The sequence below is a fragment of the Zingiber officinale genome, chromosome 10A, assembly GCF_018446385.1.
Source record: "Zingiber officinale cultivar Zhangliang chromosome 10A, Zo_v1.1, whole genome shotgun sequence".
In the NCBI taxonomy this organism is placed as follows: domain Eukaryota; kingdom Viridiplantae; phylum Streptophyta; class Magnoliopsida; order Zingiberales; family Zingiberaceae; genus Zingiber; species Zingiber officinale.
In genome coordinates, this window is record NC_056004.1 from 15,583,189 (window position 1) to 15,727,367 (window position 144,179).

A 144,179-nucleotide genomic window follows, 5' to 3' on the forward strand; every position below is an offset into this window, starting at 1 on the left:
CGAGGACAGAACGTAGGGAGATGGAGTTCGTGTTTGACGACATGGTAATCTACAACAGAAAAATGCAGAAAATTAAATATCATATTCCAATTAATCATCTAATTAGGATTTTAATTAAATGATGCTTCCACTGAATTCTATAATTCAAGTGGGACAAGATCCACATCATACTACGCCTTGAGTTAGCTTTGGCTAAATCGCCCAAGACCTAGTATGATCGGTAGGTAACTAATTACCAATTACATCTCTATGCAACTCTTATTTATAGGATCAAGATCTGCATGTATATTAAAACTTGAGTTAGCTTTGGCTAAATCACCCAAGAATTAATATAAATGTGATTTTGACCTATCTACCAACCATTGGAAAATGCATATAGTTAAACTCAATCTAATTGAGTTGACTAGTTACTCAATCTAATTGAGTTGTACTCACCCATGCGTTGATAGGCGGGACTAAAATTGTCCCTCCGCACCATACCTGGATAATATGTGTTGCTCTGCTTTGGCAGATTCAACAACAACATGTGATCGAGGTAGTGATGGGTATCACGGCATGGTAGGCATTTCGAGTTGATGCGATTGAGATCTAATCTAATCGACGATGTGTATCATATACATGATTTAGATCTAATCTAATCATGGAGGTGCATCATGTACGCGATTTAGATCTAATCTAATCATTAAAGCACTAATTAATTATAATCTAGCATGCATCACATACACACACAAGCAATTAATTAAATTTTATGATTAGTCATGACCCTACTACAATCTTCTCAAGCCAATGAGAAGATCGGTTGGTCAACCTAGGGTCAACAACTTCCTCAAGCTCCTCCCTTTGACCGTCATGTGTTGCTCGCACCCTCCTCGTAACTCCGTCTCGATTGGACCTTCCACCGCTCCAATTTTTGTACATTACAAAAGGTGAAACTCGAGTTACATTCGAGTCTAAAACTATTTTACAACAGGAATATAAACAGAAGGGCACGACGTGCAGGTCGCGAATCAAGTACAACACGCACAAACACACAAAAATGGTGCGCAGGCCATATTATGAATTACAACACATATTTCCAATCAAATTGGGTTCTTTGGGTCATGACCATCACAAAATGATACATAATTCTAAATTATGTGATTTCCATAAATTTATGTAATTTTTCTAATATTTTTACGATTTTATGAGTCGCAACTTCCCGACGGTCCCGATTAGTGATTTTCGGGCGCAATCGCGGAACGAAGCCCCTTGCGGGATTAGGGGCAGCACCCCTACTCGCAATATAACCATCGCAAGTGTTCCTAAGCAATCCTACAGCGCCTTAGCCCGTTGTCCCAAAATATTTTGGGTGAGACCTTGCCGATTCGGAAGGTGTTTCTCGGTAGTCGAAGCCTACAAGTGTTCAAACACTTGTTGCTTCGCTTCTACGAGAAAAATACCCATAAAATACATAAAAAACATAAATTTACAGAAAGTTACAGAACTGATATTTTTCATAAAAATACAAATAAAACATGTACACGCTTCGCACGTGGCTCTGATACCACTGTTGGGATTTTCAGGGCGCAAAAACCGCTTTTTGCGTTGCGAAAACCCCGAATCCCATGCCACCGGATCCGTGCGAAGTTATAAAATTTCATAAAACTTCATGTACATGTTTTCTAGCCTATATCTACTCTAGATCTAGAAGGAATAAACTTATACCTTTGTAGCGAAGCCCTTCGCGTATCCCGCTCGTCCAAAATTCGCCGGATCTCAAGGTTGTCAAGTGTACAACCCTCTATGTGTATCCACATGAACAAATGATGGAGAAACCAAACAAAAAGGTGTGCTAGCACCTTTGAAGGTCTCGGCCAAGGAGGAGGAGGAGAGGGAGAGAAGAAGCAAGGAAGAAGATGGAAGTTACACACACAAAATGAAACTCCCACAATGACATAAAGTGGCCGGCCACATTGAAATGAGGTTATATACCTCTATGGGATATCAAGAGACACAACTCTTGATCTCCCTCATGATGTGGCACACACATAAGCCAACCTTGATGATGTGGAACATCATCATTGGCCCACTTAATGCCAACTCACAAATAAGGTGGCAATGGTCAAGTCAAACTTGACCTTTCATCTTCCTCTCAAGTCAAGTCAAACTTGACCACTTCTCTCCCATGGTTGATCAAATCTAACCATTGGTTCAAGCCAATTTAATATAATGAATCTCTATTCATTGATTAAATTGATTCAATGAAACATAATCTAAATTAGATCCATTGAACACATGAATCAAATCTAGTCCAACTCAATTAGTTTAATTTGGATTATTCTTAATCCAATTTGGTTCATCATATGAACCTAACCATCATGGTTCATCAAATGAACCTAATCTCCATCTAATTGCCCTTTGTGTGTGACCCTATAAGTTCTTGTAATGTTGGCAATGCTCCTAAACCCATTTAGAAGCATAAGTAATGAGTGGTATCTAGCAACACATCATTACTACCCAAGTTACAAGAATGTTGAGATCCAACATCACCTTGTGACTACTAATTGTGACACCTCACAATATATGACAAGTGTCCTTCTATCCATGACATCTAGATTGATCAATTTGAGGCATAGACCGTGTCATCCTCTAATCAATCTAAATCTTGAATCCCAAGTAGACTCACTCAATCAAATGAGCTCAACATCTCATATTGACTCATTTGGGCATGGCCATGCACTTAGTGGTCTCACTCTATCAAGAATATCGATGTCTCTCCCATCATATAGGAGGGATAGATCCCATCTACATCACTCACATCCCTCCGCATAATTTTTTACATATCCAGTAATCACCTTTATAGTCCACCCAATTACGGGTGACGTTTGACGAAGCCAAAGTATGCAACTCCTCATGTAGGGAACCATGGTGACTTCAGGTCCAAGGACAAATAGTCATACTAATAGCCACATGAGAAAGTATATGACACTCATATAACGATCCATGATACTTTCTCATGGCGGGTCATTCAGTATACATTCTCCAATGCATACCCATGTGTCAACTTGATATCTCTATATCCATGGCTTGTGAGATCAAGTCATCGAGTTGACCTACATGCTAGTCTCGTCGCATTAACATTGTCCCTGAATGTTAATACTTGACTAGGAATGATTAAGAGTAGTGTTCCCTATATCATCTCACTATCGATTCAACCAATCAATTGATATAGGTAAGAACCTTCTACTCTAGGATGCTATTATACTTAGTTATTTGGCACCAATACAAGTAAGTATAATAACCATAAACAAATGCCTTTATATATAAGAAATATGATACAACGAGTCCATACAACAATCATCAAATGATTGGCTCTAGGGCTCTAACTAACATTAAGTATATGTGTTTGTTATGATATTAGGATTAAGAGTACACACTTCCATAATAATAGAGGTCTTGTTCTTTTATTTAGTCAGTATAAAAAGAAACTACCTCAAATAGTCCTGCGCAATACACTCAGAGTGTACTAGTGTAACTTTATAGTCAAGATAAACTAATACCAAATTATACTACTACTATTCCAATAGTTTGTTCCTATCCATCTTATTCATGAGCTATTGTTTATAATTTATAAGGAACTAATAACATGATTTTCAGTGTGTGACACCACACATCATGTTATCTACGATATAAATTAATTGAACAACTACACTTAGCATATAAATGTAGACATTTGACCAATATGATTTTTTATTTCAAAATAAATATTTACAAAAGCTAGACTTTTAGTATACACTCTAACACATATCCTCGCATTGTTCTGGGATTTTTGAGTTCATTAGACGCCCACTTTGCAATGAAGATGATTATGTTGGTAAAATTACTTTTAGACTTATGAATAAAGAGTTTCAATGGGCGTTTAGTGATTTTAATAATTGTTTTGGATTGTCTACTAGTAGCTCTCACAAGTTTGACTCTAGGTTTAATTAGAATCAATTTTAGAGTTCAATCACTGGTTTAGAACAACCTTATGAGTCCTCTAGAGCTAAGGCTTCTCACATGCAAAACCCTTTTTTTAGATACCTACATTGTGTTATGAGTAAGGCTATTTTTGGTAGGGGGAAAGTGATGGAGTCATCAAGAAAGTAGAGCTTTATGCTTTATGGGCTATGTTGCATAAGGTTGATTTTGATTCTAGTTTTCATTTTTTACAAACCATAGTGAGAGCTGGGACGGCCTCCTCGGGGTCTATTGTTTTTGGTGGTTTGATTACTCAAATAGCTATTAATTTGGAGCTTGATTTTGATCAGTTGGAAGCCATTCAAGGCAATGACATGATAGACATTGATGCATGTCTTGCTATGAAAATAATTTGTCGGAATGAAAATGGTTTTGCATTTCTAAGGACGAATGGTTTCCCTTTACCTCATCCTTGTCCCGAACGAACTTCTATTCGCAACCCTGCTAAATGGGTAATCACTGATCTAGACCCCGAGAACGTCCCTTCTATATCCGTAGATACGGAGCCACACCTTGAGCCCTCGTCATTTGGACACCCGCAGCCCTCCGAATTTTCGGATCCTGCTAGGCATTCTTTTGCCTATGGTACGGGTTCATCCAAGTTTGATTTATCTGATTTACGTGCATCTCTGGGCTCACTTCATGAGAAGTAAAACATCGAGCGAAGAATGTTGGAGGGTCGCTTCTCTTTATCAGATGACCAATTCAGAGAAATAAAAAATCACTTCTAATTTAAGAGGAACTTTCAAGGTCAGATGGCTGAATTTATATAGGACTATGATATTGACCAAGCAAGAATGAGGGAATTCATGCAGAGGATGAGTGTCACTAGCCAAAAAATTGATGCTCTGTATGAATATCATAGATTCCTGAGTGAGACTCCTGGTTTTCCTAGTTTTCCCATTGGGGCACGACGTATGCCTCCTATCCCTCATCCACCACCTCCTCCAGCATATTGATTTCATTGAGACGATGAATAGTTTAAGTCTGGGGGGTGGTTTGCAACCTGAATTTTTTTTTTTTTGCATTTTCTGTTTTGTTTTGCATGTTTAGTTTTGTTCTGCATTTTATTGTGATTGTTTTGCTTTGATTATTTTTTTTGATAGTCACTTGACTATTTTTTTAAAAATTCTTATGGCATACATCTTGAGAACATCAAACTTCACTTATATGCGTTCTTGTCTTCAAGTGAATATGTTAGCACGTTCATTATCTAGATTCATTATGTTGTAAATGATGCTAGTAGTATGCTTAATGTACCTCTTTTCTCTATCATGGGTAGCATGATATAAGCTAAGTATCATATGGAGATAGGTTTTAGCTTTGGCTTGACCTTAAGGATCTTACCTTCACTTCACTATACTTGAGCTTGGATGGTTGATATCATTGAAATAGTCATGATTCATCTTGTTTGTTTAGTACTTGGTTTCCATGGTGATTTCTCAAACTTCATTTTGGTTACTGGATGAGGCTCAAATCATGTAAGCTCATTCGGAAAAATTAAAATATCCCAACAATTGTACCAAAAGTATATTTGTGAATAAGATTTGTACAATGCAAATACTTATGAGAAAAAAATAGAAAAACAAAAAGTGAAAACAAAAATGAATAAGGGATATAAAAAATAGTTGTCATGAGTGGAATCTAGCAAGTTACCCTTCTGAGACGGAGTTAGGTTACTGGGGAAATGACTGCTTAGCTTCTCTTGAGATTGATCACGCCTTTGAGACCTTAGGTTGATTGAGAAATATGAACCAATTGTGTGGCATGTAAATTCCTATCACTGGTTACATGCCTATCACCGAAAACATTAGGAACTCAAATTTGATGACAACTTGACTAGGACTAAGATTGAAACTTGAAGGGTTTTGAGTTACTTATTGCACTGTGCATAAGATACTTATGATTGAGCCATTCTTAACTTGTCTCCATGATCATGCTTGTTAATGAAACTTTTTGATAGAGTTAGGAAAATGCATTAGGGATATGAGTGCATTGTAGAACATATGAATCTAGATTACAACATTTTTTTTTAGGACAAGCAAAAGTTTAAGTCTGGGGGTGTGATGTGCGTAGATTATATACTCTTGTTTAGCATGTTTCGATGCACATTCACAGACATTGCACATGCTTTATCTATGTATTTTCGTACTTCCAGCTTTCCTTTTTGCATATTTACTTTTTTTGTTCAGAGATATGCTTTTGTGCATTTTTTGTACACAGGAGTCGATTTTGGAGAAGAAATAATGTCCGAGGCAAAAAATACGAAGGAGGAAGGCACCATCCTTGAGTGCCACACGACCCTGAATGGGGGGTTGCCCAGGCTGTGTGGAGATCACCACCCTTGTGGTTGCAGCAGCTAAGGGAGTGGCCATGGCCATGTGAGCTTCACACGGCCGTGCCCAGGTTTGAAGCTAAGATGAGCCAGGTCGTGTAAAACCCCGCCCCTTCCTGCTCAAGCTGACGGGGGTTACTTTTCTTTTTCTCTTATCTTATCTTACTTACTTGCTTGTTAATAATCTTTTCTACTTAAAACAGCGGAAGTCTTGTTTATAGTATACTTTTTTTTCTTTTTTAAACTTTTCTTTTACTTTTCAAATCATCATTACTAACTACCTATCATATAAAGTCACATAGCATGCTTAATATGATTTTAAGCCATAATACTAATAAGCATGATGAAATTTCATGGAGTCATAAAATAACGACATAAGCATAATTTTTATTAAATAAAAGCAGGTCTTTCTCTTTTAGCCGATCCACTACTACACACATCCTTCTTGCCCCTCCTGCTGCTCCCTTAGTACATCTATTCCTTGCCTTTATCTGTGGTACAAGGAAAGTGAGCTATGAGCACACAAGGCTCAGTAAGATCCTTCCTACTCACAAAAACCGTAAAGCATAGCATAATCATAAGGCATAAAGCATAAAGACAACTCATCATATCATGTATAGAAGCATTATATCATAACATAATCGTAAGGTATCATGGCATATCATAACAAAATCATAAAGTGCATCCTAGCATAACATAACATAATCATAAGTATCATGACATATCATGGCGTAATCATAAAGTGTATCCTGGCATATCATAACATAATCATAAGTATCATGGCATATCATGGCATGATCATAAAGTGCATCCTAGCATCACATAACATAATCATAAGTATCATGGCATAATCATAAAGTGTGTCCTGGCATATCATAACATAATCATAAGTATCATGGCATATCATGGCATAATCATAAAGTGTGTCCTGGCATATCATAACATAATCATAAGTATATGCGAGATGACTTTCAAAAACATGTATCATGAAAAATATATTCAACATGTCTTTTGAAAACCTATTACATACATACTTAAACATAATCTCAACATGATTAGGGCCCCGGCTTGTACCACATACATAAATGCGCGCGACCTATGTAGGTTCAAGGTAGCAAGTCTTGAACCCTACAAGGCATACATACTAAGCCCGTTTCTTAGTCCATCAACCTAGGGGCACTTAGGAGCCCATCCCTAACGAGGCCTGTTTCTTAGTCCATCGACCCCGGGGCACTTATGGAGCCCACCTTTGGTACAAGCCATATAAAGTAAAGTAGCATGTCGTACATATCATGGTTCTTATAATTTCATGCATATCATATTTCTTAACGTATCATAACATACATAATTTGGGCACACAACTTATCATAATAGCATGCATAATTTGGGCACAGAGCACATCATAAATACATGCATAGTTTGGGCACACAGCTCATCATAATAGCATGCAAAATTTGGGCACACAGCTCATCATAAATAGCATGCATAATTTGGGCACACAACACATCATAAGGGTTATCAACATACATAAATCATAAGCATACATAAATAAACATAGAAGCATAGCAAGCTCTTATCACATCATGAAACATTGCATGTGAGGCACATGGAAATCATAATTAGGTCTCCACCCTAATATAATATAGTGGCCGAAACACATGGTTGTAAATTAGGTTAACAATCAACATACAAGAATGTGAACCCTAAACCATTATCATATCATATATCATAAGGAGCATCATGAGCATGTTTAGTTTATGTTCTAGGTTTTCTAAGCTTGTAAACTTATCATGGCCGAATATCATCAAGCATCACATTTGCTAGAAAATCAATATACAAGCATGTGAACTCTAAACCAATATCTTATCATATATCAAGAGGAACATCATAAGCATGTTTAGTTTAGGTTCTAGGTTTTCTAAGTCTATAAACTTGTTATGGCCGAATATCATCAAGCATCATATTTGCTAAAAAATCAATATACAAGCATGTGAACTCTAAACCAAAATCATATCATACATCAAGAGGAATATCATAAGCATGTTTAGTTTAGGTTCTAGGTGTCCTAAGCTTATTAACTTATCATGGCCGAAACTTGTGAACCATGAAACTAGGTTTCATGTGGCATAAAAGCATGGAAACCCTAAACCATTTTCATAATATTTATTACCAAGAACATCATGAGCATGTTTAATTCAAGTTCAAGGTTTCCTAGGCTTATAGAATTGTTGTGGCCAAAAGATCATGGGGCATGAAAACAAGTTCTAACCACACTACAAACATGAGCATGTCATATTAGTTTCATATCTTGTCTTAAGGAGGATCATGGCATGATTAGTTTAGGTTTAACAATTTCCTAGGCCCCTAATCCTTTCATGGCCGAATGCTTATGAGCATGGAATAAAGTTCAACCCAACATATAAACATGAGCATATCATATCAACTTCATATCTTATCTTAAGAAAGATCATGGCATGCTTAGTTTAGGTTTTAAAATTTCCTAGGCCCTTAATCCTACCATGGCCGAATGTTTATGAGCATGGAATAAAGTTCAATCAACATATAAGCATGAGCATATCATGTTAACAACTCTCTCATCGTAAGGTACATATCATAAAACCAAAAAGAAGCATGTTTGGTTTGAGTCTTAACTTACCTATTTCCTTTATTCATGCTTGGCCGAGAGTCTAGGGACATGATTCTAAGTTCTAACCAAACATTCTAGCATATAAACATTAGATAAATCCCCTACCATAAGATACATGTTACAAGAAACATATTGAGCATGTCAAATTTGGGTCTTTACATTTCCTAGGTCCTTCTTTTTGTCTTGGCCGAAAATTCCATGAAGGTATCCTAGGTTTTTAGGCAACCTCATCTCATAGAAAAATACATAAGCTATTGTACCACAGGTGAGGGGAAACTTACATAGTTTTCGCTTGTTGTTCCTCTTTTTGTTTTCTTCTTCTTGTAAGAGGTAAACCTTGAGATTCCTTCTTGGAAATAAGGTTTTCTTAGAGAGGAAACCTTAACTTGATTCTTGAGAATGAGAAGGAAAAGCTCCAAGTTTCGGTGGAGAAGGAAAGAGGAGGAAGAAGGAGGAAGAAGAAGAATTAGAAATTTTCTTTCTCTTTTCTCCTCTAAATCCTATTTATTCATCATGTGAGTAAATTATGTCTTCATTAATCCCTCCCTTAACTCTTCTATCCCTTCCCTCTTTGATTCCCATGAAAATGAGAAGAAGAAAAGGGGAGGAAGGCAATTTGCCTTCTTCTTGCTCCCTCTCTTAACCAAGAGGAAGAGGAGGTAAGCAACTTGGTTTTCTCTTGCTCTTTTGCTTAGTTTTTCTTCTCACCTTTAACTACAATTTTCATTCCTTTCTATCCATATATTATTCATTATTCAAGTGATTATCATACATCAATTTATCTCTATTACTTGTGGGAGGTTCAAGGTTCAAACCTTCACCTCTCTCTCTTTTTATTTCTATTATTCCTTTTTGATTCCTCTTACTTTTATTCTCTAAAGAAAATAACACCCATATACTGATCTTATAATTTCATGGGTGTTATAGGTCGTGTACATGACACGGCCTTGCAAGCACTCTAGAGTTGAAGCAGTACATGGCCGTGTAGATATACACATCCGTGTGACATTTCCAGAGGCCAAGAACATCCTGGCCGTGTGCATCACACGGTTGTGCAGGGGCTCCAGAGCCAGAGGTTGTGCAGGTAGTGTAGATCTACACGACCGTGCAAGGGGAGCAGTGGCAGGGCAGGCTATGGTCGTGTCTCACACACGGCCGTGTGAGACAGGCTGAGAAGGGAGTAACACAGGCCGTGTGAGCTTCACACGGCCGTGTATCGGGGTCGTGTGGCGCCCAAACTCCTCCTCAATATAAAGCCTTCTTCAAGATTTGAAAGGCGATCTTCCCCCTTTTGGGGGAAAACAAGATTTGGGGCGTTCCACCACCTTCTTGGAGGGATTTTTCGGCGATTCAAGGGCGGATCTTCAACGTTTCGACTCCAGGAGCAAGGATTGGATCCGAAGACTATTCTTCATCGTAGATAAGTTTTCTGTCTCTTATTTCTTGGATTTGGGGATCAAGAATGCTTGTAATCTTTCTTTCTTCAGATTTCCTTCATTGTTCTATGGATTAGATCTCTTTGTTCTAGGATGGAGGGAGTATTTTTAAGATGAATTGATGTAAAACTCTTGTGGATTTATCAATTTCCTATTACTATGAGTTTGCCCTGTTTGTATCCATTTGATCTTGTGTGGATTGTTGTGTTTGGACCTAATTACCATACTTGATTGAATGTTTGAATATCTTGTGGATCTTGTAGAGATTGTTTCTCATTCGATTTTCCGAGGGACGTTCGTGATAGGAACAAGCCAGTGTAAGGACGTTTGAGGGGTAATCTTGAAGGGGATATTAGGTTATTCAAGAGGGTAGGATAGATCGTATGCATAAATCTTTATATCTTATTGGGGTTGAGAAGAGATGAATTCTTATGTTGATTATCAGAGGAACGCACGTGACAGGCAAGCCCGTGTAAAGACAATAAAGGTTTCATTCCTAATTGATCACATTTAGATATAGATTTCAGTCTTAGGTCGGTTGTCTATTGCAAGAGAGAACCGGCAACCTTCTACAAATGATGGACAATTGGGAAATAAGATTTGGTAGATCATTTACATTGAAGACCCTTACAAAGAAACCAAAACTCCTTGAACATCCCTTTTATCAAATCCCTTATTCTTGTTTGTTATTCTTTCATCTCTATGTTTTCCTTTGCATAGTTGCATTTAGCTTTTGATAATCAATTGATTAGTTGTTTAGCTAATTCGTGTTGATAAATCTTTAGTTGTTATTCCAGTACCTGTGGATACGATATCTTTTATTATTACTTATGACATTTCCGTACACTTGCGAAACGTTAACAACCTGGAAGCTAATCTCTAAAATAAATATTTAATTAACTTTGCGACATGGGTGGATTTCGATTAATAATGTTAAGTATTGTTTACGATCCAAGTCTAAACCTCTAAGAACAGATAAGTTGAATTTGGAATCAATAATGTTAAGTTTTGTTTGTGATTCCAAATTTAATTTCTAAAGAACACAATAGGTTGTTAGGAAAGGTTCGGGACTTGTACAAAATTTTTGAACAAAGGAACCAGTGTGATATTCCGAGTAGCAACCAACAGTTCCTTCCATATCCGGAGACATAGAGCCACACTTTGAGCCCTCTTCATCTAGACACCCGCAGCCCTCCGGACATCCGGATCCTGCTAGGTATTCTTTTTCCTATGGTACGGATAGTTCCAGATTTGATTTATCTGATTTTTGTGCATCTCTAGACTCGCTTCATGAGAAGCAGGATGCCCAACGAATAATGTTGGAGGGTCTCTTTTCTTTATCAGACGACCAGTTTAGAGAGGTACGGAATCATTCTCAGTTCACGAGGAATTTTCAAGGTCAAGTGGCCGAATTTGTTCAGGACTATAATACTGATCAAGCTAGGATGAGAGAATTTATGCAGGGCATGAGTATTACTAGTCAACAAGTAGATGGCCTCTATGAGTATCATAGGATCCTGAGTGAGACTCCAGGCTTTCCTATTGGACGACCAGGTAGACCTCCTTTCCCTCGTCCACCTCCACCTCCATCACCATATTGATTTCATCGGGATGATAAAAAGTTTTAGTCGGGGGGGGGGGGGGGGTGGAGGGGTGGTTTGTTACTTGAGAAAATTTTTGCATTTTTTTGCACTTTTTGTTTTTGTTTTGCACTTGTTTTGCTTTGCTTGGATTGTTTTTGATAGTCATTTGACTGTCTTTTGAAAAATTCTATGGCATCCCCATTGAAGAAAACATCAAATCATCACTTTTATGCTTACTTGTCCAAAAGCAAAATTGTTAGCACATTCTTTATCTTGATTCATGATATTGTAAATGATGCTAGTATGTTTAATGTACTTATTTTCTCTATCTTAAGTAGCATGATGTGAGCTAAGTATCATATGGAAATAAGTTTGAGTTTTGGCTTAACCTTAAAGATCTTACCTTCACTTCACTTTACTTGAATTTGAATAGTTGTTATCATTGAAATAGTCATAATTCATCCTATTTGTTTAGTACTTGGTTTCCATGGTGATTTCTCAACCTTCATTTTGGTTACTGGATGAGGCTCGAATCTCGAAAAGATCATTTAGAAAAATCAAAATATCCTAACTTATGTGCGTATGAGCTTATGTGTTTAAGTGTTGCACAATCAATCACTTAATGTGAAAAAGGGTGCATGAAAAAAAAAGTATTAAAAAATAGTTGTCATGAGTGGAAACTAGCTAGTCACCCCTTTGAGACCGAGTTAGGTTACTGGGGAAATGACTTCAATGGTTCTCCTGATATCGAGCACGCCTTTGAGACCTTGTGTTGATTGTGAAATATGAATCAAGTGTGTGGCAGGTAAGTGCCTATCACCGGAAATATTAGGAACTCACTTGGATGATGACTTGGCTAGGATATAGATTGAAAACTTGATGAGTTTAGGTTACTTTGCACTATTCACAAGATACTTATGCTTAAGGCATACTTGAGTTGTTTCCATGATCATGCTCATTAATGAAACTTTTTGATAGAGTTAGGAATGTGCACTAAGGATTATGATGCATTATTGAATACATGAATCTTGATTGCGGGTTTTGCTTGAGGACAAGCAAAGGTTTAAGTCTAGGGGTGTGATGTGCGTAGATTTTATACACTTGATTAGTATGTTTTGACGCACATTCTTATGTTTTGTACATGCTTTGTCTATGCACTTTCATGCTTCTTACTTTGCTTTTAGCATAAATATATTTTCTTTGTTCGGAGATCTACTCTTGTGCATTTTATGCTTTCAAGAGTCGAATTTGAAGAAGAATTGATGTCCGTGGATGATTCTACAACCAAACGGAGAAGAACGACCTTGGCAATGAGTGCCACATGGCCTTGCAAATGGGAATGAACCCAGCCGTGTGGTGATGAGGGGTTGTGCTGCAGCAACAGCAAAGGGGAGTGTACTGGCCGTGTGAAGTTGCACGGTTGTGCCATCCTGCTCTAGCCAACTAGTCCACGGTCGTGTATAATTACACGACCATGTAGCCCTTCCAGTGACCAAGATTGCCCTGGCCGTGTGGTTTCACACAGCCGTGCATCCTTTCCAGAGCTAGAAATTGGTATGGTCGTGTGCGCCACACGGCCATGCAACACTTTCAGAGAGAAGAAATGGTCAGGCCGTGTGGGTTCACATGACCATGCAAGCAAGCAAAGGCAGTACATGTCACACCCATGTGACCATCACACGCCCGTGTGACCCTACCTAAGAGGAGGATTGTGTTGGTGTAAGAAGCATCCGACGATCGAACCTTAGTTTTGATAATGGCAAAGGATTCTAAGTTAAGTTAGTGTGTGATCTAACATGTTTGAATGAGTATTTCAGGAAAGTCCTAGCTGCGGTTAGGCAGGTGAAAAACCCTAAGGGGTGGTAACCGTAGGTCCTAGGGGGCGGTAACCCTAGGTGGAGGAAAACCCTAAGGGGCGGTAACCTTAGGTCCTAGGGGGCGGTAACCCTAGGTGGAGGAAAACCCTAAGGGGCGGTAACCTTAGGTCCTAGGGGCGGTAACCCTAGGTGGAGAAAAATCCTAGGGGGCGGTAACCCTAGGTCCTAGGGGGTGGTAACCCTAGGCGAAAAGTTCAGTCGGTCTGGAGGACCGGACCGGCATCAGGTAATCTCTCCTGAGGGGAGTAGGTGAGGACGCGTTCCCCGTAGAGGGAACAGTAGGCGTCGAGTCGACCTAGGGTTTCCGGTTGGAAATTCGAAGTCAGACTCTAACAGTCCGAAGACTGTCAGTTATTACTTACTGTGTTTTATCAGATTCTAACACTGTCTTGCAGGGTATTTTGCTCGGACTAACCTTTGTTTGCAGGTGAGGAACCTGCTAGAAAAAGGTTGTCTGGGCGCCCGGGATGGATCCGGGCGCCCGGAGGTCCGGGCGCCTGGAATAGGTCCGGGCGCCCGGGACCAACTTTTATCCTCTGCGCGACTTCGCCACGTGGAGCATCCTGGTTGGTTGGCCACGTCACACTCCAGGCACCCGGAAAGGATCCAGGCGCCCTGAACCTCATATAAAAGGAGGGTTGAGGTGCAGCTTCAAAGACAACGATTCGACAAGCTTTCCTTCTGCTGTGTGCTGCTCAAGAAACGACTCTAAAGTGCTGTTACAGTCACCGACGACCTAAAGCTTCAGTTATTATTTTGTTGTTGGTATTATTTCAATTCCAGCTGTACTTATTTCCATGTACTTATTCTCGATATTATAGTTGTTGCCCACCATAAGCGATCAAGGATCGCGGGCCTTCGAGTAGGAGTCGCCTTAGGCTCCGAACGAAGTAATTTCCTGGGTCTCTGTGTTTGACTGTCTTTATTCCGCTGCTTATTACTCTATTAGTTTCACGTACGATTTACGGATTTCGAAAAATGAAATAGCCACGAGCGCTATTCACCCCCCCCTCTAGCGCTTTCGATCCATCAATTGGTATCAGAGCGGGGTCATTTTGAATCGGTGCAACCACCATTCAAAATAATTTTTCGTGGTATTTTTTATATTTTCGGAGTCGATTAGAATTTAGCCTTATAGCTATATTCTAATTCTTTTTCTCTCGAATCGGTTTTTCTCGGAATTGGTGCAACACCACCCGAGTTCGTGGTCCATTTTTTCATACCGCACTACTAAGCCAGGACCAAGTCCTGGGTCATTTTTTTTGTGGTTGTTTTTCGCTTTAGGTAAAACTGAAATGGCCCTTCAAGAAGGCTACAGTACTGCCCGCCCTCCGCTATTCACCGGAGACGACTTCGAGTACTGGAAGGGTCGGATGGAGGCATATCTCCAGACTCACTTTGAAGTCTGGATGATTGTCAAAACCGGATTCAAACTGCCAACTGACACCACCGGCAAACCACTACCGTACGAGGACTGGGATGCATCCTTAATCAAGAAAGTGGAAGCTAATGCCAAGGCAACCTGCACTCTCCAGTGTGGCCTATCAAAAGAAGAACTCAACCGCGTCGGCCCCTTCAACAGCGCCAAAGAATTGTGGGAGAAGCTAATTGAACTTCACGAAGGGACATCCGACACCAAAGTAAGTAAAAGAGACTTAATTTTTAATAAATTATTTAACATCAAATTGCAGGAAGGTGAAGCAACTGCCCAACTCCATGCCAGATTCAAGATCCGCTCAATGGTCTTCATGCGATTGGACGGAAGGTAGACAACAGCGACATAATAAGGTATTCACTAACGCCTTTCAAGGAACACCTTGTGGGCATCCATGGTAGATGCCTATAAGGTCTCCAGGACTTGTCTACCATTAAATTAGATGAACTTTTTGCAGATTAATGCACGCCCGACCGAGAAAGGGTTGGCTTTGGTTGTAGGAACAGGGAGATCGCGTGAGTCAAAAATCAAGCGAAGAACCGAACCTGAGTCAGAAGAAGAACTAGATTCGGAAGACGATGATGAACTTACAATCGAAATAGTCAGCTTAGTAAAGAAGCTCTGCAAAAAGAAGGGCTTCAACAAAAAGGATCTCAGAAAGGCCATTCAGTCTAAAGAAGCCCAACCAAGCTCGAAGGTTAAATTCGAAGTGACCTGCTATGGGTGCAATCAGAAGGGTCACATCAAGGCAAATTGCCCGAACCAAAAGGATCCAAAGAAACCCAAAAGAAAGAAGGCATTGAAGGCAACATGGGACGAGTCTTCTTCCGAGGAATCCGACGACGAAGAACAAGAACAGACGAACTTTCTTGCCTTGACAGCCCGGGACTTCACCAACGGATCCGGAAGTGAGGACGAATCGGAAGCCGAGTCTGAGAGAAGCCACGGATCCGCATCCGTTTCCGAAGGGCCGAACCCCTCTGTAAGTAAAAATCGTTTATATAGTTTAATTAATTATTTAATGCATAAAGTAGCTAAGTCCAAGATTCGAATCAAAGCGCTTCTAAAGGAGGTAACACTCCTTAAAGAAACGCCAAACAACGAATCCTTAACTGATCAAGTTCAGACTGGAACCTCAACTCAAGTTCAAAAACTTGAGGAAGAGAATTCCAATCTGAAAAGTGAGGTAAAGGATTTAAAAACTACCCTAGAACGATTTTCCTTAGGATCCAAGAATCTTGACTTGATTCTTGGAACACAAAGTGCAATCCACAATCGAACTGGACTAGGATATAAAAAGAAATATAAATCTTACATATCCTTAATAAACAAACCAAATAGAAAAGTGGTCCAAGCATGGGTTGCCAAGTCCAACCTGATCAATCAAGTTGGACTTGGACATTATTGGGTTCCTAAGGATCAAATACATTACCTCAATAAACCTTATCGAGGCTATGATCCAGGGGGAGCTAAAACAATAAAAATTCAAAATTAATCTAAAAACTCAAAACTAAAAATTCAAAATTAATCTAAAAACTCAACAACAAAATTCGAAATTAAATTCAAAATTCAAAATTCAAAATTTGAAAATTCAAAATTCTAAAATTCAAAATTCAAAATTCAAAATTCAAAATTCAAAAATTCAAAATTCTAAAATTCAAAATTCAAAATTCAAAATTCGAAAACTCAAATTCAAAATTAATCCAAAACTCAAATTTAAAAATTCAAAATTAATCCAAAACTCAAATTTAAAAATTCGAAATTAATCCAAAACTCAAAGTTAAAAATCAAATAGGAGGGTCCAGAATAGCTGGCAACTCCAAAATCTATTTACCCGACAGGGTAACCGAACTTAATCTACCCGAAATGGGTAAACAAGAGTAGATTACCTGCATGGGTAAATAAGGATAGATTAAAAAGGGTTAAATTTTAACTTGAAGCACAGTACTGGTGATATTTTTGGATGATAGTACGTTGGGAAAACTTGGGCATCGCATGTCTAGGAAGATATGGCTTCGACCTGGTGCATTTGGCCAAGTGGAACTAACCGAAGCTACCCTTAAATGGATCCTAACTAGTTAGACCAAGATTTAGTATTAAAGCTCAATGGGTAGGACTATTTGGGAAACCTCGAAGGCATGGTTACTTTAATGAGCTCCTTGTGACTCACCATAGCCTAGAAGTTTATCCAAAGAACGCTTACTTGTTGAACCCAAAGCTAAACACGAATCTAACATAAAGTTAAACAAAATCTTATAAATTGAACTAATTCATCTCACAGAATAAAAGGATCCCTTGATTAAAAACAAACATCGGGTGAGATGACTAAGCAAATTAAAATATTCCTCCAAATTACTTAACTTAAATCAAAGTAACTTAAACACTTTCAAAATTGAATTAATTATCAAATCACCAAACTAACCCCCATTAACTCAGATTAGGTAAGATGCAAAATTAGGGACTTACTTCAATCAAACTGTCTTTTGATCCATCAATCACTTTATGTGTAGGAATTGGATCAATGGATGTTGGACAGTGGATGTTCCAGACATATGACTGGAGATCGATTGAAGTTCACTAAGTTAAAACTAAAGAACCTAGGATCAGTTGCATTCGGCAACGATGGAAAACTGAAAGTAATCGGAAAAGGTAACATCGAACTTAATTTTGATTTTATAATTCGAAAAGTACTATTAGTTGAAAATTTTAATTTCAATTTATTAAGTATAAGTCAACTATGCGATACTGGTTATTCAGTCAATTTTACCATGTCTAAATGTATAGTCAAACATGTCGATAATCCAAAAATCATACTTAAAGGCACTAGAAAAGATAATGTCTACACCGTCAATCTACCGTCATCCTCAATAAAGTGTTTTCTAACACAACAAGAGGAAACTGAGTTATGGCATAGAAGACTCGGTCACACGCACACAAGTCTCATTTCAAAAATGAGTCAAAATGGACTAGTTATAGGGTTGCCCAAATTAAAAGTTATTGAAAATTCAATCTGTAATGCATGTCAACAAGGAAAACAAACCAAGTCCACCCACAAGTCAACCAATACGGTTAGAACTACCCATCTACTTGAGCTCCTTCACCTAGATCTATTTGATTCACATGGAGCCAAGTCACTAAGCAAGAATCAATATTGCTTAGTTATAATTGATGACTACTCCAGGTTCATCTGGGTAAAATTCCTAAAAATAAAAGATGAAACCTTTGAAATATTTAGTAATTTTTGCAAATTAACAGAAAATGAAAAAGATACTAAAATTAAAAGGATAAGGAGTGATCATAGAGGAGAATTTGAGAATCACAACTTCACTGAATTTTGTGAGATAAATGGGTACAAACATGAATACTCCTGCCCTAGAACCCCCCAACAAAATGGTTTAGTAGAACGTAAAAATAGAATCTTACAAGAAGTTGCTAGAACCATGCTAAACGAATATAATCTATCTAATCAATTCTGGACTGAAGCAGTTAATACAACATGCTACATTCAAAATAGAATCTTAATTAACAAATTTCAAAATAAAACCCCCTATGAAATTTATTATAATAAAATTCCTAACTTAAACTATTTAAAAGTATTTGGGTGTAAAGTCTTTAATTTAAACACTAAAGACTACTTAGGAAAATTTACATCAAAAACAACCCCAGGAATATTTTTAGTGTACTCAACCACTAGTAGAGCATATAGAGTATATAACAAGAATACCCTAAAAGTAGAAGAAACAACAAATATAAAATTTGATGAAGACACTATATATGAAACTGAAGGTACAGAAAATGTTAATCCAATAAACAGAGAAGATGACGAAACTCAACCTGAACCAATTGAATCTGGAGAACAAATCACTAATTCAAGTGACATACGACCAACCAGAACAAGCACAAATCACCCATCTGACCAAATCTTGGGTGATGCAACTGCAGGAGTAAGAACTAGGTCATCCTATAGAAACCAGAGTCAAATAGCCCTAATTTCAAAAATTGAACCCAAAACCATAGAAGAAGCCCTACCAGACCCAGATTGGACTATAGCAATGCAAGAAGAATTGACCCAATTTGAAAGAAATTAGGTATGGAAATTAGTGCCTAAACCCATTAACAAAACCATAATTGACACTAAATGGGTTTTTAGAAACAAATTAAATGATCAAGGTGAAATAGTAAGAAATAAAGCCAGGTTAGTAGCCAAAGGGTTCAATCAAATAGAAGGGCTAGACTATGATGAGACCTATGCTCCTGTAGAAAGACTTGAATCCATCAGGATGCTGTTGGCCTATGCAGCACACAAAGGATTCAAGCTATTTCAAATGGATGTAAAATCCGCATTCTTAAACGGATTCATAAAAGAAGTATATGTAGGTCAACCCCCAGGATTTGAAGACATAGAACATTCAAATTATGTCTTCAGATTAAAAAAGGCCCTGTACGGACTAAAACAAACACCTAGAGCTTGGTATGAACGACTATCCAACTATCTAATATTAAAAGGGTTCAACCAAGGCCAAATAGATCCAACCCTTTTTGTAAAAACCTTTGAAAACGATATCTTTATAGCCCAAATTTACGTTGACGATATTATTTTTCGATCAACCAACTCAAAATTTATAAAAGAATTTACCAAACTAATGGAAAATGAATTAGAAATGAGTCTAGTGGGTGAACTTAATTTCTTCTTAGGGTTACAAATTAAGCAAACCAAAGATGGAATTTATATTTATCAAACCAAATATGCTAAGGAATTAATTAGTAAATTTGGAATGGAAAACTCAAAAATTATTAATACACCAATGGCTACTAATGTTAAAATTGACTCAGACTTAGAAGGTAAATCAGTAGACTTGAAATACTATCGAAGTGCGATAGGAAGTCTACTGTACCTAACTGCAAGTCGACCAGACATCATCTTTGCAGTAGGGATGTGCGCAAGATACCAATCTTGTGCAAAAGAGTCTCACTTAACCCTAGTAAAAAGAATCCTCAGGTATGTTAAGGGAACCCTAAACGTAGGACTTTGGTACCCTAGATCGTGCACCTTTGATCTAACCGGCTACTCTGACTCTGACTATGCCGGGTGCAAGCTAGATAGAAAAAGCACAAGTGGCAGTTGTCAATTTTTAGGACACTGCCTAGTAAGTTGGTCAAGTAGAAAGCAACACTGTGTTGCCTTATCTACCACTGAAGCTGAATATATAGCACTAGGTGAATGCACATCTCAATTACTATGGATGATGCATACCCTTAAAGACTATCAACTTGAATATCAAAAAACAAAAATCTCAATCGATAACATAAGTTCAATAAATCTAACAAAAAACCCAATTCATCACTCAAGGACTAAACATATAGAAGTAAAACACCACTTTGTAAGAGATCATGTAACTAAGGGTGATATTGTACTCAACTATGTTGAGTCAAAATCAAACTTAGCTGACATCTTTACAAAACCCTTACCTGAACTTGAGTTCAGTACACTTAGAAGACAAATAGGAATGTGTTGGATATAATAGATACTTTCAATTCAGTCCTTTTAATGTTTTGTTTCATTTTTTTTATAACTTCTAGGCAAAACTGATTTTTCAAATCCCTACTTTACTAGACTTTCAAAAGTTGGATTTAGCCTAGGAGTTCCCCTAGAAATCATGCTCCCACAGGACTTAGCCAGAGCATCTCACAAACACCTAGGTATACCTTGATTGTGTTTGTAAAACATAGAACGGTGTGAGATGCATAGGGTACAGCCTGGACTCGAGAATGCTTATTTCTGTGCATCAATATGAGTTTGGGCGTTAAATACATGATTAACAGTAATCAAATCAAGTCTTCCAGCCTTAGTCAAATCTAACTAGATCAATTGACTTAACTTGACTAACTAAGTGAACACTGTTGCCCTCTAGGCAATCAGCAAGTAGCTAAACGGTTAGACAGTTGGTGAAGGAAATAAGAAGTTTAAGCATGTCTGTACTTAAAAGATCTGATACCTGATCAAAACAAATCTTGACTCATGCTTGGACTTTAGGGCTCTGATACCTTACTAAAACAAAGGGCAAGCTATTTAAAAATAAGGTCATCGCTTCTCCTTTGCCTTAAGTATTCTTGAAATACATTTCAAAAACATGTCTTAAGCAGCTTTCTCAAAAACTTTCTCCAAATTTAAAACTTTCAAGTGTTCTCTAAAAATTTAAAGTTTTTAAGTATTATTTTCTTTAAAACTTTAAAAAAAAAAAATTTTAAGTTAAAATTTTTTTTTAGCAGTATTAATTAAAACTTTGAAAATTTTAAGTTAAAAATTTTTCCTTGGAAATTTTCCATAAACACCTGAATATTTTTGAAGATGAAAATGTTGTTTGAAAATTTCTGAAGCTGAAAATTTTGTTAGAAAATTTCTGAATGTGAAAAATTTATTTAGAAGTTGAGAATTTTGTTTGAAAATTTGCTGAAATTGAAAATTTTGTTTGGAAATTTGCTGAAACTGAAAAATTTTGTTTGAAAATTTGCTGAAATTCAAAAATTTTGTTTGAATTTTTTTTTTTTAAGTTGAAAATCTTGTTTGAAAATTTTTAAAGTTGAAAATTTTGTTTGAAAATTTCTCGAGTTGAAAATTTTGGTTGAAAATTTTTTTTAAGTTAAAAATTTCTCAATTGATAAAATTTTGAAAAATATTGCTATTTTAAGGTGTTGCCTTTCACTTGCTCCTTGACTAAGTTAAAACGTTTTCTGCTAATTTCTGTCTTGAAAAATTAAGTTTTTTCAAAACTAGCTCATTTTTGATATATGGCAAAGGGGGAGAGTAGAGAAATTCAAAGAAAGAAATAAAAATAGAAAATCAAATTCAAAGAAAGAGTAGAGAAATTATTTTAAAGGGAGCTTGTATTAAGGGGGAGCTATGTTTATGTTTATTTTGCTATCACGCCTATCTTGTTTCTTGTGCTTATATATAACTGCATATTTTTTACTTAACATTGAATTTCGGTTGCCATTATCAAAAAGGGGGAGATTGTTGGTGCAGGAAGAATCCGACGATCGAACCTTAGTTTTGATAATGGCAAAGGATTCAAAGTTAAGTTAGTGTGTGATATACATGTTTGAATGAGTGTTTCAGGAAAGTCCTAGCTGCGGTTAGGCAAGTGAAAAACCCTAAGGGGTGGTAACCTTAGGTCTTAGGGGGCGGTAACCCTAGGTGGCGGAAAACCCTAAGGGGCGGTAATCTTAGGTCCTAGGGGCGGTAACACTAGGTGGAGAAAAATCCTAGGGGGCGGTAACCCTAGGTCCTAGGGGGTGGTATCCCTAGGCGAAAAGTCCAGTCGGTCTGGAGGACCGGACGGGCATCAGGTAATCTCTCCTGAGGGGAGTAGGTGAGGACGCGTTCCCCGTTGAGGGAACAGGAGGCGTCGAGTCGACCTAGGGTTTCCGGTTGGAAATCCGAAGTCAGACTCTGACAGTCCGAAGACTGTCAGTTATTACTTACTGTCTTTTATCAGATTCTAACACTGTCTTGCAGGGTATTTTGCTCGGACTAACCTTTGTTTGCAGGTGAGGAACCTGCTGGAAAAAGGTTGTCCGAGCGCCCGGGATGGATTCGGGCGCCCGGAATAGGTCCGGGCGCCCGGGACCAACTTTTATCCCCTGCGCGACTTCGCCACGTAGAGCATCCTGGTTGGTTGGCCACGTCACACTCCAGGCGCCCGGAAAGGATCCAGGCGCCCGGAAAGGATCCAGGCGCCCTGAACCTCATATAAAAGGAGGGTTGAGGTGCAGCTTCAAAGACAACGATTCGACAAGCTTTCCTTCTGTTGTGTGCTGCTCAAGAAACGACTCTAAAGTGCTGTTACAGTCGCCGACAACCTAAAGCTTCAGTTATTATTTTGTTGTCGGTATTATTTCAATTCCAGCTGTACTTATTCTCGATATTATAGTTGTTGCCCACCGGAAGCGATAAAGGATCGCGGGCCTTCGAGTAGGAGTCGCCTTAGGCTCCGAACGAAGTAATTTCCTGTGTCTCTGTGTTTGACTGTCTTTATTCCGCTGCTTATTACTCTATTAGTTTCACGTACGATTTACGGATTTCAAAAAATGAAATAGCCACGAGCGCTATTCACCCCCCCTCTAGCGCTTTCGATCCATCAGATTGCCCTGGCAGTGTGGATCTCACACGGCCGTGCCCAGGGCCGTGTGGTGACCATTTGCCCCCCTCTATATATAGAGCTTCTTCCCTTTTGAAAAGGGGGGGGGGGGGCTCTCCCTTTTGGGAGATCTATTCTTGGGGTGATTTTCAGCCATTCAAGGAAGGATTTCTGTCCAAGATTCGACTCCAAGAGTGGAGGATTGGTTCCGAAGATCACTCATCGTAACAAGATAAGCGTTCCTTTCAATTCTGTTGTTCTTGGATTGGAATATCTTGGATTTTGTTGTCTTCGATCCTTTCCCCATTCTTTATGGAGTAGATTTCTTTTTCTAGGAAGGAGGGAGTATTTGTGATGTAATTTGATGTAACATTCAATGGATTTGCCATCTTCTTGATCCAAGGATATTGCTTTGTTTTGTATCAATCAATCTTGTATTGGATTGTTGTGTTTTGTGCCTAATTCCCATTTTTGATTGGTTGTTTGTATCTCTTGTGGAATCTTGTAGAGGAATTCTCTAAATCGTATGATCGAGGGGCGTCGTGACAGGGCTGCCCCGTTAGCGGACCTTTTAGGTTATTACCTTTAGGGGTGAAACAAGATCTTGTAAAGAAGTAGGACGGATAGATATGCTTAATTCTATATCTTAATGCAAATTGATTAGGGATGCGTTTCTATGTCGTATAACCGAGGGGCGTCATGACAGGGCTTCCCCGTTAACGGACCTTATAGGGATTCATAACTCTTTGATTGCTTAGGGTTTAGATATAAGACCTTAACCGATGTTTTCTGCAGAAAATAGCCGGTGACTTCTTACGAATACATTGCAATTGAGGGCAAGGTTTGGTAGATTACATTACATCAATGATTATCACAAAGAAACCAAGACTCCTAGAATCCCTATAAAACTAAATTTCTGCATTTAACCCTTACCTCTGATCTTAGTTCTAAATGCTCTTTTAATCATTTGTTTAGCTAATTCGCTTTGAGACATCTTTAGTGCTTATAACCAGTCCCTGTGGATACGATATCTTTAATTATTACTGACGACATAACCGTACACTTATGGTACGGAATAGCCGGTAGTCATGCTTAAGTCTATCCGGATTCTTTTATATATTGTTGCTCATATGGTTTATGAGATTTGACAAATGGATGTCAAGATAGCTTTCCTTAATGGAAGTCTTGAAGAAAATATCCATATGAAGCAACCAGAGGGATTCATTGCGAAGGGAAAAGAGTATCTTGTATGTAAGCTCAATCGGTCTATCTATGAACTGAAGCAAGCTTCGAGATCTTGGAACATCCGGTTTAATGAAGTGATCCAGTCTTATGGATTTATTCAGTGTCCGTATGAGTCTTGTGTATACAAGATGAGTGACAGAAATGTAGTGGTATTTCTTGTACTATACGTAGATGACATTTTGCTCATTGGCAACAATGTCAAAATTTTGTCAAATGTAAGGGTATGGTTGTCCAAGAAGTTTGATATGAAGGATTTAGGAGAATGTGGACATATTCTTGGGATCAAAGTAATAAGGGATCACAAGAAAAGGATGTTGTGCTTATGCCAAACTTCATACATCGATACAATTCTAGCTCGCTTTAGCATGCAAAACTCTAAGAAAGGTTTTCTACCTTTTCGGCATGGAGTACCTTTATCAAAAGAGATGTCTCCTAAGACATCAAAAGAGATAGAGGACATAAAGGCAGTTCCTCATGCTTCGACTATAGGAAGCCTAATGTATGCAATGCTATGTACAAGACCGGATATCTATTTTACCGTGGGCATGATTAGCAGATATCAAAGTAATCCAGGATGAGGGCATTGGACTGTCGTAAGACATATATTAAAGTACCTAAGAAAGACTAGAGATTATATGCTGGTTTACCAGGCAGATGATTTGCTCCCTATTGGTTACACGGATTCGGATTTCCAATCAGATAGGGATAATAGTAAGTCAACCTCAGGGTATGTGTTTACTTTGGGAAGTGGAGCCATAACATGGAGGAGTGTTAAGTAGAAATGTGTCTCGGACTCCACCATGGAAGCTGAGTATGTGGCAGCCTATGAGGCAGCCAAAGAAGCTGTATGGATCAGAAACTTCTTAATGGACTTAGATGTGATTCCTAGTTTGCCCAAAATTATCACAATTTATTGTGATAATAGTGGTACAATAGCAAACTCGAGCGAACCACGATCCCATAAGGCAAGTAAACACATTGAGCGCAAGTACTGCCTGATATGAGACATCGTAAAGCAAGGAGAAGTTGTTGTCGCCAAGATTGCATCAGAAGATAACCTTGTAAATCCTTTCACTAAGGCCCTTCCGGCAAGAGCTTTTGATGGACATGTTGAGGGGATGGGGATCATGTAAGGAATAGGTTGCTTTACACGCAAACACACAGCGAAAAAACCTATTTCCTCCAGAAGATCCATGCGAAGGGAAACATAATCTTATACTAAGTTAGATCTAAAGACATGATAGAGTTATACCTTTGAAGCGTGCTCACGATCTCCCGACAGCTCGGATCACAACACGCTCAAGCGTTCGTGCCTCTACAGTATCCACACGAACAAGCCTTGCCTTCGTTTGTCTCACAAACTCACCAAGATGGAGAAGAAAAACACACAAGGTTGTGCTAGCAACCCTTGTAGTGTTTCGGCCAAGAAGAGAAGGAGGAAGAAGAAGAAGCAAAGGAAACTTTTCACCTTCTCATCTAATGAAAAAACATATAAAAAATATCATTCAAAATGATATTTATATCCATCTCATGGAATACCAAGAGTTTTGACCTTTCATCTTCTAATCCAATGGTTCAATTTTGACCATTCAACTTCCTTGGTGAACTCAAGTTCACCCAATGAGTCTAACCCATTGTTTCCCATGCAATTCGACTCAATCCAACGATTAGATCCACTTGAGTCTAACTCAATAAGCTCAATTCGGATTACACTTAATCCAATGATCCATCATATAAACCTCTCTCCATATCTACTTGTTCTTAGTGTGTGACACTGTAGGCTCTCGTAACGTTTGCAATGTATCCAAATCAACATTTGCGATACATAAACAATGAGTGACATCTAGTAAGGCATCATTGCTACCCAAGTGACGAGAAAGTCGTGATCCGACGTAACCTTTCCGTGGCTATCATATTGTATGACTTGGTCCCTCTATCCTTGATATCTATATTGATCAATGAGGCATAGACCGTGTCATCCTCTTATCAATCTTTGTGTTTCTTGATCTCCAAGTAGACACACTTATCAAATAAGCTCAATATCTCATATTGACTCATTTACGCATGACCATGCTTTCTTGTGTCCTACTAATCAAGAGGCCCACAGATATCGCTTCCGTCATATGGAAGGAATAGATCCCATCAACATCACTCACATCCCTTCGCATAATTTATTGCATACCCAGTGATCGACTTTATAGTCAACCCTATTACGGGTGACGTTTCACAATACCAAAGTATACAACTCCTTATGTAGGGAACCATAGTGACTTCAGGTCTAAGGACTATTCATACCAATTAGGGGTGTAAATGAACCAAGCCGCTCGTGATCTATTCGAAGCTCGATTCGATAAAAGCTCATTTGAGCTCGTTTAATGAGTCTCGTTAAGATAAACAAACCAAGCTCAAGCTTCACAATATTCGGCTCGTTAGCTCGTGAACATGTTAGTTAAGCTAATAAATCTACTTTTAAATAATAATAATAATAATTTTGATATTGAACTTATAGAATTTACATTCTATTTATGAAACATATAGATAAATATATTAAAATTATTTATTAGAATAAAATTATAAATTTTCATAAGAATATTATAATTTTTTCTAAATATATAATTTAGTTTTTAAAGAATATTTAAATTTATGATTTATATTTATTAAGGTGGTTTAGGCTCGATAAAAACTCGAATAAGCTCGTGAGCCATGAATATGTTCATTAAATAAAGCTTGAGCTCGACTCGATTATAAACGAGCCAAACTCAAACATCCAAGAGTTCGGCTCGGCTCGGCTCAGCTCGATTACACCACTAATATCAATAGTCACATGAGAATGTTTATGACACTCATATGGCGATCCATGAAATATTCTCATGGAGGGTCATTCAGTATATATTCTCTAATATATACCCATGTGTCAACCTGATATCTCATATCTATGACTTGTGAGATCAAGTCAACCGTTGACCTACATTCTAGTCTTAATCCATTAATATTATACTTGTATATTAATCCTCGACTAGGAATAGTTAAAAGTAGTGTTCTCAACACTATCTCACTATCAATTCAATCAATTGATTATTGTAGATAATAACCTACTACCCAAGGACATTATTATATTGATTCAATCGACACTGAACTACAATAAATATAATAACCACAACCTTTGCCTTTTAATTAATAGTGATATATGATACAAAATGAGGCCTTTACAATCATCTCATAATTAGTACTAAGGCTAATACTAACAGATTAGATGTATGGCAACATATATGGCAGTATAGTTTTTTAGTATAAGTGGGAGATTTTTAGAATTTATACTAAAAGTCTAGCTTTTTATATAAACATTTATTTTGAAATAAGAATCATATTTGACAAATGTCTGCATTTAGTTAAATACAGTTGTCCATTTAATTTATATTGTAGATAACATGGTGTTTGGTGTCACACAGAAGATCATGTTATCAGTTCCATATAAATTATGAATAGTAACTCACAACCAAAATGGACTGGGACAAACCATTGGAATGGTTGTTGTGAAATTTGGTATTAGTTTATCTTGACTATAAAATTACACTAGTACACTATGTGTGTATTAAGCAGCACCATTTGAAGTTATTCCTTTTATACTGACTGCATAAAAGAACTGAACCTCTATTATTATGGATGTACATACTCTTAATCCCGATATAATAACAAGCACATGTACTTAATGTTTATTTCTTTAATTTATCAATGGGTGAGATTTATTCGTTAAATCAATAGACCTGATAAGTTGGGAAATAATATTATTTATATGGTGTGTTGTTGATTATAGAAGGAAATTGTGTCCTAGTTATCTTGGTTGATGATGTCCCCTTGAGGAGCTTATAAGGATTGTCATGTAAACCCTGCAATTGGACTTAGTTCCGACATGACAATGAAATTGAGTGGTACTACTCTTGGAACTAGATGTTAATTAAGTGAGTTGTCAATAACTCATTTAATTAATGGGCATTCGATATCTTAAACATAGGGAGATTAATGCACTCATGGTAAGAAGGAGTCCATAATGTAATATGGGATTGGTACGGTAGTTCAATAATAACTTTTTAGTGGTATGAGTTATTATTGAAGAACTTGAGTTGGGTGTTCGGGTCGAACACAGGAAGCTCAAGCTCATAAGGAGGCCAAAATCAATTCCTCCTCTCGGTCCCTGCTGTAGCCTCTATAAAGTCTCGCATTCACCCATTTTGATTTTCCATCCTACCTAAGTGAGGGGTCGGCCACATCATTTCTTGGTACCCAAGCAAGGGGTCAGGCAAGCCTTGCTTGGTGCCCAAGATATGGGTCGACCATGCCATGCTTGGTGCCCAAGCATGGGGTCGGCCTATAAGGGAATAGGCTGCTAAACACGCAAATACGCAGCAAAAAAACTTCTTTCCTCCAGAAGTTCCATGCGAAGGGAAACATAATCTTATACTAAGTTAGGTCTAAAGACATGATAGAGTTATACCTTTGAACCGTGCTCACGATCTCCCAACAGCTCGGATCACAGCACGATCAAGCATTCGTGCCTCGACGGTTTTCACACGACCAAGACTTGCCTTCGTTTGTCTCACAAACTCAACAAGATGGAGATCAAAACACCTAAGGTTGTGCTAGCAACCTTAACTAGGAGTTTCGGCCAAGAAGAGGGAAGGAGTAAGAAGAAGATCAAGGCAACCTTTCACCTTCTCAAGTGATCAAAACCTATGAAAAATATCATCCAAATGATATTTATAGCCAGCCCATGGAATACCAAGAGTCTCCACCCTTTCATCTTCTAATCTAATGGCTCAAAATCAACCATTCAATCCAATGGTTGAATTTTGACCATTCAACTTCCTTGGTGAACTCAAGTTCACCCAATGAGTCTAACTCATTAATTCCCATGCAATTCGACTCAATCCAACAATTGGATCTATTTGAGTCTGACTCAATAAGTCTAATTCGGATTACACTTAATCCAATGAGTGGGTTCATTCGAGTCTAACTCAATGATTAATCCAAAAAGCCTAATCATCTCATGATTGGCTGTTAGGGCTAATTACTAACAATCTCCCACTAGCACTAGTGCCAATCACCACTAAGATGACTTCAACACTTTGGATTTACCCATTATTCTTAATATCCATTGTATTTTAGTTAAACTAAAATACCCATCTCCATATCTACTTGTTCTTTGTGTGTGACCCTGTAGGCTCTCGTAACGCTGGCAATGCATCCAAATCAATATTTGTGATACATAAGCAATGAGTGGCATCTAGCAAGGCATCATTGCTACTCAAGTGATCCGACCTAACCTTTTCGTGGCTATCATGTTTTATGACTTGGTCCTTCTATACTTGATATCTAGATTGATCAATGAGGCATAGACCGTGTCATCCTCTTATCAATATTTGTGTTTCTTAATCTCCAAGTAGACACACTCAATCAAATAAGCTCAATATATCATATTGACTCATTTGCGCATAGACATGCTTTCTTGTGTCCTACTAATCAAGGCGCCCACAGATATCACTTCCGTCATATGGAAGGGATAGATCCCATCTACATCACTCACATCCCTCCACATAATTTATTGCATACCCAGTGATCGACTTTATAGTCCACCCTGTTACGGGTGGTGTTTGATGATACCAAAGTACACAACTCCTTATGTAGGGAACCGTAGTGACTTCAGGTCTAAGGACTATTCATACCAATAGTCACATGAGAATGTTTATGACACTCATATAATGATCCATTAAACATTCTCATGGTGAGTCATTCAGTATATATTCTCTAATATATACACATGTGTCAACCTGATATCACATATCCATGACTTGTGAGATCAAGTTATCCGTCCTACATGCTAGTCTCAACGTATTAATATTGTCCTTGTATATTAATGTTCGACCAGGAATAGTTAAGAGTAGTGTTCTCTACAATATCTCACTATAAATTCAACCAATTGATTATTGTAGATCAGAACCTACTACCTAAGGACATTATTATATTTATTCAATCGGCACTGAACTGCAATAAATATAATAACCATAACCTTTGCCTTTTTATTAATAGTGATATATGATACAAAATGAGCCCTTTACAATCATCTCATAATTGATACTAGGGCTAATTCTAACAATCCATTAGCACTAGTGTCAATCCCTGAGGTATCGATTACCCATTGACCTAGTGTGACTATCATGCTTTCCTTGTGCCAAAGCTATGGTCAAAGGATCCGCAATGTTAGCATCGGTTGGGACTCTGCATATCATCATATCTCATATATCGATGATCCCTCAAATCGTTGTAGTATCCAATACCTAAGACCACCATTTAAGAACAATACATGTCCTAACTGCGATCTAGAATTATCCTTGTCAATTTTGGAAGCTTGCACCATTGTAACCCTTTACAGCAATAGTTGTAACCCTTTACAGCAATAGTTGTAACCCTTTACAGCTAGCTCTTCGTCGCCTCCAAAGATTAAGAAACAATCTTGAGTCCTTCTCAAGTACTTAAGAATATTCTTGACTGCTATCCAGTGACCTTCACTTGGAACTGACTGGTATCTACTCGTCATGCTCAACGCATACGAGACATCTGGGCGAGTACAAAGCATGGCATACATGATCAACCCTATAGCAGATGCAGAAGTGATCTAATCCATGCGGTCCCATTCTACCTTAGAAGAAGGTCATTGAGTGTTCGTAAGACTCATACCATGTGACATAGGTAGGAATCCCTTCTTGGAATTCTCCATAGTAAAATGTTTAAGCACCTTGTCAATGTACGTACTCTGGCTTAGGCCAAACAATCTTTTAGATCTATCTCTATAGATCTTAAGACCTAAAATATAGGCTGCCTCACTTAAGTCTTTCATTGAAAAATAATTCCCAAGCCAAGTCTTCACTGACTGAAGAGTAGGAATATCATTTCCAATGAGTAGTATGTCATCTACATACAATATGAGAAAGATGACTATGCTCCCACTAACCTTCTTGTAGACACAAGGTTCATCTTTATTCTTAATGAAACCAAACGTTTTGATCGCATCATCGAATAAAAGATTCCAGCTTCTAGAAGCTTGCTTTAGTCCATAAATAGATCTTTGCAACTTACAAACCTTTCCAGCATGCTCTGGATCTATAAAACCCTCAGGTTGTGTCATGTACACATCCTCGAGTAGATTTTCGTTAAGAAATGTAGTTTTGACATCCATCTGTCAGATCTCATAATCATAGTAAGTAGCAATAGCAACCATGATCCGAATGGACTTGAGCATCGCAACTGGTGAAAAGGTTTCAACATAGTCTATACCAAGAATCTGCTTGAATCCTTTAGCCACCAATCTACCTTTATAGGTATGCATACGTCCGTCCATGTCAGTCTTCACCTTGAAGACCCACTTACATCCAATGGGTTTGATCCCTTCAGGTGGATCAACCAAAGTCCATACTTGGTTAGTGTACATGGATTCCATTTTGTATCTCATGGCCTCCAGCCATTTATCAGAATCTGGGCCTCGTACAGCATCCTGATAAGATGTAGGCTCATCAAAACCAATAAACTCTACATCATTGTGGTCAGATAAGAGAAAAGAATATCTCTCTGGTTGACGACGAATCCTATCAGATCTGCGTAGAGCTTGTGCTACTTGAACAGGTTGTTGTTCCACAACTTCTTGTGGTGTAACAAGATCTCGATTCACAACATCTTGTGGTACCTGTTTAATTTCCATCAATGTGTCAATGCTAGTATCTTGAACTTCTTCAAGATCGACTTCACTCCCACTAGTTTTTCGAAAAATAAATTCCCTTTCTAGAAATACACCAGTCCTGGCAACAAACACCTTGCCATGTATGGGATTATAGAAGTAATATCCCTTTATTTCCTTGGGATATTCAACAAAGTAGCACTTATATGATTTGGGTCCTAGTTTATCTGAGACTTGTCGTCGAACGTAAGCCTCACACCCCCAAATCTTCATAAACGACATATTGGGACTTTTCCCTATCCATATCGTAGATGGTGTCTTTATGACGACCTTGGATGGAACTCAGTTAAGTGTGAAAGCGGCTGTCTCTAGAGCATGCCCCCAGAAGGAAGTAGGAAGATCTATATGACTCATCATTGATCGTACCATATCTAATAAGGTACGGTTCCTCCTTTCTGATACACCATTCCATTGTGGTGTTCCAGGTGGAGTGAGTTGAGATATTATCCCACACTCAACGAGATGGTCGTGAAACTCTTGGCTAAGGTATTCCCCACCTCGATCTGATCGAGGCATCTTAATACTCTTACCAAGTTGGTTTTGTACTTCATTCTTGAATTCTTTGAACTTTTCAAAGGATTCTGACTTGTGTCTCATCAGATACACATAGTCGTATCTACTGAAATCATCAGTGAAGGTAATGAAGTAATGATAGCCTCCTCTAGCTGCTATTCTGAAAGGGTCATATACATCAATATGTATGAGTTCTAACAGATCATTAGCCCTTTCGCCATGTCCACTAAATGGAGTATTTGTCATCTTGCCTCGAAGACAAGATCACATAACTCATATGATTCAAAATCAAAGGAGTCCAACAGTCCATTCTTATGGAGTTGGGATATGCTACTCTCATTTATGTGACCTAAGTGACAATGCTAGAGATATGTTTGGTTCAGATCATTAGATTTGAACCGTTTGGTATTTATGTTATAGATTGGGTTTTCAAAGTCTAGAACATAGAGTCCATTTATCAGAGGTGCACTACAATAAAACATATCATTTAAATAAATAGAACAACATTTGTCCTTTATTATAAATGAGAACCCCTTTTTGTCTAAACAAGAAACAGAGATTATGTTTTTGGTTAAAGCAGGCACATAACAACATTCTTCTAGTTCAAAAACAAGCCCAGTGGGCAAAGATAATGAGTAGGTTCCTACAGCGATGACAGCAACTCTTGCACCATTTCCTACTCATAGGTTCACTTCGCCCTTTGTCAATAATCTACTATTTCTCAGCGCTTGCAGATTAGTACAAATGTGAGATGCACTTCCGGTATCTAATACCCATAAAGAAGAAATAGATAGATTGACTTCTATAACATATATACTTGAGGCAGAAGTTTCACTTCTCTTCCTTTTCAGTTCCTCTAGGTACACCTTGCAGTTCCTCTTCCAAGGTCCGGTCTTACCGCAGTGGAAGCAGGTTCCTTCCTTAGTAATCCCACCTTTGGGTTTCAATGCATGAGCCTTGCCCTTGCCTTTGGGTTGGGTCTTACCCTTACCTTTAGGCTTCCACTTGCCTTTTCCCTTAGATACCATCAAAATGGAACTAGACTTTGCCTTCTTAAGATTGATTTCAGCAGTTCTCAACATGCTTAACATCTCAGGCAGTGGTTTGTCAATTTCATTCATGTTGTAGTTCATGACAAACTGACTATAACTGTCAGGCAACGACTGCAAGATAAGGTCAGTGGCCAATTCTTGGCCTAGTGGGAATCCCAACCTTTGCAGATTCTCCACATACCCGATCATTTTGAGCACATAAGGCCCTACGGGAGTTCCTTCTTGCATTCTGCTTCGAAACAGTGCTTTGGAGATCTCAAATATCTCATGCCCTGCTTGTCCTTGATACAATTGTCTAAGATGTTCAACCATATCAAAAGCATCCATGTTCTCATGTTGCTTCTGAAGCTCAGGGTTCATGGTGGCGAGCATTAGGCATGACACATCTAATGCATCATCTTGATGCTTCTAGTAAGCATCCCTATCAGCTCTAATGGCATTAGCAGGGGGTGCTTCAGGAATAGGCTGCTATAGGACATACAGTTTTCGTTCTTTCTTGAGGACTATTCTCAAGTTTCTATACCAGTCCAGGAAATTAGCTCCATTGAGCTTGTCCTTATCAAGGACAGATCACAAAGAGAGGGTATGTGTTGTACTTGACAACAAGGTAATCTACAATAGTGAAATGCAGGTCTTAGTATCATATATCTATCATTTAATTAGGCCTTTAATTAAATGATTCTCCCACTAAATTCTAAAGCTTGATAGAAGCAAGTCACTACTAGTTCTATACCCATAAGCAAAGACATTCTTGTGGGACAGGATCCACATTATACCTCATCTTGTGTTAGCTGTGGCTAATCGCCCAAGACTTGTATAATTAGGTAGGCAACATGTACCATTTGGACAAGATCCATATTATACTTTTCTTGAGTTAGCTTTGGCTAATCGCCTAAGATTTGTATAACGTAGGTAGACAATGCTCACCAATTACATCTTATGTAACTCTTGTATCCTTAGATGAACAACACTGTTTATTCGTTTTCCCATCTTATGAAATCCATATCATAATTCATCTTGAGTTAGCTTTGGTTAAACGCCCAAGACTAGTATAATATGATTTACTTCTTATGGGATATGCCTTTAAGTTCTCAATCTAATTGAGGTAAAATTAAGTCATACACAAAGGTCAATAGTCGGACATCACAATTGTCCTATCGCACTCTACCAAGATAAAACGTGCCACTTTGCTTTGGCAAACCTGACTACAGATGATCGAGGTGTTGGATCGAGACGCGCTAGAGGGGGGGGTGAATAGCGCTCGTGGCTATAATCGTTCGATTATCGGAATCGTAAGACGTAAGAGATAATGCAGCAGAATAAAATAACACAGAGAGACAAGGGATTTTTACTTCGTTCGGAGCCTTTGACGACTCCTACTCGAAGGCCCGCTATCCTTGATCGCTTTCCGTGGGCAACAACTATAAGCTCGACAAGAGTACAAGTATTACAGTTAAGTATTAAAAAGAATACAGTTATACCGACGACAATATCGTAATCTGAAGATTCAGAGCTCCGGGTCGTCGATGTCTCGCAACAGCACATCGGAATCGTCTCGTGAGCAGCTTGTAGCAGTAAGATCACTTGAAAGTTGTTCTCCGAAACTGCTGGTCGAGACCCCTTATAAAGGGGGTTCAAGGCGCCTTATACTGTTCACCAAGGCGCCTTGAACGAGCCGAGTCACCCGCGTGGATCAGCACGGACCTGGTCGAACTCTATCTGGTTCAAGGCGCCTTCAGTCTATCCAAGGCGCCTTCGACCTCCGGTCCAAGGCGCCTTGAACTCCATTCAAGGCGCCTCCAGTCTGCTGCGCTGGACTTTTCCTGGCTCGCACCCGAGGCGCCTCCAAGCTCCATGGAGGCGCCTAGGCACTGTTCATCCGAGGTCTTTTTTTTACACTTTGGTCCCTGCAAGATATGTTAATCCCAAAAATACCCTGCAGCACAAAGTTAGCACAAAACAATGATATAACTATTGAAATATTTAACAGTCTCTGGACTGTCCGAGTCTGACTTCAGGTTTCCTACCGGAAACCCTAGGTCGACCCGACGCCTACTGTTCCCTCTACGGGGAACGCGTCCTCACCTACTCCACTCAGGAGATTTACCTGTTGCTAGTACGATCCTCCAGATCGACTGGACTTTTGCTCGGCACTCGATGCTTCCGGACTTTCTGCTGAACACCCGCTTCACCGGCCAGTTCAGACTTTCACCTGGTTCGCGACACCAGGACTTTCCACCTAGGGTTACCAATCCCTAGGACTTTTGCCTGAAGCCATCGACCTGCCAAGACTTTCCGCATAGGGTTACCACCCCCTATGACCTAGGGTTACCACCCCCTAGGGTTTTACCTTGCCTAACCGCAGTTAGGACTTTCCTGAAACACTCAGCAAAAGCTGTTAGATAACAAAGCACCTTAACTTTGAATCCTTTGCCATTATCAAAACTTAGGTTCGATCGTCGGATGCTTCCCGCACCAACAATCTCCCCCTTTTTGATTATGGCAACACGTAATTCAAAGTTAAGAAAAACAACATATGTAATAACTGCATGAAGTTAACCAAGCTTAAGTAAATAAACTTCAAATGCAATAACAGTTAAGCTGGAAACTTTTAACTTTGTAATATTAGACTCCCCCTTAATAAATACTTTGAATTTTCCTTTAACTTTAATTTACCTACTCTCCCCCTTTGCCATATATCAAAAAGAAACCAGTTTGAAAGTAGATTTGTATTTTTCTGAAGGAAAATTTTCAAAAAACGACTTAGCTTTTTGAATTTTGGAATTTGCCAAATTTGAAAATACTTAGCTATATATTCAGCTTCGAAATGATTTGTATTGAGAAAATATTTTGCCAAATAGCTAAATTTAGAGTACAATCTAACTAAGTCTAGTTAAAATAGTCTTAAAATTAACTAAGTTTGAAAATATGAGTATTTGAATTTTCAATAAAAGGATTTGCTTAGAAGTTATAAAATATGAGGTCACTTGAATGAAAATATGAGGTCACTTGAAAAAAATAACTTTAAAACGTTATAAAAAGTTGACTAGATTTGAAAAATATTTGAATACTCAATTACATGGACAAGTTTTTTGAAAAACTGTAATTAAGTTTTGAATACTCATTTTGAAGAAAATTTGATATTAAAGAAAAATATTTAGTTTTAGGACAGAGGGAGTAGCAGTAGTTTGTTTTCTAGTCCAAGCATGAGTCAAATTAAATTATTGAGTTTAATTTGATTAAGTATCAGAGCCTTAAAATAATCAGGTAAAGTAATTTGATTAGAACCTTAAAGTACAATCATGCTTAAACAAAAAATTGAAACACACTTTTCCCAATTGTCTAACCTTTAGCTACTTGCTGATTGCCTAGAGGGCAGTAACTTTCACATGGTTAGTCAAATTAAGTCCATTTGGTCCAGTTAGAGTTGGCTAGAGCTGGAAGACTTGACTTGATTACTATTTATGATGTGTTTAACGCCCAGACTCATATTGATGCACAAATATAAGCATTCCTGAGTCCAGGCTGTACCCTATGCATCTCACGCCATTCTAAGTTTGTCAAACACAAGTAAGGTATACCTAGGTGATTGTGAGATGCTCTAGCTTTAATCTAGGGGTACATGATATCTAGGGGAAAACCTAGGCGTAATCCGAATTTTTGAAAATTCTAAGAAATTGGAATTTTGAAATAAGTATTTTCCTAGAAATTTTAAAAGCAAAAAAACATTGTCTATTCTACCCAACACATTCCTATTTGTCTTCTAAGTGAGCTGAACTCAAGTTCAGGTAAGGGTTTTGTGAAGATGTCAGCTAGATTTGATTTTGACTCAACATAGTTGAGTATAATATCACCCTTAGCTACATGATCCCTTACAAAATGGTGCTTCACTTCTATATGTTTAGTCCTTGAGTGATGAATTGGGTTTTTTGTTAAATTTATGGAACTTATATTATCAATTGAGATTTTTGTGTTATGATAGTTCAGTTGATAGTCTTTAAGAGTGTGCATCATCCAAAGCAATTGAGATGTGCATTCACCTAAGGCTATATATTCAGCTTCAGTGGTAGATAAAGCAACAGAATGTTGCTTTCTACTTGACCAACTTACTAGGCATTGTCCTAGAAATTGACAACTACCACTTGTGCTTTTTCTATCTAACTTGCATCCGGCGTAATCCGAGTCAGAATAGCCAAGAAGGTCAAAGGTGCAAGTTCTAGGGTACAAGAGTCATATATTTAGAGTACCTTTAATGTACCTAAGTATTCTTTTAACATAGGTTAAATGTGACTCTTTTGCACAAGATTGGTATCTTGCGCACATACCAACCGCAAATAATATGTCGGGTCGGCTTGCAGTTAGGTAAAGCAAGCTTCCTATGGCACTCCTATAGTACTTTGGATCTACTGGTTTTCCTTCAGGGTCAGAGTCTATGTTAATGTTGGTTGCCATTGAAGTATTTATTATTTTTGAATTTTCCATGCAGAATTTTTTAATTAATTCCTTTGCATATTTAGTTTGATAAATGTATATTCCATCTTTAGTTTGTTTTATTTGTAAGCCTAAGAAAAAATTAAGTTCACCAACCATACTCATTTCAAATTCATTTTCCATTAATCTAATAAATTCTTTTAAAAATTTAGAGTTATTTGATCCAAAAATTATATCATCAACATAGATTTGAGCTATGAAGATGTCTTTTTCTACAGTTTTTACAAATAGAGTTGGATATATTTGACCTTGGTTGAAACCTTTGGATATTAAGTGATTTGATAATCGTTCATACCATGCCCTAGGGGCTTGTTTAAGTCCGTACAAGGCCTTTTTTAACTTAAATACATGATTAGGATATCCTAAGTCCTCAAATCCTGGGGGTTGGCTTACATATACTTCCTCCTTAATAAATCCATTTAAGAATGCTGACTTGACATCCATTTGGTATAGTTTAAATCCTTTGTTTGATGCATAGGCTAACAACATTCTAATGGATTCGAGTCTAGCTACTGGGGCATAGGTTTCATCATAGTCCAAACCTTCAACTTGGCTAAATCCTTTAGCTACAAGCCTAGCCTTATTTCTAATTATTTCGCCTTGATCATCTAGCTTGTTTCTAAATACCCATTTTGTATCGATTATTGATTTATTTGAGGGTTTAGATACAAGTTCCCAGACTTGATTTCTCTCAAATTGGGCTAACTCTTCCTGCATAGCTATGATCCAGTCCGGGCCAGGTAGTGCTTCTTCTATTGTTTTTGGTTTGATTTTAGAAATTAGGGCAATCTGACTGTGGATTCTATAGGAGGATCTAGTTCTGACTCCTAGGTTTGGATCACCCAAAATTTGATCAGATGGGTGAGAGGTACTAGCCCTAGTTGGTCTTATAAGTGGGTCAGGGGCTGGTTCCTCTGGTTTATTAAGATTTGGTTGAATTTCATCATCTTCTATCATTCTTGGATCAATATCAACATTCTCATTTATATTTGGTAGATTATTTTCTTCATCAAATATTATATTAGTTGTTTCTTCAACTTTTAGGGTGTTTTGATTGTAGACTCTATAGGCTCGACTGTTCGAGGAGTATCCTAAAAATATTCCTTTGTTAGATTTGGGTGTGAATTTTCTTAAATAATCTTTAGTATTTAAAATGTGAACTTTACATCCAAAAACTTTTAAATAATTTAAGTTAGGAATTTTATGATAATATAGTTCATAAGGGGTTTTCTTGTGAAATTTGTTGATCAAAATTCGGTTTTGAATATGATTTGTAGTATTTATTGCTTCTGCCCAAAATTGGTGATTTAAATTATATTCATTTAACATGGTTCTAGCGGCTTCTTGTAGAGTTCTATTTTTACGTTCCACTAGACCATTTTGTTGGGGGGTTCTAGGACATGAAAATTCATGTTGATATCCATTTATTTTACAAAATTGGGTAAATTTATGATTTTCAAATTCCCCTCCGTGATCACTTCTTATTCTTTTAATTTTAGTATCTTTTTCATTTTCTATTAATTTACAAAAGTTACTAAATATTTCATAGGTTTCATCTTTAGTTTTTAGGAATTTTACCCATGAAAATCTAGAGTAGTCATCAATTATTACTAAGCAATACTGGTTCTTACTTAGTGACTTAGCTCCATGTGAATCAAATAAGTCAAGGTGAAGGAGCTCAAGTAAGGAGCTGGTTCTTTCAAGATTTGTTGATTTGTGTGTTGACTTAGTTTGTTTTCCCTGTTGACAAGCATTACAGATAGAATTTTCAATTAATTTTAGTTCTGGTAAACCTCTAACTAGACCATTATGACTCATTTTTGAAATGAGTCTAGTGTGAGTGTGACACAATCTTCTGTGCCACAAATCAGTTTCCTCTTCTTGTGTTAGAAAACACTTTGTTGAGGATGTCGGTAGATTAATTGAATACATATTATTTATTCTAAGTCCCTTAAGTAAGATTTCAGGATTTTCAATGTTTTTAACTAAACACCTGGTTTTGTCAAAAGTTACTAAGTATCCGCTATCACACAATTGACTTATACTTAGTAAATTAAACTTGAAATTTTCAACTAAAAGGACTTTTCGAATAATAAAATTGGAGTTGAGTTCGATATTACCTCTTCCGATTACCTTAAGTTGACCTTCGCTACCGAATGCAACTGATCCTAAGTTCTTGTACGTGAGTTTAGTAAACTTCAATTTATCTCCAGTCATGTGTCTGAAGCAGCCACTATCCAATATCCATTGATCCAATTCAGCGGGGTCTGGTCCTTCGGAAATGGATACGGATCCGTGGCTTTGCTCGGACTCTGCCTCAGACTCGCTCTCGCATCCGTATTCGACGACTTGGTCCCGGGCCATTAATGCGAGTAGACTCGTTTGTTCGAGCTCGTCGTCGTCGTCCTCCGATGAAGATTCGCCCCATGTTGCCTTAAGGACCTTTTTCCTTCTTTGCTTTTTGACCTCCTTCAGGTTAGGGCAGTTGGATTTGATGTGCCCTTTTTGGTTACACCCGTAGCATGTAACTTCAAATTTCATCTTTGTATTTTGTGGGCCTTCCTTTGATTTTACTGCCTTCTTTAGATCTCTTTTGTCGAATCCTTTCGTCTTGTAGAGCTTCTTCACGAGGTTTACCAGCTCGGTTGTAATGTCACCTTCTTCATCGTCAGAGTCTGGTTCAGCTTCCGATGCTGGTTCGGTTCTCCGTCGTGGTCTTGGTTCCCGGGTTCGGCTTGTACCTGCAACCAACGCAATACCTTTCTCGGTTGGCTGTGCATTAGTCTTCTCATGAAGTTCAAATTCACTAAAGAGTTCATCTAGTTTTAAAGAAGATAAATCCTTGGAAACTTTGTAGGCATCTACCATTGATGCCCACAATGTATTCCTTGGAAACGAGTTTAGGGCATACCTTATTACGTCCCGATTTTCTATCTTCTGGCCAATTCCGTGAAGAGAGTTAAGGATGTCTTGTATTCTCGCGTGAAGAGAACTCACCGTTTCGCCTTCCTGCATTTTTAGATTATATAATTTACTAAGTGAAAGATCTCTTTTACTTACCTTGGTGTCGTCAGTGCCTTCGTGGAGTTCGATGAGCTTTTCCCAGAGCTCCTTTGCAAAGGAGAACGGGCCAACTCTGTTGAGTTCTTCCTTGGTAAGACCACACTGAAGGGTGCAGGTAGCTTTGGCGTCGGCTTCCACTTTTTTTATTAGAGAAGCGTCCCACTTCTCGCAGGGTGTAGTTTTGCCGTCGTCATCGATTGGCAGTTTCAGTCCCGTCTTTATGATCATCCACGTTTCGAATTGTATCTTTAGATACGTTTCCATTCTTCCCTTCCAGTAGCCAAAATCCTCTCCGGAGAATAGCGGGGGACGTACAGTGCTGAAACCCTCTTGTTGGGTCATTTATAATATGTAACAAAAGAAAACAACAGAATATGTTCCAAGACTAAGTCTTGGATTAGTAGTGCTAGAATAAAGAATAATAAAAACGAACTCGAGTGGTGTTGCACCTACTTCGAGCAAAAGTCGATTCGAGGGAAACAAAAATTAGAATATAGCTATAAGGCTAAATTCTAATTCGACTCCGAAAACGAAAAAAACTGCGAAAAATTTGTTTTGAAAGGTGGTTGCACCAATTCAAAATGACCTCTCTCTGATACCAATTGTTGGATCGAGACGCGCTAGAGGGGGGGGGGTGAATAGCGCTCGTGGCTATAATCGTTCGATTATCGGAATCGTAAGACGTAAGAGATAATGCAGCGGAATAAAATAACACACAGAGACAAGGGATTTTTACTTCGTTCGGAGCCTTTGACGACTCCTACTCGAAGGCCCGCGATCCTTGATCGCTTTCCGTGGGCAACAACTATAAGCTCGACAAGAGTACAAGTATTACAGTTAAGTATTAAAAAGAATACAGTTATACCGACGACAATATCATAATTTGAAGATTCAGAGCTCCGGGTCGTCGATGTCTCGCAACAGCACTTCGGAATCATCTCGTGAGCAGCTTGTAGCAGTAAGATCACTTGAAAGTTGTTCTCCGAAGCTGCTGGTCGAGACCCCTTATAAAGGGGGTTTAAGGCGCCTTATACTGTTCACCAAGGCGCCTTGAACGAGCCGAGTCACCCGCGTGGATTAGCACGGACCTGGTCGAACTCTATCTGGTTCAAGGCGCCTTCAGTCTATCCAAGGCGCCTTCGACCTCCGGTCCAAGGCGCCTTGAACACCATTCAAGGCGCCTCCAGTCTGCTGCGCTGGACTTTTCCTGGCTCGCACCCGAGGCGCCTCCAAGCTCCATGGAGGCGCCTAGGCACTGTTCATCCGAGGTCTTTTTTTGCACTTTGGTCCCTGCAAGATATGTTAATCCCAAAAATACCCTGCAGCACAAAGTTAGCACAAAATAATGATATAACTATTGAAATATTTAACAGTCTCTGGACTGTCCGAGTCTGACTTCAGGTTTCCTACCGAAAACCCTAGGTCGACCCGACGCCTACTGTTCCCTCTACGGGGAACGCGTCCTCACCTACTCCACTCAGGAGATTTACCTGTTGCCAGTACGATCCTCCAGATCGACTGGACTTTTGCTCGGCACTCGATGCTTCCGGACTTTCTGCTGAACATCCGCTTCACCGGCCAGTTCAGACTTTCACCTGGTTCGCGACACCAGGACTTTCCACCTAGGGTTACCACCCCCTAGGACTTTTGCCTGAAGCCATCGACCTGCCAAGACTTTCCGCATAGGGTTACCACCCCCTATGACCTAGGGTTACCACCCCCTAGGGTTTTACCTTACCTAACCGCAGTTAGGACTTTCCTGAAACACTCAGCAAAAGCTGTCAGATAACAAAGCGCCTTAACTTTGAATCCTTTGCCATTATCAAAACTTAGGTTCGATCGTCGGATGCTTCCCGCACCAACACGAGGTAGTAGTGAGTACCAAACTTTGGTAGGCATATGTAAATGACCTAATTACGATAGCTACACATGCATCACATACATTATGGCATATATCAACATATACACAAATTTAAACGTGACATGGTTATGGCCCCATAAACTACGATCTTCTCAAGCCAATGAGAAGAGCGATAAGTCAACCTAGGTCTAAGCCGCTTCTCCAAGTGCTTCCTTGGTTGTCGTGTGTTATTGTCCTTCCTTCCTTTTCACCCGTCGTCCAGAAGACTAACTCTTTATAATTTTGTACAGTACAAAATCTAATGAAACTCGAGTTACATTCGATTGTAATCTAATTACAATAAGAATAAAAGGGGATGAAGGCACGACACGCGGGCCGTATTATAAATTACAACATTACACACATCCAATCACATTGGGGTTAAAGGGTCATAACCATGCACCATGTCATATATATTCACAATATTCTTATGACATAAATTTTACTATGATTGGAGCAACTAATTATGAGCCGCAACGCCACGACGGTCCCGCTAGCCGATTAATTTTGCATACTTGTTTAGGAGTTGCTGCCATGCCCGAAACACTACCCACAATACCAACTATGTTTCGTTCTAAACAAAACATCTCTAGCCGAGACCTTGTTGGTCACACACCAACTTCGTTTTGTTCACAACTAAACACCTTTCTTGGCCGAACCCTTGTTGGTCACACACCAACTTTCGGTCAAGGGTTAGGGTTTGGCCAGGATTTGGCAGAAGACATAAAATCTCGCCAAAACTCATTATTTGGCCGAGATTCAAAATCTGGCCGAGACACATAGTCTGGCCGAGACTCATAATTTTGCCAATCATAGAAAACCCTATCATGCAATTTCTATATCATGTATAAAAATTCTAATAACTTAGCATATCCCTTCGCAAGTGGCTTGGTAAGGGAATAGGATGCTAAACACGGAAATGCATAGCGGAAAAACCTATTTCCTCCAGAAGATCCATGCGAAGGGAAACATAATCTTATACTAAGTTAGATCTAAAGACATGATAGAGTTATACCTTTGAAGCTTGCTCATGATCTCCCAACAGCTCGGATCACAGCACGATCAAGCGTTCGCGCCTCTACGGTATCCACACGAACAAGCCTTGCCTTCGTTAGTCTCACACACTCAACAAGATGGAGATCAAAACACCTAAGGTTGTGCTAGCGACCTTAACTAGGAGTTTCAGCCAAGAAGAGGGAAGGATGAAGAAGAAGATCAAGGAGACCTTTCACCTTCTCAAGTGATCAAAACCTATAAAAAATATCATCCAAATGATATTTATAGCCATTCCATGGAATACCAAGAGTCTCCACCCTTTCATCTTCTAATCCAATGGCTCAAAATCAAACATTCAATCCAATGGTTGAATTTTGACCATTCAACTTCCTTGGTGAACTCAAGGTCACCCAATGAGTCTAACTCATTGATTCCCATGCAATTCGACTCAATCCAAAAATTGGATCTATTTGAGTCTAACTCAATGAGTCTAATTCGGATTACACTTAATCCAATGAGTGGGTTCATTCGAGTCTAACTCAATGATTAATCCAAAAAGCCTAATCATCTCATGATTGGCTCTTAGGGCTAATTACTAACATGACCATAATAGAAGAGAAAAGGAAGTTTTTTATTTAAAACAAAATTTTGTTAAAATCTTTCATTGTATAGCTTTCTACAAAGGATTAAAAGAGAGATTTTAATTTTTGTTAAAATCTTTCCTTTTTTGTAGTTATCTACAATGGTTTAATAGAAAGATTTTAATTTTGTTAAAATCTTTCCTTTTTTTGTAACCAATCATTATAGGAATAAAAGGAAGATTTTGTTAAAACAAAGTTTTGTTATAATATTTCATTTTATAGCTATTTACAATGATTTAAAGGAGAGATTTTAATTTTTAAAAATCTTTTCTCTTTTCTAACCATCCACAATAGCAAATAAAAGGAAAATTTTATTAAAACTTTCCTTTTTAGTCGCAAGCAAAGAATATAAAAGAGGAGGAGGGTGGTGCACAAAAACCACAACCTAAGCTCTCTCTCTTTTATTCTCTTGTGTGGTCGACCCTCTTCTATTGTTTTTTTTCTCTTGAGGCTGGTTGCACCTTGCTTCAATCTTTGTGGCCGGCAGTGCTTGGAAGAGAAGAAGAAAAGGTTCAGGTGCTTTGTCTTGGTCGATCGTCGCCCACACGACGTCCAATAGGAGGAGAGGAATACAGCAGAAGATCAAGAGGTCTTTGTCTACGAATAAAGGTACAACTAGTTCTTTATTCCGTAGCGAAACTAGTTTAGTTTTTCTTTGTATGGATCCTAAAATATCAACACAAGAGGTTATCGATTTTGTGATTCAATTGAGTTCTCTATAGTTAAACCTAGGGTTTACTGTAAGGAGTTTAAATATTCAATTTCTTTGAAAGGCTTTGTCTAGGATGTGGTGGATGATCCCATAACCAAGAAGGCCGAGTGCCTCACCAACGACCTAGAAGTCAATCCTTGTAATAGATATTTAATCAACTTCTGTAATATGGTTTAACTTCTGAAGAACACATGAGTTGAACTTGGATTAATAATGTTACATTTTGTTTGCAATCCAAGTTTAACTTTTGAAGAACACATGGGTTGCTAGGAAAAGTTCTGTACTTGTACATGTTTTTGTACAGGGGAAATAGAACGAAATTCTGAGTAGCGCCAACATGGTAGACCGAACGAAGGATTATCTGAGCGGCAGAATCTGGACAGGAAGTGGAGCTAATCCAGGCGGGATCGGTCGACCAAGGGATCGATCGACCAATCAACGATGAGTCAAACTTGATCTCGATATCAATGGATCTGGATTAGGTCTGGGTTAGCTATAAAAGGAGGGTTCGACCAATTAATTCAAGAACACACTTTCTAAGATCATGAACAAACAACTACGTGCACTTCGACATAATCTAAATGCTGCTCCAATGTAACACCCCAAATTTCATGATTTGGAGTCCTGAAAGACCTTATTAAAATCTAGAAATGCTATAGAAAAATTCTAGAGATTTTTAGAAATTTTTAGAGTATTTTTATGTAATTTTTGGAGTTCGTTTAGTATGTTTACAAACAGAAAGAAGATTTGACCAAAAATGTTGAAGTTGAGACTCAAACTCAAAACCTCCGGCCGAACCCAACCTAACCGGACACAGCCAACCAACTGGGCTGCGAGTGTTTCGTTAACCCTATATGTAACGAAATACATTTAAGCAGTAGTTAGGGAATAGGAAATAAATTGGAAATAAAAAGAGGGCTCGGCAGGATTCGAACCCGTGATTCCAAGTATGAGCCAAGCAGTAGCCAACCAACTGTGCTGTAATTGTTTCGTTAATCATATATGGGGCGGAATTAATTTAAGTAATAGTTGGAACTGAAATAACCTAGGTTATTAAAGGGAATTATTTTCCTTTCCCGAAACCTAATTTCTTTCTCACCTCTTCTCCTCACGCGGCGTCGCGACTTCTACTCGGGCGAAGGAGGCGGCGGAGCTAGGTTAGGGCTTCTCTTCCGACGGCTGGTCAAGGTTCTCCGAGGGGTCTTCTCCACCTCCTTGAGATCCTCTAGTTGAGGAGAGTCCGTGAGCACAAGAAGAGACCGAGATCGCAAGCTTCTTCAAACCCGAGAATCTCATCTTCTCCGGTTGTAAGTCAAAGTATTCCAAGAAAAGGTGAGTTGCTACTCACCTGCAGTAGGAGTAGTTCCTTTCGATTGGTTTTCGATTGGTTTGATTTCTTGCCACGATTGTGGATTTCCTGCGTAGCACAGCGTGTTGGTTCAATGTGTTTGTCTGATAGAATGTGGACTTAGTTTTATTTGCTCCTTTATGTTCTGTTGTAGTATGTGTAAAGAGGCTTTGCTTGTTCTATGAAACCCTTGGATCTGTTAGTTTGCTAGTGGGCAAGAACAGCCCTTGCTGTTGGTTCCGGATTGTACATGCAGTTTTATTTGCATTTCGTAACCATGAACAGCTTAATTAGAGCTTAGAATAGCTCCTCTTAGAGCTTGTTACGGTCAGGATTCTAGTATGCTTTGATTCCATGCTTGGATTTTTCTGTACAGCAAGTGTTTCAGTGTTTCCTGTTTCAGATTTAGTGTGCAGTTTTAGAACCATTTAGTTACTGCCGTGAGTTTGATAAAGAAGAGGAGAAGAGATTTTTAATTAGATTTTAAGCTTCAGCAGATTTTAGCTTTGTTTGTGCCATGCATTGAAAAGAACAGCCTTTGGAACCTGCTGTAACAGATTATGGTTGCTAGGGATTTAGTCCTTCCTTGCCTTTGGAACCTGCTATTAGTTTAAGAACAGTTAGTTAAATAGATTTATTTTGTTTAAGCATGATCGGCTTGTAAATGAACAACAATGAACAGATTTAATTAGGGAAGTTTCATTGGATCCTTAGTAGCTAATCCATACACGAAGTTTTGGTTTTCTGTTGAACCTTTTAGTAGGAACGACTGATGTGGTTACCATACTGTTAAACCAGTTGTCATGGATTTGTTTAGCATTGCAGTTTTGATGGTTTAGCATTGGAAGATCCAATTAGATCCCTAGTAGCTTAACTAGATTTGCAGATTTTTGGTGGAACTTGTAATGCAGATTTGAGCAAGTTATAATGCAGAATTTAATTAAGTTAGTATGCAGAATTGTGTTAGCTTAATATGCAGAATTTTATTAGCTTAGTATGCAGATTTTTTTGTTAAGCTTTGCATGCAGATTTATGTTAAGCTTTGTATACAGATTTTCAGTACGTAGGGTGTGTTCTAGTGCACACCAAGTGTTCGATAGAATGCTTAGCGGATGCTACAGTAAGCATCTAAATAGCACAGTGAATGTAGTAAGAAGCATTTAATTCAGCTTATATAGTCTTGCTACAGCTTTTATGGACTAGATGTCCAATGGGTGGGCTCCCACAGTCGCCTCTAGGTTCAGATAACCTAGTTAAAGCAAGGTAAGAAAATTAGCTATGAAATCAGTATTTTATTTTCAGCAGTGGCACTGTACTGGATTAGATATCCATTGGATTGGGCTCCCACAGTCGTCCCTAGGTTTAGATAACCTAGTAAACCCTACTAGACTCGGAACTTGCAATCCCGGGTTTAGTTAGGGATGCGCGCACAGCAAGTACAGTTGCCGGGCCCATCAGCAGCATGATTATTATTTTGATCTATTATGTAAATAGTTTTCAAAACTTCACAAATTAGTTATGTGAATACAAGTTAGACTCAGTTTAGCATTAATTAGTTCAGCTTAGGTATCAATTCAGTTTCTTATTGATACACATGATAGTTCTATGATTATCTTTACATGTTAGCTTTTCAGTTAGTTTCTTCGCTATTTATGAGCATGATTAGCTATACATGTTTAGTATTTCAGTTAGCATGATTCCTTTGCTATTTATGAGCATGATTAGCTATACATGTTTAGTATTTCAGTTAGCATGATTCCTTTGTTATTTATGAGCATGATTAGCTATACATGTTTAGTATTTCAGTTAGCATGATTCCTTTGCTATTTATGAGCATGAGTAGCTATACATGTTAGCTTTTCAGTTAGTTGATTTCTTTGCTATTTATGAGCATGAGTAGCTTTACATGTTAGCATTCAGTTTTAGCATGTTTTTATTTATATACATGCATATCGAGTTTTTGTGAGTAGGATAGCGCTCACTAAGCTTTATGCTTATAGATACTACTTTTTCCTCCTACTGCAGATAAAGGAAAAGTATAAGAAGGAAGGCGACAAGGAGATGCTGTGACAGTGTGTGTGATGCCAGGACTATGGAGTGATCCAGAGTTTGCTAAGGAAACTGTCAAGACTCCTTTTGAGTTTTCTTTCAGTTATGAAGTTGATAGAGATTGTATTAGTTGTTTCCTTGGTCTATGTTGATTAATCGAGTCTATTCCGCATTGTTAGTTGGGTTATCTCCTATTGTTGAGGTTACATATTTGTTTACTATTGCTAGAATAGTTTTCTTTAGTTATTGTGTTATTATTACTGCGTGGTTGTGAAAAATATGTTCCAGCCGCCTGTGGCTGAGTATACTCTGTATGTATTTACGGATATGGTCACCGGTACAGGGGAGACTCTGTCGAAATTTTTCAGTAGAGATTCCTCGTGGTTTCGATCACACCGGTTAAGTAGAGTTAGCAGTTAAGTAACGGTCATCCTTAGAGTGTAGTAGTAGTAAGAAGGGTGGTCGTTACAGTTGGTATCAGAGCAGTTTCCATTCTCCAGCATCACACACATCAGCATCAGCCTTGCCGTCTTCCAAGTAAGAATACCTCTACTCTATTTATGTTTCTTGCTTTCATGTTTAGGAATAATTATAGCATGCTTATGTGTGATAGCCTCTAACATGTTTATAGTAGCTAGTTAAACGTGATTAGATTAGTTATGTACATCCTCTATGTCTTTAGAAATGGCACGAGGACGCCCAGCTAAGCAGGCACCAGCTACTGAGCCCCAGCAAGAGGCAGGCAGTTCAGTGCCTCCCCCAGACCTTACAGCATTAGTGGCTCAGTTACAGCAGCAGCTAGCTGAACAGCAACAGGAGATAGCCACCTTAAAGGCTAATCAGCAGAATACTCCCACAGTCACCCCGGAACCTAACCTAGCGACCCCAGCATTTATAGAGGTTCCACCAGTCCAGCCCACAGCACTAGTAGCTCCAGCAGCGGAAGCAAAGAGAGAGGCTTACCTGATCCAGTGGCAGCGAATCAAGCCCGAGAACTTCTCAGGCACCAGCGAACCATGGGATGCTCAAGCCTGGTTCAAAACACTGGAGAGCACGATGGAGCTTCTGGACTGGCCAGAACAGGAGAAGGTGAAGTGTGCCTCCTTCTGCCTGACAGGAGACGCACGTATGTGGTGGGAGAGAGTCAGAGCGAAGCGCCCAGTGAACCAGATGACATGGGCTGACTTCGAGAAAGAATTCTTCGAGGAGTTCTTTCACATGCGGGTCACAAACCGCCACTACGATGAGTTCACGGAGTTTCGTCAGGGCAACCTATCAGTTGAGGAAGCCGTGAAGAAATTCAACAGACTGGCTCGTCTATGTCCCGAATTAGTCAGCACAGAAAAGGAACGAGTTCGGCTGATGCTCAAAATGTTGAGGCCGGAAATAGCGATGAATGTGGCTGGTGGCATCCATAGGCCACAAACCACAGAAGAACTAGTGAGCAGTGCCTTGACCACAGAGCATTACCAGAACAACATCAAGCAGCAGAAGCAAACCTCCTCAGATTCCAAAGGCCAAGGAAGTTCAGATACTCAGAAACAGCAAGGCCACAGCTCTAACTGGAAAGAGAACTCCAACAGCAAGCGCAAATCAGGGGGTGACCCAAAAGGATGACCATCTGGCAAGCGACCTAGTTATCCAAAGTGTGCTACTTGTGGGAAATTCCACCCAGGGGTTTGTCGCAAGGGCACACGAGGATGCTTTGAATGTGGACAAGAAGGGCACATGGCCAAGCAGTGCCCGAACAAGACCGGTCTCCCTCAGCCACAGCAGATTCAGTATGCAGGCCAGCCAGCTCAGTTATATCAGATGCAGTCCGCTCTAGAAGGTCCACTTATCAGCCAGGGCAGATTAGAAGCCCCTCCAGCTATGGCGAATGCGAGGATCTACTCACTCACTAGAGAGGACGTAGCCAATGCCTCGACAGTTGTCACATGTCAGATTAGCATTTTTTAGTATAGTGCTACTGTTCTATTTGATACTGGGGCAACCCATTCTTATATAGCCAGGGCATTCGTCGAAAAGTTAGCAATACCCCCAGAGGTACTCAGTAGTTAGTTTCTGACAACATTACCTTCGGGAGAAGTTATGGCATCCACGCACTGGTTCAGAACAGTGCCAGTCATGATAGCAGGCAGAGAACTCTTTTGTGATCTGATAGTGCTAGACATGACTGACTACGATGTCATATTTGGAATGAACTTCCTGATCAGATACGGTACCTCCATAGAGTGCCGTAAACAGAAAGTCGTATTCCAACCTGAAGCAGAAGCACAGTTCGAGTACATCAGAGAACCCAAGAGAAAAAGGGCAAGTTAAGTCCTCGATACGTAGGACCCTACCCCGATCACAGAGAGAATTGGGAAGGTAGCTTGCAAGCTAGACTTACCTCAAGATATGTCAGCAATACACAATGTATTTCATGTCTCCATGCTAAAGAAGTGTATTCACGACCTTAGCCAAGTGATTCAGCCTCAGACAGTGTAGATCCAAGAGGATCTTAGCTATGAGGGCAGACACAGATAGTGGACAGAGCAGACAAGAGACTAGGAAACAGAGAAGTGTCATCAGTAAAAGTCATCTGGTAGAACCAGAAGCACGAGGAAGTTACTTGGGGGCGTGGAGACAGCATGAGACAGAAATGTCCAGAATTAGTTTAAGTTCGAGGACGAACTTTTTATAAGGTAGGGAGAATTGTAACACCCCAAATTTCATGATTTGGAGTCCTGAAAGACCTTATTAAAATCTAGAAATGCTATAGAAAAATTATAGAGATTTTTAGAAATTTTTAGAGTATTTTTATGTAATTTTTGGAGTTCGTTTAGTATGTTTACAAACAGAAAGAAGATTTGACCAAAAATGTTGAAGTTGAGACTCGAACTCAAGACCTCCGGCCGAACCCAACCTAACCGGACACAGCCAACCAACTGGGCTGCGAGTGTTTCGTTAACCCTATATGTAACGAAATACATTTAAGCAGTAGTTAGGGAATAGGAAATAAATTGGAAATAAAAAGAGGGCTCGGCAGGATTCGAACCCGTGATTCCAAGTATGAGCCAAGCAGTAGCCAACCAACTGTGCTGTAATTGTTTCGTTAATCATATATGGGGCGGAATTAATTTAAGTAATAGTTGGAACTGAAATAACCTAGGTTATTAAAGGGAATTATTTTCCTTTCCCGAAACCTAATTTCTTTCTCACCTCTTCTCCTCACGCGGCGTCGCAACTTCTGCTCGGGCGAAGGAGGCGGCGGAGCTAGGTTAGGGCTTCTCTTCCGACGGCTGGTCAAGGTTCTCCGAGGGGTCTTCTCCACCTCCTTGAGATCCTCTCGTTGAGGAGAGTCCGTGAGCACAAGAAGAGACCGAGATCGCAAGCTTCTTCAAACCCGAGAATCTCATCTTCTCCGGTTGTAAGTCAAAGTATTCCAAGAAAAGGTGAGTTGCTACTCACCTGCAGTAGGAGTAGTTCCTTTCGATTGGTTTTCGATTGGTTTGATTTCTTGCCACGATTGTGGATTTCCTGCGTAGCACAGCGTGTTGGTTCAATGTGTTTGTCTGATAGAATGTGGACTTAGTTTTATTTGCTCCTTTATGTTCTGTTGTAGTATGTGTAAAGAGGCTTTGCTTGTTCTATGAAACCCTTGGATTTGTTAGTTTGCTAGTGGGCAAGAACATCCCTTGCTGTTGGTTCCGGATTGTACGTGCAGTTTTATTTGCATTCCGTAACCATGAACAGCTTAATTAGAGCTTAGAACAGCCCCTCTTAGAGCTTGTTACAGTCAGGATTCTAGTATGCTTTGATTCCATGCTTGGATTTTTCTGTACAGCAAGTGTTTCAGTGTTTCCTGTTTCAGATTTAGTGTGCAGTTTTAGAACCCTTTAGTTACTGCCGTGAGTTTGATAAAGAAGAGGAGAAGAGATTTTTAATTAGATTTTAAGCTTCAGCAGATTTTAGCTTTGTTTGTGCCATGCATTGAAAAGAACAGCCTTTGGAACCTGCTGTAACAGATTATGGTTGCTAGGGATTTAGTCCTTCCTTGCCTTTGGAACCTGCTATTAGTTTAAGAACAGTTAGTTAAATAGATTTATTTTGTTTAAGCATGATCGGCTTGTAAATGAACAACAATGAACAGATTTAATTAGGGAAGTTTCATTGGATCCTTAGTAGCTAATCCATACACGAAGTTTTGGTTTTCTGTTGAACCTTTTAGTAGGAACGACTGATGTGGTTACCATACTGTTAAACCAATTGTCATGGATTTGTTTAGCATTGCAGTTTTGATGGTTTAGCATTGGAAGATCCAATTAGATCCCTAGTAGCTTAACTAGATTTGCAGATTTTTGGTGGAACTTGTAATGCAGATTTGAGCAAGTTATAATGCAGAATTTAATTAAGTTAGTATGCAGAATTGTGTTAGCTTAATATGCAGAATTTTATTAGCTTAGTATGCAGATTTTTTTGTTAAGCTTTGCATGCAGATTTATGTTAAGCTTTGTATACAGATTTTCAGTACGTAGGGTGTGTTCTAGTGCACACCAAGTGTTCGATAGAATGCTTAGCGGATGCTACAGTAAGCATCTAAATAGCACAGTGAATGCAGTAAGAAGCATTTAATTCAGCTTATATAGTCTTGCTACAGCTTTTATGGACTAGATGTCCAATGGGTGGGCTCCCACAGTCGCCTCTAGGTTGAGATAACCTAGTTCTAGGTTCAGATAACCTAGTTAAAGCAAGGTAAGAAAATTAGCTATGAAACCAGTATTTTATTTTCAGCAGTGGCACTGTACTGGATTAGATATCCATTGGGTTGGGCTCCCACAGTCGTCCCTAGGTTTAGATAACCTAGTAAACCCTACTAGACTCGGAACTTGCAATCCCGGGTTTAGTTAGGGATGCAAGTACAGTTGCCGGGCCCATCAGCAGCATGATTATTATTTTGATCTATTATGTAAATAGTTTTCAAAACTTCACAAATTAGTTATGTGAATACAAGTTAGACTCAGTTTAGCATTAATTAGTTCAGCTTAGGTATCAATTCAGTTTCTTATTGATACACATGATAGTTCTATGATTATCTTTACATGTTAGCTTTTCAGTTAGTTTCTTCGCTATTTATGAGCATGATTAGCTATACATGTTTAGTATTTCAGTTAGCATGATTCCTTTGCTATTTATGAGCATGATTAGCTATACATGTTTAGTATTTCAGTTAGCATGATTCCTTTGCTATTTATGAGCATGATTAGCTATACATGTTTAGTATTTCAGTTAGCATGATTCCTTTGCTATTTATGAGCATGAGTAGCTATACATGTTAGCTTTTCAGTTAGTTGATTTCTTTGCTATTTATGAGCATGAGTAGCTTTACATGTTAGCATTCAGTTTTAGCATGTTTTTATTTATATACATGCATATCGAGTTTTTGTGAGTAGGATAGCGCTCACTAAGCTTTATGCTTATAGATACTACTTTTTCCTCCTACTGCAGATAAAGGAAAAGTATAAGAAGGAAGGCGACAAGGAGATGCTGTGACAGTGTGTGTGATGCCAGGACTATGGAGTGATCCAGAGTTTGCTAAGGAAACTGTCAAGACTCCTTTTGAGTTTTCTTTCAGTTATGAAGTTGATAGAGATTGTATTAGTTGTTTCCTTGGTCTATGTTGATTAATCGAGTCTATTCCGCATTGTTAGTTGGGTTATCTCCTATTGTTGAGGTTACATATTTGTTTACTATTGCTAGAATAGTTTTCTTTAGTTATTGTGTTATTATTACTGCGTGGTTGTGAAAAATATGTTCCAGCCGCCTGTGGCTGAGTATACTCTGTATGTATTTACGGATATGGTCACCGGTACAGGGGAGATTCTGTCGAAATTTTTCAGTAGAGATTCCTCGTGGTTTCGATCACACCGGTTAAGTAGAGTTAGCAGTTAAGTAACGGTCATCCTTAGAGTGTAGTAGTAGTAAGAAGGGTGGTCGTTACATCCAATGACAATCAAGTCAGAAGATAGATTTCATCAAGTCGTTGGTAACAACTTGTATTTCATATCTGTAAAGTTTCACCCTTCTATTATTCTTTTGTAAATCTTTCCAAACTGATAGTGAATTTCCCAATGAAAACGATCAATGACTGCGGGCCTTGGAGTAGGTGTCGCCATAGGCTTCGAACCAAGTAAAAGAAAACTGTGTTAGCATTGCTCTTGTTCTCCTTCTCTATTCCGCTGCGTATATTGTTTATTTTACGAAATGAGTGAAAAAGTCACGCATGCTATTTACCCCCCTAGCACGTCTATGATCCTACAATTGGTATCAGAGCAAGGTCGTTCTGAATTGGTGAAACAAACAATCGAGCGGTGGGGGTTCTTCTTTGAAAAACAAACTATATACCGTTTTTTCTTAAAATAGATTCTTACGCCTTTCATTCTTTTTCCCTCTAAAATTATTTTGAAGAAGTCATTCTCATCTTTTCTCCATTAATTAATATTTGCAAAACATTAAAATTACCAAAATTTATAATAATATTTTGTATTAATATTATTAATATGTTATTAATATTTTTAATATTTTATTAGTTTTTTTATCGAAATGAGTGAATTGCTAGTTTTAATTTTCTCCCACACTACTAAATCAAGATCAAGTCTTGAGATATTTGTTTCTTTTTCTTTATTTTTTGTGCAAGATTTTCTTCTATAATGGCCCACCAAGAAGGCTACAACACATCTCGTCTACCTCTTTTCTCCGGAGAAGACTTCGGCTACAGGAAGGGCAGAATGAAGTACTATCTAAAGACAAAGGTAGAGATGTGGATCATCATTCAAATGACTTCTCCCTAACATTCGACAACACCGGAGGACTTGTCCCCTGCGACAAATGGGATGCACCAACTTGAAAGAAAATTGAAGCTAATGCAAAAGCAACACAAACTCTTCAATGCGACCTAACAAAAGAAGAGTTGAACCGGGTTGGTCCCTTTAATAGTGCAAAGGAGTTGTGGGAAAATTGATCAAGCTGCACGAGGGCACCTCTGAACCTAAGGTAAGTAAATGAGATTTAATTTGGAATAAATTGTATAACATAAAAATGTAGGATGGCATATCTATTTGTCAACTATACGCTCGCATTCAAGACCTTCTCAATGGCCTCCACGCAATCGGTCAAAAGGTGAAGAACCGTGGCATCATAAGGTATGCACTAAACGCATTTCCAAGGAATCCATTTTGGGCATCAATGGTAGATGCCTACAAGGTATCCAAGGATCTCTCGACAATTAGATTAGACGAATTATTTTCAGAATTTGAGTTACACGAGCAGACTAATGCATTGTCGGGTGAGAATAGTATTGCTTTGATTGCAGGTACAAGAAGAATGAGAGAACCAAAAATCAAGCACCAAACTAAACCTGAATATGAAGATGAATCGAATCTCGAAGATGAAATCACCACCAAACAAGTCAAATTAGTTCGGAAAGCACTAAAGAAGAAGATGGTAACTCAATCAAACATGAAGGCCAAGTTTGGAGTTACCTGCTATGGCTGCAACAAGAAGGGACACTACAAACCTTACTGTCCAAACCAGAAGCACGAAAAAAGGAAGGTCTTCAAGGCAACGTGGTCCGAGTCATCGGAAGAGTCTGATGAAGAAGAACATAGGCAAACAAGCTTCCTCGCTCTATCGGTACAAGCGTACATTACCAAAACCGACTCCGAGTCTAAAACCGAGAGCAATCAGATATTGAGTCTGAAACTAGCCACGAATCCGTATCCATTTTCGAAGGGCCAAAAACCACAGTAAGATCTTCTCAAGTAGATAAACTATATAATTTAATTAACTATTTAATGTGCAAATTAGCTAAGTCAAATATTTAAGTCAAGTCACTCCAAAAAAAGGTATCATCCCTTAAGGAAGTGACTAGTAAAAGCTCCTTGACCAAACCTATTCAAATTGGAATTTCAACTCAGGTTCAACAACTTGAGAAAGAAAATTCTAGTCTGAAAGATCAAGTTAAGGAACTTAAGGGCACATTGGAACTGTTCACCTTGGGTTCCAAGAATCTTGATTTGATTCTTAGGAAGCAAAGGGCTGTATACAATCTATCTAGACTTGGATACAAGACTAAATATAAATTGAAATCATACTTATCTCTTGTTAACTGAACAAATAGAAAAATTGGCCAAGCATGGATCCCTAAGTCTAACTTGATTAATCAAGTGGGACTTGGTCAATATTGGATCCCCAAGGATCAAATTCATTATCTTGATAGACCCTATCAAGGCTATGATCCAGGGGGAGCCAATAGAAAGACCATCGTCATTAGATAAAATTGTTTGATGTCTATTTTACTACTTTTTCATTATTTATGCTTAGAATAGGGTACATAAGGACCTAGGCTAGACGGACACTTAACTAGTTAGACTTAGAAATTTCAGAAAGGAAATTAAATATTTAATTTCTTTAAAAGACTTTGTCTAGATGTGGTGGATGAACTCATACCCAAGAAGGCCTAGTGCCTGGCCATAGCCTGAAAGATAATTATTGAAATAAATTTTTAATTAACTAATTGTTAAATCTTAGTCTAACTCAAATGTGAATCAATTTTTTAGATGCTAATCTAAAGATAAATCAACCATCTCACAATACTATTTAGGTTTCCTGATTGAAAATCTAGAAAAGGGTGAGATGTGTTAGGATCGATGGTCGCGGCTAGAGAGGGGGGGGTGTGAATAGCCGACCCCTAATCTTCGTTTCTTTCTACAAATCAAGGTTAGCGTAGCGGAAATAAAAATAATAGAAACGAAAGCGGAGAAATCAAACCTCAACACGCGTCGATGTAACGAGGTTCGGAGATATACTCCTACTCCTCGGCGTGTCCGTAAGGTGGACGAAGCCTATCAATCCGTCGGTGGATGAGTCCCCGGAGAACCGGCTAATATATATACTCCTTTTGGGTGGAGAAACCTCGCCACAATCTTTCTTGCACCAGCAAGAATAGGAGTACAAGAATACACAAGAAGAAGCAACAATATGAATGTAAAAACAAACAATCTTGCCTTCTCGTCGGCTGTTGATGAAGCAGCAACTTCACGGGCCAAATACAGCAGCAACTGTTGGAGACCCCAGCCGAGGAAGCTCACGCGAAGCTTCAGCTAAGAAGAGCTCAGCAACAGTAAGCTCTTACAGAAGCAAGAGGTAGCAGCTGAGGAGAGGAAGAAGAAGAAGGAAGAATCAGTCCTCGTCTGTAGAAGCCCTCAGCCTCTTTTATACCTGCATCCACCTGCGAAGAAGAAGCCAGAAGACAGAAGACCGTTGTGAGGCAACGGATAGTTCCGGACCGATCAGGCTGAAGCCTGATCGGTCCAAGAAGACCCTGATCGGTCCTGGGGACCGATCAGAGCTTCCTCTGATCAGTCCAGGGACCGATCAGCATGCATGTCCCTTCCTTTTCTCCTGAACTTCTTGCCTTCTGATCGTTGTTTCCTGATCGGTCTGCAGACCGATCAGATAACACTCAGTGGGCTACTGTTTGGTTACTGATCAGTCACCAGACCGATCTAGATACCCATTTTATCATTGGATCGATCCACTGATCGATCCAGAGCTTGGTTTTTTGCCCAAACCAAGTCCCAACCCTTCCAAACCAACATCCGGTCAACCTTGACCTGTTGGTACATCATGCTTAGCATCCGGTCACTCCCTTGACCTGCTAAGACTCCCCACCAAGTGTCCGGTCAATCCCTTTGACCCACTTGGTCTTTCCAACACCAGATGTCCGATCACCCTTGATCGATCTGGATTTTTTACTTGCCCGGCTTCACTCACCAGGACTTTCACTTAGCTTCACTCACTAGGACTTTTACCTGGCTTCACTCACCAGGGTTTTCCATCTGCCCGGCTTCACTCACCAGGACTTCCAAACTGCCTAGCTTCACTCACCAGGACTTTTCCGTCTGCCTGGCTTCACTCACCAGGACTTTCTCCAACTGCCTGGCTTCACTCACCAGGACTTTCACTTTCACCTAGCTTCACTCACTAGGATTTTCACCTGGCTTCACTCACCAGGATTTCCCGACTGCCTGGCTTCACTCACCAGGACTTTCCAAACTGCCTGGCTTCACTCACCAGGACTTTCCGAACTGCCTAACATCCCAGTTAGGACTTCCCAGTCAAGTATCCGGTCAACCTTGACCTACTTGACTCTTCTTCATCCAACCTGATCAGACCCTGATCAGTATCTCTCCGCATGGACAACTGAACCTGCATTGTCCATGTCTACATGTCTTTCTGTATTGTCAAACATCGAAACCATGACCAAGGTTTACGCTTGGTCAACTAGGTCAACCTTGACCTACTGGAAATTGCACCAACAAGATAGACCGAGGTTTAAAGTAGTTAACCAAACATAAGTTAATTAAATTAAAGCTAACTCAATTAAAATTCATAATTAATTTTAAAATATAATTAATTACAAAATCTCAATTAATCTCAAAATGTTAATCATAATTAATTTAAAGATATTAAATCATAATTAATTTTAAAATATTAATTATTTTCAAGTTATAATTAAATTATAATTATTTTTGAAATCATAATTAATTTCAAAAAGTTAATTAGTTTCATATCATAATTAATTTTAAAAGTATAATTAATTACAATCAATTCTAAAATCCTTAATCAAAGTAAATTATTTTCAAATAATTTAATTTTCAAAATCTTAATCATAATTATGTTTAAATATTGTTTGAAAATTTTTAAAATTTATAATTTAATTACTCAAATGTATATATTTTAAAATTCAAACTTAATTATTCTGAAACTTAAATTTAAAATACTTTTGTCTTCAACATTTTGAAATCTTCAAATCCAAACTTATATTTTAAAATATTAAATTAAGTATTTTTAAATTTAATTAAATTATTTTTGAAATATACTTCTATATCATAAATATTTTTCAAAGTTAAAGATAATATCAACTTAACTTAATTTCATCTCACACACACTCATAAGTAAAACATACTTGATAACATAGAATGAGTGAGATGGAAAATTAGGAAAATAATAACTTTTATGTTTATTTTCATGCTTAGACTCTACAACCCTCAAACATTTTTGACATTAATTAAGGGGGAGTGAAACGAAGGTTAAAACGTTAATTTTTAATTTTTATTTTTTTTAAACACTGATTTTAAAAGTTAAACTTTTCAAAAGATCAAAATACTTCTGAAGGGGCAAATTTATTTTTTTTTTAAAAAACTATTTTTGAAAAGAAAATAAATTATTTTTGAAAAGACATAAACTAAGTTTTGGATAAAATATTTTTAAGTATTTTTTTGAAGAAATCAGTTACTTAGTTAAGTATTTTTATCAAAATATTCTTAAAACTAAGTGGTTCTCAAATTATTTTTAAAGCTAAGTTTTCATCAAGATATTTTTAAAGCTACGTGTTTATCAAAATATTTTTAAAGGTAAAGTATTTTTATCAAAAGCCTTTTAAGCTAAGTACTTAACTTAGTTTTTATCAAGTTTTTTAAAGCTATAATCAAAATCCTTTTTAAGTTGTGTATTTTTAACTAAGCCTTTTTGAAAACCTCTATAAAGGTAAAGTATTAAAGCTAAATTTTTATCAACATCTTTTGTAAGCTAAGTACTTGTCAAAACAATTAGTTTCAAAGTTAAAATTTTGCTAAGTTATTTTTTTAGAAAAAGCTAAGATAGTTTCAAAACCTAAGATTAGCTAAGTTTTTTTTTTTTTACAGCTAAGTAATTTTCAAAGCTAAAATTTAGCTAAGTTATTTTTTGAAAAAAGCTAAGCATTTTCAAAGTATTTCTAAATTAGTTAAGTGTATTTCAAAGCAATTATTTTCAAAACCTAAGTTTAGCTATTTTTTTTTTTAAAAGCTGACTCACTTTCAAAGGCTTAAAAATTAGCTAAGTTTTTTTTAAGTGTTACCCTTCGGGGGTAGCTTAAGTTAAACAGAGTAAAAATCTTTTTGTCAAACAACCTTTCCTCCCTAAATTATGTTTTGATATATGGTAAAGGGGGAGAGAATGGTCAAAAGTTAAGGGGAGCGATAAATTAAGGGGGAGCTAATACTTTGTAAAATACGGTACCCAAATAATAAGGTTATTGGACAAATAATCTTATTGAATTTTTCAGGCATTTTTAGGAATTTTCTGGGATTTAAACGGAGTTCGTATGAGGTAGTTTGCGGGGATGAATTAATAGGTATGGGAGAAAGCCTGTTTGGAATACCCTTTAGTGGGAGTTGATTGAGGAAGCAACTTATGATTTAATTAATTGAAACCCTAAGTTTCTATTTTTCTCGATTTCTTTTCTTTCCCTTCACCTCATCGCCGCACGATTCCCTTCTCTTCCTCATTCCCGATCTCCTCCTCCCCTCTCATCTTCACGCTGCCGCGACCAGCCCCTCCTCACTCGATCGCCGCCGGTGCAGTCCTCAGCCGGTAACGTGCTAGCGACCTTGAAGCTGCAGCACCGCCTCCTGATCTTGCTGACGCCAAGCTTGTGATCGCCGGCCCCTCCTTTGTGTGAGGCTAGGGCAACGACTCCGGCTGCGTGAGAGCAGTTGATGCTCTCCCTCTCGCGACGCTCTCTACCTTCTCTCTCGGGCTTGGATGACCCGACGGCGACGGCTTCCCTAGCGATCTCGTCCTCGTCGCACCTCCAGAGGAACGCGGACATGTCTTAATTTTCTGATGTTGTTCAGACCATCTCCAACGGAGCGATCGCCTCTTCGGCGATTTTCTTGCTCAGGATCGATAGTGGTTCGGCAACTAGGGCATTGCAGGAAGCTTGCCTTGTGTTGTTCAGAGCCCTTCGATCCCCTCCGATCCTTCTTCTTGATCTCCTCACTGGCGGATGATTTGTTGCTCCACATCTGGTGGATTGAAGCATGTGACACCACCAGGAAGAGTTTAATCGAGGTATGCCTATCTCGCATCATACAGTTTCAAGATCTTGATTGATTGACCTTCTTGGTGATATTCTGCCTGTTTTGGATTGGAGGAAAGCATCGGATCAAAGTATGGTGGAGGTCCCTATTGTCGATCATTACCCTCTCCAATTCCTGAAGTGTGGAGGCCACGGGTGAGGATGGAAGGTTTGTTGAGGTAAGGTTTGATCTGTTTATTTATGGTTCAACTATTCTTTGCCGTACACAGTCTAGTTTTGGATTGTTTTGGAAGGATGGGTGTGTGTGCAACCTTGTAGCTTATGGACAAGGAATTCATGGTGGTTTAGTCGCATTGGATTGATTTCATAATGGAATTGGAGGTGTTAATTGAGGGCAGAGTATAGATTTATTATGTGTTTGGAGGTTGGTTTGCCTTGGGTGATGTAGTGCTTGATTGTTGATGATGATACTGGGTTAATATGATCGTATATCAGATTTCATTTAAGTTGCAATCTGTGTAGTTAGTTGTGCTAAGTCATGGATTGAATGATGGATTATTTTGGGTGGATGAATATTGTAGGCTTGATTCATAATGCCTAGTAGATGGTTTATTGGATTGTGGGAATAAATCAAGTTATTTTGGATTGATTAATGGATTATAGATAATGAGTGGAAAAAATTGAAGGATTTATGATAAGCTTGATTAGTGAGAATTGAGGAATTTGTTGGTGAATTAAGAATGAACTCATTATCTAATTGAATCTTTAAGTGGAATTAAACAGGGTTACCTAATCGATGTAGGATTAGGTTTAGGGTTTGGTTAGTTGCTAATTATGTGATTAGCTAAACTATATAAATATCATGTAATTTGCAGGACGGTGAATCGAGGCGAGCATCTTGAAGTGGGGGTTGTATTTTGCACGATCTACATTTAAGGCGGGTACTTCTTACTTTATCTCTTTAGTATTTTAATCCTAGTGCATGAGCTTTATGTTCAGATAGTTGCTGTATCTATCTTGACTCCACTCTTATTCTTCCTGCGTTTGATACTTCCACTCGATCTTTGAGCTACTCGTTTCTGTATCTATACAGTCTCTCGTTGCTATTCATGATATTTAGCAGATACTATAGTACTAGGTATTGGATACCAGATACCAGACATTAGATAGTAGGTATTGGATATATGGACACCTGATACCATGTTTACCTGCTTTGATTACTGTTTATTTACACACCTTGCTGAGCATGCTGGCTTCATGTAGCATACATGTTTTCTGTTTATATATATATGATGACTGCTGCATTATTCACATCATGTCATTGCATGCATGCCGGCGACCATGTCTCCCTTGTGGTTGAGAGGGTCGTTGGCCTGGGCCGCACGCTCGGCCACTCATGGGTAGTGGTAGCTTGGAGCGTGCCGAATGTCCTGTCGTGCCCCCACTCGCACACTCATGGGTAGTGATAGCTGGAGTCGCGGGCAGCAGGGACCCCTTCAGCTACTATGCAACTGTCCCCTCGGCCACTCGAGAGTAGTGGTAGCTGGAGTGGTGTACAGTCTGTCATTGTCCCGGCCTCTCGTCCATACTAGGGTCATGGACTTGAGGGGTGGGCGGGAGTGACCATCCGTGCATACGCTGTTATTATTATACCTGCTGATACTGCTGTTTCTTATGCTGCTGTTGCTAGATTATGCTGCTGTTGTTTATTTATGCTGTTATGCTTACGTAGGTTGAGATTTACACCTGTGATATGTGTTTAGACACTAGCTTACTTACTATTGACCTGTATATACCTCACATGACACCATGTAGTTATGAGCAGTACTGTAGAAGGACTTTGCTACACCTACCTTCCGTTACTAGCCTAGGATATGGTTTCAGGTATGGACACTTATTATGATATCATTGTAGTATCTGCTATTTCCATACGAGACTGTATACCTTTGCATCTCTAGTTCTTTACTATACTCATGCACTATCTGTCTATTACCCGCTGAGTCTTTATTCTCATCACCCCGTATATTGGTAATTTCACCAGGTAGCAGGTAAAGGATTTATGGAGTCGCCTGGAGATCCTGTCCGCCAGCTCCACGTCACATTCGAGGACGACCTTACGATTTTGGTATTTCTTACGCTATTTGTATTTTGGGTTTTGTACTTCTTTATGTATTTGAGTTCTCTTGTATTTGGTTTGATATTATTGTGTCAATCCGAGCCGGCTCGCAGTTAGTTGCTTTATGTTTTGTGATCGTTGTTCGTGATTTCCACTGTGTTGATTCAGTACAGCCGTGTGGGCTGATTAATATACTTATATAACTGCGTGGTTATGTTTCTTTCTGTTCCAGCCGAGTGGACTGATTATATAACTGCGTGGTTGTGTATTTATATTCCAGCCGTATGTGGCTGATGTATTTTGTATGTATGTATGCCTCAGATTGTCACCCGTACAGGGGAGATGCTGCCGAAATTTTTCGGTAAGGACTCCTCTGGGGGCGTGACATACTTAGTGAGAAAATGCTATATTTTTTCTTTAAATGGTTTTGATTAAACTATTATATATTTACTTAACATTTGAACCTGGTTGCCATAATCAAAAAGGGGGAGATTGTTGGTGCAAGAAGCATCAAACGATCAAACCTATGTTTTGATAATAACGAAAGATTCAAAAGTTAAGATGTCTTGTTATTTAATAAGGTTGATTGAGCTTGTAGGAAAGTCCTAAGTTGTCTTAGGCAAAAGTCCTAGAGGATTCTAGGCAGGTGAAAAATCCTTGGGAGAGGTAACCCTAGGTGATGGAAAGTCCTAGCTGTTGTTAGGAAGGTGAAAAATCCTAGGGGGCGGTAACCCGAGGTCCTAGGGTGTGGTAACCCTAGGTGATGAAAAACCCTATGGGTGATAACCCTAGGTCCTTGAGGGTGGTAACCCTATTCGGAAAGTCCAGTCGGTATGGAGGACCGGTCTAGCGATAGGTAATCTCTCATAAGAGGAGTAGGTGAGGATGCATTCCCTGATGAGGGAACAGTAAGCGTCGGATTGACCTAGGGTTTCCGGAGGAAATCTGAAGTCAGAACCGGACACTCGGAAGGCTGTCAAAGTTATTTATTTATTTACATATTATCTGCTATGTGCTAACTCTATTTATAGGACACTGACACTCTGTGCAGTTAGAATCGACCGGGATCGGTCGACCGAATGTCTGGATCGGTCGACGAAACCTCCAAGAAGCAAGATCAGAGTTTCAGTTAGTGGACCAGGTTCGACCAGGGGATCGGTTGACCGAACCTCGGGTTCAGTCAACCAAACCAAGGATAAGCGATCACTGGATCATCCTGGGTTGATCAGGGTAGAGATCATTGACTGATTGGTCGACTAAACACCAGGATCGGTTAATCAAATGAAGGCTTATCTGAGCTACAGAATCTAGACGGGAAGCAGTGCTGATCCAGGTTAGATTGGTCAAACGAACTAGGGGATCGGTCGACCGATCAGCGACGAGTCAAACTTGATCTTGAGATCAATGGATCTGGATTAAATCTGGGTTGGCTATAAAAGGAGGGCTCGTCCAATTGCTTCAAGAACACACTTTCCGAGATCAAGAACAAACAACTGCACCCACTCCGGCAACATCTAAACGTTGCTCCAAAGACGATCAAGTCAGAAGATAGATTTCATAAAGCCGTTGGTAACAAGTTGTATATTATATCTGTAAAGCTTCATACTTGTATTATTCTTTTGTAAAGCTTTCCAAACTGATAGTGAATTGCCCAATGAAACTGATCAATGATTGTACGCCTTAGAGTAGGAATCACCACAAGCTCCGAACTAAGTAAAAGAAAACTGTGTTAGCATTGCTCTTGTTCTCCTTCTCTATTCCACTGCATATTCTGTTTGATTTTTGAAACGAGTGAAAAAGCCACGCGTTCTATTGAATCCCCCCTCTAGCAAGTCTATGATCCTATAAATTTTGCGGGAAATATCTTCTTGAAGCTTCTTCCATTATAATGACGTATTCCTATGCATACCTCATTATAAATATAAGTCACAAATGACAAAAGAGGTAAATCTGGGCACAGAAAAGATTCCTTAAAAGTTTATTGCATGAAGCCTAGAAGATGACTTCATCTTCTAACAAACTCTAACAAACCGGGGACCACTTCATAACTTAAGAGGTTACATGAGGTAGTGTAAAAAGGGGAATCCTCGCTGTTGGCAAGGTCCGCAAACTCTAGCATCTCAAACTCCACTTCGAAATACTTTCCTTATTGTACTTCTTTTTCATATTCTTCTTCTTCTTCCATCTTCGAGAGAGGAACTAACTTGAGCATCAGAGGGCCTAGCCAAGGATCCCCACCCCGGTCTTAGGTCACAAAGGCTTTGTCAGCTCGTCTCACTGTGTAAAGGATCTTTGATGGGTTTTTTAGGATCTTCAGGAGGCCATCTTCATCAAAAATCATTATTCCTTGGAGCTAGCACACCATCTCATAGATTTTAGACAGGATCAAATTTAGCGCCGTCTGTGGGAACTATTCACCTAAATCTGAAGATACGAAGATGGAGGAAGCTGGAAAACTCAACACTATCATTATATCACAAGAGGAACTAGATCTTCTCACCTAGCCAAAGCACAAAAACTTTTCCAATAACATCAAGTCAATACTGGAGGTACTATGTCTGTACCTCTAAATCCTGCTATATCCACAACCTCTCATCCGAAGGAAAGGGGAGTGGAAGAAGTTCATCTGATTCATCTATTTCCTGCTCCTCTCTCCCCGGCGCGATGCCCTAGAGCATTCTTCCGTACCCCTTTGGAGTAAGGAGGTCAAAATGAATTTCCCCAGGAATCCTCTGGAGAGGCACCGGTGCATGATAAGAGCAAAGGGAAAATAGTGGCTAGTGATAGTTCTTCGGAATAGATCGTCACTCCATTCTCTCAGCCAGTGCTGGATGATCCACTTCCAATGCATTACCAGAATATAAATATTGGCGAATATTCAGGAACAACTGATCCCGAGGACCATCTGTCAAAATTTGAAAACACTGCTTTGCTTCAACAATTCTCTAATGACGTTAAGTGCCAAATGTTTCTTACTACGTTTGGAGGAGCGACTCAAAGATGGTTAAAGTGATTACCAGATAATTCTACTCGCCACTTTAAGGACTTCTGCAACGTATTTCTACATCATTTTTCTAGCAATCAGAGTTATCATAAAACCCCTTGGAGTCTTTTTTCAATTATGCAGGGGCCTAAAGAATCTATAAGAGCCTATATTAAAAGATTCAACCAGGTGGCCATCGATGTTCCTACGGCCACAATGGAGATCTTGGTAAGCGTATTTTCTCAGGGGCTTAACGATAATGATTTCTTTAAAGATTTAGTTAGAAAACCTCCTATAAATTTTGGTATATTAATTGAGCAAGCTTTAGAGTTCATGAATATGGAGGAGGCTCAACCCGGTCGGAGGAAGGATACTACCACATCTACGTTGGTTCCTACTCTAGCACATCTGGTGGGACCTGCCCAACCTCTTAAAGGACCTCGGGTAGATCCGCATTATCGTCACCCACAGCCTCGACCTCAAGTAGTACAGCATGTGGAGGATCCTCAACATTTCTCTCAAAGGTGGTGCACATATCATCTGACAAACACTCACAACATGGAAAATTATTTTACTTTGAAGAATTAGTAGGTGGCCAACACTCGTTATCTTCGACTTTCCCCAGTTCCAAATCACCGGCGATATCCACAATAGAATAGTCCTCTCAAAATTGAATATCAGCCTAGTGGATCATAGGTAGGAATTTTACCCTTCCCAACAAGGTAAACTCAAGTGTCGGATCAAACACAACAAGAACAATCATCAACTTAGCAAGAAGAAAATATGATAGCTGGAGGACCCACTCATGGTGATCCCAACCGGGCAAGGAAGTCATATGTGTTGGGGATCGGACGGCCGGCTTGAAGGGGGGTTGGATAGACGGCGCCCCCAAATCGTTGCTTCCTACGTATTCGTTAGCACAGCGGAATACAAAGAATACAAATACGAATACTAAAGCTAATCTAAAGACAAGGAAAGAACAAGCAAACCAATGACACGTTCGTTTAACGTGGTTCGGAGATTAGGGCTCCTACTCCACGGCTGTCCGTAAGGTGGACGATCCCGATCCTTCGGTGGATTACTCCCCGGCAAACTCCGGCTAGCACAATCCTCCTTGTCGGTGGAGAAACCTCGCCACAACTCGATCAAGAACACTTGGATTGCTAGGGCACTAGTTGACTACTAATTAGAGGTTACCCACCACTAATTTCGTCAACTCAAACCAAGCTCCCAAGCTTTGGTTTTATAGGCCACGGGTTGGAAAACCCCGCCTACCAGTCGATGCTAAAACATGCAATCGACTGCCCTCTGTGGAAATAACAGAATCATTCTATTAGCACCCAGTCGACTGCACGGTCGACTGCACCAGTCGACTGCTAAAACATGCAGTCGACTGCTACAGTAGCGCTACAGTACTGCTACAGTAACGCTATAGTGAACCCTCGAACTTGGATTTTACTCCGAGTACAATCTCTGGTGCACTCGTACCCTCACCCTTATGACTCACTTGATGCTTCTTTACAGCCTTGACATCTTGCCTTCAAGCCTACTTCCTTTGGCTCTCGTCCCTCGGATGCATTCAAGCCCGTGGCTCGTCCCAATGCCATCCTTCGCGTATGCCTCGAAGTCGCTTCCCTCGAGCCTTGTCCTCGCTACCTTGTCCATGGTCCCTCGGATGCTCCATCCTTCACTGGACCCGAAGTCGTCAACCTGAGTCACATGTGTATCCTGCAAACCTGCACAACTCAAATACACATATCAAATACAAGGGTGAACCTAACTTAAACCCTTTGCCCAAACACCAAAACACATGGTCCCGCGGACCATTGGGATTGCTCCAACAATCTCCCCCTTTTTGGTGTTTGGCAATACGTTTAAGTTAGGGAAAACATATAGCAAATAAACATGCTAAAACAAATGGACTTACGTTGCCAAGGCTACACACTTGGACTTACACCGCCGAATGGACTTACGTTGCCAAGGCTACACACTTGGACTTACAACGCCGAATGGACTTACGATGCCAAGGCTACACACTTGGACTTACAACGCCGAATGGACTTACGATGCCAAGGCTACACACTTGGCAACCGCCGTAACAATGCAGGGGCTTTTAAGAACCTATCCCAAGGCTCCCCCTACACCTAAGCTCCCGAATCAATCCACTAAGGCTTTTGAACCTATCCCAAGGCTCCCCTTTACCTAAGCTCTCCATTGAGCTAGGATTTTTACAACGGCTTTTTAAGAACCTATCCCAAGGCTCCCCCTACACAAAGGTACTTCTGGTTTTCCTAACTAAACCTTACTTCTCCCCCTTTGCCTAACATCCAAAAAGTTCTCCAACAATATCCCAATTATTGAAAACTTGTCATCCAAATGACCCTAAACTCATGTATGTATCACCCATGGATCCCATACATCTATATGAGCTGACCCGGTCAAAATCTAGTGCTGAAAACACTTTCAGACTGGTATCAGTCGACTGCAAGAAGTACCAGTCGACTGCCCCCATGAAAACGAGCTTACAGAGACATTCTGTGCTCGTGAACAGTGTTACCAGTCGACTGGTACACTATTACTGAAAAAATCAGCCTCTTCTCGCCAACTTCAGAAATGCGCCAGAAATTCCACAGACCTCCAAAAATCCCCAAATTTTGTGGAGAGGTCTATTATATCAATATCTACTTGGGAAAAATATATATAAAAATATATCTATCACCAATCCCAAGATTGACACAAAACACAAAACTAGCTAAAAAGTTCAATTGAACCTTGACCTAAAGTCCTAGTTTTGGCTTCCTCTTGATGCATTTGCCCATACCAACCCACAATGCATCCCTAGCATTGGTTTATATGGCATCTATACTTCCAAAACCAATTATCATGCAATATGACCCCAATTGTCATATTTCTTGCATGAAACATAAACCATGTGTGCCAATTCCCTAGGTTTGAGACTCAAGTCCGTCTCTAAACCACTTGGCACACTCCATGGCTCCTCTAGACCCCCAAGTAGAACCCACCTGAGATCCATTGGCCATGGGTCCCAAATTGACTCTTGGAGCTCCCCCTAGAGCTCTTTACCTTAGTCACCTCCCTAGGTGACTCATCTATTGTGACCAAACCACAATGATGTCCCTTAGAAGATCTCCTTATCTTCTTGACCTTAGACACATCATCCTTGCCATAATCATATGCAACCCTAGCATATTTCTTTTCATTGGCCTTGGACGACACTCCCTTGCACTTATCATGTGCCACCCTAGCACATGGTCTCCTTTTGACCTTGGAGGGACTAGATTGGTATCCCAAACCCGATCTATCATTGTTGGGTTTTTGACTACCCAACACCATGTTTAATCCCTTAGATCCAATAGTGAATCTCTTAAGGAATTGTTCCAAACCATCAAGCTTTGCCTTCAAAGCTTGGTTCTCCCTTTCTAGGTTCCTAAACCTAGAGTCAACATGTCCACCTTGGACATTCCTAGACCTACCCTTTCTAGGCATATGTCTCCCCTTCTTGGGATTAATGCCTTGGTTCTCTATTACCTTCTTCTCCTTAGGTAATGAGAATTTAACTTGCCTAGGTCTACCATTCCTAGGTTTTTCATGAATTGGCCTCCTAGGGTTTTGATCTACATTAACCCTATTCCTATCATGATATCTAAATCCAAAATTTTTCATTGCTACATAATGATAATCATTATTTCTCCTAGCATGCATGGGAACATAAGAATTTGAATTTGAATTACACTTCAAATTAGGGTATACCTCCCTTACCCTTGAAGCTCCCCCTTGACTTGAGCTCCTCTTCTTCTTCTCCCACTTCTTTAAATGCGCTAGCTTCTTGATCTCTCCCTTCTTGGGGCATTTTGTGTGGTAGTGGCCCTTCTCTCCACATGTGAAGCATATAATGCGCATTTTCCTTCTTTGGGCTTCTTCATTCCTACAACCCTTGTTAGTGTCTAAAATAACTTGATTGGGGTTTAGGAGTTACCTTCTTCTTACCCAATGGACACCTACTCTTGTAGTGTCCCTTCTCATTGCACCCGAAGCACACAATGTGAATTTTTGAATTTGCTTCGGTGGAGGTGCTCACTAGGTTGACTTCTTCCAAAATTTCTTCTTCATTCATCTTGGACTCTTCTTCAACCCTTGAGGATGTTGATGATGCCTCATCTTCCTTCTCCTCCTCGGATGTTGAGTGTGACTCAACTTCCGTTTGCTCCTCCTCAACTTGAGCAATTAAACCCATCTCCTTGGGTTCCTCTTCTTCTTGTGTAGGTTTAGGTTCTTCCCGTAGAACCATCTTCAATTTGCTCCACAAATCATGGGCGTTCTTATATTCACCTACACCACTTATCATGTTAGAAGGCAAAATTTCAATCAAGATTGATATTACCTTTGAATTTGCCTCCGATCGTGTGGTTTGCTCTTCCGTCCAACGTTGTGGTTGGAGTCTTTTTCCTTTCTTGTCTTTCGGGACTTCAAACGGTTCTTTGACCACCATCATGGTGTCCCAATCCGTGTTGAAGAAAACCTCCATCCTCATCATCCAATACGTGATGTCCCCAAGGCTTCCTCCTTCAAATTTTGGAGGGACAATAAACCCGGCCATCTTGTGCTTCCTTGGCGGTTAGTCCAACGGAGAGCGTCCTCGCTCTGATACCACTTGTTGGGGATCGGACGGCCGGCTTGAAGGGGGGTTGGATAGACGGCGCCCCCAAATCGTTGCTTCCTACGTATTCGTTAGCACAGCGGAATACAAAGAATACAAATACGAATACTAAAGCTAATCTAAAGACAAGGAAAGAACAAGCAAACCAATGACACGTTCGTTTAACGTGGTTCGGAGATTAGGGCTCCTACTCCACGGCTGTCCGTAAGGTGGACGATCCCGATCCTTCGGTGGATTACTCCCCGGCAAACTCCGGCTAGCACAATCCTCCTTGTCGGTGGAGAAACCTCGCCACAACTCGATCAAGAACACTTGGATTGCTAGGGCACTAGTTGACTACTAATTAGAGGTTACCCACCACTAATTTCGTCAACTCAAACCAAGCTCCCAAGCTTTGGTTATATAGGCCACGGGTTGGAAAACCCCGCCTACCAGTCGACTGCTAAAACATGCAGTCGACTGCCCTCTGTGGAAATTCGACCGTTACATCCCAACGGCTCGATTCCACACTAACCGAGCGAACAGAGACATTCTGTTCGCTGCCAGTCGACTGCACCAGTCGACTGCTACAGTACTGCTACAGTAGCGCTACAAGATCGCTACAGTAAAACCCTAAAACTAGGATTTTACTCCGAGTACAATCTCTCGTGCACTCGCACCCTCACCCTTATGACTCACTTGATTCTTCCTTTGCAGCTTTGACCTTTTGCCTTCAAGCCTACTTCCTTTGGCTCTCGTCCCTCGGATGCATTCAAGCCCGCGGCTCGTACCCAATGCCATCCTTCGCGTATGCCTCGAAGTCGCTTCCCTCGGCCCTTGTCCTCGCTGCCTTGTCCACGGTCCCTCGGATGCTCCATCCTTCACCGGACCCGAAGCCATCAACCTGAGTCATATGTGTATCCTGCAAACCTGCACAACTCAAATACACATATCAAATACAAGGGTGAACCTAACTTAAACCCTTTGCCCAAACACCAAAACACATGGTCCCGCGGACCATTGGGATTGCTCCAACAATATGCTCGGCAATTAGTGATTCATGCCATTGGATGTAATGCTAAGAAGGCAGCGGGATCGGAAATTAGTTTTGGGCCAAGAGATCTAGTAGTGGTAGAGGTGCCCCATGATGATGCACTAATAATTAAGGCTATTATAGCCAATTACAACATTTCTTGAACTTTCATTGATACCGATAGATCTGTTAATATTATATTTAAACAAAGTTTTGATTAGCTGTAGATAAACCCAAGTGAACTTCATCTTATGGTTACTCCATTATATGGGTTTTCAGGCAATGAAGTACAACCATTGGGCCAAATAAAATTGGTCATATCTTTAGGGGAGGATCCCCTTATAGGAACACGCTGATTGTCCTTCATGGTGGTGGATGCCCCATCAGCATATAATGTTACCTTGGCTTGTCTAGCCTTGAATGAATTCAGGGCGGTCGTTTTGACTTTCTGCTAGAAGACTAAATTCCCTATTGATGACCAAGTGGTTGAAGTCAAGGGAGATCAAGTAGTGGCACACAAATGCTACGAGGAGGTTGTTAGGATTGAGGCTAATGTTGCTCAGAAGGTACAAAGGATGGAGATTAATGCCATCCATGAAAAGCTCCCCGTCCTTGTATCTGAGGAAAAAGAGGTGGTGCAAATACAAATTGGTTGACCGGAAGCTACTACTCACATTGCGTCTGATCTTGCTCCTGAACTCAAAGAGGACCTAGTAAAGTTCTTGATGAAGAATAGTGATGTGTTCGCATAGACAACCAAGGAGGTAAAAGGAATGGCACCAACAGTTATGGAACACACCCTTCATGTGTATCCAAATGCTCGGCCAGTCAAGCAAAAGAAGAGAGAATTCAGAGCTGATCAGAATAAAATTATCAAAGTAGAAGAGGACAAGTTATTATATGCTGGATATATTCAGGAAGTATAATTCCCTAGCTGGCTGGCTAATGTTGTCCTGGTTTCCAAGGTTGAAAAAAAGTGGAGAGTTTGCATTGATTTTTAAGATCTCAACAAAGCTTGCCCAAAAAATTATTATCCTCTGCCTCGTATAGATCAAGTGGTGCATTCCACTACTGGGTATGAATTTATTAGTATGCTGGATGCTTATCAAGGATATCATCAGGTCCTGCTTGCCAAAGAGGACCACGAAAGTTTAGCTTTATAACTGCTGAATGTACTTATTATTATAATGTTATGCCTTTTGGTCTAAATAATGTAGTAGCTACTTGTTAGCGACATATGAACAAGGATTTTCATAAACAAATTGGAAGAAATATGGAAGTTTATATGGATGATATCCTTATTAAATCTATACAGGCTTCTAGTTTATGTGCTGATATAGAAGACACTTGTAGGACCCTTAGGAGGTATGGACTCAAGCTCAATCCCAATAAAATTTATTTGGGACCAAGAGTGGGAAGTTCCTTGGATATATGGTGAGAGAGCACGGATTAGAAGCCAATCCCAGCAAAGTAAAAGCATTGCAAGACATGGCTCCTCCATATAACCTAAAGGAAGGCCAAAGATTGATAGGAAGGATTACCGCCCTGTCTCGCTTCATCTCTCGGTTGGCTGATAAGAGTTTTTCCTTCTTCAAAATACTCCGACGGGTAACTAAATTTCAATGAGATGAGGACTACAACAAGGCATTTGAGGAGCTAAAAAAATATTTGTGTCCTTTCCCTGTATTAGCTAAACTAGTAGTAGGAGAGACCTTGTGGATGTACTTATCAGCCAATAAATATGCTGTTGGTTCTATATTACTGAGGCAGGAAGAAAAAGAATAATTACTTGTGTAGTTTTTGAGACATTTATTAAAAGGAGCAGAGTGTCGATGTACAACACTCGAGAAGTTGGCTTATGGATTGGTTTTAGCAGCTTGGAGATTACGTCCTTATTTTTTGTCATACCCAATTATAGTATTGACTAATAGCACTTTGGGTCGGGTACTCATTAACCCAGAAGTGTCTGAGAGGTTGATCAAGTGGACAAACGAGCTTAGTGAGTTTGATATACAGTATCAGCCTTGGACGACCATCAATGCTCAAGCTCTGGCGGACTTCATAATAGAAATACCATGTCCAGAAACAAAGGAAAGCTGGAACATCTATGTGGATGGATCTTTTACTCGGTAACGTAGTGGAGTGGGGATTTTTCTTATATCTCCTAGCGAAGATCGAATACAACTATCTGTTAGATTGAATTATAGAGCCACCAATAATGAGGTAGAATATGAAGCATTGATAGCAGGCTTGCAGGCTGTTAAGCATGTGGGAGTTGCTCATGTTGTAATTCATTCTAATTCTCAATTGGAAGCACAACAATTAACAGGTAATTTTGGAATCAGCAATGAATGACTCAAGTTATATGTAGAGAATCTCGACAAATTAAAAGCTAAATTTCATGAAGTAAGTATAAAGAAAATCCCCCGAGCAGACAATCAAGCAGCAGATGAATTAGCTAAATTAGCTTCTACCATTATACCTTGGGATTTGGATAGACCGGTAGAGCAAATATTATTAGTATCTTGTATTGAGACAAGCCAATCTAGAAATCCAAAGTGATTGGAGAACACCTATCATTCTATTTTTATAGCAAGGAATTCTATCCAGTGATATCGAACAAGCTCGGCTATTCAAGAAGAGGGCAAGCCAGTATACTATGATTGGAGATCATCTATATAAAAGGGTCTTCTCTACTCCTTTACTTAAGTGTGTTGGATCAGATGATATACAGTATATCTTACAAGAAATGCATCAAGGTTCTTGTGGCAGCCATATGGGCGATCGATCTCTTGCTAAAAAAATATAATTAGCTGGATATTTTTGGCCTACATTACAAGCAGAAGCTGCCCAACTTGTGAGGACATGTTTATTTTGTCAGAAACATCAAAATATTTCTCATCACCCCACTGAATTATTGAAAACTTCTATAGTATCTTGTCCTTTTGATCAATTAGGCATGGATATAGTGGGGTCTTTCCCTCTTGCACCTGCTCAAAGGAGATTCTTATTAGTAGCTACCAATTATTTTTCTAAATGGGTAAAAGCAGAGCCATTGGCTAGAATTATTGAACATGTAGTTATCAAATTTTTATGGAAGCACATTATTTGCAGATTTGGTATTCCATACAAAATAGTTTCTGATAATGGAAGGCAGTTTCAGGGTAAGAAAATTAAAAAATGGTGTTCTAATTATGGTATCACATAAGCTTTCACCTCTGTGTCATATCCACTTAGTAATGGACAAGCCGAAGTGACCAACAGAGAAATTATCAGAGGGCTCAAAACTAAATTAGATCATGTTGGTGGTAGTTGGGTGGATGAATTACCAGTCTACTATGGGCCTATCATACCACTCCCAGAGAAGCCACAGGGATTACTCCTTTTCACCTAGTCTATAGAGGTGAAGTAATAATTCCAATTGAAGTCAGAGTGGAATCTAATCGAAAGAGGCTTTATTATGATAACAATACATATTGACGCCTTATTGAATTTGACTTAATTAACGAAGCATGGGACAAAGCAGTGACTCAGCTCACTGCTGGTGCTCTTGATTCCGTTGCTATTTTCGCTGCTGGTGCTCAGATTTGGCTCCTCGGGGCTGCTCCTTCGTCGTCTGGCAGGGGAGCGGACATCGAGCAGGGGCAGGTCTTGGTGCATAAGTGCATTGATACCTAGGCAGTGGGGTAGCGCCTTTAGACCCTGGTAGGTTCCCGTCGGCGACAGCTTCTATAACTCTCCCGTCATTTAGGATTCTGCGTCGGCGGCTATTCGATTAAGCAACTCTCCGTCGTTCCATTCGGTCGGCAGAGGGCCATTGGGAGGTAGGGACCGCGGATGTAGCCGAAGCCGCGGCGCATTCCTCGTCATCTCTCTTATAGTCGGTCGGTGTGCCCTTTGGGGATTATTTGTAGGGAACATTCCTAGTTTAACCCAACCACCAGCATCTTTGCTTAGCTTTTGGTATGCTTGTACCATCGTGTGATTTGCTAGGGTTTATGATTTATCATTGATCCATTTGTTTTTCTTGATTCACAAGATTTTTGTTGATTTTCATTTTCATAGTGAAGAAGGGGAATGGCTACATCTTCAGTTCCCAACTCTCCTCCCTCAAAGAGGCCACGATATGCTCCGCCAGATCCAACTCTTCCCAGTCCTTGGCGGGCTCTGATCGATGGCAGCGCTGATTACCTGTACTACTAAAATCTGGAGACCAAGGTCACCCAGTATGAGCGTTCGATCTCTGAGGACCCACCACCGACCTTGGTTGCTTCACAACTACGATCTGGAGTGAGCTCATCCATGCAATAGCCTAAGCAACAGTCGCCTTTAGATGTCCCTGAAGAGAATGCAAATCAGAATCTCTGTTAGGTATTTTTTACATTGAAGAGATTATGCGATAATGTGTTAATGTGTCGAGGAGAAAGGTTAGACATGAGCATCGAGAACTACTTCAAGTAACCACTCTTTTTTTTCATATGATGCAACCAAAGAAATTGAATACCTTACTAACCACTGAGTGTTGGAAAAGATTGGAAGATAAGTATTTAATGTAAGAAGGCTTTGCTTCAATTGGCAGTGATGCCTTCTCTCTTAAGGCGGTTAATGCTGTCTAAAAAAAAACAGATCTGTTCTATATATACTTGCTAGTGATGTAAAAAATGGTCTATCACTGCTCATTGATGATAACAAGTATCTCCAGAGTTGTTGAACCATTAATATATATATTGATCCATGCTTACTTATTGATGATGATATCAATCGTCTACCCAGCATATGTAGATATTGGGAGTAGTACACTGCTAAAACGAGTGTCATAAGATGCAACTTATATGTTTGTTCATCTTCTACAGACAATGAAGTGCCTCCTTTTATTAGGTGGATAAAAAAGTACTATCATTGTCTTGATATTCAGGTTAGGCCAGTCTTGGTGATATGAATCTTTACCTTTCAGTATGTAGGTAGTCGATCCATTGGTAATCCTTCAATCATTGATTCAACTGAGTTTGTGCAAGAGCCATCCATAGTGAAACATCACAAGCAAAGTTTAGCAAAATCTGGTCCAGCTGCTTCAACTGCAGAAGCATATCGAAGTCAGCATGAAATAACTGTAACTGTATGCATCTTGCTTCATGGTTATGCTTGTATATATGGTTCTTTTGTTGGTTTAGCTACTATGTTTCTATTGTTTTTATTTCGTTGTTAATTTTCACTTATTGAAAACTAATTTTGAACTATGAACTTAGGATTTTTCCTATTCAAAAAATATACTAAGAGAAAGGTAGACACCTCTCTTTCTTTTGATGTTTTTACAGGGAGATGTTGCTCCATATCCATATATGACATTTCAATCTACTGGTTTTCCACCAGATATTCTTAAAGAGGTAACTCATAGTATTCTGTCGTTATATACTTTGTTCTTGCATAGTTTGTACTTAAGGTTCAATTTTTAACAAACATATGAAACAACTAAGAAAAGGGGGTATGGAAGAAACTTTATATATAAAGGATAGAGAAATATTTCTCTATTGGTTTCTTTTGGAGAGAAAAAAATATTTCACTATTGGTTTATGGAGGAAAGGAAAGAGGGAGGGAATTCCAAAAATATATTTGTTAGAAACAGAAATTAAAAATACGGTTGGATTTAAGCTTGATTACATGTGAATAATGTCTTTTCTGCCCGAATAAGGTGGAAGTAGATTTGGCTCAAAATTGAGGAAATATAACCCCCAATCCTTCTTCCCTCATTTATGTCAAAGGAAACAAAGGAAAAGGGTGTATGGTGAAATCCTGGTTCCATATGTGTTTGTTTTATATCAACCTGTAATGGAGCAACATTTGTTTTTGTGATGTGGTGTTGCACATTCTTGGTACTGAACTTCTTTTGTCTGTTGCTTTCATAGATACATCATGCCGGCTTCTCGGCTCCTACACCAATTCAGGCTCAGTCATGGTCAATTGTCTTAAGGGGGAGTGACATTGTGGCCATTGCAAAGACAGGATCAGGAAAAACAGTAGGCTTTCTAATGCCAGGGTTTGTTGTTCTCAAACGCAATCATAATAATTCTAAGATGGGTCCTACTGTACTAATTTTGTCACCAACGAGGGAGCTGGCCACTCAAATACAGGATGAAGCAGTCAAGTTTGGTAAATCATCAAGAATATCTTGTGTGGTATGTTTGATGATAGTTGTTACATTCCTTATTTTAATTTTTTTTGGTTTGCATGATAATGAGTCAGCAATAAAAAAAAATCAATACTCCTGAGGACCAAATGCACCCATGCTCTTATGTCATGAGTCCATGGACAGATGTCTTGGGACTAACCAGGTGCAGCCATTATGCTTTAGAAAATGTCATTGTTTTACAGTGAAATGAGATGGTTATGCTGAGTACCCATCATGGGACTAATATATTATTTATGTATTTTTACAGTTTACAAATCTCAAGTACTCCAGAGTTGAAATTGATGAAGTGCGGTTCGAGTGGGCTGATTGCATGCTAGATTACATTTGAGTATGAAAGGTATTTGATTTTTGAAAACTTTGGATGATGCATGCATTTGCATGGAATGTAAATTGCGGATATTACCTTGATGTGTACAATATTTATTACCTTTTGATGTTGTAAAAAGAATTTGTGTATTTTATGAATACTGTTGTAAGAAGAATATTTATGTAATTTGTGAATATTTGTATATTTTATGGATACTGTTGAAGAAAAATATGCCTAATTTGTGAATATTTGTGTATTTTATGGATACTGTTGTAAGAATAATATTGGTGCATTTTATCGGTTTTTCACTGTTTCGGAAATTGACTTTGTGTTGTTAAACAAACTTAATATTACATCGGTTTTCCATCGCTGCAAAATCGGTGTCATTAACTAATATTACATCGGTCATATACCGCTGCCAAAACTGGTGTTATTAACATATAATATTACATCGGTTTTTCACCCGATGTCGTTAAGTGATACTACATCGATTTTAACCCGATGTCTAAAATGACAGACCTTTTACATCGCCTTCATAGACATCGGTCGAAAATGTAATAGATATCGGTGGAAAACCGATGTCTATGAGGGTTTTTGTTGTAGTGGGTGTTGGTTGCTACTCGGAAAGCCTAGAGGTTCAACTGTACAAAATTTTGTATAAAGGTCTGAACCTTTTCCTAGCTACCATGTGCTCTTTTAAATTAAATTTTAGATCGCCTGCAGAACTTAACACGTTTGATCCAAAACTTAATCTATTTGTTCTTTTAGGTTTTGACTTGGATCTCCTGCGGAACTTAACACGTTCGACCCAAATCACCTTAAGTTATTAATTCCATTAAATATTAATTTCCATAATCGGTTCCCAGTACTGACGTGGCGAGGCACATGGCCTTCTTGGATATGGGAGCAACCACCACCGACTAGACAAAACCTTTTATAGAAATCTAATATTTAATTTCCTAAAATAACTTTAGGTTAACCGAAGAGAACAATCAAATCACAAGGAAAAGAAAAAACAAAAGAACACAACATCGAAAAACATATTCGAAATTCTAGAACGTAAGCCTCTTGTATTTGGTATTATTTCCATAAATAACTAGTATGATGCGGAAAGAAAAAATTACTAGTTATACCTTGTAGAAAAACCTCTTGATCTTCTACCGTATTCCTCTTCTAACCTCGGACGTTGTGTGGGCAACGATCTTCCGAGATGAGAAACCACCAACCACCTTCTTCTCCTCCTAGCTAGGTTCGGCCACAAAGAAAGAAGCTTCACCAAGGAAGAAAATCAAAACACTAACCAAGCTCCAAGAGATGCTCGCTTCCTCTCCTTCTTTTTCTTCTTCTCCAAGTAGTATCCGACCACCACAAGAGCTCAAAGGAAAGAGAGGGGTTCGGCCACCACAAGAGGAAGAGAGGGAAAGGATGGCCGGCCACACCAAGGAACAAAAGAGGGAGAGAAAATAATAGAGGTTGTATCTTGTGAAGGCACCCTCACCCCTTCTTTTATATTCCTTGGCCTAGGTAAATTAGGAAATTTAATTACAATAAAATTCCCTTAATTCCCTTGACATGATTTAATTGAGAAAAATAAAATAATATTTCCCCAATTAATCTCTAATGGCCGGCCACATCAAGAGGAAATAAATTAGACAAGTTTTAATCAACAAATTAAAACTTCCTAATTTGTTTCCGGAAATTTTAAAAATAAAATTTCTCTTTAAAAATCTCTTCATGGTTGATAAAAGGAAATTTCTATAATTTTAATTTTATCAACAGGTGGATAATTTTAAAGAGAAAATAAAATATCTCACCAATCTACAAATAAGGAAAGAGATCTAATCTCTTTCTTTAATCTTTTGTAGATCTTTTACAAGAGAGATATTTTAATTTTAATTCTCTTTAATAAATTATTTCTTCCACATAATAAAAATTAAAATTAAAATTCCTTTTTAATTTAATTTGGCCGGCCCCCACTATCTTGGGTTCAAGATAGGGCCGGCCACCCCAATTTATACCTAGGCCGGCCCTAGCTTGGTTCCCAAGCTAGCTTGGCCGGCCCCTTATTGGTGGGTATAGAAGGTGGGTATATGTGGGTATAGTACTCTATAAATAAGAGGCTACGATAGGGACCGAGAGGAGGAATTGGTTTTGGTTTCCCGATAAAATTAAGCATCCCGTGTTCGCCCCGAACACACAACTTAATTTTATCAATAATAATTCATTCCACTAGAGAACTATTATTGAACTACCGCACCAATTCCAAATTACATTCTTGGGCTCCTTCTTATTATGAGTGTGTTAGTCTCCCTGTGTTTAAGATATCGAATGTCCACTAATTAAGTGAGTTACTGACAACTCATTTAATTAATATCTAAGTCCAATAGTAGTACCACTCAACCTTATCGTCATGTCGGCCTAAGTCCACCTGCAGGGTTTAACATGACAATCCTTATGAGCTCCTCTTGGGGACATTATCAACCTAGTATCTCTAGGACATAGTTTCCTTCTATAATCAACAACACACACTATAAGTGATATCATTTCCCAACTTATCGGGCTTATTGATTCATCGAACTAAATCTCACCCATTGATAAATTAAAGAAATAAATATCAAATATATGTGGTCGTTATTATATTAGGATTAAGAGCACAGACTTCCATAATAACTGAGGTCTTTGTTCCTTTATAAAGTCAGTATAAAAGAAACGACCTCAAATGGTCCTACTCAATACACTCTGAGTGTACTAGTGTAATTATATAGTCAAGATAAACTAATACCTAATTACACTACGACCTTCTAATGGTTTGTTCCTTTCCATTTTGGTCGTGAGCTACTGTTTATAATTTATAAGGTACTGATAACATTATCTTCTGCATGTGACACCACATACTATGTTATCTACAATATAAATTATTTGAACAACTACAACTAAATGTAGACAATTTGACCAAATGTGATTCTTTATTCATAATGAATGTTTACAAAGCTTAGGCTTTCAGTATACACTCCAACAATCTCCCACTTATACTAATGACTAAGCTGTCATATCTTCTACCATACATCTGATTCCCATTCCCTCCACATGTCGATCAAAAGCTTTCGCCGGAAGGGCCTTAGTGAAAGGATCTGCCAGGTTATCCGTTGATGCAATTTTGGCGATGACAACTTCTCCTCGCTTCACGATATCTCGTATCAGGTGGTACTTGCGCTCTATATGTTTACTTGCCTTATGAGCTCGTGGTTCCTTCGAGTTTGCAACTGCACCTCTATTATTACAATAAATTGTGATGATTTTGGGCAAACCAGGAATCACATCTAAGTCCATTAGAAAGTTCCTGAGCCATACTGCTTCTTTAGCTGCCTCAGAGGCTGCTACATACTCTGCTTCCATGGTTGAGTCCGAAACGCATTTCTGCTTAACACTCCTCCATGAAATGGCTCCACCTCCTAAAGTAAACACATAGCCTGATGTAGACTTACTGTTGTCCCTATCTGATTGGAAATCTGAATCCGTGTAACCCACAGGAAGTAAATCATCTACTTGGTAAACTAGCATATAATCTCTAGTCCTTCTCAGGTACTTTAATATATGCTTTACCGCAGTCCAATGTCCTTGTCCAGGGTTACTCTGATATCTGCTGACCATGCCCACGACAAAACAAATATCAGGTCTCGTACATAGCATTGCATACATAAGGCTTCCTACAGCCAAGGCATAAGGAACTGCTTTCATGTCTTCTATCTCCTTTGAAGTCTTGGGAGACATCTCTTTAGATAGAGCTATTCCATGCCTGAAAGGTAAGAAACCTTTCTTGGAATCTTGCATGCTAAAACGAGCAAGGATTGTATCTATATATGAAGCTTGGGATATACACAACATTCTTTTCTTGCGATCCCTTATTACTTTGATCCCAAGTATGTGTGCACACTCTACTAAGTCCTTCATATCAAATTGTTTGGACAACCATACCCTTACGTCTGACAATACCTTGACATTGTTACCAATTAATAAAATATCATCTACGTATAGTACAAGAAATACCACCACGTTTCCGTTACACTTCTTATATACACAAGACTCATCCGGACTTTGAATAAATCCATATGACTGGATTACTTCATTAAACCGGATGTTCCAAGATCTTGAAGCTTGCTTCAGTCCATAAATGGACCGATTGAGCTTGCACACTAGATGCTCTTTGCCTTTTTCAATGAACCCTTCTGGTTGCTTCATATGGATGTTTTCTTCAAGACTTCCATTAAGGAAAGCTGTCTTGACATCCATTTGCCAAATCTCATAATCCATATGAGCAGCAATGGATAAGAGTATCCGGATAGACTTAAGCATGGCTACCGGTGAAAAGGTTTCCTCATAATCGATTCCCTCTTTCTGAGTGTACCCTTTTGCAACAAGCCTAGCTTTGAAGGTTTCTACCTTCCCGTCTGTCCCTCTTTTCCTTTTGTAGATCCACTTGCATCCAACGGCTTTTACACCATCAGGTGGTTCTACAAGCTCCCAGACCTTATTAGAGTACATAGACTCTATTTCAGAATTCATAGCCTTTTGCCAAGATGCTGCATCTATATCTTGGAGTGCTTCATCATATGTCCGGGGATCAGGTTCATTTTTACCCGGGATCAAGTCCGAAGACTCTCCCAAAAACATGAATCTCTCAGGCTGCCTTACAACCCTCCCACTACGACGAGGCACTGTCTGTTGTTGTGTATCATGTGTGACACGTGTTACAGTTTCTTGTGGTACTTCATCTTGTACTGTTGGTACTAAAGTAGACATGTCCTCTCTTAGTTCTTCTAAAACAACTTTACTACTGGGCTTGTGATCCATTATATAGTCTTCTTCTAAAAACTAGGCATTGGTGCTAACAATGACCTTCTGGTCTTTAGGACTATAAAATAAACCTCCTTTCGTTCCTTTGGGATATCCCACAAACACTTGAACTTCTGTACGAGATTCTAACTTATCAGCATCTGGTTTCAACACATGTGCTGGACTACCCCAAATCCGAATATGTCTTAGACTGGGTTTTCGCCCATTCCACAATTCTATGGGAGTAGAAGAAACTGATTTAGAAGGTACTAAGTTCAGAACATACACTGCTGTTTCCAGAGCATATCCCCAAAATGAATTTGGTAATTCTGAATAACTCATCATCGATCTAACCATTTCCATAAGAGTCCTATTCCTTCGTTCTGCCACACCATTCTGTTGGGGTGTTCCAGGTGTAGACAATTGGGATTGAATCCCAGCCTCTGATAAGTAATTCCTAAACTCTCCTAAGAGGTATTCGCCGCCACGATCAGATCATAGTGTCTTGATACTTTTTCCTAGTCGTTTCTCCACATCAGCCTTGTACTCTTTGAACTTATCAAAGCACTCGGACTTGCGGCGCATTAGGTAAATGTATCCATATCTTGAATAATCGTCTATGAAAGAGACAAAATATTCAAAACCTCTTCTTGCCTGGATAGACATAGGACCACACAAATCAGAGTGAACCAACTCTAACACTTCTTTGGCTCTATACCCCTTGGCCTTGAACGGCCTCTTGGTCATTTTACCTTCCAAGCAGGATTCACAAGTTGGAAAATTTTCCAACTCTAATGAACCCAAAAGTCCATCGGCTATAAGTCTCTGAATCCTACTTAAGTTAATATGACCAAGCCTTAGATGCCAAAGATATGCTTGGTTCATTTCCGAAGGTTCTTTTCTCTTATTAGAATTAGAAGATGAGTTATAAATTTCCATGTTTTGCTTTGTGGAAGAAATTGGATTTAAAGTATACAAATTGCCAACCAATGCACCAGAACAGATAATCACATTATTTCTTTTAATAACTACATCGTTACTGAAAGAAACAGAATATCCATCTAGAAACAGTTTAGAAACTGAAATTAAATTCTTTCTAAAACTAGGTACATAAAGACAATTTCTTAAAACCAAATTTCTATTTCTACTAAAAGATAAGTAGACGTCTCCCACTGCAACAGCTGCCACCTTAGTAGCATTGCCCATGTAGACGGTAATTTCTCCTTCAGATAGTCGTCGGGTTTCCTGGAACCCCTGCAAGGAATTGCAGACATGATCAGTGGCTCCCGTATCTACACACCAGGTGCTAGTAGATAAGACCGCTAAACAGGTTTCAACAACTAGGGCATGAGATATACCTTTGTTTTGGTTCCTACGAGGACAGTCCGCCTTCCAATGTCCTGCCTGCTTGCAGATGAAGCACTTTCCCTTCGGCTTCTTCACTCCAGCTTTAAATCCCGTACTCTGAGATTTATTCACTTTCTTTGCTGAACCAGCTTGTTTCTTCTTCTTCTTTCCTCTCGGTTTAGAAGTAGAACCATTTTCAATATAGTGAATTTGAGCATTGTGACGAAATAATCCTTCTGCTGCTTGAAGTTCTGTCAGTAGTTCCGCTAATGAATAAATCTTCTTATTCATATTATAGTTCAGGCGGAACTGCTCAAAACTTCTAGGTAGCGTTTGGAGGATCATATCGATCTGGGTTTCCCCATCAATTTTTCCTCCAAGGATTTGTATTTCATTCAGATAAGCCATCATCTTTAGGATATGATCCCTCACAGGAGTACCCTCTTACATGGTGGCTATCATTATCTTTCTCATAGCTTCTTACCTAGAGGCCCGATCCTGGTGACCAAAGAGTTCCTTGAGATTGTTCATAATATCATAGGCTGTTGGTAAATCTTGATGCTGATGTTGCAATACATTTGACATTGAAGCCAATGAAACACCGCGCCATCTCATCTGCTTTTACCCATTTCCTATGATTCTCAATCTCCTCTTGGGTAGATTCACCATTGGGTGTATCAGGGCAAGGCTCAGTCAGTACAAACTTATATCTTTCAGCAGTTAGAACAATGTCCAGGTTCCTTTTCCAATCTATGTAATTAGGTCCAGTAAGTCTATTCTGTTGAAGTATGATGGACAGTGGGTTGAAAGTCATCCTAAGAATCACAAATAATTTTTTGTCAGAACTCTAAATTTAGAATAATATTGATTCCTCAAACAATACTATTTTAAATTAACCAACACCTCAAAACACCGTGAATTTTGTATGCCACGTTAGTGTGAACGTATACAAATTCAACATTTGTAAAAGGAGGGTTTTAACCCATTAATTTTATTATCTTGTCAACCTAACTTTTTGACAAATAAAATTAATAGTTGGTATCATTTGGTCACACAAATAATAGCAGTGACTCCGATGGGGAGGATACTATTAGATGTGTCTAAGTGTATACCACTACTTGACACTAAGTCCATTAATAAGATTATGCCCCTTCCGTTGGGGAAGATCACACGCTCTTAATTAACTTCCTATAGTCATCCAAAATGGAAGTCTGTTCTAGTGATCCACAAACAAGCTCATCCGTTATGGAGGAAGGCACTCAGAGCCAACGCGCAAGCTTGTTTGCATCACTTACAAACCAGTAATGGAGACCATGGGATTTACTTAAAAATCCCTCTCCCACTTAGTTATTTATAAATGAGGAATTTTAACTATGCTAGCCTACTAAACTTGTAAACTAACATCCACACACAGCACAATATAAAAGCAATAAATAGAAAATCTAATTTTCTACTATTATGGCTTTTGTCTCTAGTTGTCCTCCGTGTGTTGTCATCCCAAGCTGCTGCCATATTTGGCCACCGCCACCGGGTCTAGCTGTCGCATCCATCTTGCTCCTAGTTCCGCTGCGCCTCTGGTCCTTAGAAGGTTCCACGCGTTGCAAGATTCGATCCGTGACATAAATAGAATTTTACATTTTGATCCTATATTCCATAAAAGGAATGTACATGTATCTAGATCAAAAATAAAATCCTAATAAAACTAAATACAGCTCCTGCTGTATTTAAATACAATCATGCACACACATATAAATGCCCTTGACATGTCCAAGGGTTCAATCACACACATAATAACTAAAAGCCATAATAGTTGGATCCTGCATCCACAAAGTTAGCACATCCTACTATTAACCTGCCTAAATTATGTTGGACATGTGCATAATTAACCTAATACCAAATACACAGAGGCAAAACCCTAGCTCTGATACCAATTGTTGGTTGCTACTCGGAAAGCCTAGAGGTTCCACTGTACAAAATTTTGTACAAAGGTCTGAACCTTTTCCTAGCTACCATGTGTTCTTTTAAATTAAATTTTGGATCGCCTGCAGAACTTAACACGTTTGATCCAAAACTTAATCTATTTGTTCTTTTAGGTTTTGACTTGGATCTCCTGCGGAACTTAACACGTTTGACCCAAATCACCTTAAGTTATTAATTCCATTAAATATTAATTTCCATAATCGGTTCCCAGTACTGACGTGGCAAGGAACATGGCCTTCTTGGATATGGGAGCAACCACCACCGACTAGACAAAACCTTTTATAGAAATCTAATATTTAATTTCCTAAAATAACTTTATGTTAACCGAAGAGAACAATCAAATCACAAGGAAAAGAAAAAATAAAAGAACACAACATCGAAAAACATATTCGAAATTCTAGAACGTAAGCCTCTTGTATTTGGTATTATTTCGATAAATAACTAGTATGATGCGGAAAGAAAAAATTACTAGTTATACCTTGTAGAAAAACCTCTTGCTCTTCTACCGTATTCCTCTTCTAAACTCGGACGTTGTGTGGGCAACGATCTTCCGAGATGAGAAACCACCAACCACCTTCTTCTCCTCCTAGCTAGGTTCGGCCACAAAGAAAGAAGCTTCACCAAGGAAGAAAATCAAAACACTAACCAAGCTCCAAGAGATGCTCGCTTCCTCTCCTTCTTCTTCTTCTTCTCCAAGTAGTATCCGGCCACCACAAGAGCTCCAAGGAAAGAGAGGGGTTCGGCCACCACAAGAGGGAGAGAGGGAAAGGATGGCCGGCCACACCAAGGAACAAAAGAGGGAGAGAAAATAATAGAGGTTGTATCTTGTGAAGGCACCCTCACCCCTTCTTTTATATTCCTTGGCCTAGGTAAATTAGGAAATTTAATTACAATAAAATTTCCTTAATTCCCTTGACATGATTTAATTGAGAAAAATAAAATAATATTTCCCCAATTAATCTCTAATGTCCGGCCACATCAAGAGGAAATAAATTAGACAAGTTTTAATCAACAAATTAAAACTTCCTAATTTGTTTCCGGAAATTTTAAAAATAAAATTTATCTTTAAAAATCTCTTCATGGTTGATAAAAGGAAATTTCTATAATTTTAATTTTATCAACATGTGGATAATTTTAAAGAGAAAATAAAATATCTCACCAATCTACAAAAAAGGAAAGAGATCTAATCTCTTTCTTTAATCTTTTGTAGATCTTTTACAAGAGAGATATTTTAATTTTAATTCTCTTTAATAAATTATTTCTTCCACATAATAAAAATTAAAATTAAAATTCCTTTTTAATTTAATTTGGCCGGCCCCCACTAGCTTGGGTTCAAGCTAGGCCGGCCACCAAAATCGCCCCTAGCTTGGTTCCCAAGCTAGCTTGGCCGACCCCTTATTGGTGGGTATAGAAGGTGGGTATAGGTGGGTATAGTACTTTATAAATAAGAGGCTACGATAGGGACCGAGAGGAGGAATTGGTTTTGGTCTCCCGATAAAATTAAGCATCCCGTGTTCGCCCCGAACACACAACTTAATTTTATCAATAATAATTCATTCCACTAGAGAACTATTATTGAACTACCGCACCAATCCCAAATTACATTCTTGGGCTCCTTCTTATTATGAGTGTGTTAGTCTCCCTTTGTTTAAGATATCGAATGCCCACTAATTAAGTGAGTTACTGACAACTCATTTAATTAATATCTAAGTCCAAGAGTATTACCACTCAACCTTATCGTCATGTCGGACTAAGTCCACCTGCAGGGTTTAACATGACAATCCTTATGAGCTCCTCTTGGGGACATTATCAACCTAGTATCCCTAGGACACAGTTTCCTTCTATAATCAACAACACACACTATAAGTGATATCATTTCCCAACTTATCGGGCTTATTGATTCATCGAACTAAATCTCACCCATTGATAAATTAAAGAAATAAATATCAAATATATGTGCTCGTTATTATATTAGGATTAAGAGTACACACTTCCATAATAACTGAGGTCTTTGTTCCTTTATAAACTCAGTATAAAAGAAACGACCTCAAATGGTCCTACTCAATACACTCTGAGTGTACTAGTGTAATTATATAGTCAAGATAAACTAATACCTAATTACACTACGACCTTCTAATGGTTTGTTCCTTTCCATTTTGGTCGTGAGCTACTGTTTATAATTTATAAGGTACTGATAACATTATCTTCTGCATGTGACACCACATACTATGTTATCTACAATATAAATTATTTGAACAATTACAACTAAATGTAGACAATTTGACCAAATGTGATTCTTTATTCATAATGAATGTTTACAAAGCTTAGGCTTTCAGTATACACTCCAACAGTGGGGACCTTAAGAAGTGACCGAACATGCTTCTTTAAGGGGAATCGAAGACATTAAAACAACATCTAGTCTATCGAGGACCTTAAGGAGTGACAGGACAGACTTTGTTAAGGGGAATCGGAGACTTTAAACCATCATCTGGTCGATTGTGGACCTTAAGGAGTGACCATACATGTTTTCTTAAGGGGAACATGAGACTTTAAAACACCATCTAGTCTATCGGGGACCTAAAGGAGTGAACGGATATGCTTCCTTATGGGGAACCAGAGACTTTAAATGATAATCTAGTCGATTGGGAACCTTAAGGAGTGACCAAACTTCCTTAAGGGGAACTGGAGACTTTAAACCACCATCTAGTCGATCGAGGACCTTAAGAAGTGACCAGACATGCTTCCTTAAGGGGAACCAGAGACTTTAAACCATCATGTAGTTGATTGGGAACTTTAAAGGGTGACCGAACATGCTCCTTTAAGGGGAACCGGAGACTTTAAATCCACCTCGAGATTAACCATGGACTTTAGCATCCATATTACTTATTGTGCAAATAGTTAATTTTGCTCGGACATATAAATCCGACCGGTCTATTATACAGTCGGGAAAGGCCAAAAGAACATTTATATTGTAAATAGTTAATTTCTTTCAAGCATATAAATCCGACTGGTCTATTATACAGTCAGGAAAAGCCCCAAGGAGCATTTATATTGCAGACAATTAATTTTGCCCAAGAATAGAAACCCACCCGATATATTATACAGTCGGTAAAGGTCCAAAGGAGCATTTATATTGTAGATGGATAATTTCATTTGGGCATATAAATCCGACCAATCCATTATATAGTCAGGAAAAGCCCAAAAGAGTATTCATATCACAGGAGACAACTATTAGGTCTACTTCTTTTATGGGAGTTTCTTACAAGATATATATGGAAAATATATTGAAGGAGTTAATTTATATGGTTACTCAGGTGATTTTGAAGACATGGGAAGCCACACAAGGAAAGATTGGTGATCCTATCTGAGAAGCTTGACAAAATGGAAAGCTGGGAGAAAACCTACTGATGAAGAGTAATACTTGACTGAATACTGATCCGAGAAACCCAAAGCGGATCTAGGAGAATGAACTCAAAGAACACCTTCCTTTTACGAAGACCCAAAAACAAAGGAATGATTCGATGAAGAACACCAAGATCTGGAGCTTCGATGGCTTCCTACGCACAAGAGAACTGCCAACACTATAGTCAGTGACCTAAGACCGGGGTGGGAATCCCTGGCTAGTGTTGGGGTTTTCGGGCCACAAAAACCGCTTTTTACGTTGCGGAAACCCCGAATCCCATGCCACCGGATCCGTCCGAAGTTTAAAATTCATGTACGAGTTTCTCTACTCCTAGATCTACATTAGATATACAAGATCAGAAGGTATACCTTTGAAGCGATGCCCTTCGCTTAATCCCGCTCGTCCAAATGATGCCGGATCTCGAGAATGTCAAAGTAGACACTCCTCTATGTGTATCCACATAAACAATGAGATGGAGAAAAGACACTAGAGTGTGCTAGCACCCTTTGTGGCTCACGGCAATGGAGGAAGAGATGGAGAGAAGAGAGCTTGAGGAAGAAGATGAGAGTTACACACAAAATGAAAAACTCCTCTCTTTTATAATTGTGGCTGGCCACATTAAGAGGTTAATAACCTCCATGGAATACCAAGAGTCACAACTCTTGGTAACTCCCATGAGGTGACATCCCACTTAAGTAACCATGGTGATGTGGAGCATCATCATTGGTCCACTCTTTGCCAACTCACCAATGAGGTGGCAAATGGTCAAGTCAAACTTGACTCTTCATCTTCCTCTCAAGTCAAGTCAAACTTGATCACTTCTCTCCCATGGTTGATCAAATTTAACCATTGGTTCAAGTCAATTTTAATTTAATGAATCTCTATTCATTGAATTAAATTGACTCAATGAGTCTAAATCCAAATTAGACTAATCTAACACATGAACCAAACTGAGTCTAACTCAATTAGCCTAATTTGGATTACTCTTAATCCAATTTGGTTAATCACATGGACCTAATCCTATAGGTTCATCAAATGAACCTAATCTCCATCTAATTGCCCTTTGTGTGTGACCCTATAGGTTCTTATAGCATTGGCAATGCTCCTAAACCCATTTAGAAGCATAAGTAATGAGCGGTATCTAGCAACACATCATTACTACCCAAGTTATAAGAATGTTGAGATCCAACATCACCTTGTGACTACTAATTGTGACTCTTCACAATATATGACAAGTGTCCTTCTATCCTTGACATCTAGATTGATCAATGTGAGGCATAGACCGTGTCATCCTCTAATCAATCTAAATCTTGAATCCCAAGTAGACTTACTTAATCAAATGAGCTCAACATCTCATATTGAATCATTTGGGCATGGCCATGCAATTAGTGGTCTCACTCTATCAAGAATATAGATGTCTCTCCCATCATATATGTAATGCCCGCCCTTCCTGCTAGTAGGGCGGGGTTACTGTACGGTAAACATACGTGCATTTAAATATATTTCTAAGCAGCGGAAGTACGTATTTGTATATTTTTAATTTCTTCTCTTTTAACCACAATAATTAATTATCTAGACATTATTAATCATGCGAGCATAATTTTCATCTTAAGAAGTCATGATATCAATTTCTAACATAAGCATGCATAATATGCTAAGTAGTCATGCAAAACATTAACATAGATAACATAGTTCATGTCAACATAAAATAACATAAGCAGGTCTTTTATTTTTTTTTTCTTAGCCGAGCCACCACCACACACATCTCTTGCCCCTCCTGCTGCTCCTTCAGTTTATCCATCCTTTACCTTTATCTGTGGTACATGAAAAGTAAGCTATAAGCACGTGAGCTTAGTGAGATCCTTTCCTACTCACAAAAACCATATAACATAGCATAATCACATAAGCATGTAGCATGGAGACATAATCATCTAAACATCATATCATGTAAAAGAGCATCATAACATATCATCATAACATATCATATCATATCATAAGATAGCAGTGTATCATGTCATATCAAGTCATAAAGGTATATGCAGATGTCTTTTGAAAACATGCGTCATGTCATGTGCAAGATGTCTTTTAAAAACATATCATATAATACTTAAACATAATCTAAACATGAGGGGGCCCCGACTTGTACAACATACATACATAAATGCGCGCATTCTAAATAGATCCAAGGTAGCAAGTCTTGAACCTACTAGGAACTAGGCATGTTTCATAGACCATCGACCTAGGGGCACTTAGGAGCCCATCCCTTTTTACTAGGCCCGTTCATAGACCGTCGGCCTAGGGGCGCTTATGGAGCCCACCCTTGGTACAAGTCATACAAAGTAAAATAGCATGTCATAGTACTTATCATTTCATGAAGAGTGCTCTTAGTCCCATTTAATAGGGAAGCAACTCTTAGGTCTTTACTTATCATATCATGAAGAGTGCTCTTAGTCCCAAAAAGGGACGCATCTCTTAGGCCTTTACTTGTCATATCATATAGAGTGCTCTTAGTTCCAACAAAAAGGGAAGCATCTCTTAGGCCTTTACTTGTCATATCATAAAGCATGCATACTTGAGCATATAGCCCATCATAAAAGTCATCATCATACATGATTCATAAGCATAAATAAGTAAGCATGAAACATATCATAGGGAAACATAATCATGCATGGAAAACATTAACTAGCATCTCTTAATTCATATCATAGCATGTGAACATATAGTGAATCATAATTGGGTCCCTAACCCTAATTCCATATAGTGGCCGAAAACATGCAAAGGTTTTCCCTAGGTTACAAGCTACATAAAAGCATATAACCCTAAACCAACTTCATAACACTCATCATAAGAACATCATAAGCATGTTTAGTTTAGGTTCTAAGCTTCCTAGGTCTTTTAATCCTATCATGGCCGAAACTTGCCAAGCATGGATCTAGTGTATAAGCAACATATGAGCATGTAAACCCTAAACCAATTTCATATCATATACCATAAGGAACATCATGAGCATATTTAGTTTAGGTTCTAGGCTTCCTAGGTCTTTTAACTTGTTGTGGCCGAAACTTGTTAGGCATGTTTCTAGGTTACAAGCAACATAAAAGCATGTAAACCCTAAACCAATTTCATATCATATACCATAAGGAACATCATGAGCATATTTAGTTTAGGTTCTAAGCTTCCTAGGTCTTTTAACTTGTTGTGTCTGAAACTTGTTACGCATGTTTCTAGGTTACAAGCAACATAAAAGCATGTAAACCCTAAACCAATTTCATATCATATACCATAAGGAACATCATGAGCATATTTAGTTTAGGTTCTAAGCTTCCTAGGTCCTTTAATTGATTGTGGCCGAAACTTTAAGGAGCATGAAACTAAGTCTAAGCAACCCACAAGCATAAGGACACCAAGCTAACTTCTTATCATATCATAAGGAAAAATCATGAGCATGTTAGATTTGGTTTCAAGCTTTCTTAGGCCCTTAAATTCTATCATGACCGAAACTCTAAGTGAAGGGCATCTAGGTTTTAAACAACATGTAAGCATAAGAACTTCATATCATATTATAAAGAAAAACCATGAGCATATTATCTAGGTTTTTAACAACATATGAGCATAAGAACTTCATATCATATCATAAAGAAAACCATGAGCATATTATCTAGATTTTAACAACCTATAAGCATAAGAACTTCATATCATATCGTAAAGAAAACCATGAGCATATTATCTAGGTTTTAACCACATATAAGTATAAGAACTTCATATCATATCGTAAAGAAAACCATGAGCATATTATATTGGTTTTAAGCTTTCCCAAGCCTTTAATCTCACCATGGCCGAAACCCTAAGTGAAGGTATCTAGGTTTTTTTAACAACCTATAAGCATAAGAACATCATATCATATCGTAAAGAAAACCATGAGCATATTAGATTTGGTGTTAAGCTTTCCTAAGCCTTTAATCTTACCATGGCCGAAAGTTTCAAGAAGAACCTTAGGTTTTTATTTTTACATAATATAAACTCATGGAAGACATATGAACAACTTGTACCACAGGTGAGGGGATACTCACAACTTGTTGCTTAGTTAAAAGAAAGTACTCTTGTGAAGAGGAAGAAAAAGCTTCTCTTCCTAGTTCTCCCTTTTTCTTCTCTTGCTTGTGAGGAGTAGATCTTGAGGTCTCCTTCTTGTGAATTAGTTTTCTTAGGGAGAAAACTTAACTTGGATTCGAAAATGGGAGAGGGAGGAGCTCTAGGTCTCGGTGGAGGAATAAGGAAAAAGAAAGGAGGAGGAAGAAGAAGGAGGAAGAAGTAGCCAACATTTCTTTCCCTTCTCTTCTCTTATTCCTATTTATCCTTAATGAGGAAGTAAAAAGAAAGGAGAATGTCTCAATTCATCCCCTTGACTCCTCTATTCCCTCACTCTCTTCATTCCCACGAAAATGGTAAGAGGAAGAAGAAAAATACAATATGTCCTTTTGATTGCTTCTTCTCTTAACCAAGAGGAAGAGGAGAAAAGCTACTTGATTTTCTCTTGCTCCCTTATTTAATCATACTCTTACCTTTAACTACAAATTTCCATTCCTTGTTATTCATATATCATTTATGTCTCTAGTGGTTATCATACACCAATATAGCTTTATCTATTGTGAGAGGTTCAAGGTTCAAACCTTAACTCCTTTTTCTTTTTATTTCTTTTTGATTCTATTTCCATTTCCCTTTTATTCTAAAATAGAATACCCATATGTATAGCTTAAATATTTCGTGGGTGTTACAATATAGGAGGGATAGATCCCATCTACATCACTCACATCCCTCCATATAATTTGTTACATACATAGTAATCACCTTTATAGTCAACCCAGTTACGGGTGACGTTTGACGAAGCCAAAGTATGTAACTCCTTATGTAGGGAACCATGATGACTTCAGGTCCAAGGACTAATAGTCATACTAATAGCCACATGAGAAAGTATATGAAACTCATAAACGATCCATGATACTTTCTCATGGCAGGTCATTCGGTATACATTCTCCAATGCATACCCATGTGTCAACTTGATATCTCTATATCCATGACTTGTGAGATCAAGTCATCGAGTTGACCTACATGCTAGTCTCGTCGCATTAACATTGTCCCTGAATGTTAATACTTGACTAGGAATGATTAAGAGTTGTGTTCCCTATATCATCTCACTATCGATTCAACTAACTGATTGATATAGGTAAGAACCTTCTACTCAAGGATGCTATTATACTTAGATATTTGGCACCAATACAAGTAAGCATAATAACCATAAACAAATGCCTTTATATATATAAGAATATGATACAACAAGTCCATACAACAATCATCAAATGGTTGGCTCTAGGGCTCTAACTAACAATCTTCCACTAGCACTAGTGCCAATCAGTATAGGCTCTTAGGCCTAATGACCTAGTGTGACCATCATGCTTTCTCTGTGCCAAAGCCTTGGTCAAGGGATCTGTGATGTTAGCCTCAGTGGGTACTCTGCAAATCTTCACATCTCCTCTATCGATGATCTCTCGAATGAGATGGAAGCGCCGTAGTATGTGTTTGGTCCGCTGGTGTGAGCGAGGTTCCTTAGCCTGTGCTATTGCTCCATTGTTGTCACAATAGAGCTCTATGGGATCAGCTATGCTAGGAACCACCCCAAGCTCAGTAATGAACTTGCGGATCCAAACTGCCTCCTTTGCTGCTTCTGATGCAGCAATATACTCGGCCCCTGTTGTAGAATCAGCGACTGTGTCCTGCTTCGAACTCTTACAGCTCACAGCACCACCGTTTATGCAAAACATGAACCCCGACTACGATCGATAATCATTCTGATCAGTTTGGAAGCTAGCATCACTGTAGCCCTTTACAGCTAGCTCGTCATCACCTCCATATATTAAGAAATATTCTTTAGTCCTTCTCAAGTACTTAACAATATTCTTGACTGCTATCCAGTGACTTTCACCTGGATCTGACGGGTATCTGCTCGTCATGCTCAAAGCATATGAGACATCAGGACGAGTACATAGCATGGCGTACATGATAGATCCTATGGTTGAAGCATAAGGGATCTGATCCATGCGGTCTCTCTCCTCTCTAGAAGAGGGACTTTGAGTCTTCGAAAGACTCACACCATGTGACATTGGCAGAAATCCCTTCTGGAGTTCTGCATGGCAAACCGAAGTAGTACCTTGTCAATGTATGTACTCTGACTTAGGCCAAGCACTCTCGTAGTTCTATCTCTATAGATCTGTATGCCTAGAATGCGGGATGCTTCACCTAAGTCCTTCATTGAGAAACAAGTCCTTAGCCAAGTCTTGAAAGACTGTAGTAAAGGGATGTCTTTCCCAATGAGTAGTATATCATCCACATACAATATAAGGAAGACAACTGTGTTCCCTACAACCTTCTTGTAGACACAAGGTTCATCTTCATTCATGATGAAACCAAACTGTTTGATCACATCATCGAATCGAAGATTCCAGCTCCGAGAAGCTTGTTTTAGTCCATAAATGGACCTATGCAGCTTGCATACTCTGCCAGTATGCTGTGGATCTACAAAACCTCAGGTTGTGTCATGTACACATCCTCGAGCAGGTTTCCATTCAGAAACGCGGTTTTGACATCCATCTGCCAGATCTCATAATCGTGGTATGATGCAATAGCAAGCATGATCCGAATGGACTTAAACATCGCTACTGGAGAAAAGGTTTCATCATAGTCAATACCATGAATTTGCTTAAACCCTTTAGCTACCAAGCGACCCTTATAAATAAGTCCATCCATGTCAGTCTTTCTCTTAAAGACCCACTTACACCCAATGGGTTTGACCCCTTCAGGTGGATCAACCAAAGTCCATACTTGGTTAGTGTAGATGGATTGCATCTCGTATCTCATGGCCTCTAGCCATTTCTCGGAATCTGGTCTCATCACAGCTTCTTGATAGGAGATAGGCTCATCCTTAATGAGCACAACGTCATCATGGTCAGACAAGAGAAATGAGTATCTCTCAGGCTGACGACGTACCCTATCAGATCTGCGAAGAGGTTGGTCTACTTGAACTGGTTGTGGTTCCTCAACTCCTTGGGGAACAACATCATCCACAACATTTTGTGGTTCCAGTTCAACTTTCATCGAGGCTTCAGTGCTAAGGTCCATATCTTGAACTTCTTCAAGATCGAACGTACTCCCACTAGTATTTCTAGAAACAAAATCCCTTTCTAGAAATACCCCAGTCTTAGCCACAAATATCTTGTGTTGACTGGGAATGTAGAAGTAATATCCCTTAATTTCCTTGGGATATCCAATAAAATAGCACTTATCGGATTTGAGTCCCAATTTCTCCGAGACTTGACGTTGAACGTAAGCCTCACAACCCCAAATCCTCATAAAAGACACCTGGGCATCTCTCCTAGTCCATATCCTATATGGTGTCTTTATTACAGCCTTTGATGGAACTCAATTGAGAATGAAGGCTGCTGTGTCTAGACCATAGCCCCGAAGATACATGGGAAGATATGTGTGACTCATCATAGACCGTACCATATCTAATAAGGTACGATTCCTCCGTTCGGATACACCATTCCACTGTGATGTTTCAGGAGGAGTGAGTTGGGATAGGATCCCACACTCAGCTACATAGTCACGAAACTCATGGCTAAGGTATTCACCACCTCGATCTAATCGAAGTATCTTAATACTCTTGCCAAGATGGTTTTGTACTTCATTCTTGAATTCTTTGAACTTTTCAAAGGATTCTGACTTATGTGTCATCAGGTACACATAACCATATCTACTGAAGTCATCAGTAAATGTAATGAAGTACCTAAAACCACCTCTAGTAGTGACATTGAAAGGGCCACATACATCACTATGTATAAGACCTAACAAGTCAGTCGCTCTCTCACTGTGTCCACTAAAGGGAGTCTTAGTCATCTTGCCTAGAAGGCATGACTCGCATGTCTCATATGATTCAAAATCAAATGAGTCCAGCAAACCATCTTTATGGAGCTGGGATAAGCGTTTGTCATTTATATGACCTAAGCGACAATGCCAGAGATAGGTTTGGTTCATGTCATTTGACTTGAACCTCTTGGTACTTATGTTATAGATAGGGTTCTCAATGTCTAGAATATAGAGTCTGTTCATCAGAGGTGCACTATAATAGAACATATCATTTAAATAAACTGAATAACATTTTTTCTTTATTATAAATAAAAAGCCTTTCTTGTGTAAACAAGAAACTGATATAATGTTCTTAGTCAAAGCAGGCACATAACAATAATCATCCAATTCTAGTACAAGCCCAGAGGACAGAGATAGAGAATATGTTCCTACAGCAACAGCAGCAACCCGTGCTCCAATGCCTACGCGTAGGTCCACCTCGCCCTTCGTCAATGCCCTGCTATTTCTCAGCGCTTGCACATTAGTACAAATGCGAGAAGCACATCCGGTATCTAATACCCATGATGAAGAAATAGATAGATTGACTTCTATAACATATATACCTGAAGTGGAAGTCTCACTTCTCTTCTTCTTAAGATCTTCGAGGTACACCTTGCAGTTCTCTTCCAGTGCCCGGTCTGACCGCAGTGGAAGCAGTTAGCATCCTTGGCAACCCCTCCTTTGGGTTTCAGTGTCTTGCCCTTGCCTTTGGCTTGGGACTTTCCCTTGCCTTTAGGCTTGCCCTTGCCCTTATGCCTTAGCACCATCAGAATGGAGTTAGGCTTAACCTTCTTAATGTTAAGCTCAGCAGTTCGCAAAATACTAAGCAGTTCAGGCAGTGACTTGTCAATTTCGTTCATGTTGTAGTTCATGACAAACTGACTGTAGCTCTCTGGCAAGGACTGCAAGATCAAGTCAGTGGCCAGCTCTTGGCCAAGGGGAAATCCCAATCTCTGTAGGTTTTCTATGTACCCAATCATCTTGAGTACATATGGACCTACGGGAGTCCCATCTTGCATCTTGCACTGAAACAGTGCCTTAGAGATCTCGAATCTCTCATGCCTCGCTTGTCCTTGATATAGTTGACGAAGATGCTCAACCATATCATAAGCGCCCATCAATTTGTGTTACTTCTGAAGCTCAGAGTTCTTGGTCGCGAGCATGAGACAGGACACATCTAATGCATCATCTTGATGCTTCTTGTAAGCATATCGATCAGCTCGCGTGGCGGTGACAGGAGGTGCCTCGGGAATAGGCTGCTCCAGGACGTATAGTTTTCTTTCCTGAGTGAGAACGATTCTCAGGTTCTTGTACCAATCCAGGAAGTTATCTCCATTGAGCTTGCCCTTATCAAGGACAGAACACAGGGAGAAGGAGTTCGTGTTTGACGACATGGTAATCTACAACAGAAAAATGCAGAAAAATTGTTGGGTTCGTCGGGCCGCGAAAACCACTTTTTTGCGTCGCGTAAACCCCGAGTCACCCAAAGCCATGGATCTCGTGCAAAGATTCGGAAACAAAACTTTTCGAAAAACCTTTTTCTTGTACGAGTTTGTAAAAAATTTAGATCTACACTAAAGTTAAGATCATTACCCTTGATGCGCGCCCCACGCGAATCCCGCTCGTCCAAATGGTGCCGGATCTCAAGACCGTCAAGCGTACGGTCCTCTAGAAGTATCCACACGGACACACTAGATGGAGGTGACCAAAAAACCAAGGTGTGCTAGCACCTATGTGGTTCGGCCAAGGAAGGAGGAGAGGGAGAGAGCAAGAAGAACTCTCGAGGAGGAAGAAGAAGGAATGAATGAATGGAATAATCTTCAAAATGAAAATTGTTCTCCACATTCAAGTGGCCGGCCACCTTCTAGGAGGTGTAACCCCCACATTAATTCCAATTAATGTGGAGACCATTAAGAGTTGTAACCCCCATGAGGTGGCACTCTAGGATGATGTGGATCAACACTATTGGTCCACATCTTGCCACCTCAATAAATGACATGGCAACAAGTGTAACCTCCTCATTTAATGTGGGCCGGCCACATTAAATGCTATGGAGGCTTGTAACCTCCATGAGGTGGCACACATTGATGATGTGGAGCAATCCTATTGGTCCACATCTTGCCAACTCACTAGTGATGTGGCAAAAAGTCAAGTCAAACATGACTTTTTCTCTTCCTCTCAAATCAAGTCAAACTTGATCAAATCTCTCTCATGGTTGATCTAATCCAACCATATGATTCAAGCCAACTTAATATAATGAATCTAATTCATTAAATTAAGTTGATTTAATGAGTCATAATCTAAATTAGACTCATTGAATACATGAATCAACTTGAGTCCAACTCAATTAGCCCAATTTGGATTACTCTTAATCCAATATGATTCATCAAATGAATCTAATCCTCTTAGTTCATCATATGAACCAAATCTCCATCTAATTGTCCTTAGTATGTGACCCTATAGGTTCTTGTAACGTTGGCAATGCCCTAAACCTATTTAGGAGCATAAGTAATGAGCGGTATCTAGCAACACATCATTACTACCCAAGTTACAAGAATGTCGAGATCCGACATCACCTTGTGACTACCAATTGTGACTCCTCACAAAATATGTCATTGTCCTTCTATCCTAGACATCTAGATTGATCAATATGAGGCATAGAACGTGTCATCCTCTAATCAATCTAAATCTTGAACTCCAAGTAGACTCACTCGATCAAATGAGCTCAACATCTAATGTTGACTCATTTGGGCATGGCCATGCACTTCGTGGTCTAACTCTATCAAGAATATTGATGTGGCTCCCGTCATATGGGAGGGATAGATCCCATCTACATCACTCACATCCCTCTGCATAATTTGTTACATACCCAGTAATCGCCTTTATAGTCCACCCTGTTACGGGTGACGTTTGACGAAACCAAAGTACATAACTCCTTATGTAGGGATCCATGGTGACTTCAGGTTTAAGGACTAATAGTCATACTAATAGGCACATGAGAAAGTTTATGACACTCATATAACGATCCATGATACTTTCTCATGGCTGGTCATTCAGTATACATTCTCCAATGTATACCCATGTGTCAGCTTGATATCTCTATATCCATGACTTGTGAGATCACGTCATCGAGCTGACCTACATGCTAGTCTTATTGCATTAACATTGTCCCTGAATGTTAATACTCGACTAGGAATGATTTAGAGTAGTGTTCCCTATATCATCTCACTATCGATTCAACTAATCGATTGATATAGGTATGAACCTTCTACTCAAGGACGCTATTATACTTAGTCTATTTGGCACTAATACAAATAAGTATAATAACCAAACAAATGCTTTTATTAATATACAAGAATATGATATACATGAGTCCATACAATCATCAAATGATTGGCTCTAGGGCTCTAACTAACAAAAATAAATATCATATTCCAATTAATCATCTAATTAGGCCTTTAATTAAATGATGCTCCCACTGAATTCTATAATTCAAGTGGGATAAGATCCACATCATACTACGCCTTGAGTTAGCTTTGGCTAAATCGCCCAAGACTTAGTATGATCGGTAGGTAACTAATTACCAATTACATCTCTATGCAACTCTTGTTTATAGGATCAAGATCCGCATTTATATTAAAACTTGAGTTAGCTTTGGCTAATACGCCCAAGAGTTAATATAAACATGATTTTGACCTATCTTCCAACCATTGGAAAATGCCTATAGTTAAACTCGATCCAATTGAGTTAACAAGTTACTCAATCTAATTGAGTAGTACTCACCCATGCGTTGATAGGCAGGACCAAGATTGTCCCTCCGCACCCTACCAAGATAATATACGTTGCTCTACTTTGGCAGATTCAACAACAACGTGTGATCAAGGTAGTGATGGGTATCACGGCATGGTAGTCATTTCAAGTTGACGTGATTGAGATCTAATCTAATCGTCGATGTGTATCATATACTCGATTTAGATCTAATCTAATCGTGGAGGTGCATCATGTGCGCGACTTAGATCTAATCTAATTGTTAAGGCACTAATTAATTACTAATCTAGCATGCATCACATATACACACACAAGCAATTAATTAAACTTTTTGTGATTAGTCATGGTCCTACTACGATCTTCTCAAGCCAATGAGAAGATCGGATGGTCAACCTAAGGTCAACAGCTTCTCAAGCTCCTTCCGGTGACCACCTTGTGTTGCTTGCACCCTCCTCGTAACTCCGTCTCGAGTGGACCTTCCACCGCTTCATTTTGTACATTACAAAGGTGAAACTCAAGTTACATTCGAGTCTAAACTATTTTACAACAGGAAATAAAATAGGAAAGGTACGACGCGCAGGTCGCGTATCATATACAACACGCACATCACAGAAAATGGCACGCTGGCCATAATATAAATTACAACACAATTTTTCCAATTAAATTGGGGTCTTTGGGCCATGACCATCACAAAATGATACATAATTCTAAATTATATAATTTCTATAAATTTCTGTAAATTTTTCCACAATTTTCATAATTTTATGAGTAAAAAATTCCCGGCGGTCCCGTTTAGCGATTTTCGGGCGCAATCTCGAAACGAAGCCCCTTGTGGGGTTAGGGGCAGCACCCCTACCCGCGATATAACCATCGCGAGTGTTCCTAAGCGATCCTACAGTGCCTTAGTCTGCTGTCCCAAAATGAATTGGGCGAAACCTTGCGGTTTCGGAAAGGTTTTCTCAGTAGTCGAAGCATACATGTGTCGAAACATTTGTTGCTTCGCTTCTACGAGAAAATTACCCATAAAACACATAAAATTAGGAAATTCACAGAAAGTTATAGAACTGAAAGTTTTTCATAAAAACACAAAATAAACACGTACGCGCTTCGCACGTTGCTCTGATACCACTGTTGGGATTTTCGGGCCGCAAAAACCACTTTTTGCGTTGCGGAAACCCCGAATCCCATGCCACCGGATCCGTGCGAAGTTTAAAATTCATGTACGAGTTTCTCTACTCCTAGATCTACATTAGATCTACAAGATCAGAAGGTATACCTTTGAAGCGATGCCCTTCGCTTAATCCCTCTCATCCAAATGATGCCGGATCTCGAGAATGTCAAAGTAGACACTCCTCTATGTGTATCCACATAAACAAGGAGATGGAGAAAAGAAACTAGAGTGTTCTAGCACCCTTTGTGGCTCACGGCAATGGAGGAAGAGAAGGAGAGAAGAGAGCTTGAGGAAGAAGATGAGAGTTGTTAGTTAGAGCCCTAGAGCCAAATATTTGATGATTGTTGTATGGACTCGTTGTATTATATTCTTATATAAATAAAGGCATTTGTTTTGGTTATTATACTTACTTGTATTGGTGCCAAATAACTAAGTATAATAGCATCCTTGAGTAGAAGGTTCTTACCTATATCAATCGATTGGTTGACTTGACTATATGCCACCTCATTTGTGAGTTGGCATTAAGTGGCCTAATGATGATATGCCACATCATCATGTTTAGCACATGTGTGTGCCACCTCATGGAGGTTGCAAATCTCCTCTTTAATGGCCACATTAAATGAGAATGGAGGTTACAACTCCAATAGTGGCCGACCACTTATGGTGAGGAATGGAGTTGATTTTTCATTCAAGGCATTCATTCCTCCTTCCTCCTCTCATTCTCCTCTCCCTCTCCTCCTCCTTGGCCGAACCACCTAAGGTGCTAGCACACCTTTGTTTGGTCTTCTCCACCTAGTTTGTTCATGTGGATACGCTTAGAGAATCGTACACTTGACGATCTCGAGATCTGGCGAACCTTTGGACGAGCGGGATTGCGAAGGGCATCACATCAAGGGTAAAATCTCTCAACCATGTAGTTCTAGTGTAGATCTAGATGTAAGAAACTCGTACACGTAAAATTTTTGTTTTATTTTACTTCGCACAGATGCGGTGGCATGGGAATCGGGGTTTCGGCAACGTAAAAAAGCAGTTTTTGCGGCCCGAAAATCCCAACAAGAGTTACACACAAAATGAAAAACTCCTCTCTTTTATAATTGTGGTCGGCCACATTAAGAGGTTAATAACCTCAACGGAATACCAAGAGTCACAACTCTTGATAACTCCCATGAGGTGGCATCCCACTTAAGCAACCATGATGATGTGTAGCATCATCATTGGTCCACTCTTTGCCAACTCACCAATGAGGTGGCAAATGGTCAAGTCAAACTTGACTCTTCATCTCCCTCTCAAGTCAAGTCAAACTTGACCACTTCTCTACCATGGTTGATCAAATCTAACCTTTGGTTCAAGTCAATTTTAATTTAATGAATATCTATTTATTGAATTAAATTGACTTAATGAGTCTAAGTCCAAATTAGACTCATCTAACACATGAACCAAACTGAGTCCAACTCAATTAGCCTAATTTGGATTACTCTTAATCCAATTTGGTTCATCACATGGACCTAATCCTTTAGGTTCATCAAATGAACCTAATCTCCATCTAATTGCCCTTTGTGTCTGACCCTATAGGTTCTTATAACATTGGCAATGCTCCTAAACCCATTTAGAAGCATAAGTAATGAGCGGTATCTAGCAAGACATCATTACTACCCAAGTTATAAGAATGTTGAGATCCAACATCACCTTGTGACTACTTATTGTGACTCTTCACAATATATGACAAGTGTCCTTCTATCCTTGATATCTAGATTGATCAATGTCAAGAAAGACCGTGTCATCCTCTAATCAATCTAAATCTTGAATCCCAAGTAGACTCACTTAATCAAATGAGCTCAACATCTCATATTGACTCATTTGGGCATGGTCATGCACTTAGTGGTCTCACTCAATAAAGAATATCGATGTCTCTCCCGTCATATAGGAGGGATAGATCTCATCTACATCACTCACATCCCTCCGCATAATTTGTTACATACCCAGTAATCGCCTTTATAGTCCACCCAGTTACGGGTGACGTTTGACGAAACCAAAGTATGTAACTCCTTATGTAGGGAACCATGGTGACTTCAGGTCCAAGGACTAATAGTCATACTAATAGCCACATGAGAAAGTATATGCCACTCATATAACGATCCATGATTGTAACGCCTGCCCCTTTTGCCACTCTTGCCTAGTGAGGGCGGGGTTACTTCCTTACCCTTAGACTTAGTAAACTTAAACATTCATACGTACATACAGCGGAAGCATATCTATGTTTCTAAGCATAGAGTATGAAATAACATGGTTCAACTTAAATAGTCATAGTATTCATTTCTAACACATGCATACGAAATCATGAAAGACATCAACATAACATAACATTTTATTCATAAGTTCACTTAAGCAGGTCATTTTATTTCTTTAGCCAAGTCACCATCACACATCTCTTGCCCCTTCCTGCTGCTCCTCTAGTTTATCCATTCTTTACCTTTATCTGTGGTATAAGGAAAAGTATCTGTAAGCACTCAAGACTTAGTGAGATCCTTTCCTACTCACAAAAATCAATGTATCATGTAACATCATCATAACATACTTTATAGAATAAATGGTGCTCATATCATCAGGTAATTAAAACATATCATATCATGGCATGAATCTTAATAATAACATAACGTAAAGTAAAACAACATATTATGGCATAAATCTTATCGTAACATAAGAAATCATTGTTGGAGCAATCCCAATGGTCCGCGGGACCATGTGTTTTGGTGTTTGGGCAAAGGGTTTAAGTTAGGTTCACCCTTGTATTTGATATGTGTATTTGAGTTGTGCAGGTTTGCAGGATACACATATGACTCAGGTTGATGGCTTCGGGTCCGGTGAAGGATGGAGCATCCGAGGGACCGTGGACAAGGCAGCGAGGACAAGGGCCGAGGGAAGCGACTTCGAGGCATACGCGAAGGATGGCATTGGGTACGAGCCGCGGGCTTGAATGCATCCGAGGGACGAGAGCCAAAGGAAGTAGGCTTGAAGGCAAAAGGTCAAAGCTGCAAAGGAAGAATCAAGTGAGTCATAAGGGTGAGGGTACGAGTGCACGAGAGATTGTACTCGGAGTAAAATCCTAGTTTTTAGGGTTTTACTGTAGCAGTACTGTAGCGCTACTGTAGTAGTACTGTAGCACTACTGTAGCAGTACTGTAGCAGTCGACTGCATGTTTTAGCAGTCGACTGGTGCATCGAACAGAATGTGTGGAATCGAGCCGTTGGGATGTAACGGTCGAATTTCCACAGAGGGCAGTCGACTGCATGTTTTAGCAGTCGACTGGTAGGCGGGGTTTTCCAACCCGTGGCCTATAAAACCAAAGCTTGGGAGCTTGGTTTGAGTTGACGAAATTAGTGGTGGGTAACCTCTAATTAGTAGTCAACTAGTGCCCTAGCAATCCAAGTGCTCTTGATCGAGTTGTGGTGAGGTTTCTCCACCGACAAGGAGGATTGTGCTAGCCGGAGTTTCCGGGGATTAATCCACCGACGGATTGAGGGATCGTCCACCTTACGGACAGCCGTGGAGTAGGAGCTTTATCTCCGAACCACGTAAATCGACGTGTGTTGGTTTGTTTGCTCTTTCTTATTCTTGTCTTTAGTTTAGCTTGTTTGTTTTGTATTTCCGCTGCGCAAGCTAACATCGTAGGAGAAGCGAGTATTTGGGGGCGCCGTCTATCCAACCCCCCTTCAAGCCGGTCGTCCGATCCCCAACAAGTGGTATCAGAGCAAGGGCGCACTTCATCGGACTAACCACCGAGAAGAGCAACGCATAAGAAGATGGCCGGGTTGATTGTCCCTCCAAAGTTTGAAGGAGGAAGCCTTGTGGACATCACATTTTGGATGATGAAGATGGAAGTCTTCTTCAACACGGATTGGGACACCATGATGGTGGTAAAGGAGTCATTCAAAGTCCCAAAGAACAAGAAAGAAAAGAAGCTCCGAACACGACATTGGACGGAGGAGCAAACCTCATGATCGGAGGCAAACTCAAAGGTAATAGCAATTTTAATTGATTTATTGCCTCCTAATGTGATAAGTGGTGTAGGTAAATATGAGAATGCCCATGAATTGTGGAGCAAAGTGAAGAAATTACCATGGGAGGAATTTTTGCCTACACAAGAAGATGAAAAATCCGAAGAAAGTGATGAAGTGGTCCAAGAGGAGAAGAAGGACCAATCGGATGTGGAGAGCAATTCAACATCAAAAGAAGAAGAACCCAAGGAGATGGGTTTAATTGCTCAAGTTGAGGAGGAGGAAAATGAAGATGAGGCATTATCTACATCCTCAAGAATTGAAGAAAATTCCAAGGCAAGTGAAGAAGAAGAAGAGGTCTTGGAAGTGGTCAATCTAGTGAGCACCTCCACCGAAGCAAATTCAAAAATTCACATTGTGTGCTTCGGGTGCAATGAGAAGGGACACTACAAGAGTAGGTGTCCATTGGGTAAGAAGAAGGTAACTCCTAAACCCAATCAAGTTATTTTAGACACTAACAAGGGTTGTAGGAATGAAGAAGCCCAAAGAAGGAAAATGCGCATTATATGCTTCACGTGTGGAGAGAAGGGCCACTACCACACAAAATGCCCCAAGAAGGGAGAGATCAAGAAGCTAGCGCATTTAAAGAAGTGGGAGAAGAAGAAGAGGAGCTCAAGTCAAGGGGGAGCTTCAAGGGTAAGGGAGGTATACCCTAATTTGAAGTGTAACTCAAATTCAAATTCTTATGTTCCCATGCATGTTAGGAAAAATAATGTTAATCATTATATGCCCATGAAAAATTTTGGTTTTAAATATCATGATAGGAATAGGGTTAATGTAGATCAAAACCCTAGGAAATCTATGCATGAAAAATCTAGAAACAATAGACCTAGGGAGACCCAAGGCATTAATCCCAAAAAGGGGAGACACATGCCTAGGAAGGGTAGGTCTAGGAATGTCCAATTTGGACAAATTAACTCTAGGGTTAGAAACCTAGAGAAGGAGAATCAAGCTTTAAGGGGAAAGCTTGATAAGTTGGAACAATTCCTTAAGAGATTCAATGTTGGATCTAAGGAATTAAGGATGATGTTGGGTAGCCAAAGACCCAATAATGATAGATCGGGCTTGGGATACCGATCTAGTTCCTCCAAGGCTAATGAGAGATCATGTGCTAGGGTGGCAAATGATCATGGCAAGAGAGAGTCCTCCAAAGCTAAGGGAAAGTCTTATGCTAGGGTTGCATATGACTATAGCAAGGAGAAGCCAATAAATAGCAAGGGAAAACCATTTAATGGTAAGGAGAAATTAACCAAGGACAAAGTGTCCAAGGTTAAGAAAGTTAGATTTGTAGGCCAAGTTTCACCGGGGGTGGACCGATGTGGCCTAGCCATTGTGGATGAGTCACCTAGGGAGGTGACTAAGGTTAAGAGCTCTAGGGGGAGCTCAAAGAGTCAATTTGGGACCCATGGCCAATGGATCTCAGGTGGGTTCTACTTGGGGGTCTAGAGGAGCCATGGAGTGTGCCAAGTGGTTTAGAGACGGACTTGAGTCTCAAACCTAGGGAATTGGCACACATGGTTTATGTTTCATGCAAGAAATATGACAATTGGGGTCATATTGCATGATAATTGGTTTTGGAAGTATAGATGCCATATAAACCAATGCTAGGGATGCATTGTGGGTTGGTATGGGCAAATGCATCAAGAGGAAGCCAAAACTAGGACTTTAGGTCAAGGTTCAATTGAACTTTTTAGCTAGTTTTGTGTTTTGTGTCAATCTTGGGATTGGTGATAGATATATTTTTATATATATTTTTCCCAAGTAGATATTGATATAATAGACCTCTCCACAAAATTTGGGGATTTTTGGAGGTCTGTGGAATTTCTGAAGTTGGCCAGAAAAGGCTGATTTTTTCATGAATAGTGTACCAGTCGACTGGTACAGTTACCAGTCGACTGGTAACACTGTTCACGAGCACAGAATGTCTCTGTAAGCTCGTTTTCATGGGGGCAGTCGACTGGTACTTCTTGCAGTCGACTGATACGGTCTAAAATTGTTTTTCAGCACTAGAAATTGACTAAAAGTCAACTCAACATGTATGAAATCTCATGGGGATTAATACATGATGTTTATGGTCATTGGAGATGACAAGTTTTCAACAATTGGAATATTGTTGGAGGACTTTTTGGATGTTAGGCAAAGGGGGAGAAGTAAGGTTTAGTTGGGAAAACCTGAAAGTGCCTTTGTGTAGGGGGAGCCTTGGGATAGGTTCTTAAAAAGCCCGTTGTAAAAATCCTAGCTCAATGGAGAGCTTAGGTAAAGGGGGAGCCTTGGGATAGGTCCTTAAAAAGCCCTATGTGGAAAATCCTATCTCAATGGGAGCTTAGGTGTAGGGGGAGCCTTGGGATAGGTTCTTAAAAAGCCCTGTGCATTGTTTCGGCGGTTGCCAAGTGTGTAGCTTTGGCAACGTAAGTCCATTCGGCGGTTGCCAAGTGTGTAGCTTTGGCAACGTAAGTCCATTCGGCGTTGTAAGTCCAAGTGTGTAGCCTTGGCATCGTAAGTCCATTCGGCAGTGTAAGTCCAAGTGTGTAGCCTTGGCAACGTAAGTCCATTCGGCAGTGTAAGTCCAAGTGTGTAGCCTTGGCAACGTAAGTCCATTCGGCGGTGTAAGTCCAAGTGTGTAGCCTTGGCAACGTAAGTCCATTTGTTTTAGCATGTTTATTTGCTATATGTTTTCCCTAACTTAAACGTATTGCCAAACACCAAAAAGGGGGAGATTGTTGGAGCAATCCCAATGGTCCGTGCGACCATGTGTTTTGGTGTTTGGGCAAAGGGTTTAAGTTAGGTTCACCCTTGTATTTGATATGTGTATTTGAGTTGTGCAGGTTTGCAGGATACACATATGACTCAGGTTGATGGCTTCGGGTCCGGTGAAGGATGGAGCATCCGAGGGACCGTGGACAAGGCAGCGAGGACAAGGGCCGAGGGAAGCGACTTCGAGGCATACGCGAAGGATGGCATTGGGTACGAGCCGCGGGCTTGAATGCATCCGAGGGACGAGAGCCAAAGGAAGTAGGCTTGAAGGCAAAAGGTCAAAGCTGCAAAGGAAGAATCAAGTGAGTCATAAGGGTGAGGGTACGAGTGCACGAGAGATTGTACTCGGAGTAAAATCCTAGTTTTTAGGGTTTTACTGTAGCAGTACTGTAGCGCTACTGTAGCAGTACTGTAGCAGTCGACTGCATGTTTTGGCAGTCGACTGGCAGGGAACAGAATGTGTGGAATCGAGCCGTTGGGATGTAACGGTCGAATTTCCACAGAGGGCAGTCGACTGCATGTTTTAGCAGTCGACTGGTAGGCGGGGTTTTCCAACCCGTGGCCTATAAAACCAAAGCTTGGGAGCTTGGTTTGAGTTGACGAAATTAGTGGTGGGTAACCTCTAATTAGTAGTCAACTAGTGCCCTAGCAATCCAAGTGCTCTTGATCGAGTTGTGGTGAGGTTTCTCCACCGACAAGGAGGATTGTGCTAGCCGGAGTTTCCGGGGATTAATCCACCGACGGATTGAGGGATCGTCCACCTTACGGACAGCCGTGGAGTAGGAGCTTTATCTCCGAACCACGTAAATCGACGTGTGTTGGTTTGTTTGCTCTTTCTTATTCTTGTCTTTAGTTTAGCTTGTTTGTTTTGTATTTCCGCTGCGCAAGCTAACATCATAGGAGAAGCGAGTATTTGGGGGCGCCGTCTATCCAACCCCCCTTCAAGCCGGTCGTCCGATCCCCAACAATCATCATATCATGGTAATCATATCTCAACATAAGAAGTCATCATATCATGGTATAAATCATATCATAACATAAGAAATCATCATATCATGGTAATCATATATCAACATAAGAAATCATCATATCATGGTATAAATCATGTCATAACATGGAGGTACACCAGAGCATAAGTGAAATCATCATGACATTTCTTTTCATAACATCAAGGCATCATATCATAGCATATCTGTAAGCATTATTTTTTCATCATATCGTGAGCATGGATGCAAGATGTCCTTTAAAACATGGGAAATGTAATGTGCAATATGCCTTTCAAAACATGATTTATGTCATATGTGAGATGTCTTAAAACAATATCATATAGTACTTGAAAATAATCTCAACATGAAAGGGGCCCGGCTTAGTACCACATACATACATAATGCGCGCATCCTAAGTAGACCAAAGGTAGCTAGTCTTGAACCTACTAGGAAACTAGGTCCGTAGCTCGACCTAGGGGCACGTAAGGAGGCCACCCTTTACTAACCCCGTAATTCGACCTAGGGGCGCATAAGGAGCCCACCCTTTTGGTACAAGCCATTTAAAGTAAAATACATGTCATATCTCTATTTTTTTTCATAACATATTCATGTCATTCATAGCATATCTTGTCCAAGTCATTCATAGCATATTATGTTCATGTCATTCATAGCATATCATGTTCATGTCATTCATAACATATCACATTCATGTCATTCATAGCATATCATGTTCATATCATTCATGTCATTTGTAAGGTATGCATAAATGGGCACATAGCCATGCATACTTGGGCACATAGCCATCATACTTGTCTTGGGCACATAGCCATCATATTTGGGCACATAGCCATTTTAGGTATCATTTTCATGCATGGTTCATAAGCATACATAAACGAGCAACATAATATATCATGGAAGGAAAAGAAACATAATCATGCATGGATCACAAGCTAACTTCTCCTAATTCATATCATGGCAAGGGAAGTACATATTGAGTCATAACTTAGTCTAAATTCTCAACCCACTAAGGGTGGCCGAAACATGCATAGGCTCATTTAGGTTTCATGAAATCATACAAGCATATGAACCCACATTCATTTCTATAACATTTAACATAAGGAACATCATAAGCATATTTGATTTAGGTTCTATGCTTCCTAGGTTTTTAAACCCACCTTGGCCGAAACATACAAGGTCCAAACTGTTGGTTGCTACTCGGAAAGCCTAGAGGTTCCACTGTACAAAAATTTTGTACAAAGGTCTGAACCTTTTCCTAGCTACCATGTGTTCTTTTAAATTAAATTTTGGATCGCCTGCGGAACTTAACACGTTTGATCCAAAACTTAATCTATTTGTTCTTTTAGGTTTTTACTTGGATCTCCTGCGAAACTTAACACGTTCGACCCAAATCACCTTAAGTTATTAATTTCATTAAATATTAATTTCCATAATTGGTTCCCAGTACTGACGTGGCGAGGCACATGGCCTTCTTGGATATGGGAGCAACCACCAACGACTAGACAAAACCTTTTATAGAAATCTAATAATTAATTTCCTAAATTAACTTTAGGTTAACCGAAAAGAACAATCAAATCACAAGGAAAAATAAAACAAAAGAACACAACATCGAAAAACATATTCGAAATACTAGAATCGTAAGCCTCTTGTATTTGGTATTATTTCCATAAATAACTAGCATGATGCGGAAAGGGAAAATTACTAGTTATACCTTCTAGAAAGACCTCTTGATCTTCTACCGTATTCCTCTTCTAACCTCGGACGTTGTGTGGGCAACGATCTTCCGAGATGAGAAACCACCAACCACCTTCTTCTCCTCCTAGCTAGGTTCGGTCAACAATAAGGAAGCTTCACCAAGGAAGAAGATCAAAACACCAACCAAGCTCCAAGAGATGCTAGCTTTCTCTCCTTCTTCTTCTTCTTCTCCAAGTAGTATCCGACCACCACAAGAGCTCCAAGGTGAGAGAGAGGTTCGGCCACCACAAGAGGAAGAGAGGGAGAGGATGATGGCCGGCCACACCAAGGAACAAAAGAGGGAGAGAAAATAATAGAGGTTGTTTCATGAAGGCACCCTCACCCCTTCTTTTATATTCCTTGGTCTAGGCAAATTACGAAATTTAATTACAATAAAATTTCCTTAATTTCCTTGACATGATTTAATTGAGAAAAATAAAATAAAATTTCCCCAATTAAACTACATTGGCCGGCCACATCAAAAAAATAAATTAGACAAGTTTTAATCAACAAATTAAAACTTCCTAATTTGTTTCCGGAAATTTTAAAAATAAAATTTCTCTTCAAAAATCTCTCCATGGTTGATAAAAGGAAATTTCTATAATTTTAATTTAACAACATGTGAATAATTTTTAAAGAGAAAATAAAATATCTCACCAATCTACAAATAAGGAAAGAGATTTAATCTCTTTCTTTAATCTTTTGTAGATCTTTTACAAGAGAAATATTTTAATTTTAATTCTCTTTAATAAATTATATCTTCCACATAATAAAAAATTAAAATTAAAATCGCTTTTAATTTAATATGGCCGGCCCCTCTAGCTTGGGTTCAAGCTAGGGCCGACCACACCAATTTATGCTTAGGCCAGCCCTAGCTTGGTTCCCAAGCTAGCTTGGCCGGTCCCTATTAGGTGGGTATAGAAAGTGGGTATAGGTGGGTATAGTACTCTATAAATAAGAGGCTACGATAGGGACCGAGAGGAGGAATTGGTTTTGGCATCCTGCGTTCGCCCCGAACACACAACTTAATTTTATCAATAATAATTCATTCCACTAGAGAACTATTATTGAACTACCGCACCAATCCCAAATTACATTTTTGGGCTCCTTCTTATTATGAGTGTGTTAGTCTCCCGGTGTTTGAGATAACAAATGTCCACTAATTTAGTAAGTTACTGACAACTTACTTAATTAATATCTAGCTCCAAGAGTAGTACCACTCAACTTCATCGTCATGTCGGACTAAGTCCACCTGCAGGGTTTAACATGACAATCCTTATGAGCTCCTCTTGGGGACATTCTCAACCTAGATTACTAGGACACAGTTTCCTTCTATAATCAACAACACACACTATAAGTGATATCATTTCCCAACTTATCGGGCTTATTGATTCATCAAACTAAATCTCACCCATTGATAAATTAAAGAAATAAATATCAAATATATGTGCTTGTTATTATATTAGGATTAAGAGCACACACTTCCATAATAACTGAGGTCTTTGTTCCTTCATAAAGTTAGTATAAAAAGAACGACCTCAAATGGTCCTACTCAATACACTCTAAGTGTACTAGTGTAATTATATAGTTAAGATAAACTAATACCTAATTACACTACGACCTTCCAATGGTTTGTTCCTTTCCATCTTGGTCGTGAGCTACTGTTTATAATTTATAAGGAACCGATAACATGATCTTCTGTGTGTGACACCACACACCATGTTATCTACAATATAAATTAATTGAGCAACTACATTTATCATAAATGTAGACATTTGACCAATGTGATTCTTATTTCTAGATAAATGTTTATACCAAAAGCTAGGCTTTTAGTATACACTCTAACAATCTCCCACTTATACTAAAAGACTAAGCTGCCATATCTGCTGCCATACATCTGATTCCCATGCCTTTCAAAAAGCTCTTGCCTTAAGGACCTTAGGTTATCATCTGATGCAATCTAGGCGTCAACAACTTATCCTCGTTATACAATTTCTCGTACTGGGTAGTACTTGCGCTCTATTGTGTTTACTTGCCTTATAGACTCATGGTTTCTTCGAGTTTGTTACTGCACCATAATTATTACAATAAATTGTAATAATCTTTTGACAAACTAGAAATCATATCTAAGTCTATCTTGAGGTAATTAAGTCATTCAGCTTTTATAGCTACCTTAGAGGCTTGCCATATACTCAGCTTCTATGGTGGAGTCCAGAAAAATACCTATGCTTATCACTCTTCCATAGTTATGACTTTTCCTCCTAAAGTAAACACAAAATCCCGAGGTCGACTTATTATTGTCCCTATCCGATTGGAAGTCAAAACCCGTGTAACCCACAGGGACCAAATTAACTGCCTTGTAAGCTAGCATAAAATCTCTAGCACCTCTAAGGTACTTTAATATATTCTTTACTACAGTCCAATGTCCTTGTCTAGGGTTATTTTGATATCTACTAACTATGCCCTTGGCAAAACATATTTCTGATCTCGTGCATAGCATACATTAGGTTGTCTAACTGCCGAAGCATAAAGAACTGCCTACATGTCCTCAATCTCCTTTGATGTCATCGGAAACATCTCTTCAGATAAAGACATTCCATGCTTAAAAGGTAAGACACCTTTCGAGGAGTTTTGCATGCTTAAAACGAGCAAGGATTTTCCGATGTATCAAGCTTGGGATAAGTAAAATATATTTTTTCTTTCGATCCCTTATTATTTTAATCTCAAAAATATATACATTCTCCTAAGTCCTTTATATCGAATTATTTGGACAACCATACCCTTACTTCTGACAATATTTTGATATTGTTTCCAACTACCAAAAATGTTATCTACGTATAGTACAAGAAATACCACCACGTTTCCATCACACCTTTTGTATACACAAGACTTATCCATTTACTCAATAAATCCATAGGTCTGGATTACTTTGATAAACCGGATGTCCCAAGACCTTGAAGCTTTGCCTCAGTCCATAGACTGATTGAGCTTGCACACAAGATGCTCTTAGCCCTTTGCAATGAACCCTTCTGGTTGCTTTATATGGATGCTTTCATCAAGACTTCCATTAAGGAATACTGTCTTGACATCCACTTGCCAAATAGATAAAAGAATCCGGATAGACTTAAGCATGGCTACCAGTGAAAAAGTTTCCTTTTTCATCAAGCCTTGCTTTGAAAGTTACTACCTTCCTTTCTATCCCTCTTTTCCTATTATAGACCTTTTTACACCCAAAGACTTTTACACCATTTGGTAGTTCTACAAGCTTTCAGATTTTATTAGAATACATATATTCTAATTCCGTTATTCATTACTCTTTGCCAAGATGTTGCATCTTTATCTTGGAGTGTTTCGTCATATGCCCGGAGATCAGGTTCATGTCCTCCAGGGATCGAGTCCAAAAACTCTCCCAAAACATGAATCTTTTTAGGTTGCCTAACAACCCTCCCACTATGACAAGGCACTTTCTGCAATTGTGTATCATTTGTGATATGTGTTGCAGTTTCCTTGTGGTATTTCATCTTGTACAGTTGGTACTAGATTAGACATGCCTTTTATTATTTCCTTAAGAACAAATTTTCTTATGGGCACATGGTTTATTACATAGTCCTTTTCTAAAAATCGGGCATTGATGCTAACAATGACCTTCTGATTTTTAAGACTATAAACCTACTTTCATTTCACTAGGATAACCCACAAACAAGTGAATTACTGTCCAACTTATCATTGTCTCTCTTCTGCATATGTGCTGGACTACCCGAATCCGAATATGCTTCGAAATAGGCTTACGCCTATTCAGCAATTCTATATGAGTAGAGAGTTCTGACTTTAGAAGGTACTATATTCACTCCTGTTTCCAGAGTATATCCTTAAAATGATTTTAATAATATTCTTAATAACTCATCAATCTACTTATTTCCATAAGAGTCCTATACCTTCCTTTTCCTACACCATTCTGTTGGGGTGTACCAGGTGCAGTTAGTTGGGATTGAATCCCTACTTCTGATAAATGACTCCTAAATTCTCCCAAGTGGTACTTGCCACTACGATCTTACCGTAGTGTCTTGATACTTTTACTTTGTCGTTTCTCCACATCAACCTCGTACTCTTTGAACTAATCAAAGCACTTAGACTTGCGGCACATCAAGTAAATATATCCGTATCTCAAATAGTTGTCTATAAAATAGATGAAATATTTGAAACAACCTCTTGCCTGGATGCTCATAGGATCACACAAATCAGAATGAACCAATTCCAATATATCTTTGACTCCATACCCCTTAGACTTAAAAGCTTCTTGGTTATTTTTCCTTCCAAGTAAGACTCGTAGGTTGGAAAGATTTCCACTACTAATGAACCAAAAAGTTCATCAGCTACCAATGAATCCTACTCAAGTTAATATAACCTAGACTTAGAAGCCAAAGATATAATTGGTTCATTTTCACAGGTTACTTTCTCTTAAAGTTAGAAGATGTGTTACTAATTTCCATTTGTTGCATCGTGAGAGTTATTGGATTTATAAATTGCCAACCAACGTACCAGAACAGATAACTTCCCTCTTTTTCTTAATAACAACTTTGTTATTAAAAGAGGCAAAATATCAAGTTCTTTGAATAGTTTAGAAACTGAAAACTAGTTCTTTCTAAACTTGGTGCGTAAAGACAATTACTCAAAAATCCATGTTTTATTCTTATCAAAAGATAAACATCTCCCACTGCAACAGCTACCATTTTTACATTAGTGCCCATATAGACGGTGTTTTAATTTTTATTTAGTTGTCGGGTTTCCTGGAACCCTGCAATAAATTGCGGACATAATTAATGGCATCTGTATCTACACTCCAGGTTCTGGTAGATAATACCACTAAACATGTTTCAACTAATGAATTAAATACACTTATATTGTTCTTAGTTCTAAGAAGACAGTCTACCTTAATGTCCAAGTCCTATTTCCAATCATTACAATTGGGATTACTAAGTCTTTCTTATAGTATGACTACTAGGGGATTGACAAACATTTTAAATCCTAAAAATCACAAAAATACTTGGTCAAGATCAACTCCTTAAAAATCCCCATGAATTTTGTATGCCACGATAGTGTGGACGTATACAAAATCGAAGAGGAGATTTTATTCATTAATTTTATTATCTCGTCAACTTTACTTTATGACGAATAAAATTAATAGTTGACTTGTCTTTGATCAAATATTTGGTCAAAAACTTTTGAATTTAAAAAATATTGATTCCTCAAACAATATTATTTAAATTCACCAACACCTCAAACACCGTGAATTTTGCATGCCACGTTAGTGTGGACGTATACAAATTCAACATTTGTAAAAGGAGGGTTTTAACCCATTAATTTTATTATCTTGTCAACCTAACTTTTTGACAACTAAAATTAATAGTTGGTATCATTTGGTCACACAAATAATAGCAATGACTCCGATGGGGAGGATACTATTAGATGTGTCTAAGTGTATACCATTACTTGACACTAAGTCCATTAATAAGATTATGCCCCTTCCGTTGGGGAAGATCACACGCTCTTAATTAACTTCCTATAGTCATCCAAAAATGGAAGTCTGTCCTAGTGATCCACAAACAAGCTCATCCGTTATGGAGGAAGGCACTCAGAGGCAACGCGCAAGCTTGTTTGCATCACTTACAAACCAGTAATGGACACCATGGGATTTACTTAAAAATCCCTCTCCCACTTAGTTATTTATAAATGAGGAATTTTAACTATGCTAGCCTACTAAATATGTAAACTAACATGCACACACAGCACAATATAAAAGCAATAAATAGAAAATCTAATTTTCAACTATTATGACTTTTATCTCTTGTTGTCCTCCGTGTGTTGTCATCCCAAGCTGCTGCCATATTTGGCCACTGCCACCGGGTCTAGCTGTCGCATCCATCTTGCTCCTAGTTCCACTGCGCCTCTGGTCCTTAGAAGGTTCCACGCTTTGCAAGATTCGATCCGCGACTTAAATAGAATTTTACATTTTGATCCTATATTCCTCGAAGGAATGTACATGTAAACTAGATCGAACATAAAATAAAACTTACATCCATCGATCCTATATTTCATAAAAGGAATGTACAAGTAACTAGATCAAAAATAAAATCCTAATAAAACTAAATACAGCTCCTGCTATATTTTATAATACAATCATGCACACACAATAAAATGCCCTTGACATGTCCAAGGGTCCAATCACACACATAATAACTAGAAGCCATAATAGTTGGATCCTGCATCCACAAAGTTAGCACATCCTACTATTAACCTGCCTAAATTATGTATGACATGTGCATAATTAAACTAATACCAAATACACAGAGGCAAAACCCTAGCTCTGATACCAATTGTTGGTTGCTACTCGGAAAGCCTAGAGGTTCCACTGTACAAAAATTTTGTACAAAGGTCTGAACCTTTTCCTAGCTACCATGTGTACTTTTAAATTAAATTTTGGATCGCCTGCGGAACTTAACACGTTTGATCCAAAACTTAATCTATTTGTTCTTTTAGGTTTTGACTTGGATCTCCTGCGAAACTTAACACGTTCGACCCAAATCACCTTAAGTTATTAATTTCATTAAATATTAATTTCTATAATTGGTTCCCAGTACTGATGTGGCGAGGCACATGGCCTTCTTGGATATGGGAGCAACCACCAGTGACTAGACAAAACCTTTTATAGAAATCTAATATTTAATTTCCTAAAATAACTTTAGGTTAACCGAAAAGAACAATCAAATCACAAGGAAAAATAAAACAAAAGAACACAACATCGAAAAACATATTCGAAATACTAGAATTGTAAGCCTCTTGTATTTGGTATTATTTCCATAAATAACTAGCATGATGAGGAAAGGAAAAATTACTAGTTATACCTTCTAGAAAGACCTCTTGATCTTCTACCGTTTTCCTCTTCTAACCTCGGACGTTGTGTGGGCAACGATCTTCCGAGATGAGAAACAACCAACCACCTTCTTCTCCTCCTAGCTAGGTTCGGCCAACAATAAGGAAGCTTCACCAAGGAAGAAGATCAAAACACCAACCAAGCTCCAAGAGATGCTAGCTTTCTCTCGTTCTTCTTCTTCTTCTCCAAGTAGTATCCGGCCACCACAAGAGCTCCAAGGTGAGAGAGAGGTTCGGCCACCACAAGAGGAAGAGAGGGAGAGGATGATGGCCTGCCACACCAAGGAACAAAAGAGGGAGAGAAAATAATAGAGGTTGTTTCATGAAGGCACCCTCACCCCTTCTTTTATATTCCTTGGTCTAGGCAAATTACGAAATTTAATTACAATAAAATTTCCTTAATTTCCTTGACATGATTTAATTGAGAAAAATAAAATAAAATTTCCCCAATTAAACAACATTGGCCGGCCACATCAAAAAAATAAATTAGACAAGTTTTAATCAACAAATTAAAACTTCCTAATTTGTTTCCGGAAATTTTAAAAATAAAATTTCTCTTCAAAAATCTCTCCATGGTTGATAAAAGGAAATTTCTATAATTTTAATTTAACAACATGTGAATAATTTTTAAAGAGAAAATAAAATATCTCACCAATCTACAAATAAGGAAAGAGATTTAATCTCTTTCTTTAATCTTTTGTAGATCTTTTACAAGAGAGATATTTTAATTTTAATTCTCTTTAATAAATTATATCTTCCACATAATAAAAAATTAAAATTAAAATCCCTTTTAATTTAATATGGCCGGCCCCTCTAGCTTGGGTTCAAGCTAGGGCCGACCACACCAATTTATGCTTAGGCCAGCCCTAGCTTGGTTCCCAAGCTAGCTTGGCCGGCCCCTATTAGGTGGGTATAGAAAGTGGGTATAGGTGGGTATAGTACTCTATAAATAAGAGGTTACGATAGGGACCGAGAGGAGGAATTGGTTTTGGTCTCCCGATAAAATTAAGCATCCCGCGTTCGCCCCGAACACACAACTTAATTTTATCAATAATAATTTATTCCACTAGAGAACTATTATTGAACTACCGCACCAATCCCAAATTACATTTTTGGGCTCCTTCTTATTATGAGTGTGTTAGTCTCCCGGTGTTTGAGATAACAAATGTCCACTAATTTAGTAAGTTACTGGCAACTTACTTAATTAATATCTAGCTCCAAGAGTAGTACCACTCAACTTCATCGTCATGTCAGACTAAGTCCACCTGCAGGGTTTAACATGACAATCCTTATGAGCTCCTCTTGGGGACATTCTCAACCTAGATTACTAGGACACAGTTTCCTTCTATAATCAACAACACACACTATAAGTGATATCATTTCCCAACTTATCGGGCTTATTGATTCATCAAACTAAATCTCACCCATTGATAAATTAAATAAATAAATATCAAATATATGTGCTTGTTATTATATTAGGATTAAGAGCACACACTTCCATAATAACTGAGGTCTTTGTTCCTTCATAAAGTCAGTATAAAAAGAACAACCTCAAATGGTCCTACTCAATACACTTTAAGTGTACTAGTGTAATTATATAGTTAAGATAAACTAATACCTAATTACACTACGACCTTCCAATGGTTTGTTCCTTTCCATCTTGGTCGTGAGCTACTGTTTATAATTTATAAGGAACCGATAACATGATCTTCTGTGTGTGACACCACACACCATGTTATCTACAATATAAATTAATTGAGCAACTACATTTATCATAATTGTAGACATTTGACCAATGTGATTCTTATTTCTAGATAAATGTTTATACCAAAAGCTAGGCTTTTAGTATACACTCTAACACAAACTTGGTTACAAATAGCATGTAAACATGTGAATCTTAATCAATTTCCATGTATTTATCATAGGCATTCACATGAGCATATTAGGTTAAAGTTCAAGCTTCCTAAGTTCACCAAGTGTAAGTGGCCGAATGCTACAAAAGCATAGATTCTAAGCATATGAGTACCCTATAAATTTCATAGCATATCATAGAGAAAAACATAAACATGTTAGGGTTGAATTTAGGCTTGCCTAAGCCCTACATTTCATGGTGGCCGAATGTTCAACATGTGTAAACATAACCCTAAGAAACATGAAATCTCAAGTGCATTATGTTATCTTCATATCTTTTCATAAGGTACAACATAAGCAAGCTAGATTTGAGGTTGAGCCTCATTAAGGTATTTAATCCCTTATTGGCCGAAACCTTGTGATAGGGTCCTACTAGTTCTAAGCAACATACAAGTATAAAACATCAAGAGAACATTCACAACATATTATGAAAAACTTCATACTTGATACCTCTTCTAGAATTTACAAGCATGTGAGTACCTTATAAATTTCATAGCATATCATGAGGAGGAACATAAACATGTTAGGGTTGAATTTAGGCTTGCCTAAGCCCTACATTCCATGGTGGCCGAATGTTCAACATGTGTAAACATAACCCTAAGCAACATGAAATCTCAAGTGCATTATGTTATCTTCATATCTTTTCATAAGGTACAACATAAGCAAGCTAGATTTGAGGTTGAGCCTCATTAAGGTATTTAATCCCTTATTGGCCGAAACCTTAGGGTAGGGTCCTACTATTTCTAAGCAACATACAAGTATAAACATCAAGGAAAATATTCATATAACATCATAGAAGAGATCATAGGCATGTTAGTTTTTAACTTGAGCTTCCCTAGGTTTTAAGCCTCTTCATGGCCGAACCCTAAGGTAGGGTATTACCTACTCCAAGCATTATACAAGAATGAAATATCAAGGCCTTATTCATAGCATATCATCAGGAAAAACTTAAACGTATTGGTTTTTGGTTTTAAGCTTCCATAAACTTTACAAGTATCATAACCGAAATTTCTAAAGGAAACTCTAGGTTGTAAATTCATCTAAACTCGAACCAACAATTCATATAACAACTTGTACCACAGGTGAGGGGATACTCACCTCCTTTTGCTTGGTCTTTTCCTAAGAGAAGGTACCCTTTGTGAAAATAAAGAAGAGAGCTTCTCCTCCTAGTGCTCCTTTTTGTTTCTCTTGCTTGTGAGAGGTAGATCTTGAGGGTTCCTTCTTGTGGTTTGGTTTTCTTAGGTAGAAAACCTTAGTTGGATTTTTGGGGAAAGAAGAGAGGATGCTCTAGGTCACGGCAAGGGTGAGGAAAGGGAAGAAAAATGAAATCCCTTCTTGATTTTCCCTCTTATGCTAGGTGGAAGTAAGAAGCAAAAAGAGGCTTTGCTTTCCCCTCTTCTTAACTCATCTTTTATTCTCTTAATGATGAAGAAATGTCTTCATTCATCCCCTTACTTCCTCTCCAATTCCCTCATCTTGTCATCCATGAAAATGAAAAGGAAGGAGAAGAAGACAATTTGTCTTTTTCTTGTTTTCTTCTTAATCAAGAGAAGGAGGAAGAAAGCTACTTGATGTTTTCTTGCTTCCTTCTCTTAATCATGGTTTTATCTTTATCTATAATATCCATTCTCTATTTAACAATAACTCATGATGGTCTAGTGGAAATTCCATAATCCTTAGCTTAAGAAGGTTCAAGGTTCAATCCTTGACCAATTCTTTTTATATATATATATATATATATATTTTCCATCTTATCTTCTTTTATTCTTAAGAGAAAATCTTCACATACTTAGCTTAAGAAGTTCGTGGGTGTTACAATGATACTTTCTCATGGTAGGTCATTCGGTATACATTCTCCAATGCATACCCATGTGTCAACTTGATATCTCTATATCCATGACTTGTGAGATCAAGTCATCGAGTTGACCTACATGCTAGTCTCGTCGCATTAACATTGCCCCTGAATGTTAATACTTGACTAGGAATAATTAAGAGTAGTATTCCCTATATCATCTCACTATCGATTCAACTAACCGATTGATATAGGTAAGAACCTTCTACTCAAGGACGCTATTATACTTAGTTATTTGGCACCAATACAAGTAAGCATAATAACCATAAACAAATGCCTTTATATATATAAGAATATGATACAATGAGTCCATACAACAATCATCAAATGATTGGCTCTTGGTCTCTAACTAACAGCTAGGCCCTCCGACGCTTAAGTTAGTGATCTCTCTTGGTGTGGAAGAAGGAAGAAGGAAGAGGAACAGTAGTGGAAAACTAGGGCTATGAATGTGAGCAGTAATGTGAACTTACCTGGCCAACGAAGAGGATTCCTCTTTTTATACCACTTCATATAACCTCCGTAGTCATGAAGTGGACCCCGGTTCGTTAGAGTTTGTTATGAGATGACGTAAGCTGTGTATTTGTGGAAAATGGTTTTTAAGGAATCTTTTTTGTACCCCAGATGTACCTTCTTTGTCATCTAGCACATGCAGAAAAATCTAGAAGCCTTCCTCCCGCCAAATTAGCAAACCTGTTATATAATCACATACTACAAATATCTTCATTAAACTACTTTAATTGAAATATTTACTTCTGTCCTGTTTCATAAGTTATTTCAAGGTGCATCTACCATCCCTACTTGCCTTTCCTGTCTTTGCTATATCATAGACAGCTTAATATAACATTGCTCCTTGTATTAGTGGAAATCAAACTCAGACTAGGTCCGGTCGATTACTATTACCTCTCATGATATTTCTTGGGCAATACTGGTCTGGACCCTTCTAAGTTTATTATCCTAGCTGATATTGGGTTGTATTTTATTAAGTATGTAATTCCGTCCAATATTGGCAGACCCTTTTCAAGGTATTATCTGGCCAAGACTGGCCTACCTCTCTCAAGGTATGTCTCGGTCGATATTGGTCTACCTACTTGGAAGTATATCACGGCTGATATTGGCCTTCCTCCCTGGAGGTATATCTCGGTCGATATTGGCCTACCTCCCTTGAGGTATATCTCAATCGATATTGGCCTACCTCCCTTGAGGTGTATCTTAGCCGATATTGGTCTACCTTCCTGGAGGTATATCTCGGTCGATATTGGCCTGCCTCACTGGAGGTATGTCCCGATCAATATTGGCCTACCTCCTTTGAGGTATATCTCGTTCAGTATTGGCCTACCTCCCTTGAGCTATATCTCGATCGATATTGGCCTACCTCTTTTGAGGTATATCTCGGCTGATATTGGCCTATCTCTCTTAAGGTATATCTCGATTGATATCAACCTATCTTCTTAACTCTGCTATCTCCTTTTTCTTTTTCACCAGGGATCCCCAAAACCTAACCCATATCACTAGCCTTCCCTTCAAGTCTAGTCGAAGGAAGTGTAGCCGACTGACTAGATACAAATCTATTTTGTTTCTTTGCCTGCCTTTGCCCGTGACTCTGCCACAGGTACTGCAGTGGCCTCGTGATCCTCTGCTATAGTTATCCCGTGAACTCAACTAGTATGATCCCGTGAGTCTTCTGATCTTTTAAATAGAGCTATTACCCTCTCTTCATTCTTCATTCGCCCCATTTCTTTGTCTTCCTTATTCACTTCGTCTTACCGAGAGTATGGCCTCAGATCCCCCATTCTGGGGGCAATTCTTGTTGGACAAGGCGAGATCTATATATGAGTTTGCCCAAGCTTTGGCTTTAGTTAACCTTTTGGTTCGAGACACTATCCCAAGGGACGAAGTTTTTCGATATCTAGGATCTCCAGCCAAAGGCATGACTGTTCTGCAAACCCGACGGGTTTCAGAGGAGATTTTACTACTTATGGGGGGCCAACTGAATAGCCCATGGATGTCGCTACGAAGGCGTAGCCCATGTTACCCGCGGGCTAGGATGGTCACTCTGGAAGCAGAGCTCTAGGGCTCCAGTAGGGGAGGAACTCTTCAGTCACCTTTCCACCAGGGCCTGAATAGATCTGTCTCCTCCCCCTTGTCCCTGAGACCACCCTGCTTTATAGTTTACTTCTTCCTGGGAAAATATTGCCACTTTTGTTGCCCGGGCAAGCTTCCTTCGTGCCAGGTGAAATATTTTCACTTCTGCTTCCTGGCAAGTTTGACTCCGGTGGGATTGAAATTTTCTAAGCATCCTGAGAGTTTATGTTTGTAACTTTGGTTGACCTTTCGAGGTTTAATGTTTTCAGAGGAAAATGTAATGTTATGTATCTGATCAGGTTCTAAATGCAAATTCGAACAATCTTTTGTATTGAATTGGGTGATTCTCTTGAATCCCTCTAGTTCACAAGAATAGACGTAATGCTTCGACCAATATTGACTTGTATATCATAAACGTTGTCATTTCGACCGATACTCGCTTGTTTATCACAACCAAGGTCATCTCGGCCGATGTTATACTATCCATTATAGCTAACGTTATGCCGACCAATATTCGCTTGTTTATCACAAAAAAGGTTATCCCGGCCGATGTTATACTATCTATTATAGCTGACGTTATGCCAACCGATATTCGCTTGTTTATTACAAACAAGGTTATCCTGGTCGATGTTATACTATCTATTATAGTTAAAGTTATGCCGACCGATATTCACTTGTTTATCACAAACAAGGTTATCCCGATCGATGTTATACTATCTATTATAGCTGAAGTTATGCCGACCGATATTCGCTTGTTTATCACAAACAAGGTTATCCTATCCGATGTTATACTATCTCTTATAGCTGAAGTTATGCCGACCGATATTGTAAATAAAATTACTTCGATCGATGTTAGTTTATGTTTTATAATGACATTAATTAGGACCATGCTTTATGCCTAAATAACTTTCATTATTTTTTGTCCTTAGCCTGGGTTTCGTCAAACTCAATCCCTCTTCCTTTATTACACCTAGTAAACTGCGTCTTCTCTTCAGAATTTCCTTGATTGTGATTGGCTTTTCAATGGAAAGAGAATGTTGGAGGCGTATGACGAGGTGTTACCAACCCCAGTATGATTCGATTTGTCGCGTCCAACATAAATGCCCCTTTATGATTATGCAACACATATCTTCTCTTTCTACTACGTCATGTGGGCATTTGCCCTTTTTCTATAATCCCAGACGTCTATTGCAAAAAGTATTTTGATCTAACAACGATTGTGTATCTTCTAAACCCTAAACCCTTTATCTTCTTGTCGTCTTTGTTCCTTTCTCTCTTGTCATATCGTTCTTCTCTTGTTGTAGTCTTTGATCAAACCTTGCGCTCACCGCTTTCCGACGATCTCCTTTCTTGTTTCTAGTAAGTAATTTTCTATTCCATTAACCCTTACTTCTGTCTATGGCTGAAGAAACGATTGCTCCTTGGTATGTCCAAATTTCCTCTTCCTTTGATAAAAATGCTAGGCTCACTATTCGCCATCAATATGAAATCCCTAGGGAATATAACATATTAATCCCGAAACCAGGTGATCATCCACATCGTCCGCCCGGTAATTGTGTGACTTTTTTCTAGGATCAATTGAAAGGGGGTTTGCGGTTTCCCATTCCTCCTTTTCTAATTGATGTGAGTCAGTATTTTTATATTCCTTTGCAACAATTTGCACCTAACGCCTTTCGTTATCAGTGCGGCACCTACATGTTATTTCGTCTATTAGATATCCCTCCCACTCCTCAAAATGTTTTCATGTTTTCTTATCCAAAGTGTTCGGAGCCCAGTGTTTTCCTTTTCTAATCCTGGACTAAGATGGTCCTTTTTGAGGATATGCCCTCGTCTCTTAAAACTTGGAAATCTCGTTTCTTCTTTGTAAAGTTTCCAAGACCCATTCCTTGGTCTCATGCCTGGAGATCCTCCTTGCCTCCCTTGCCCGACGTCAGGGAGTTTCATCTTCATTCTTCATTTCCTGTTTATTGTGAAAAATTGTAGTGTCGCCGACTTTCTATCCCTAAGTGGCCGAGGATCGATCTTCTATACTTATTTGGTCTAAGCCCTTTCAAGCCTGATACACAAGGATCTTTAGGTAAAATCCTGCTTCTTCCTTATTGATTTTAACTAACTAAACATTTTTTCTCTCTATGTAGTGCACAATTTTATTCTGCTTTAATCGATGAAGAACTGCGTTTGGAAGAGGATGCACTTCGTGCAAAAGAACAAGAGCTTCTTGCTGCCATTACTCCGCCACCTCCAGTTGAAGATCCGATTCCCCTGGTTGAAGTGTCCAGCTCTCAAGTGGTTCCTGAGGCTCCTAAGCGTCCTTCTGCAGAAATTCCTATTATTCCCTTACCAACTATTTCTTCACTGGTGGATGCTGCCCCTTCAACAACCCCTTACCTTTCTATTATCGAGCTTACATCCCCTATAAGCTCAGAAAAATCCTTAACCAAAGTTGCTCCCAACAAACGCCTGGGACGCAAACTTACTAGGGCTCCTCCCTCCAAAAGGAGACTTATCCTTCCCGCCGACGAACTGGTTTCAGAAGGTTTTGTTCCCGCTGACCTTCCTTCTGATGAACCTACTTTGGTTGAACTTTACCCTTCTCTCATTTTTCCTGCCTCTCCTTCTTCCAGTACCAGTGCCCCTGGTGGTGTTTCCTTCACGTTTCCATTATCTATTCCAGAATCTGGATTTCTACCCTCCTCACCTTCTTCTTATTTAGTTTTTGCTCCTCCTTCTATTCCTACTTCCTCTTTCTCCGCAGGTTCTTCTGCCATTCCTGTCCTCCCTATACTGCTGGGAGGTTCCTTTGCAAGTACTTGGGAGACAATTCGTCCTCTTTTTGAAGAACTTACTACTCCTGAAACAGTCCATCACTTCTCCTTTGAGGAAACTCAGGTATGTTTATTAGTATCTACTTATTACTCATCAATGACTATGTTGTAACCCTTTATTACATCTCTAGCGATGGATAGAAAACATGCGATTGTCTTGGCTAATGCACAATTTATATAACGAGAATAAGAAACTGAAATCAGAGAACAAAAAGCTGAAACAGCAGGTTACTGAATTATCTTCTGCTACGCTTTCCACTACCTTCAAGAAACAACTTGAAGTCCAAATTGAGAGTCTCCAGTCGCAATTTCGATCAGCTACAGACCTTAATAAGGAATTGGCTCCCAAGCTAGAGAAGCAGACAATTGAGACAGAAAAGCTAAAATCTGATTATGAGTCTACACTAGCTGATAAACTCAAGGCTTTGCAGTTGAAGGATGATGAAATAACCTCCTTAAGTACTTCCTTAAATTCAACTAAAAATGAGGCCTCTATGAAAGAAGCTGAGCTGAAGTCTTCCCAGATGGCTTTGGTTGTTTATAAGGCTGGTGAAGATAATCGCTTCAAGGATAGTGCCACCATCATGATTAACTCTATTGAGTTCAACAGACCAATTGTAAAGTCGATCTTGGCAGCCTTCACTGCTGGAGCTGAAGGAGCGGTGATATAATTGCGAGAAGAAGATTTCTTATCTCGTGATCCTCCTCCAAACTTCTTGAACCGTCGTAAACTTCTTGATAACATGCCTGCCGATCTGTTTCCCCAGCTAACGATAGAGTGATTTTCTTACTCGAATTTAAATCATTGTAAGGTTGACTAGGATTTGTGACGACAGTCTAGTTGGTTTATGTGAAGTTGAACTTCTAATTTTATTATTAAATCTGTTCCTTTTCGTGGTGCTTGTTTATTTTGTCTAAATATGTTGAATGTTGCCTGGCTTGCCACCATAGAACCTCACTCAATATACTATAATATCCTCCACTCTGACCGATCCATTATGACTGGTCGATGCACATTAGTGTTGACAAATATTGTCCGATATTTTGTAGTTAATTAAGTCTCGTTCGATTTTGTGCAGTCTATCGTAATATTCTTAATATCGGTCGCTTCATTATACCCGATCGATATATACTTGTATTTATGAATATCATCTAGTGCATTATGCTTAACCAAATTTCATTCTGATTCATTATGGCGAGTGCCACCTGACTTACCATTATAAACCTCCAATCAATATATTAGGGTAGTATTTATCTCAGCCAGTCTATCGTAACCGACCGATTCATACTTATGCCTACAAGTCCCGTCTGGTAGTCTTTAATCGAGTCCCGTTCGATATGCTAATTTACTATACCTAGTCAGTATATTTTTGTGCGGGAACATATCGATTGATGCCTTATACTTAACTAAATCTCGTCCGGTTCATTATGCCTGTCTGGGTTTATTGTTTTACTCAAATAGATAATCTGAAATTATTTTATCAATCTAATACCCAACCAATTTTCCCTATTTGTTTGATTCTTTTAAGAATCAAGTCTATATCGTGAGAAACTTGGTCACGTTTCCAGAGGAAGATTACCAAACTTAGCATCTTTTTCTTGGGATTCATCCTTCTTTTTAAATTCTATTTTATCCTTTGATGATATTACCTCTTTATGACGGTTATGATTCTGGGTATTCTTCTTTATTCTATTTCTTCTGCTATCTTTATTTGAGGGTTCTAGCATAGGATCGAAAGGAAAGGCAAGGGTTTAAGACGTTCTCTTTCGCTTCCCGACTTTTTTCTTACTTTCCTCGGTTCACCTTCCTTTTACTGTTCCGCCATGGCTACCTCTCCTCCTGCGTGGTTTCTTTCGTGTGTTTCTGACCTCACAGAGACAGAGGAAGTGGATTTACGAATGAGCTATGGTTTTCCTTCCTATATAATTCGCCTTGCCCCCCAAAATAGCCCACATCTTTCTCCTCTAGGGTGTATATCTATCTTTCGGGACCAAGTTCTACAAGGTTTTCGATTCCCTCTTCATCCCTTTTTTCCTGATGTTAGTATCTACTTTAATATTCCCCTTAATCAGTTTATCCCTTAGTATTTTTCTATCCTTATGGGTTTCGTTGGAGTGTCTAAACTGCTAGATTTTCCTTTATTCTCTCGTCTTTTTCATCACTTCTTCGTTTCGCGCCAAGTAGACATCGGTGTCTTCAAATTTTAGTCTCGCCCTAAGGCTATTTTGTTCTACCGAATTCCCCCTCAAGGGGAATAGCGTCACAAATTTTTCTTTATGCGTCTCCCCTCTTCTCCTCCTTTTACTGTTCAATGGATATATGATCTACCTCCAATTCCTAGTACCAACAATCTCCTCAATGATCCCTTTGTTTGTAAAATACGGCAACAAAATAATAAAAAAAAAATAGGGTTATTTGACAAATAATCTTATTGGAATTTTTAAAAATTTTTAGAAATTTTTCTAGAATTAATCGGAGCTTGTATGATGTATTTAGAGGGGATGCACTAACGGACCCGATAAAAGCCTGTTTGGAAAACCCAAACATGAGAGTTGATTGAGGAATAAACTTAGGTCTTGATTTATCAAAACCTAAGTTCTAAATATAAATATCTCTCCTCCCCTAAGCTCTCGGCGCAAAAACCCTTGCCTTTGCCCGTGCCCTAGCTTCCCCTCCTCCCCCTCGCGGTGCCGAACTCCCCTTTTCCTCCTCACCTCCGCCCGACGCCGCTCCCTCCTCAATCGCCGGCCCCTCCATCCTTCCTTTTCTCCTCAGTCGACGACACCCTTGCAATCTTGAAGCCGCAGCGCCGCCGCCTCCTTTTCTCATCGCGGATGCCAAGTACTCACCGGAAGCCGAAGCCGCCACCATCTCCCTCTTCCGTGCCCTAGTATCGTCTCCTCTGCTCTAGGATTGGTCTTCACTCTCGGTCTACCCTTCCTTCAATGAATCGCCGCCGGGCAGTAGAGATTCGGCTTGGGACCGAGTTCACCTACAAAATTCCCTTCTCCGCTTGATCTGAGCCGCGTGAGGTGGTTCTGTCATCGAGTGCCTCACCATAAAGGTTCGGCTGCAAATTTCCAGCAGCAGGTATCACCGGCGGGGAGCCTCAGCAGTTGTTTTCCGGTCGTGAATCAGTAGGTAAGACCTTTACAACTTCATGAGTTTGGTCTGATGATCTGGGAGTGGGATTTAGTTGGATTGTGTTATGATTAGAGTGATTACAATTGCTTCTAGCTTTGTAGAAACTCCGGTCGTGGATATGTGGCAGAGGGCAGCACCACTGTGCTTGTGCCGGCAGTAACACCTCCTGGCAGTGGGTCAACCGAGGTGAGACTATTGTAGAGTAATGCGTTGGGTTATGAATACTTAGTGTTAATTGAATCTATATCGGCATTATTTTGTATTTAGGGAAGAAATTCATGTTTTGGTAACCCTAATTGTTGTAGTGTAAAGCCGGGGGTTTGGATTTGTTTGAGTAGAACAATAATGGGGATTAGTAGAGGGTAATGAATGAGCTCGGATTAGTTACTTGTTTCGAATAATGGTTTAGCTATATAAATTCTTACGAATTTGGTAAAAATTGTAATGTTGACGCAGGATTTTAATCGAGGCTGGTGTCGTGACGAAGTTGATATTTGATTCGATCTACATATAAGGCGGGTACTTCTTGCTTTATTTTCTTTTAGTACTTGACCTTAGTGCATGAATTATTTTGGATAAGGATTGTTTACCTTGACTCCACTCTTATTTTCCTACGCTTGATACTTCCACGCAATCTTTGAGAAATTCATTCCATATCTATACAGTCTCTTGTTGTTGTCCATTATCAGTAGCAGATACTAGATACCATGTTTGTATGTTTTGACCGTTGCTTATTTATGTACAATATTGAGCATGCTGGCTTCATGTAGCATACCTGTTTCTACTTATATATATATATATGATGACTGTTGCATTGTTCGCATCATGTCATTGCATGCATGCCGCACCCTCGGCCACTCGAGAGAGTGGTAGCTGGAGTTGATGCCGCTTGTCATGTCCTGCCGCACTCGGCCACTCGTGTGAGTGGTAGCTGGAGTACGAGCAGCAGGGACCCCGTCGCAGATGTAGCTAGTTAGTTACTATGCAACTGTCCCCTCGGCCACTTGTGTGAGTGGTAGCTGGAGTGGTGTACAGTCTGTCACTGACCCGGCCTCTCGACCATACAGGGGTCATGGTGCAGAGAGGTGGGCGGGAGTGACCATCCGTGCATACGCTGTTGTTATTATGTTTGTTTTTGCTGCTGCTGGTTATATATGCTGTTATTGCTTACTTACTGTCGTCGTTCACATATGCTGATATGCTTACTTGTGTTGAGATATGTTCTCGTTGTAGATGTCTAGTCATTGAAAATTGGTATATACCTTGCTTATTACCTTTGTAGTTATGAACAGTAATGTAGCAGATTAGTACCAGTTCTGACCTACTATACCTAGCCTAGGATATGGTTTCATGTATGAGCATTTGTTTTGGTTCTTTTGTAGTATCTGCTATTTCCTGTATGAGACTATATACTCTTGGCTCGCTTTCTACTTGTATTTTATGTTCATGCACTATCTTTCCTTACCCGCTGAGTTCCAATACTCACCACCTCGCAATTTGGTTTTCTTTCGCCAGGTAATAGGTAGATGAGTCATGGATGCTTGGAGAGATGCCGGCTGCCAGTCCTGGGTCCTACGTCACACTCGAGGATAATTTTCGTTTTGGTTTTGTTATCGTTTGGGGTGGTATATTGATTTTGTGTATTTGGTTTTTCAATAAGTCGATGTGAATTTTGGGTCAAGTCTGTGATGACAGGTATTTTATTAGTGTCGTTGTTGGTTTTACGTTCGTATCGTTTCACGTCTTCCGCTGCTGTGTGTTTTGGATTCAGCCGTGTAGGCTTATTAAACTGCGTGGTTATATTGTTTTTATTCTATGTATGTTCCAGCCGTGTGGGCTGATGGTTATCTAGATGTTGTATGTGTATTTAATGCCTCAGATTGTCACCCGTACAGGAGAGATGTTGCCGGATTTTTGTTTGGCAAGGACTCCTCTGGGGCGTGACAATTTAGTGGTATCAGAGCTCAGGTTGCGAAGCCTATTTTTATGTTTCAGATGTTGCGATTTGTTTTTAGTGTTTTGGATTTTCGAGTTAATCTGATACCAATTTAGTGGTATCAGAGCCCAGGTTGTGAAGCCTATTTTTTTTATGTTTCAAATTTTGCGATTTATTTTTTTCGTGTACCGTATTTTCGAGTTAATCTGATACCAATTTAGTGGTATCAGAGCAGTTTCGGTCTTGTTTCGGTTTATGATTATTTTCGAGTTAATCTGATACCAACTTAGTGGTATCAGAGCATGGTTCGAGTTAAATGCTATGTTTTGTGTTTTGGGATTTCGATCTTGTTTTGATTTATGATTTTTTTTTTTTTTTTGAGTTAATCTGATACCAATTTAGTGGTATCAGAGCCATAGGTTTACGAGTCTTATTTTCAGTGTTTTGGATTTCCGAATGTTGGGTTGTATTTTTCGGATTTCGATCTTGTTCGATTTATGATTTTCGGTGTTCCGATTATTTTGTTTCCCCTTTGTAAGTTGATACCTCGATATGATTCTCGAGTTGTGGGACCAGGTAGCGGCAGGAATCTCCAAGCTATAGAAGGTATGTTTGTCTAATGTCATCGTACATATTTATTATTACTTGACCAGTGGTTTATACCATGTATGATTTGTGCTGTGTCAGTCATTGGTTAGATCAGATATTGTGATATATTGTCTTTTGATGATCTATTAGTGGATATTAGACTTGATGGTTTATTCTTTAGTCTTTGATGTTGATAGTAACTTAACGAGTATAATGCCTTAATATTTTTGGAGTTGGTGATTTTAGTTGAAGATTAGATTACAGACTTTGTGCCAGTGATCTTATTTTTGGGTATGTTTGTTATACGGACATGAGGTGTCCTTGATATTGCTATTTAGGTTTACAGTGCCCTAGATATTTCTATGGACCTGATGTATAGAGTATAGATTTATTCGCGTTAGTTTGATTAATGGAGGACTAATTTACTCTTATTAGCTTGATCAGTAGGAGACCGACGTACTCTTGCATATGTCTTAGGCTCCCTGTATATATATCAATTATGGAAAGGGAAAATACAAAGGACGATATTGTGAACTTTGAATTCTGTGTGTGTCAACAAGTGAAGGTAGAATATCAGAGTGGCGCAGTGGAAGCAAGATGAGTCCATAACCCATATAAGCATCCTTTTCGGTTAAGGATTTGATCATGACACTATAATGGATTAGTATATGAATATGTTGCTTGGTTATTTCCTTTAGGTGAGGATCCTTAAGTGAGAAGTAAATTTGGGGACCAAATTTTTATTAGTGGGGGAGAATGTAAAATACGGCAACAAAATAATAAAAAAAAATAGGGTTATTTGACAAATAATCTTATTGGAATTTTTAAAAATTTTTAGAAATTTTTCTAGAATTAATCGGAGCTTGTATGATGTATTTAGAGGGGATGCACTAACGGACCCGATAAAAGCCTGTTTGGAAAACCCAAACATGAGAGTTGATTGAGGAATAAACTTAGGTCTTGATTTATCAAAACCTAAGTTCTAAATATAAATATCTCTCCTCCCCTAAGCTCTCGGCGCAAAAACCCTTGCCTTTGCCCGTGCCCTAGCTTCCCCTCCTCCCCCTCGCGGTGCCGAACTCCCCTTTTCCTCCTCACCTCCGCCCGACGCCGCTCCCTCCTCAATCGCCGGCCCCTCCATCCTTCCTTTTCTCCTCAGTCGACGACACCCTTGCAATCTTGAAGCCGCAGCGCCGCCGCCTCCTTTTCTCATCGCGGATGCCAAGTACTCACCGGAAGCCGAAGCCGCCACCATCTCCCTCTTCCGTGCCCTAGTATCGTCTCCTCTGCTCTAGGATTGGTCTTCACTCTCGGCCTACCCTTCTTTCAATGGATCGCCGCCGAGCAGTAGAGATTCGGCTTGGGACCGAGTTCACCTACAAAAATTCCCTTCTCCGCTTGATCTGAGCCGCGTGAGGTGGTTCTGTCATCGAGTGCCTCACCATAAAGGTTCGGCTGCAAATTTCCAGCAGCAGGTATCACCGGCGGGGAGCCTCAGCAGTTGTTTTCCGGTCGTGAATCAGTAGGTAAGACCTTTACAACTTCATGAGTTTGGTCTGATGATCTGGGAGTGGGATTTAGTTGGATTGTGTTATGATTAGAGTGATTACAATTGCTTCTAGCTTTGTAGAAACTCCGGTCGTGGATATGTGGCAGAGGGCAGCACCACTGTGCTTGTGCCGGCAGTAACACCTCCTGGCAGTGGGTCAACCGAGGTGAGACTATTGTAGAGTAATGCGTTGGGTTATGAATACTTAGTGTTAATTGAATCTATATCTGCGTTATTTTGTATTTAGGGAAGAAATTCATGTTTTGGTAACCCTAATTGTTGTAGTGTAAAGCCGGGGGTTTGGATTTGTTTGAGTAGAACAATAATGGGGATTAGTAGAGGGTAATGAATGAGCTCGGATTAGTTACTTGTTTCGCATACTGGTTTAGCTATATAAATTCTTACGAATTTGGTACAAATTGTAATGTTGACGCAGGATTTTAATCGAGGCTGGTGTCGTGACGAAGTTGATATTTGATTCGATCTACATATAAGGCGGGTACTTCTTGCTTTATTTTCTTTTAGTACTTGACCTTAGTGCATGAATTATTTTGGATAAGGATTGTTTACCTTGACTCCACTCTTATTTTCCTACGCTTGATACTTCCACGCAATCTTTGAGAAATTCATTCCATATCTATACAGTCTCTTGTTGTTGTCCATTATCAGTAGCAGATACTAGATACCATGTTTGTATGTTTTGACCGTTGCTTATTTATGTACAATATTGAGCATGCTGGCTTCATGTAGCATACCTGTTTCTGCTTATATATATATATATGATGACTGTTGCATTGTTCGCATCATGTCATTGCATGCATGTCAACGACCCTCCCGCGGTCGAGAGAGTCGTTGACCGTGTCGCATCCTCGGCCACTCGTGTGAGTGGTAGCTGGAGTACGAGCAGCAGGGACCCCGTCGCAGATGTAGCTAGTTAGTTACTATGCAACTGTCCCCTCGGCCACTTGTGTGAGTGGTAGCTGGAGTGGTGTACAGTCTGTCACTGACCCGGCCTCTCGACCATACAGGGGTCATGGTGCAGAGAGGTGGGCGGGAGTGACCATCCGTGCATACGTTGTTGTTATTATGTTTGTTTTTGCTGCTGCTGGTTATATATGCTGTTATTGCTTACTTACTGTCGTCGTTCACATATGCTGATATGCTTACTTGTGTTGAGATATGTTCTCGTTGTAGATGTCTAGTCATTGAAAATTGGTATATACCTTGCTTATTACCTTTGTAGTTATGAACAGTAATGTAGAAGATTAGTACCAGTTCTGACCTACTATACCTAGCCTAGGATATGGTTTCAGGTATGAGCATTTGTTTTGGTTCTTTTGTAGTATCTGCTATTTCCTGTATGAGACTGTATACTCTTGGCTCGCTTTCTACTTGTATTTTATGTTCATGCACTATCTTTCCTTACCCGCTGAGTTCCAATACTCACCACCTCGCAATTTGGTTTTCTTTCGCCAGGTAATAGGTAGATGAGTCATGGATGCTTGGAGAGATGCCGGCTGCCAGTCCTGGGTCCTACGTCACACTCGAGGATAATTTTCATTTTGGTTTTGTTATCGTTTGGGGTGGTATATTGATTTTGTGTATTTGGTTTTTCAATAAGTCGATGTGAATTTTGGGTCAAGTCTGTGATGACAGGTATTTTATTAGTGTCGTTGTTGGTTTTACGTTCGTATCGTTTCACGTCTTCCGCTGCTGTGTGTTTTGGATTCAGCCGTGTAGGCTTATTAAACTGCGTGGTTATATTGTTTTTATTCTATGTATGTTCCAGCCGTGTGGGCTGATGGTTATCTAGATGTTGTATGTGTATTTATTGCCTCAGATTGTCACCCGTACAGGGGAGATGTTGCCGGATTTTTGTTTGGCAAGGACTCCTCTGGGGCGTGACATTGTTTCTTTCGCTTTATCCAAACTAAAGGGGGCAAAATTCAGCTTACCACCTTTGATTGTGGAGGGCTTGATGTTCCCTTTTGTAATAAGTAACATTGACACTCCCCTAGATGGCTCCTATGGTATGTATAAACATTTTGAACTATATTTACCAATTGGGCTATCTCCTCTATAATGATGCACAATTCTTGTGTTTCAGCTGATGCTCTTCTTCCGGCTTTCATGTATAAGAACACTACTATGACTAAGTCTTTTCTGAATAATCTCGGAGAAAAATGGCTGCAGGCTTGCCGAGCTAATCTTAATTCATCTACCCTGGGTCTGCTATCTAAAGAAGAGCAAAAAGCAGAAGCTGTGGTGGCTATGGAAGAGGAAGAGGAACAACCCTTTATTGCCTTAGTCAAGAAACCCAGGCTTACCGAGGATGTTCCTTTTAGCGACCTCTTTGGTACTTTTGTGCAAGCTCCCCTCATTCCGGCGCCTATTTCTTTTGAGAGAGGTAAGGCACCAATGCCCCCTACCCATATTATCTCCAATCCTACTCTTAGGATGATGAGACCGGCTCTACTTATCCCCTCCTCTTCTGTTATTGTTTCAGCTTCTTCTGCTTCTGAGATGGCTGTTATCCCCTCTATATCCTCTCTGCCACTTACACTGGTCTTACCTCCTTTGGCCTCTGGGCCATGAGATAAACAAACACCTTGCCGGAGATCTACTCCAAGTGCAAGGCCCTCAGCGATTCTTGCTTCGACAACTGAATCAACACCCCTTGCATTACCACCTTCCATCCCCTCTAGTTCTTCCTCTACTGCTCTTATTTCTACTACTTTTTTCCCATCTATTACGTCTTCTTCCTGTTGGTTAGTCCTAGGAAAGCGTACCGGTTCCACTGTACAAAACTTTTTGTACAAGTGTCGAACCTTTCCTTAAATAACCTATTGTGTTCTTTAGAAGGTAAATTATGAATCACAAACGGAACTTAACATCATTGATTCCAAATTTCACTTATCTGTTCTTAATGGTTAAGATTTGAATCGCAAGCGGAACTTAACACTATTGATTCAAATCCACCTATGTTATTAATTCCATTAAATATTAATTTTTAAAATTAGATTCCAGGACTGCATGGCGAGGCACATGACCTTCTTGGATAACGGAGCAACCACAACTGCCTAGACAAAGCCTTTTAAGGAAAGTAAATATTTAATTTCCTAAAATAACTCTAGGTTAACCAAAAAGAACAATCGAATCAAAAATTCGAAAAAGAAGAAAACACAAACTCGAAAAACTAATTCGAAAAACAAGATCTAATTGCCTCTTGTGTTTGGAATTCTTACAAAGAAAATAACTAGTATGATGCGGAAGAAAATTACTAGTTATACCTTCTCTTTGCAAGCTAATGACCTCGAGATCTTCTGCCGTATTCCTCGCCTCGCCTTGGACGTCGTGTGGGCGACGATCTTCCAAGATGAACACCACCCAAAAGCTTTCTTCCTCTTCTTCTAAAAATCAGCCACCACCACCACCAAGGAGAAGAGAGCAAAAGGGAAAAGAGAAGGGAGAGAGAGGGTCGGCCACTTGAGATTCTCCAAGCAAGAGAATAAGAATTGTGTCTCATGAAGCCTCCTCACCCCTTCTTTTATATTAGTTGCCCAAGGCAAATATGGGAAGAATTTTTACAAAAATTAAAATCTTCCTCTAGCTTTTCCTTTTCCCTTTTAATTTTCCTTTTCTTTCCTCTTGATTGAATCAATAACCAAAAATAAATTTGATGATTTTATTTTTTGTAATATGGCCGGCCACCTTGCTTGGGCACCAAGCAAGGGTGGCCGGTCCCCATAAGAGGAAAGGAATAATTTTTTTTATAAAAGTTTACAAGAAGAAAAACTCTTATAAAATTTTACAAGCTCTCTTTCCTAATGTATGAGTTAAAAAAGAAAAGTTCTAAAAATTAAACCCATGTTTTAAAATTTAAAACTTCTTTTATAAAATTTTCTTTTTTAACATGATGATAGAAAATTTAAATTTTAAAATTTATCCTCCTTTTTTTCTTAAACCATGAGGATGGTTAAAATAGGAAAGTTTTAAAATCTTTTAAATATTCTTTTAAAACATGTGGCCAAATTCAAATAAGGAAAGTTTTAAAAATTAAAATCTCTCTTTTAAAACTTATAGTTTTCTACAAAGAGAAGATTTAAAAAATTCAAAACAACGCTACTTGTTTGAACTATTGTGGCCGACCCTTACTAGCTTGGTCACCAAACAATAGGGCCAACCCCTATAGAAGAGGATGTGGCCGGCCCTTGCTTGGTCACCAATCATGGACCGGCCCCCTTCTTGGACACCAAGAAGAGCCTTACATTTGAATGAACTTGCGGTTATAATGAGGCTACGATAGGGACCTAGAGGAGAAATTGGTTTTGGCCTTCCGATGAGCTTGAGTATCCTGTGCTCGCCCCGAACACACAACTCAAGTTCATCGATAATAACTCATTCCACTAGAGAGTTATTATCGCAATACTGCACCAATCCCAAATTACATTATGGGCTCTTTCTTATCATGAGTGTGTTAGTCTCCCTGTGTTTAAGATAACGAATGCCCACTAATTAAGTAAGTTACTGACAACTCATTTAATTAATATCTAGCTCCAAGAGTAGTACCACTCAACTTCATTATCATGTCGGACTAAGTCCACCTGCAGGGTTTAACATGGCAATCCTTATGAGCTCCTCTTGGGAAGATTCTCAACCTAGATAACTAGGACACATATTCCTTCTATAATCAACAACACACACTATAAGTAATATCATTTCCTAACTTATCGGGCATATTGATTTATCGAGCTAAACCTCACCCTTTGATAAGTCAAAGAAATAAATATTAAATATATATGCTTGTTATTATATTAGGATTAAGAGCACACACTTTCATAATAACTAAGTGTTGGTGCAATCGACCTCCAAGGTTTTAATGTCAGACAAATATGTTTAAGTATACTTAAGTTGTTTAAGGAGCTTGATCAAAGGAAGTCCTAGTTGTAGGCTAGGCAAGGAGAGAGAAATCTTGGTATATCGTGGAAGCTAGGTGGATAGGTCTGGAGGACTTGATCCCTGGGTAGCTGAATACTGAATCCTAGTTGTAGGCTAGGTAAGGGAAATCTCGGTATGTCGTTGAAGCCAAGTGGATAGGTCTGGAGGACTTGATCCCTGGGTAGCCGAATACTGAGTCTTGGTGAGTGAAGCCAAGTGGAGAAAATACTAGGGGGTGGTAACCTTAGGTAACGAGAAGTCTTGGAGGAGTGAACTCCAAGCAAGGTTGATCGGATGGTTTCCGGTCGACCACGCGCGGTCGACCAGACTAGCGGATCTCGGTAAATCTAGGTTTAGGTTTACCATTATTTTCTGTGTTATTATTATTGCTGTTCGCTAATATGGTATTGCAGGAAAAGTCTTAGTGGATCAGGCGATCAGACACTGAGCAGACAAAAGACCAAACATGTTTGGAGGATCATGTTTGGCAGGTAAGTTGAGGTATGCTACTGGAGGAGCGACAGTAAGGTCGGGTTCCCGAAGGGAACAACTTTAGGTCGCTGATCCAACTGAAGAAACCGGGAAGGTTTCCAAGTTGAGATCAAGACAGTTCTACTGTCTATATTACTCATGCATTATATTACTGTGCTAACATTTGTTTTGCAGGAATATTGTTTAAACTCTGTTTTGCAGATTCGGCCTGATCGGTCGATCGAACAGGAGGATCGGTCGACCGAACCAGCTTAACTTATACCAGAGATCAGTTCAGATCAAACTGATTCCAAGTCAGATCAAAGCTTGATCGGTTGACCGAACCATAAGATCGGTCGACCGAACCATGATGACTCAGCTTATCCAGTTCATTGGCACCGATCAGTAGCAAATGAAAGAAGAGCTGATCGGTCGACCGAACCTAGGGATCGGTCGACCGATCCAATCAAAATTAATTGTCCATTAATGAAGATCTCTGTAGATTTCGACGAACAGGGAAATAGACTGTTCGGTCGAATGAAAAAGGGGTTCAGTCGATCGAACCATTAAAGATCAGTAAATGCAAAAGATCGAGCTAGCTTCGGACTTCATCCAAAATGGAAGGGAGCAGGTTCGGTCGACCGAACGTCCAAAGTTCTTATAAAACATGCTCGAAGCCAGAAGCAAAAGAATAACTTTCTGATCATTTTTCAAGCCTTTTCTCTGCGTACGGATTGTGCTACAAGTCATCGACTCTGCTAAACTACTCCATCCGAAAGTACCGACCGAGCTTCAACCTACACTCATACTTGTCGGTATATTTTCATATAGCATTTAATTTCTATAAGATAATAGGATTATTACTATCTTATTCTATTTGTACTTGTACGATCTGCTTCTCTCCGAGGATTTCGGAGAGAAGAGTTATAGTGGTTTGCTCACCGGTGCGGTCAAGGACCGCGAGCCTTCGAGTAGGAGTCGAGCTAGACTCTGAACGAAGTAAATAACCTTGTTTCATTTATTATTTCCGCTGCACGACTTTGGTTTTAAAAGGTTAAAGAAAAAGTTTTAAAGGCGCGATATTCACCCCCCCCCCCCTCTATCGCTTCAAACGATCTATCACTAAGGTCTAGTTCTTTTATTAAGTCAGTACAAAAAGAACTTACCTAAAATGATCCTACTCAATACACTTAGAGTGTACTAGTGTAATTTATTAGTCAAGATAAACTAATACTTAATTACGCTACGACTATACTAATGGTTTGTTCCTTTCCATCTTAGTCGTGAGCAACTATTTATAATTTATAAAGAACCGACAACATGATCTTCTGTGTGTGACACCACACACCATGTTGTCTACAATATAAATTAATTGAACAATTACATTTAACAAATAAATGTAGATATTGACTAATGTGGATCTTTTATTTCAAAAATAAATGTTTACAAAAGCTAGGCTTTTAGTATACACTCTAACAATCTTCCACTTATATTAAAAGACTAAGCTGCTATATCTGTTGCCATACATCTGATTCTCATCCCCTCCATATGCCGATCAAAAGCTTTCGCCAGAAGGGCCTTTGTGAAAGGATCTGCCAGACTATCTGCTGATGCAATCTTATCGACGATAACTTCTCCTCGCTTGACGATATCTCGTATCAGGTGGTACTTACGTTCTATATGTTTGCTTGCCTTATGGGCTCGTGGTTCATTCGAGTTTGCAACTGCACCGCTATTATCACAATAAATTGTGATGATCTTGGGCAAACCAGGAATCACATCTAAGTCCATTAGAAAGTTCTTGAGCCATACAGCTTCTTTGGCTGCCTCAGAGGTTGCCACATACTCAGCTTCCATGGTTGAGTCCGAGATGCATTTCTGCTTAACACTCCTCCATGCAATGACTCCACCTCCTAGAGTAAACACATAGCCTGACGTAGACTTATTATTGTCCCTATCTGATTGGAAGCCCGAATCCGTGTAACCCAAAGGGAGCAAATCGTCTACTTGGTAGACTAGCATATAATCTCTAGTCCTTCTCAGGTACTTTAATATATGCTTCACATCAGTCCAATGTCCTTGTCCAGGGTTACTCTGATATCTGCTAACCATGCCCACGACAAAACAGATATCAGGTCTCGTACACAACATTGCATACATAAGGCTTCCTACAGCCGAAGCATAAGGAACTACCTTCATGTCCTCTATCCCATTTGATGTCTTCGGAGACATCTCTTTAGATAAGGCCACTCCATGCCTAAAAGGTAAGAAACCTTTCTTGGAGTTTTGCATGCTAAAACGAGCAAGGATTGTATCTATATATAAAGCTTGTGATAGACACAACATTCTTTTCTTGCAATCCCTTATAACTTTGATCCCAAGAATGTGTGCACATTCTCCTAAGTCCTTCATATCAAATTTTTTGGACAACCATACCCTTACGTCCGATAATACCTTGACATTATTGCCAATTAACAAAATATCATCTACGTATAGTACATGAAATACCAC